General features: G+C 37.8%; 3 protein-coding genes across 5 annotated transcripts; all 3 read right to left on the bottom strand.

Moving 5' to 3' along the window:
- Positions 1-23,092: 23,092 nt before the first annotated feature.
- Positions 23,093-116,215, bottom strand: col12a1b (collagen, type XII, alpha 1b). 3 transcript variants are annotated; one of them, XM_069196705.1, is made up of 66 exons: positions 116,060-116,215; positions 113,954-114,059; positions 107,800-107,916; positions 107,259-107,402; positions 105,875-105,937; positions 104,476-104,739; positions 101,523-101,687; positions 100,990-101,163; positions 100,341-100,631; positions 99,416-100,018; positions 96,833-97,105; positions 95,984-96,259; positions 93,911-94,183; positions 86,711-86,980; positions 84,459-84,725; positions 83,755-83,947; positions 81,921-82,045; positions 79,336-79,485; positions 79,124-79,243; positions 78,784-78,948; positions 78,217-78,357; positions 77,220-77,359; positions 75,980-76,109; positions 75,175-75,320; positions 74,661-74,790; positions 73,834-73,973; positions 72,492-72,621; positions 71,026-71,165; positions 70,777-70,909; positions 70,663-70,683; positions 70,275-70,414; positions 66,467-66,596; positions 65,561-65,700; positions 63,933-64,062; positions 62,316-62,458; positions 60,679-60,808; positions 60,182-60,324; positions 59,449-59,578; positions 58,880-58,999; positions 58,132-58,278; positions 57,712-57,828; positions 53,872-54,024; positions 53,233-53,307; positions 52,219-52,358; positions 51,930-52,053; positions 51,311-51,454; positions 50,711-50,875; positions 50,449-50,487; positions 49,794-49,932; positions 48,566-48,708; positions 48,084-48,193; positions 39,771-39,929; positions 39,390-39,467; positions 37,769-37,855; positions 37,391-37,444; positions 36,887-36,982; positions 35,825-35,878; positions 34,095-34,148; positions 33,146-33,199; positions 31,843-31,914; positions 28,556-28,591; positions 28,400-28,466; positions 28,065-28,253; positions 27,649-27,726; positions 25,686-25,856; positions 23,093-24,109 (listed from the first exon to the last, which is right to left on the bottom strand). In XM_069196705.1, the coding sequence occupies exons 2-66, from the start codon at positions 114,027-114,029 to the stop codon at positions 23,958-23,960; spliced, it is 9,363 nt and encodes a 3,120-aa protein (XP_069052806.1). In that variant the 5' UTR covers positions 114,030-114,059; positions 116,060-116,215; the 3' UTR covers positions 23,093-23,957. The 3 variants fall into 3 exon arrangements, with proteins under 3 accessions (XP_069052806.1, XP_069052807.1, XP_069052816.1); XM_069196706.1 differs by having other exon boundaries at positions 116,107-116,215; XM_069196715.1 differs by having other exon boundaries at positions 24,016-25,340.
- Positions 116,216-125,107: 8,892 nt separating this feature from the next.
- On the bottom strand, positions 125,108-131,462 carry cox7a2b (cytochrome c oxidase subunit 7A2b). Its single transcript, XM_006626140.3, has 4 exons — positions 131,353-131,462; positions 130,663-130,752; positions 127,014-127,098; positions 125,108-125,355 (listed from the first exon to the last, which is right to left on the bottom strand). Exons 1-4 carry the CDS (start codon positions 131,368-131,370, stop codon positions 125,297-125,299), a joined length of 252 nt encoding a protein of 83 aa, XP_006626203.1. The 5' UTR covers positions 131,371-131,462; the 3' UTR covers positions 125,108-125,296.
- A 1,000-nt stretch (positions 131,463-132,462) lies between these two features.
- On the bottom strand, positions 132,463-142,649 carry LOC102690986 (cell cycle control protein 50A). The gene is made up of 7 exons (XM_006626139.3): positions 142,158-142,649; positions 141,013-141,132; positions 137,152-137,259; positions 135,866-135,953; positions 135,546-135,692; positions 135,230-135,436; positions 132,463-134,117 (listed from the first exon to the last, which is right to left on the bottom strand). The coding sequence occupies exons 1-7, from the start codon at positions 142,404-142,406 to the stop codon at positions 133,924-133,926; spliced, it is 1,113 nt and encodes a 370-aa protein (XP_006626202.1). The 5' UTR covers positions 142,407-142,649; the 3' UTR covers positions 132,463-133,923.
- Between the last annotated feature and the right edge of the window lie 1,530 nt (positions 142,650-144,179).

Genomic DNA, 144,179 nt, shown 5'->3' with positions numbered 1-144,179 from the left:
TTAGCCGTGCAAATTGAGTGGGTAAAATGTTGTTGACAAATGCCCCTCAAATAAAGTCAGACTAAACCTAGATTATGTAGCGGTATTATTCATTTGTAAAGTTGTTGCATGAAATAAGCATTGCAATGCTATTTCATCCATCCTTTTTCCCAGGAATACATTCCTTCCCCACTTCCTTACTTTTAATTTCAGACTTTGAGTTCTGTATGTTTCAGATTTCTGCTTCCACTTCTTTGTGAGTTGACTTCTACCAGCTCAGCTACAGTATGTTTGCAGGGTAGCATGCTAACCTGATATATCATAGTTTTTGAAAGAAATGGATGATTCTGAAACACCTCGTATTATGCAGACTGCCGCCTCTGCCAGGATTTCCTGGTTTCATGCACTTTCCATTAAGTCATTACTGGCTGGGGAAAATGTAGACATTTGTGGTTTTGCTAAGTGCCTGAAAACCCCAGACAGAAGATGGGTTTTATTGCTCTTCATAGCAACATATGAAATGTAGCTCATACAGTACTCCTAAGCTTACAATTTGCAATATTTACTGTATACAATTGTTGTTTTTTTCCTAAACATGAACATGTTAACATACTGTATTGCATTTCTAATCACTACTTTTCAATATTGCTCCAATGAAAATAATCCAACTTTCCTTTCAATGGATTGGGCCACAAAGGTGAATTCTTCTTCACAAACATTCTGATATTCTTTTATCTTTACTCTTCCATCACTACCTTAGATAAACACAATATGTAGGTAACTATTTATTCGAAAGAACATAATTTGCATTATAACCAATCAATAACACAGGGTTTTTATTTTGACACCTTATACTTTACGGCTCAAATATAGAAAGATCTTTGGGAGAGAATGTACAAAACCATAATACTATGAACATTTCACAAAGTGCACTCTGGAGCCTGCAAGATCATAAATACACATTATCCACATTTCATTTACTCATAAATTTCAGAAAGTTCATTAAAATGATACGATCATAATTACTGGTTTATTTCTTCTGTATAGTGTATCAGGTATTATTTGTGGTCATGTCACATACGCTAAATGGTGTTTTTGAGCAGGAGTTCAAGTGGAGTTCAAATCAGGTCGCAATTCCGCTTTGCTGCGCATGAGAGCTGACTGGCTGCACACAACGGAACGTGATGATGTCAAAGATACTGCCGAGCTCACTTCCCTCCACCACACTGTCCCTGTTGTAGCAATCACTGTCTCTTATATTCGTCACCTTGGTTCGTCAACATTAAAGTTGGACTGAACAACTGAAAAAACACTAATCCCATTCAGAAGATAGGTTATAAATTTTAAACAAAAATATTTCAATGTAATGTTCTTTCAGTAAAGTGAGTAAAATCAGTCCTACTTAAAACTTTAATATTAAACTTGTGAATCTGGGTGTACTGAATGACTTCAAAGGTGATCAGTTTGCAGCCACCCAAGTAGATGAAAATCTTATATATGGTTTACTGGAAACATAAGAAAGTTTTCAAATGTGAGGAGGCTTTTTAGCCGATCTATACAGTGTAAAAGTTAGTAGCCAATTGCTTCAACTTAATAGTTAAATGATCTAAAACATGTTCAACTAATAACTTGGTTACTTTCAAGTTCTATCAGCACAGTAGGATAAGTACTGTATTATATTCTTTTCTATAACAAATGTCCATCTATAAAATACCTATCTATAAAATCTGTACAAAAACTGTATATCATTTTGAGTGTATTTTCACTGCAAATCACACAAATAACTTTGTTAAATTATACTGTATAATTCACTGTAAATTCTTAGCATCACTAAATACGGTACTGTCCACTGAAATTGTACGGGGGCAGCTTGACAGCACATTGCAAGGTGCAATCATGACATATTTATATACAGTGTATATAATCACAACTCTACATACCCATATTCAAACTTCAGCTTTTGTTGATGTACAGGCTGAAATAAATACAAATCATGTTACACCTTTTTTCACCTTTAATAAGATCTTGTAACCAACAATATTTAAGTAACAAACAAACTGATTATTTTTAGGAAAAATAATTAAAAATAAAAAACGTTCAATGCCCTGGTTGCATAAGTGTGCACACCCTTTATAAAGGGGTTTGTAATTGTGTTCAGATTTAACCAATCACATTCCAAATCACGTACAAAGGCAATTTTCCCGCACCTGACATCTACTGAAGTGATTCTGATTAGCCCTAAATAAAATCAGCTGTTCCTGTAGGATTTCCTGGAAGTTGTCTTGTTTGCATAGTGCAGAGATGACCATGATCGACAAGGAGCTAACAGAAGTTCTGCTGGATCTTATTGTTTTAAGGTACAGATCAGGAGAGGGATATAAAAGAATTCCAAAGATAAAGCATGTATATATCATGGAAAACTGTGAATACCATCATTAAGAAGTGGAGGAAATATGGCACCACCAGGACATGGCAATAATCAGGAGATCTCTCCAAAATTGATGACAGGGAAAGGAGAAAGGTCATCAAGGAGGCTACCAAGAGGCCAATGGCAGCCTTAAAGGAGCTGCAGGAATTTATGACAGTAACTGGCCACTGCCTGTATATTACAGGCAGTTTCGCATATTCTCCACAAGTCTGAGCTGCGGGGCAGGGTAGCAAGACAGAAGCCATTTCTCACAAAAAAGAACATCCGAGCCCATACACATTTTGGAAGAAGACACATTCAATGTCCCAAAACCACGCGGGAAAATGCCTTATGGTCTGATGAGACCAAGGTACTGTAGATCTTCTTGGCCTTAATTCCAAAAGATATGTTTGTCGCAAAGCCACCACAGCTCATCACCCAAAGAACACAGTACCTGCTGTAGTGTGGGGCTGCTTCTCTTCAGCGGGGACAGGGGCTCTGGTCAGGATAGGGGGGAAAATAAATAGCTCCAAATACGAAGATGTTTTGGCACAAAATCTGCTGCCTCTGCCAGAAAGCTGAAGTTAAAGAAGTACTTCACCTTTCAACATGTCCATGATGTGAAGCACACAGCCAACTCAACCAATGAATGGCTTCAAAAAATATTTAAAAACAGATTGGCCCAGTCAGAGTCCAGACCTCAATAATATAGATAATCTGTGGACTGACCTAAAGAGGGCTGTGCTCAGGAGTTCCCCTCGCAATTTGACTGAGCTTGAACTCTTTTGGAAAAGAACTAGGATAAAATTGCAAAATCCAGGTGTCCTAAATTGAGAGAGCTACGAAAACAGACTTACTGCTGTAATCCAAGCAAAAGGTGCTTCCATGAAGTAGCAGTTAAAGGGTGTGCGCACTTATGCGAACAAGTCATGAAAGTTTTTCTTTTAATTTTTAATAATTTGTCCTTAAACTAATCCATATGTTTTTCACTTACATTTTGTTGGTTACAAGATCTTATTATAGGTGAAAAAAGGTCTGTCTAGATTTGTCTAGATTTCAGCCTTTACATAAAAAAGCTGAAATTTGAATAACAGTGTGTTGACTTTTTATATCCACTGTATATATTGTATACTGTACATATTCTAGACATGCAAAGCTGTAATTGTTAACAGAGGGATGTGAATTAAATAATTTGTGCAAATACACTGTTTTCTTTCTTCTTGTTTGTGCTTTCTCCATTCACCCTCGCAGTTTTGACAAGCAGCAATCATATTTTATTTGGTCGGTCTGCTGCCTGCGTGCTTTCTCAGCTGTGTTGGGCTCAGGCTCCACTCGGCTGGGCCTTCAGCCAATGGGACAGCTTAGCGGGAGCCTCCTCTGTGCTGTGTAACTGGACTGTTTTATGTTGCAATTGGTTCTGGTTGTTATGATTATGCCATGATCTACCAATGGTATGTCACTGGTTTTAACACACTGTATCTGCATGCTATGACCTCAGCCTTTCTACATAAGGTGGCCCTGTAAAACCAGCTGGTTCCATTTGAAGACTGATTCCTGCCCTTTTATTTCAATGGCTGTCATGCCATTTTGATTTACGTAGAGCTTTTTTTCCTTGGTGTGTTTCTTTGTCATCCTTTAATAATGAATTCTTATACATTTTACGTATACAATACATGCATCAAGGGTGGGCAGGAGGAGGAGTACAGAGGACTGGTCAGCAGATTTGTGGAGTGGTGTGGGGAGAACCACTTGGAACTGAATGTAACAGAGACAAAGGAATTGGTGGTAGATTTCAGGAGGAAAAAGGTCAAACCTACTCCTGTCTACATCGATGGGAGTGGCGTGGAGATGGTGGACTCGTACAAGTACCTGGGAGTGCACATCAACGATATACTGGAATGGTCTAAGAACATCTCGGCCATCCACAAGAAGGGTCAGAGCCAACTTTACGTCTTGAGGAGGCTCAGGTCCTTCAATGTGTGTAGCAAGATGCTACATATGTTCTATCAGTCGGTGGTAGCAAGCACCATTTTCTACGCAGTGGTATGCTGGGGCCCTGGGATTAGAGCAGTGGATTCTAAAAGGCTGAACAAGCTCATCAGGAGAGCAAGCTCTGTCATTGGGTCTGACCTGGACCCCTTGGAGGTAGTGGCTGAGAGGCGAATGGTGTCCAAACTAGAGGCCATCATGGACAACATCTCCCACCCCCTCTATGACAGGCTTGTAAAAATGAAGAGCACGTTCAGCAATAGAATGATTCATCCACAGTGCGACAGGGAGCGCTACAGGAGGTCATTCTTGCCTTCTTCCATAAGAATGTACAACGCATCCACCTTCCGTCTGGGCAGAGGCAACATTGACAGGGACCTGTTTCTGGACTGAACACATCTACACATTTACTGCTTCATCTGTTATTTTTCTTTTCCCGTTTACAACTATTTTTTGTGCAATAAATGCCAGGGACCCGTGCAACACATTTATATTTATATTTATATCTATATTTACATATATATTTATATTCATATGTGTGATACGATTTTTCTGCATACTGTTCTGTTCTAGTTTGTTCTTTGTGTGTCCTGGACTGTGAGTAACTCTTTTAGTGCACCCCTCACTGTATTGATTGTATTGTATGTATTGTATTATTATTATTGTATCATTCATTACACTGTTGCTTTGTTGTCTGTGTAAAGCTGCTGCTGCACTGCAATTTCCCTCACGGGATCAATAAAGTATCTATCTACTGTATTCAGTATATGCATATGTTAAGGTAGGGAGATGCTTCAGTGTGTGAGCTGCAAAGAAACAAGAAGAGGTTACTCTCAATCTGAATTATAAATAAAAGAAAACCTACAAAGTTTTGGCTAAGAAAGTCTCCTTAATGTAACGTTTATTTTTTTTCTTTTCTGTTTTTCTTTACATTTCTGAACTTCTTGTTTCATATGTAAACAAAGTCCATGACCTGTCTGAATATTAATTCACAAAGAGCTCTTTAAAAACTATCTACCTACTGTATAGGTCTTATTCACATTACTAATAAGGTGAAAAATGTTTTTTGGTATGAGATCCAGGTGAGAGGCTTTACTGACTCTGGCAGAAGCGGTGCCTGATGATGGTGATGTCATGCCATGCCAACCACCCAGGTAAACAAACACTGGAGGATAGCAGAAGCACGCAGTGAAAGGGACAACAATGACGGTTCACCTGTTTCGCGTCGAAGCTTGGGTGGGACCTGTAATTTACCCTCACATTAAATTCGGAGAAGCTAACCAGCATCTAGTGGAGAGCACATATGTTTGTGCCACTAGTCCTGGCCAGTCCTAGAGATGATTTAGTCAGAGAAAAGAGTGTGGAGATGGAGCACATTGTTGCCTCTTGCAAATAAATGAATGCTTAATGGTGAGTACTCCTACATTTACTTTATACTGTATATGCTGTATGGTCATTCAAGTACATTCAAGTATCGTAGGCCTGTAGACAGTATATACTGTAGAAAAAGATGCTAGAATACAGTTGTTTTGCTGCAGCAGACATCACACAGAAATCAAAATGTTTGGTAGCTGACCTCTTTATTGTACCTACCTGTTTAAACAGCACCTACAATCTCTCATCACTTAACAACATCCATTAACAACTCTTACACTGTTTTTTTGGATTTTTTAATTTTGTTAAAGCCGCTTTCTAATTGCACTTAGAAACAAGGCATATACAGTATGTCAACAAGATTTTTCATTACGTGTCTGTCTTTGTATTGTTTATGTTTTTACTGTTCTAGTTCATTTACATGGCTCTTGCTTCTTATGCTAAACAAGCCCTTTGTGCCGTTATGCTAACTTTTAGGTTTGAAAATCTTTTGTCTTTGTAGAATTGACCGCAGGTGTCTGTTTATACTATTTGTGCTGTACATTTACTTTTTACAATACTGGGGGAAAAGAATTTTGATGTAGTTAAATTGTTTAACTAGTCTTGGAACAATTTGATGTTTTCTGCTTCAAAAGACAGCAGAAGTCCATGACTCAGCAAAGAAGAGTTGCTTTTTTGAGGATTTTGTTATAGCACGGGATATAGCTTGTGCAAAATGTCCTTATTCAATCAATTGCATATAATGAATATTGTTTGACTGATGCATACACTATCAAAATAGTGCCAAAACTAATTGGAGTGCAGCGATCGCAGTTTTTGTTAAGAATTTTATATCATTTTTTACAGCAAAGTCAAAATGAAACAGGGCAGGGCAGCCGGGGCACCAACCTTAACCAAGAATCTCTGCTTGTCAGCGTCAGAAGAAGTCGTGACTGCTCCCTGCTATTTAAGGGACTGGGGAAAGGACCGCAGCCAGAGCAGGCAGTTCAGCCAGGGATTCCCTGGCTTGCTGTTCTGGCCCTTGTTCTTGGGCTGGGGGGTAACAGGGGAAAGTTGAGGGGACAGCCAATCTAAGCACAAAGCCCTTTCCTTCAGCTCCCGTGCAAGTGAGAGGCCAAAGCTACAGTGTTCGTGAATGAGAGTTTCAGCATTTTTATTGTACATGGGTGGTGGAAGATAAATAACAGCATCCATGCATAAATAACTTAATAAAACTGGAAGAGGTGATGAGATTGAAAATGATAGAAGACATTTTATGCTCTGCGCCTCTCTTTACCTGGCGTCCAGGCTGGTTGTACATCTAGTTCTTGTTGTGCAAGTAGCAGCTGTTGAAATTGTCAATGCCATCTTGCAGGAGAGCTCTGGGTAAGCGGAAGGTACATTTCACACACATACTGTACCTGTACCACGTTGAACAACTGGTATAAGAAAGAAAAACATCAAAGAACAAGCAAGAAGAAGAAATGTATCGATGTGTGAATAATAATAAGAGAAAGTTATTATGATTTCTTGCCACTGGAGAAGACTAGAAAGCTTTGTGAAAGTGCTTTTAAAACTGAGAACAAAAGGCATATTTTTACTAAAAAAGGATTTTGGATATCGGGACCTGGCTTCCTAGTCATGTTTAGAAGCTGATGCATTAGCTTCTTTCAAGAAACAGCTGGGTGAGATCCTCAGATGATTAACTCCATGCGACGAAATGAGCTGAGCTGAATGGCCTCCTCTAGTTTGTAACCTTTCATATGTCTATATTAGCTTGGCCTGGTGTAACATCATTAGTAGAGTACTGTACAGCTGTAAGCATGAGTCAGAGCTGTCAAGAGGTCGTGAATTTTAAAGCTGTTTGTAAGTAGCTTAGCATCGAAGCCTATATGACAAAAATACACAATTTCTTTGTCATTTTTGTCATACTTTTAAAGTAAAATTCTGCAAAGTATTATATTTTTTTACCACGTTACATTTATACTTTTACAATTATAAATCTTTGGATAAAACTGGAACAGGGTGAAATATGTAGTAATCACACAATAATCTAAAAGAAGGATTATTTAGTTGAAGATAGAGATGCTTAATGCACCTGCCAGAAGTTGCTAATATTGAGAATAATCAAACACACCTGTAAGCCTGACTGCTTATTCTGTTTTTTTCACACCTTACATACTGTACCTACAGTACTCCCGCATGCCTTGCTAAATTGCTGTGTGCCTTATCGGCATCACATATGAAATCCTCCTGCCCTTTGTTGGAACCCATCCTCTTTGTTTTATTTCGCTCTGTTTTCTACAATATGTCATTCGTTTCTTGGTGTTTAATACAATAAATGCTGAATATTGTTGCTGGATATAATTGGGAGTGTCATGGTTAACGAGCTTCTTGAATATTGTGGGGAAGGCAGTGACAGTACCTCTGGATTGGCAGACAAGAGGATATTTGAGGGGGCATGAAAGTTTGCCTCCCCTGGATACAGTGTATCGTATGGGAGTATGAGTTGCCAAAACTGCCGCTGTGTGCCATCCCAGTTCCTGTATTTACAGAGCAAGAGCTGCATCTGCATTCTTGTCGTTAAGTTGAGCCTATTTAAGGTGGGTGTCGGGCTCCACCAAGGGCGCATCTCGTCTCCTGTCCTGGTCATGATCTTTGTGGACAGGATATCAAAGCACAGCCAAGGCTGGAAGTGTAGCAAGTTTGCGGATCTGAGGGTTGCATCTCTGTTGTTTGTGGATGACATTGTCCTCTTTGCCTTATCTGACTGATCTCTGGCACGCACTGAAGAGGTTTGTAGGTGAGTGTGATGACTGAATTCCAGGCTCAGGATGAGGGTCAACACCTCCAGATCTGAGGTCATGGTTATCTCCCGAGAAACACTGGCTTGCTCTCATCAGGTGAGGGGGAAACAGGAGCCCTGAGTGGACCACTGAGTGCCTCAGGGTCTTATTCAATAGAGTAATAGAACAGGGACACATGCAATCGATCAGTGGGGAAGAAGGTGCTGAGCTTTCAGATAAAGCTTTCGGTTTACTGGTCAATCTATAGGGTTGCTGGGCTTACTCTCCATGACAGGTTGAGGACCTTTGCAGTCCAGGGGGACCTGGGAATAGAGTCACCACTATATCAAAAGGAGTCTGTCTCAGGAATCTGGTAAGGACTCTCAGAAGAGACCTCAGAGTTTACCCAGTACATACTGGAAGGACATTTTTCGCGTGCCCTGGGCACAACTGGGAATCTACCAGAAAATCTGGGGACTATTGCTGGGGAAAAGGAAGTTTGGCCTGCTCTGTGCTCAGTCTGTTACTGCTGCGACCCTCACCAGGAGTAAGCAGTTAGAAAATGATGATATTGACAATGAGCTCTGACGTACTATAGGCAGGTTTTTCAAATATGATATGATATGGTAGTCCATATCTTGTCACTTTCCTTTTCTTTTGGAAATATTAGAACAATTTGTTGCAGGCAACTAAATACTCCCCTAACTTGAAACATTTCAAGCTGGTTTTAAAAAATTACACTCTTGTTAAACTTTCTGATGATCTCATGGTGGTGGATTTGGTTGCACTGTCTATTTTAATTATCTTGGACCTCAGCACTACTCTCTAAATCATGAAAGTCTTCTTACTTGGTTTGAGGGATTATCCTTGATGCAGCCCTTAAATGGCTTAAATATTATGTTTTATTTCTCTCTGTGGTTTTTATGTCTGAGGTGGAATTGGTTACATCTGGTGCTCCACAAGGCTCAGTACTGGACCTTCAGTTGTAATCATGTTTTCTCTTGGTCAAATATAAAAATTATATGGTCTGAAAAATTTTTTCTATGCAGATGATACTCAAATCTATTGCCACACTAAACGTGATACTAAAAGTGGCTATTTCAGTACTCCCTGAGGCTTTTCTGATCTGAAATCTTGTATAAATAAAATATAATAATAAATAAAAATGGTTGCATCGTAATTGTGTTATAATGCTGATTTAGCAGTCCCTTGCTTTACAACACCAAGGGCTTAGGTGTCTTCTTACTATGAGGACCTGCATAAACTGAATAAAAAATAAAAACCAAAGCTACACCGTATTGCCACTGTGTCAGTTTCACGTGCACTCTTGACGTAGAACATACTAGCAGTACCATGCATGGCAACCAGCAAAGACACTACTCACCTGTTTCTCAGTCTGTTGCCATGACTACATGCTCAGGTTTGATGTCTGTCTGATGTCTCCTCCACCTGTGCCAATATTCTGATCAGATTATAAGTCTCGGCAGTACAGTACTCTGAACTCTGTTTTAGAGTCTGCTTTGAGTATCAGTCTCTAGATTTGTGTTCTCTGCTTTGTGTACTTTCAGAATTCTCTGCCGTTGCTTCATTTCAACCTCACCTTTCATTGCACCTTGCACCTTACACTTGGGGTCTCTTCTCGGCCTTTACTTTGTATGAGCAGAGACATTATACACTGTTCGCTGGATCCAACTTAATTAAGATTGGGGTCTGTCACGTTTCAGGGCTTGTCAAGGATAGTATCCCAGTGGAAAGAAAACAACTCACAGCCCTAAAATAGAAGGGCAGACAGCCGAATTGGAAAGTGGCAAAGTGGATTTCAGTTCCAAAAATGTAGCCAATGGAGCCATTCATCTTACATGACCATGGGATCTCATCTCTGCAGGCCTAGTGGATGAAAGCAATCAAGATGCAGAGTTGGGAAAACTGCCCCAAGAGTGTATCAAATGTGGCAGGCTAATGAACAGCAGAGGAACAAGGAGTCCAAGGCGGCTGTCTGTGAGACACAGATCATCAAGATGCAATCCAGTCAGGTTGTCAGGGATTGCTGACTTCAAAATCAAATGAAGGTGAGCAATGAGCTAAAAGTGTCTCCGAGCAGCAGCTACAGCCACCAGGCAGAAATGGAAGGGACCCAGCACTGGATGACTGCCGACCCTGAGCTCCAGTCCAGCGTGTCCAATTGGAAAGGAAGTACTGAAGGTTTGAGGGGTCAAGGTGAAGATTCTTCACTCCCAACTCAGACAGGAACTTGCTGAAAAGTGACATCTGGAGGAGCAGATGCCGCCCACAGAATCCCTGCAGGAGACTCTCCAGAAGAAGACAGGGAGATCAGAGGAATATTCTCTAACTGAAGAAATTGAGCAACAATAGTTTCAGATCAACGGTCTGCTGGTTAAACACCCCGAAGCCATTGAAGTGTCAGTGACTGCTGAAAAAAAGTGTCAAAAGAGATTTGGCTCAGACCGTGAAATGAATTGCAGAAGAGCAGCTGGGGTAGTGCCAAAGAGAGATAAGGAAGGTTCTTCATTTGCTTTTCACTCAGATTCCCATTAACACAGTGCAGAATAACTGTGTTTAAGAATTTACAGAAGTGTTGAACAGTAGGAGCTGGTGTGAAAGTTCAAATTGTCTGAATTCCAGCTGAATGCCACCTGAAAATATCCCAGTTGGAAACTTAGAAGCTGAGCAAGGAGCTAGCTTTGCTTCAGCAGTGTCTTGAAAAGGAATGTGCATTCTGTAATTTATTAATAGGCTCTGTGAGTTGTATTTAATTAATTCAGAGTAATTGGTGATGAGTCTGGAAGTCACATTCTTACAATGGTGTACTTAGTGGATTGTTTGGTATATTAAGGGACTTATGGTGTCAGTTGGTGGTTTGGTTTTAATAACTTTCTGAGGAGGCTGTTTTAGAGCCTCTTTGATGTAAGTACATCTGAAATAAAACGTCCTGCACTGCAGAGGTTGGTTTTACAGATTTAAGATTCCAGGAGCCACCTTGATGAAGTGAGGGGTATGTCACAATCTATAGTACATACAATCGTAAATGGATCTCTTCCATTAGAAAAATGCCAGGATTCATGATGTATTTCTATGCTGTATATCTGTTTGCAACCAAAAACTTGTCTTTTTAAGTGTCTGTATTGTAGTAGGAGTTTCTAAAAGTACACTTAGCAGGTCACAATTTGTTTTAAAATTAGGTACAGTAGCTAAGGTGACAAGGTCACAAGTGAGCACATTACTCCCATTTTTGAAACATTGCACTGACTTGCTGTCAGGTTTCAAATTTATTTAAAAATCCTCTGCTTACATTATAGGTTCTGCATAGTGTGGCTCCTCAATATCGAGATATGTTATCAGCTTAATCTTCCTCGCTCATCTGATTCTGATTCAGTACACATTTCCCATGTTTGGCTACACTCAATGTGTGACAGGGATTTTTATTATGCCCCAAAGGTTTAGGATACCACCTCAAAAGGAATCATTGACATATTGAAAACAGCCACAGATGGTGTTTTTAAATCTATCTGAAAAATAAAAAGGCTTTTATGAATATTTGTGAATAGTCTCCTGTAATTGCTTTGTTTTTCCTAGCTTTGTAATTAAATTTAACTTTATTTTATTGTGAAATGTGTGTTTTATGTGCTCTAATGGACTTTGAGATGATTGCTTTGCACTGAAATGTGTTACACGTATTACTACTTTATAATTTAAATGTACACTTAATTTAAAAAAAACAGTTAGACATTGATGAGAAACCTTAGTGCCTTTTATTATGAGTATGACTGAATTGACTGGATTGGATTGTCTTCTGATTGTATGGTAGTTCGTACTTTGTCTCAGTATGGGTAAAATCAACCTGCCTTAAGGTGCTTTTTAATGTTTTACCTACAGTATTAACAACTAAAAATAGAAAATCACTTGCAATAATGATAGAAGTATATCTGTTAAATAAATGTAACTTGTTAAATTGTGATTCTAAAGAATGTAAACTACTAAGGTATGATTAACAAATCAAGACAACTAACATTTAGAATTCTTTCTTATTATTTATTTGAGCTTTTGACAACTAATTGAATATTAATACAATTTATCTTACGGCTCTAGTAAGATTCCACAGTGTTATTTCATTTCTTCCCTGCTCAACATTAGAGAAGCCGTGCACCTCAAAGTTTGAACTGTTTCTGAAATGCCTATGAGGATGACTCATTTCCCTACTGTATATCCAGCCACTTCATAAAATGTGGTCAGACACAGACAGGTAAATCAGTCTAGCAAACTTATAGAAATAATAAAAACAATGTCAAACAAAAATATTCTGAGTTTTTCATTAATTGAAAAGTAAATATATGACTAATACTAAATACAATCTCAGTTCTCAGATTTCAGTTTATATACAGTAGGTTGAGTTGAACTGCCTAAGTAAAAAATATTTAGCTGTTTCTGGATCTATATCTGGAAGATATTTAAGGCAACAAAAACTGGTAACAAATAAGATGGAGAAGAATTTTAAGGGAAAAAAATGTATTCCTTGGTCCAGGGTAAAAAGAGACATTTGGCTGACTTGCTGTAAGCAAGCTACCTTTCAGAGGGAGAAAATTAAACAGCACTCCAAAGTTAACCCAAACAATTCTTACTGAAACATACGCAGCACTTAAAACTAGTTCCTGAACTCAATAAATCTTCAGTAAGAAATATGAAGGATTATGATGATGAGAGAAGGCACAAAATTGTTTTTTTTTCACAAGTGGGAATTCACATTTTGTGATATGTCATAATGTGTGAAGGGTCAGAAGCTGAGTTTTTAAAAAGACATTACTCTCACATTGAGTGCTGGTGAAAGGTGTGATCCAAGTTCAAGAATAAGCTTGGCTTCAGATGTCTTTCTGAAACAAGAGTCCTGGAAATCCTGTAAAAGTACACAGACAGAAATCTCTTAATGGCAGAAATCTTTCACACCTTTCTATTCATTTACAGATTTCAGCTTTTCTCGGTTCTCCCCCTTGATTTACACTTAGTTAGACTCTCCTCTCCTCACCTGCTGTGGCTATTTTCACATGTTCTCTGTCGATCTCCATTACTTTATATCCTTGAAATTATTTTCTGTCTCTTCCGCACGTGAAGAAGACACAACAGCCTTTGTTTTAATACCTCCTACTTTTCACCATGGAATTGACTTCTATTTGTTGCTTTGCCGCCAGCACAACAGCACAACTTCCTGCTTGAGGATATAATGTAATGCATCTTAATGTCTTGGTTCAGAAAAAAGAGACTGTTTAGAGACTGACTCTGACACTACTGATGTATGCCTTTCTCACCTGTGCAGGTGTGCATTGGGATAGGATATATTTTTATTCAGGACAGTTTATCTTCACAGAACTTATACGATAACATATACTGTAGTGTGTCAAGTCACCCACTTTATGTGTTTCCAGACACAGATCTCTGAGCAAAAATGCATGGTTTCTCTACAGCAATGGCTGTAATTTTTTCCTTCAGCTTTAGGATAGTATTTGGACCTACAGTACATCTGAAAATGTGTCTTTCTACTGCCAACACGATGTGTTGATCTTTTTTGTGAGATGTTGTATTTTGAGGCACCAGTAATTCATTCCTGCAATGGCCTTTTTTCTTATCTGATATACCTACTGTATGAATAGCACTATGAAACAGATGTCTTTCTACAGCAGTCCTATTAAAAATGTGATCCTGTCACATAACTTCCATCCTGGGCTCATTGTGCAGGCTACCTCAAAATAATATAACAATGATACAATTTTAACACTGCTCTCCTACATACATTTGACCAGTAAATCTTGGGAAGTTGTTTATACTGGAGTCCAGAAAGGACTTTATGTTTCTTTTTCCAAAACTATTAAATTCACTTAAAATGTAATTAAGAGACTTTAAAAAATTTTCATCATAAAAGATAAAAAGACAAAGCAACATCTGTTTTTTTTCTCCTAAAGTCAACGATGTCAACATTTTACGTAACTAGATGCTGAAGAAATTTGATTCATTTTTGTTTCCAGAATATTTCTCTTAATAAGTAGCTTTGTCAATCTGTTCATTGTATGACCATCAAACCAATTTTTTTGCTGTCTCAAATGTGAATCATATACTATCACAGGAGTCCAAGGAGAAAAATAAAGGTGTAACTTGGATGCGTGCTAACACCATCTGATACTAGACAGAATCACGGAGGCATGCATACTTGTCTGCTGCCCCTTGCAAACGTTTCACTTTTTTTGCCAAATAGCCTGGAATTAAAATTGAAATTACTGAAAGTAAAATCTTTTTTCTTCATTTATATGCACATCCTACCCAACAACTTCCAAGAGGAAAAAAAAAATTCCAGAAATTGTTAGAACAGTATTTAAAAATTAAAACTGAAATATTTTGGTTGGATTGTAGTAACAGGCAGACCAATAGCACCAGGTAGCCCACGTCTGCTGCCTGAGGGCATTGGTTTCTATATGACTCCTGAACTGCTGAGCCCCGGCTTACCCCCGACACGCCGCTATGCATAGGGTCTTTTTCCGCTCTCCTGCCTCTCCACGGTTCATTCCTTCAGACATCCGTGACAGTGTGTGCATTTCAGTGACCTGCAATCGATTGGTGTCCTGTCCAAGGTGTACAATGCCTTAAGCACATTGCTTGAAGAGATAGGCTCTGGCTCCCCCGTGATCCTGAATCACTGATGAAATTAGTAGAAAATTGATGAATTGTCATAACCATCCTAAATAAGCACAGGTGTAACTAGTATATCGAAATAGTACACCAAATGAATTGGCCTCCACCTGTGTTAAATTGCAATGATTCAGTGATTACAGAGAAGTTAATGGCAACTTTAAAACTTTACAACTTTACAGCCAAGACTGGTCAGAGTGTGCAGGTGGCAGCAATATCCTAAGCGCTCCACAAATATGCCCTGTATTGTAGATTGACAAAAAAACACCAAAACATTTAATACTGACAACATGTGTCAAAAAATACGGTCTGACAGAACTAAAATGGAACTGTTTGGCCTAAATGCAAAGCCTTACATTTGACACATGTTATTGGAAATACTGTACTTCAGGTAATATATTTTATCAGGAACGGATGGGACTCAAGACTGAATGTGCAAAAAAACAGTAAGCTATTTAGTGCAGTACATTTCTCTTTACAAGGGTAGACTTTACCAACAAAAGCAGGAAAGGGAGTTCTCTTGGCTTTGAGGACAAACATCCTGCATGTTGTATAAATACTTCTGACTTAGCAAGTTTTAAAAATATCAATTGTTCATTTAGCTTTTAAATGCCACCTAGTTTGTAATGGCCAGCTGTTATAAGACTTAAGTCTCCTGCAGTGAATCTCTTACTAGCTTGGTAGAGAATGAAACACACACAAGCTCATTCTAGGAGCTAGGAGTGATACATTTCTCACTGACAGTGCTGCAGGCCTGCAGACTCCAACAAAGACAGAACAGTTGGAAAAGTCAAGAGAGTCCTGAATGATCATTCCCTACTCGCTACACTATACTGCCAGAAGACTGCCAATTATATACCACTATTTGCTCACATGGCACAATTCTCGACTAAACTCAATCAAAATAGCATCCGCATCACAGAGTTCAATTTGCATGCCAAGTAAGCATGCAGAAACACCAGCTGATACAGCATTGATCCAGATAATTATTTCAATTAAGGCAGGGTGATGCAACGTCAGTCCAGCCTACATATGTTCTACATCTCTTCAAAGCAGCAACACTTAAGAGCTGGAAGAGGATATAAGTTGTTCCAGTTAATTTAAGAACCAGCTGATTTTAGTGCTGAGTTAAAATAAAATCTGCTTGCACACTGGCCCTAACATGATCAGAATGTGACCTCCCCATCTAGATGTGAAACAAAAATCATAGGACCTAAATTGCACATCTCTGCCTGAAAAGATCTATAAAAGTAAAGTAAACTAAGTTAATGTTGAGTTATTGAGCTAAGGTAAAACAAAGTTTCAGAGGTTAAAGTTAACATCCTAGCAATAAAACAAAATTTCCATAAGATAAATATATTGCTTTATAGATTACGGCACTTTTTTTCTATTTTCCAGGCAACAGCATGTGTTGAATTCTGATTATTGAGTTTTCCAGATGTGTTCATGCAATTAGGAAAAACTAACCAGTGTTCTGAATTCTAGAAATCATACATGAATACAGAAAAATGCCGGCAGTGAATGTTAGCACAGTAACTAACTTGCACTCTTTTTTAAAAAGCCCTTCAAATAATCATATTTCTTTATTTTGATGTAGTCAATCGTTATACAATATGATATAAAGATGTCATAAAAAAACTAAGATATGAATAGTAAATGAAGATTTCCAAAACTCATTCAGGAATCACATATGGTATCAATTTGATGTGCTGACACGATTGTAGATAAATGATTAATCTAGAAGATAGAAAAACACAAGGTTACAAATTTATTCATGTATTCTAATTCCATGTTGTAGACTTTTATTCAATATGCCTTTTTATATGTTTTTTCTCCCATCTGAAATTAGCTTGCTTTTTTCTGCTTGTTTTCACGTGACATTATGAGTTATAGTCAGAAAAATGCTAAGCACTGTGTTGAATTTGTAAGAGAATAATAATGATTAATGAGCGGGATAGTACCAGGGCCTTGGGTTCAATTCTGGACCTGGGGTGCTGCCTGCATGGAGTTTGTCTGTTCTTACTGGTTTTCCTCCAGGTGCTCCGCTTTCCTCCCACAGTCCAAGGACATGCCGGTGGGTTAATTGGCTCCTGGGAACACTGACCCTGGTGTGAGCGTGTGCTTGTGTGTGCCCTGCGATTGGCTGGTGTCCCATCCAGGGTGTAGCCTGCCTGGCCCAGTTTTATTCCCAGCATAGGCTCTAGCTCTCCTGCAACCCTGTTTGGCTAAAGCAGTTAGAAAACGGATGGATGGAGTTTTCATATCTAGTAAGCTAATAAAACTCTTGATCAAGCTTAAAGCTGCACTATATGTTTAAAAAAGGTTTTTGTGTTTTATAATATTATTATTTTTTAACACTCCAGCTCCCCTACAACCCTGAAATGGATAAAGTGGACAGAGAATGGATTGACGTATAAACGTAAACACTTGAAAGAGTATCTTGTGGAGAATAGTCTGTCTGTCTTGTGTATTAGCTGAAAGTCATGTCTTTCAGCATGCTTACGTTTATGATTTGATAGAAATATCACAGCGTAATTTCCATGGTGAAATCTTAGTAGAGAGAGCACATATTCTTCATCATAAGCACATGGCCCCTGTTTAATAAAAATGAATGTATCAGTTTAAGGATGGCTAGCCTTGTTAATTTGGTCGGACACTTACCACTGCTGTCACATCCTGAGTGCTTGTGGGAGCCAACTTACAGAAAAAGCTGACCTGGGCTGGTGTGTCAGAGTGTCCTCCTGCTGCATGGCAATGCAGTTGCATACTGTCAACAGCACCAGAGAGTGTTCAAGTTAACATTGATGGAAGGGGCTGCACCCCCTGCCTCACACCCCTGACCTGGTATCCAGTAATTTCCAACAAAGGTAGACCAAGCGGTTAAGCCTTGACTTCAACAGCTTGATAGTGTCTTCAAATTTGCTGGATTCAAAATTCTGGTATCATGAAATAATCATACCTACTAATTAGGAGAAAGTGGGATGTGGGAAAGTGATGAATACTTCTGCTTTACTATTCTTCCTATCTGTAGCTTCATATGAATAAACGCATCAACAAAGTAGCTCTTGTTTCCTTATTGAAACACCTTCATACAGTATGTTAAAAAACGATGGAAATAGAACATACTGTACCGTACTGGGAGACTGAATGAAGATATTCTCAAAATAAAGACAGGAATATGTTCATATACTTTTTAGAAATTTAAAATCTTCTTTAATTTCATTAAACCCACTTAATTTGGGATGGCAAATTGTGTGTGTGTTCCACCTCTTGGCTCACAGCTACAAACCTTGCACTGTGTGACTGCACGCAGGGGAGAATGAGCAAGCACAGGCAGACACTTCCAGCCCTCTCACCTCCGAGCCATTTGTCTCTTCACACATCAGGCAGCACAGCCCTGTACCGGAGCTTCAACGCCAACTGGAGGAGAGGTGTATCCCTCACCAACAGCACCGCATGCCTGCAAGCGCCCTGGAGACCACAGAACACTTGCTGTATCGCTGAGAGTCAATTTAATCCCACCCCAGCCTCAGTGGCGCTCAGCCAATTGGTGCTTTTGTACAGCATATGATTTATAGTGTATCAGTGCTGCTATTTTCCAGGCTACATTTTCCATAAAAATATTGTGGAAAGACTCAATCAGCAATGCTTATGCTTAAGTTCCCAATGGTTGCCAATGAACTTGTTCAGTATTAATGTGCTTCATTGGCAAACTGGTCGACTATTTAGTTTGGGTCGTGCCTTGCACTTGACTAACAAAAACGGCTAATGATTATCTAAACTGAAGTAAAAAGAGGATATAGACAGACTGCAGTAAGCCTGGGAAAGCAGTGTGTGTATATATATATAAAAAAACTTATCCAGTTGTGCAGTATGATCTTAATGACATGATCTTAATACAGACATGACAACGTTTGCAGATAGCAGGCATCTCATTGTGGTGGACTGCAGGATACAGTGAAAAAGGGGGAAAGTTGTTTTTGAGTCCGTTTTAGGGGCTGTACAAATCTAAATGTCCCTCAGTGATTTACAAGGCTGTCTGAACCCAATCTGCTAATAAGTATCAATAGTTCCTCATATAGTGTTCTATTAATTGCCCTATTTTCCCCTCATATAGTGTCCTATTATCACTGCCCTGTCTTTCTCACACCTGAAGAAGGCTCCACAGCCGAAACGTTGTGCTTTCTTCTTTAAACCTACTACTTGTTCCTTTGCAGCCTACGCATGCTGACGTAGCTACCCACCTGAACTGCTAGTGTCCTGTCAAGGTAGATATCTCATATTCTTAGATTGCTGCCGTACTTACGCATAAAAAACTAAACAAGAAGAGGGTTGCAATGACCAATTCACTGGTCATACCACCTGCAGGTTGTTTTTCTAGGAACACCCACATCAGGCGTCCCAGGAAGCTTGCAGCCGCAAGGGTGTAGGCCAGAACCAGCAGTCATCAGGCTGCTTTGGCTGTGATCGGATGGATATCCGACAGCCCCCTCCCAACCCGAGGCTCTGCAACAAATGGTCTTTGGTCTAGATCTAAAGATCTAAGAAATTCTAACGACCGAAGAAAGGGTCAGCGAGGTGTGACAAGCAAGGCAGTTCAACCGTGGAATGCAAAATGCAGACTCCAAAGAGGCTCTATTGCACTCTCCTGCTGTAGTTGTCGTGTGTCAAAATCAAGGTCTTTTCCTAGATTTTACAAACCAAATTAACCGACTTGATTCAACCAATTTAACTGGTCTTGTCATGCCCATTATAAAATCTGTTCAAAAGTTGCTTTTCATCATATTCTAATGCTTTTCATTAGAAAACATGAACAAACAAATTAAGGTTAATTTATTCATTAAATTATTAATTCTAATTTAGCTGACAAAAGTACCATCTTGGGGGTGATTTTTGTTGACTCTCAGCTGCTAAACAAGGCTGGGGCTGGTCAGGGAAAAGCAAGGTGTTCCGGTAAGTTGTGCAAGAGAACTAGCAGGTATACCGAACAGCGTCCTGTGGTTGCCAGGCGCAACTTCTGCATTTGCATGAGCTCTCAACATGTGCTGAGCCCCTGCAGGTGAAGTCGGGATGCTTGTCAATTAGACCAAAATTTTATCTCAATCATTTTAATAAGCTGCCTATTTTAGGCAACTCGCTCTGTGGTGTCAGGGCTCTGACACAGAGCTACGCAGCTTCTGAGCAAGTTTTCTCTCACTGGCAGCACACTCGGTGTTCACTGCTGGCAGTACACCTCACTGCAGCTTTTTTCGAACAGAAACTGCAGTATAACAATAATAACTTATTTATATAATGATATCAATAAGACGTAATTTGGGTTGTGGAAGCATGGAGAAAGCTATCCATTCTTGTTGTTGATGTGAATTTCTTTCATGACTTGCCAGGATGAGGTCCCTGGAACATGTGACTATGGTACTACCAAACTGGCTATATGACCAGAGTGACCTTTCCTGGTTTGTACCATGGTACCCTGGTATGTTGTAACATACCTTGCTTGGTATGAAGGATATGAGGAAAACTCAAGCATTCCAGCTACAGAAATAGAAACCTCACAATGCTTAACCCCAAACACCTGTAGTTTAAACCCAGAGCATTTTCTCAAAAAAAACCCTTGTGTGTGAAGAAGCAAAGATACATCAACGAAATGTCTGAGGATTGACCCCCCAACACGGCACGTTTTAATGTAAGGTGTACAAACCAGCTGAACAATAACAGGGCAGGATTAACAATGGGACTGGATATTTCAAATCATATAAAAAGGGACAAGTCAGAGCTGGAAATCTGGAGAAACGCCACGAAAGATGTGCTCCTCATGAGATGGACTGGTATTGAAAGCCTAAAATTGCACCCTTGACCTGTTCACTCTCCATTATCCACCATTGGCTACATCAAGGTTCCCAAACCTGGTCAAAGAAGCCCACAGGCCTGTTCCAACCGAGCTCTCAGTTACACAGCTGAACTTGTGTGGATGTTTTCAGATCTTGAACATCAGGTTGCTTTTTTTTTTTTTAAACGATGCATTTCACAAGTAAATTAAAATCCTAAAATGGGGGAAAACACTTTTCAAATATTCCAATCAAGCAAATTGTTAGCTCAGTTAAGGCTTCAATTAGTTAATTAAACTTGGCTGGAATGAAAACCACGGTTTTTTTTTGGCCTCCAGAAATAGCATTTGGAACCCCTGAACTACTGTACATCACACAGAGTCTAATGTATGTTCTATGTAAGAGAATACCTCTAAATCTTATCTCTTTAACCTATTTGAGTATGGGCTCTGAACATTACAATAGTTCCAAAGAGCTTGAACATTTTCCTAATTAAAGTAGTCATTATGCCTCCAACGGAAAGCTCAAGTTAGTTGATAATTAATCACATCTTCATTTAGGATTTTTAACGGAAAGCAATCGACCAGACACTTATACTATACTTGACACCTGAAGAAGGCTCCACGGCCGAAACGTTGTGTTCTCTTTCTTCTTTTTTTCAGCATGGAATAAACCTATTACTTGTTCCTTTGCACTTATACTATATACCTGTATATATATATTTTAAGCTTAGGAAGCTGTGATGCAGCATCATCCATTAAGTATTTTCCTCTCTTGCAACCATAAGACTTCACGTCTGGCAACAACTCTTCCTTTCCTTATTTCGTGATCTTTTAGCAGATCTCTAACAACAGTAACCAAAAGATTCTCTGTTCACTGCAATTTATTAAAAAAGTTCAAAGGTAATTCATGTTTATCCATCTCACCATTGTTAACTCATTCATTTAGTGTCGTTATTTTTGTTCAATTTGATATTTTATCTAACCATGATAAGTCAATTGAAAACAGATTTTCATGTACAATGATGATCTAGACCCATTTGACCCATTGTGTAGCAGGGCATTTTCTGCGCTAGCAATGCTGAAACATTGTCCTTTTTGGTATTCGAGTCCTAACCACTGCTCCACAGTGCTGCTAACTAATGCAATGTCACATTAATATGATGATTGTATTATCACAGGGGTTATGTGAATAATTTAAACTAGTGATTTAATAGAATTGGACTTATTTTGAGCACTTAATATCAATATATACTGGTCAATGAGCCTATGTAGAGAGACTGCCACACTGTAGTTACGATAACTGAGCCACTATTTGTGTTTGGATATGCCCCAGAATAGCTTAATATATTTTGAAATTGCTTAATATATGTCTGTATTAAATGGTTTTTTTTTTTACATTTGTACATAATTTGGACTTTCTAAACCTTGATGTTATCCAAACCACAAAATATAAAGGAACTGTGCAGCATTTTATTTTAAACACTGGGCCCATACCCCTTTCTTTAACTCGTTTGTTAAAACAATTCAACCCATAAGGCTGAATTTTCCTTACACTGATAGAATTAAACATACTGTATATGGAATTAACATTTGCATGCAAAAGATAGCTTCATAGTTTGCCCTGTTATGCAACACATTCATTCTCTACCATCTCACCTGCTTGGTAGAATGATTTTTTTCACAGAAATAAAAACTGCTCAGTCCCCAGTCATCATTCAGCTCAGAAGACTAATCTGTTCTACACAGTGCCTGTGAACTCTCATCTCAAACCGTTTTAACTAACACTGCATTGCACTAAGGATTTAATCTTCAAACTGGTAATGCATTTTGCAAATAGCAACAATTCACTGTAATCATGGAACCATCCAGAGGTTCTCATTACTCTTTTGTAATCAAACTGTCTAAAATTGTTTAATGTTTTAGTGCTTACTATTTCATTTTGTTTTGGACGTATCTTACGCTCCCAGTTTTATGATAGTCTTTTTGTCTTTTTGTTTTATTAAGTCATATTATTAATAATGTAGATATAAAACTTTAAGAAAAGACACTGGACACACGTGGTACATTTTCAGTAGTTTTATTGAAAAATGCCTCTTCTGTTTCAGAAATAAATAAGAAAATAAGGCCGTGAAATTCACAATTTGCAGTTAAAAACATGAAAGCAACAATTCTATAGCCATAGTCTTGCAAACAAATTCCAACTGCATTGAATATTATGGGAAAAAAACATTAAAACAAAACTATATTCTGATAAAAAAAAATCCATAGTAAATATACAACACAGACATGCAATTCCACCTTTGGTAAAATCAGCTGTGAGTTGGTATAATAAAACTGTTAAATATTTAGTTTAAAATAACCATCTTGAAGTCATGTTTAATTCGAGTATTGAAGTTTGGTGAACTGTAGGTAGATCTTGTACAAACTGTCCTCTTTTGCAATGACAGTGAAAGAGGCAAAATCTATGATTGCAGTACATCAACAAACATCATTACAATCAGTCATTTGCGGTGAACTGTCAGAACTCTTACAAATGTGGAAGGATCCATGTCGCTTATTGATGATTACCCTCATGCTGCGAACATACATTTTGCTCTTATAGGATGTTTTCAAATGCTGAACCTGGCATGATGAGTGCATTAAGAATTAGACTCTTTAGCAAACAAAGCAGTTATATTACAAGCAAAGACACTGATGGGAACAGATAGCAAGCTCACAGGGTTTTATGAAATAATATGTGGGCGTTTTATACTTTGTCCTTCCCCCCCCCAGTTTTTGCTATATTCACACACACAAGGGTATATCAAATGAAAGAAGAGTATGAAACCCTTAGAAATTTCAAGCAAGGTTGTGTTAATGCTAGCATTTGTGAAAATAGCAAATAATTTTGTAAAAAAAACAACAACTTAACTAACCCTCTTTTGTTTTAGGATGACCTGCTCTGGGGATTCTTGCTTGAGAGTGATCTCTTTCCACGCTGGTTTCGTGTGTAACCGGATGACTGTAATTCTGTTTCTTCAGGCTGCTCCACTGGAATTACTGGGACTACGTAGGTTTCGTGTTCAGGCGGGTAAGGTTCTGGTTGGAAATATTTTTTGGCCAATTGAACATAAACATCATCTGCAGTTTTCGACTCCACATGCACAAAGAGTAATTATTGTATTTTCCGAACACTGCACAAGAGCTGTAGTCATGACAATGCAGACATGAATAGTCAATGGTTAACTACCAGGTTCCACGAATGTTATAAACACGTTGTAGCTTATTTCAAAGGCAGAGATAATACATGTACTGTATTTGTAAACATTTAAGTATTTTTTTCTGATTTTCTGACAACTTAACATATGAAAACATTATATAGTTACTGTACGTTTAGTTCAAAATTAACAGTACAATTAAGGGATATTGTTCTTAAAAAGATACATACTGTATATTATAGAAATATAAAATATAATGTGGTAACATACTGTTTAAGTACAAGTACGTGCCATAGTGATTAAAGGAGTGCATGCCAGGCTTGTGGCATTATATTATGTTCCTCTGAAGAGCTTTGTCTTTATTTTTTAAAAAATATCAAGTAAGCTTTCCATCACCAGCCTTTTCTTTACATTTAGCATTCTGGTTGCTATTCCTCAAAACATACTGAGGTACAGCTGGTGCTGGGGGAGCACACTGACTACAGCAAAAACAGAAGAAAAATAATTGGGAAAAAAATACTTTCAGCATTCGTTCTGTAAACGCAGAGAAACTCCTAGGCTATGTGTACAAATGGCACGTGCTTTATTCTGGACCTGAGCAGAGCCTGTGTCAATCAAGGTAGGCAAAAACAAAAGGAGGTTATGTTGGCATTCAGCAAGCAGCCGGTTATAATGCAGAAGCTCATTAAAGATGTTAACTGATTTTAGTGAACGTGATTCAAATCGAATCCTTTACAAGGCACAATTAGTTTATTTACAGATATCATTTCTACATTGTCATGTTAACACTTTTGTTCTTGGTTATAAATCCACCTTGTTAGTAGGTCAGCATGCTCCTTTGCTGAAAGAAGCTTCTTTCTGTTGGTTTTATTGATTCAAGATGCAAACAGGCTTGCTATGATGCCATCACTGTTGCTTGTCTGATCTAGTAGCTGAAAAGTGTTATTAGTAAGAGTCCCCTCCTTTACGACGGTCAACAATGTTCAGTAATCATATCCACGGTGATTATCCTTAAAGGCTCATAAGCACGTGAGCAAGTATCTCAGAAACAGGACTTTCAGGATTTCAAAATGTAAGCAGCACAGGCGACTTAGAAAATTACTATGCCGAACCTGAAACAGGTTAAAGAGGATGTTAGTTTTCAGGAAAGAAGTATTTTTCTTCTTTTTAAAAAAAAAAAAGAGGTGAGGAAAAAATACCTTAAGTACTTCTAGAGCAGATCACACTAATTAAACAGTGCATAAGTATATCATATATGTTACACATAGCACAACAAACAATAAAAACTAGTATAAAAACTAGTACGAAATGCCATTACTGGTACAGACCTGAATTGTCTAGGTCACATCAAGACATTCCTGTATTAAATTTAATGTTGCTTAAACAATTCAACTTCCTAGAGCTGAGCAGTCCCTGCTGTATTGGTGGCTGCAGTGGTCATGGATTGTCGAACCTACCTGGGAATCCTTGTCCATTGTAAGGGATGCCAACGCACTGCGAGGAATCACAGTACCCAGGGGGTCCGGGGGGGCCTCTCACTCCCGCAGAACCCTGGCGACCAGGTGGACCACGAGGTCCAGGAGAGCCTTGAGGGCCTGGCGGGCCAGTTCGGGAATCTCCCGGCGGGCCTGGCGGGTTGCAGACAAACAGTTCTCACCAACTGACATCACCCTCAAATCCCAACTGAACGGAGAAGGGAAAAATTGGGTTGTGCCACTGTAATTTAAATATTTAAACTGTTCAATTAAGAATAAAGAGAGCTATGCTCTGCTGAGTTACTGGCACTTTTTTTTCCCTTTTCCGTCTAGACGATATAAACCTACTATGGAATTTTTTCTCTCTCTTTCTAAAATCCGCACATGTGTTGTCAATGAAGCCACCAGAAAAAATCTCATTGTACAACAATCTGATTAGCCTCTGAACAATGACTCATCATCACTAGCTTCCCCTACTTGTAGGCAATTTCTCTTTATTCACAGAAACAGACCTGGCTATGTTTGACCCATGCTGTAGACATCAATGAGTTGCATGTTTTTTTTCTAATCCTTGTGTGATAGGAAAAGCTCTTGAGACCTAGTGCTTTAGACAAGCACACTGTATTACAATTAAAGTGAATGACTGTGTTAGTTCTGCTACCCCAAGCCCCCTGGGTGGGTGAAGTAATGCTTTTGTTGGACAGGCTACATTATAGTTTACAGAAATGTAAAGCCTTTTCTGCTGGTGGTTAAAATCTAATGTAAATTCCGTATGGTGTCTCCAATAAAAAAAAAAGTAAGACTAAAAATTATCTCCAAGAAAAAGAACAGTATTGTTGCCAGCAGAACTGTAAATGATCACATGACAGGAAAATGAAAAAAAAAGGAGAGTGGTCCATTGTTCAACTACGAAAAATCTCCTCTTAGTAAATTTGAATAAGTAACAAAGAGCTTTTTCTAACAAGAAGCGCTGAGTTCCAATGCTTATGATAGCTTAATAAAAAGATTAAAAAATAAAATCAAAATCTGTTATATAAGAGTGCTCAGGGGTTAATTACAAAACCAATTGCAAAAAAAAAGAATAAAAGATGGTATTGTCGGTTATGGTTATTTGTCAATACCAATTACATACCTACTGTACACACAAAAACATCTGTATTGATTAATTTGGTTGATCTATTTTATACTCAATTACTAAATGTAACATTTTTGCCATAATAACATTGGTGCTATTTTGAGTTTCAGTCAAAATCAGGTGTTGTTTTTTCTGACAGCTCCAGCCAATCAGAACTGTCCAGACGTCTTTAATATGCTTCCAATTAACAATGAATTTGACCCCCGTAAAAAAATCGAAACATCTGTGAGCATCTGTGTGTGGAGGTGAATCTCACGCATGAACCACATTAATTCATAACAAGGAAAAACTTTCACTAGTATGATTGTTCTTGTACAGATTTTTGGTCCAGTTGCACTTTTTAAAGATTCTATTAATTACATATTTTTTTCGAATTTTAGCAAAGTTTTATACTTTGTTGAATGATTTGGCTCAGAGTTGTATACTGTTATTTATAGTACAGATATTAGAAAACACGTTATGAAAAATCTGCATCGAGACCTATATATTTTTCCACATTCTGGGGTCTGTCACTGGCTTGTACCGATTTTACATCACATCAACAGATCTAAGTTAGTGTTAGCACAATGTTTCTTTAAAAGCTGCTGTGAGAACAATTAGACTTTCCTCAAGTTGTCATCTCCCTCTACTCTTCAGGCACTGCAGGGTAAATAAGGTGTGTGTTAATGGAGATTACTGTCAACAGAAAGGCCATTTCGGTGCCAGCTGTTGTAAGCATTGGGTAAAAGGGAACATTATGCTTCTGGCTTCATTGAACACTAATAAGGGGAGAAACAATTGTCATTTGGCAGTTGGTTCTGTAACACATACCAGGTGGTCCGGTTAAACCTCTTTGTCCCTGGGATCCTATTCCAGGACTGCCTCTTTCACCCTTCTCTCCTGCGGGTCCTGCGTGAAGCACAGAACACAGTCGAAAGAGGCAGAAGTTAGTTTTACTAAAGCGGTGTCAAATGGAGGGAGTCTGGAATTGCTGTGGAAAGGAGTAAAACACGATGTTTCGGACGCAGAGCCTTCTTCAAGTGAGGGAGACAGCAGAGGCACGGCAGAAAGATCTCTTCTCTCTTGACTGCACTCCCCCACCTCTTGCTCCCATACTGTACCTCTGCCATTGCACTCTCTGCCGTACACACCCGGAGAAGGCTCTGTGACTAACCTGTGCGCTGGCCACAGTGCCGGTGGCTTTGCTGAGGCAGCGCCTGATCTGTATATTGGGAGATCTCACCCACCTCTGTCTCCGGGACGGCCTGGTAGCCCGGGGGAGCCTGGGAAGCCGTTACTCCCTGTTGGCCCTTGTTCACCGCGAGGACCAGAGCTGCCAGGGGGCCCAGGTGGCCCAGGAGGACCGGGATTGTTGCGGTTGGAATAGTACCCGTTGGGGATTTGGTTTAACATCGTGTCAATCCTGCTCATTTGACCTGAAGTAAAAAGAGACGCAAGAGGGCTTAATAACCCATTTGCAATTCCTTTTAGGACGTCAAAGCGGATTTACTTTGGGACAACCCTCAAGGTTTTTACAGAATCCCCTAAATTAATGCAAGAAGCTGGAAAAGTGGGAACTAACCGTTCACCAGCTGTTCGCAGACTTGTCTGGCAATTGAACGCATCATATTCTGGGATGCAAAGTCTCCCTGCAAGAAACAATATTTCATTAGGATGAAGTTATATCCCCTTCTGCTCAAGAACAAGGGAAACATATCTTTAAAAGAATTACACTTACTCTCTCCCCCTTTTCTCCTTTCATACCAGCTGGCCCCTGTAATGAAAAAAAAACAGAAATAATAATGTAATTTGTCATTGAATTAATAAGAAAACTGGTCAATGTGGCTCAAAGTTATTTGTCAGGTACCAGTGCATCCTGGAAAGGGCAATATTTGCATTACCTAATTCCACTTGGTTTATAATATGGAAGCCTCAGACCCCTGCAAACCATCCAACATAAATAGCACACAGCATTTTATTTTGTTCCTGTCTTAATATGTAAATTGAAGGGACAGGTTATTGCTATTTGGTGGTACACAGCCCTACCAAAATATTAGGGAATTATATGTTCCATAAAAGTGACCTATTGTGTAGAAACAGAGCAGTATACCCTGATGCCTGAAGCTGTCAAGAAGCAACAGGTCAAGTCTGTTAATCAGTGTACTGTGCTATAAGAAAAAAGGCTGATGTAAGAGACCCCTGACTACTGTTGGAGGTATATGAGTTTTTTGTGCACTGATACATAAATTAACTCTGTAAACACTTGCATTAATGTAGCAAATTCTATCCAAATTGGATGAAGCAGCCACATTACACAGCAGATCAAGGGGAGTGGTGAGAAATTGTTTCAACAAGTGAATTAATGCGGAAATTTAAAAAGGCCAAATCGTACAGACCCAGACAAGAATTGCGCCAGGACACCGAGGTTAACACTTCTACTCTTTCAAAAAGTGCCATAGGAACTTTAATGATGGAAACTGCAGAACTGACAAACGTGTCAATTCAGACACATCAAGCCCTCAAAGGCAGCTGGTGCAAACAAATGGAAGTGCACTTGAGGTTTCAAGAAGTCAGAGAAGCAAAGTGAAAGAAGGGAAATTTCACATCTTGTGAGAATACCACCATGTGGCCTCATAGCAACATGCCCAATTGTGAACATCTAGCAGAGCTGGTGCTTTGAAACACTGCGGCTGAAATCACCATTGGAGGTGGACTAAATTGCTATTAAAGGTCACTAATATCTTGAGAGAACATCACACAAATACAGTATAAGCAGAGACACCAATAAAATAAAATAGACTAAACAATCTAGGAATGCACATGGGGTTCCAATGTGAATTTATGAGTTATGTCACAGTTTTTAACATTTAGCCCTGTTTCTATTGTTTGCTTAATTTTCCCTTTTGCAAATTCCTTCTATGGTTAGCTTCCTTAAAGCTGAAAACTACTCCTCTATGAATGGGCTTTCTATCCCTACCCTTTAGAGCCAATCTCCTTATTTCAAATAAATCAAGCTCTTCATTAGTAAATTTAACCTGTTATTGTCTTAATCTGTGCTCTTGAGCCACTTGTTGAACATGTATTGAAGTAAAAAAGCTGAAGGACTGGGGATCTCCAAGGAAGGAGTTGGAGATCATCGTTTTACTGCCTCTTATACCAATCCTTTAAGGATGTAGAGCTCTTGCTTTTGTTCAGAACCTGCAGTTACTAAACTGATTTTGTTTTTTTTTGTAGGATTGGACAGGCATTTATGTTCCACAACCACTGGGTCCTAATCCTTTCAAAAGACAATCCACTCTATTGACTGGTACAAAATAAATCCAGTTGCAAGTTCCTTTTCTCATAAGGAACAAGCAGGAAACCAGCCCAAAACCTCAGCAATATTAGTACAAGGGTCAGACCACCTGAGCCACTCAGTCCCATAACTGGACATTTGTTATTTAGTTTTTCCAGGCTATGTATAATGGGTTGTCTGCAGATACATTCAAACTTCGGTATTAGAAAACTGTCTCATCATAGACAGGACTGCAACAACCTACAGCCTATCTCAGAAGCAGGGCACTGTGATAACACAACTGCTTTACCTCTAGAAGGGATGCTAATCCATTGAAGCACAATGGTGGAAGTGACAACTTAGCCAATCAAACCTAACCAGAATATCTTGAAAATGCAGTGAAAAATAGCAAACACCTCATACAGTATACAGATGCCTGAGGCTCAGATCAAACCCAGGACACCGGAGTTGTGAGGTACTGTAGCTGTGCTACCCATGTTGCATTTCACTGTGCAAAACAGACATAAACGTTGGGATTTTTGTAAACTTCACTACCTATATATTTAATTTTGCACTGCAGCAAATGGCATGTGTCTTTTTACCATGAATCATTTGGGATAAAATCTCAACTTAAGACACAATATGATATCTATTTAATTTCCCTTAATTGTGGAAATTGGCATATTTCCCTGCTATGTACAATTGCTTGCCTGGAAAGTTTTGAAACAAAATGAGAAATTGTAAGCAAAAAAAAATGGAGTATTTCAGAATTGCTATGTCTAAAGATGATGATATTGTTGTCAAAAAGAGCATTCAAGATCCCAAGAAGATATTAACCATTATTTCAAGGGATCATGTGAATGTAAAATATACCACCAACTTCCTGCCCCCCTGTCAGTTTAAACAAACATATTATTAATACACTCCCTATGACATAGCTGTAGCAATATTACCCTAATCAGGTATAAAAGTTAATAATTACCCTACAATTTGGTACCTTGGTACCAGCATAACAGGACATGTCATGCTAGTTTTTTAGTTTTGTTTCAAATCCTGCAGTAAGTGGCAAATGATTTGTTTCTAAAACATTTCCGGAGCATGAAGTTTTCCTAGGGAGGCTTTTTACTGCATGATTCCAGCAGCCAAGAAAATGTCCGTTCAAATTTTGGCTATGCCAACTGTCGGAAAACTCTTAGGCACAGTACAGAACTGGCTGCACATTGATGGTGGAGTAAACCAGCTCTCAGATTACCATTCACCACTGATTTGTGTAACCAATCAGATGTTTTCAAGTCTAGACATTATCAAGAAAAGGCCTGTATCTATTCTTTTGTTGACACCAAAGCGCTATAGTTTGCAATCCACCCTTCGTGAAGAAGAGGAAAGAGAACGACAAGACATGACATCTTGGCAGATTCTTGGAGGCCGCATTTATCTTCTAAGATAAAGTACTCAAATGTAACAAAATGAAATATAGAAAAACACTAAATCTTTTGCAACACAGAAAAAATGTTCAAAGTCATAATTTCTACATCTTAAAAATCAATCAGTAGAAATAGCTATGCTCACGCTTAGCATGTTTTTAATTTAGAACCAGATTATATGACATTTCCATTGGCTCCTTAAATGTCTAGTTTCCAAGATAGTTAGTTGTATTGGCAAATGTTTCACTGCACCTAAATATTTTATGTTAAACTGAAAGATTGAGTTAAACCATTCTTATTTGACATAATAATGAAAGATACACTTACCCGTTGTCCTGTGTCTCCTGGTTTCCCTGGTTGTCCAGTTTGTCCAGGCATTCCAGGAGTCCCTGGTGCTCCCTATACAGCAAATAAAATGGCTTTATATTCTTGATGTTGGCAGGACAAAAGTAGATAAAAAATTGTGTCTCTGTCTTATGGTCTCTCTTAAGTGATATTTAAAAATGACCTGGGCTGATCAAATTGGCGATACTGACTGCAAAATAGACTATGGGGTCGTGTCTACTCCAGAAATGGATTTCAAAATTCCATATAGTGAACACTGCTTACGGCTGGAAACAAAAAAGCCTTTTACCAATAAAGAAACAATGGCAACTGTATACTTTCTTTCAGAAAATGTACATACTGTATACTGTAGTGAGAGTTATCAGACTTATGTGCCAACAGAAGAGTTGGTACTGACTGAAGGATCACGGGCAAGCTCACTAACACCCAGTAAGTCACAGGGGTCACTATTATAGTACATAACAAAAAATGTAAAGTTGCCAACTCAAGTACACCCATTCATAGCAGAGGTCATTAAATTGTGTGCCTTCACATTTCTCTGATGCTTGGTAGCCCACCATCTGTGCTCTTTGCACCCCTGGACAAGTAAACGTGCAGTGCCAAGTGTGATGAGCGGTTTTGTACTGCAACCCGACAATGTTATCCTGTTCTGTGGAGTTTTCGGGAACCATTTTTGATTAAACAAAATTCTGCAGTAGCTCGCCAGTTTTGCCATGAACTTATGCACGGACATCACAATTCTGGAGCATGTGCTTCTACCCACTATTTACCCTTGGCAGATGATAACTTTCCTTGTGGTTCCACATTGACATCACCTTCATCCTTGCTGCATATAAAATGTTGAACAGTTTTGGTCACTAAAGCTTCTGCCACATGGGCCTGAACAATTACCTCTCTTTCAATGTCACTGAGGTCTCTTCTTGTAGCAATCCTAGCCTTAATTACAGTATACACAACCATGACTATATACACCTATTAGACACCTAGGCATGGTGAGATAGTATTTGCCTAATTTTGCCTAATTAACATGAGCCACACTTGAAGCCTTGGTGTCCTGCATTTCCCCCTGGTGTTTCTGTTTTTTTTGTGAATCCATCATCGATTTACAATTTGGGGATTAGAACTAAACTGGCCCAAGGCTATGCAAGCTAGTAAAATAGACATTGATATTCAGGCTTAATGCTGGTGGTGTGAAATGAATGTGTACAGATGTTTTAAACCGACAGCTCTCTCAATAGAATTAATCTCCTTAGATTAAAGTACTTTGCCTTACAAAAATACATACCATTGGTCCAGGAGGACCCCTGGGTCCTGCAGGTCCTTCTTTTCCTGGGGGTCCCTATAAGGAAAATGTAAATAAAATAAAAACTAAATGATTGAAGAACTCAATAAAATGTCAAAGAAAAGGAGTTAAAAGCAATCTGTTTAGCACATTATGTACATCTGCTAAATTTATGGAATTGTTTTATCACAGGGGAGAACACTCATTTAAATATTTATGTTCACAGCTATCCTTAGGAGAACAGTTAGATTTATACATCTAACTAGGTATATAACTGTATTAAAAAAAAACATAATACAGTTTTAATTAGATTTGATGAAAACTGATGAAGTATCAATGTTTCTTACTGAGGACATAAACACTAATCACTGGATGAATCTATACTGATTTTAATTGCCATTCTTATAATATTGAGCACATCATTAGTGTACATAGACATTTAAAGATGTGGAATTATCAGCGGCCTTAGGTTTGGAAAGATGCTTTATAAATACAAATAAATTTTTTTGCTCTGTTATATTTTCATACCATACTACAAGTGCTGAACACTCAAATTCTCTAAAGGCAGTTTCAGTTCTTCTGGAATTGCTTGCTATTTCTTTCATTTTAGAAGCCTTCTCATGTTCCTTCTGATAACCTGAAGCATGTTGTAGTGCTAATCACATTCATTAAGTTAATGGCAAGTTCTTCATTTCCTCAGTTTCAGCCAGGAGAAGACCACCCAAAAAGTAAAATGCAGCAGCATATCAGGTATCCTTATTACTTCTCACATGGGGACAATAAACTAACTACCGTACGTATGATCTAAAAATTCTTTCCTAAATAAGATTGCTTTTTCAGGAGAAATCTAGAAATAGTAAAAAGCACAAACTGGTTCATACAGAAAACAAGTGATTTCGCGGTTCTGAAAATACTACATACTGTAGCATATACTGAGAAAAGCGTAACTCACCCTTCCACCAATTGGACCAACAGGACCTATCGGGCCAGGTGATCCTGGAGGTCCCTAGGAAAGCAGCCAGACAACAGTTATAAGGACCAGATTATTTTGCATTCATAACCTATGCTACAAAGATACTTTTGTACCTACGACCTACAGTACATGCAAAGGTACATACCCACACAAGTTACAAAGTTACAAGCATGCACATTTTACTCAAAGGCGCTGGTGTTTTCTGCTATTATAATAACTTTTCTTTACAAGAACGATTTGGAACAGCTGATTGTGTATGTGTGTGTTTTTGGCATCTTGACCCGCAGCCAAGAACCCTGTGACCACACGGAAAACCCACCTTTGAGCTGCTCATCTTATAACACATCATAGGCAGCACGTCCCCACACAGGAGGTGCAGTACCAACTGGAGGAGAGCCACTTCCCTCACTGACGGCACCAGTAGCCGGCAAGTGCCTGGGAGGCCAGCTAAGAGCTAAAAGAGCCCTGGCCAACTAATCCCACTCTGCCCTCTGTGGTGCTTGGCTAATTATGTATTGCATCTTGGGGAATTACAGACACAGTGCTAGTGACCGGACTCAGGCTCAAACACGTGTTCAGTGTTTGTAGAGCTCAGCTAGTGCTCAAGCATATGTTTTTATCATTTGAGTTGCTCGGGAAGCTCAGCCAAAAGCAAAACACTTGATATCTTCTTTCACCCAGACCCTTACTTTAAACCTAATTTGTATCTTAAACGTCAGGCCTGTCCTTAACCCTGACCCTAATTCTTATAAAAATTTCATCAACTTCTCCTGTTTTTGAATCATTACCTTAATCCAATCCTTCAATCCAACCAAACCCTAATCACATGACACCTTAACTGTACCCATGGCCTAGCAGGAACTCCCAGATGTTTTCCAAACTGGGTTTTGATGTTATTAGGAGGTGCACATCCATGGCATCAAAGCTATCGCTACACCACTGCATCAACCCAGGGTTTCTTGCGTCCTGAGCTGAACAGCTGGTGCTGCTTTTTACTTTGAGGAACAATCCATCCTCATGATTTCTTCTTGGTTAGGATAGGCATAGTTTTGTTTGCTCACTGTCCACAGTCTGAGTCAACTGGTCTAGCACAAGGTCCATATTAAATGAATGATAGCATATCAATATATATACAGTGTATAACAGTAACAATGGTTCTTTCTGATCTAGTTAAAATCCCTTCCTGTTTACAGGTTCCAACTCTCACGTTTATATATTTATTTTCTGGACGTGACTAATTCTACTAATTAGCAACAAAGGCTATTTACTCAATGCCTGGCATATAACCATATACCCTGCTTCCCCTAACATGCATTCAGATTTCCACTGTAGAATTTTTATTTTTTTTTAAAAATCAACTTGCAAAAGGTAGAAAAAAACAGTCCCAGTTCCAAGTAACCTGATCTTGTGCATGATCTTCCCACCATCTAGTTGCATTCCTTAATTTTATATTTGCCCCTAGTCGCTCAATTAAAGTAATAACTAAAATGTGAATGATACATTAACAGTACAATTTGATGGAAACAGATATAAATAAATATAACTTACTTGTAGTTTTAGCTACTCATGATTCTTTCCCCTATGGAATAGTGTCTTAAGCTTGCCAAGTGGAATGTTTCCAAACCAGTAGCTAGTATTGCACACTAAGGACTATCTTCAGTTTCCTTTGAAACAACACAGTACAAGCTGTAATTGAAAGCAGAGCTTACTTGGCGCCCAGGTAGTCCTGAATCACCAGGGTCACCTTTTGGTCCAGGGCGGCCCTTAAAAGAGAAACAATTAGACAATTGTAATAGGTTATGTTTCCTTAAGATGTAGGCTGTAGATATTCTGTTAAAATCATTCATAAGCTCCATTGGTTCATGGGGCTGGAGCTCACTCTGGTTTCTTTACTCTTAAGAGCATTCAGAGCACACTGATACCCAGTTATACAGCTGGGTTGACTGCGGTAATCAGAAAAGTACAGCTTGTGGGTACCAGCCCTCTGTGTATCTATTGAAAGCAATGTTTTTTTTATCGGTGTAAAGGGTATCGATATGACAATGGTAACAATCTGTATCATTGACCTCATGCTTCTCCAGTAATGATCCGATATACTCTTGCTATGAAATCTTAATGTAAAACTTCCACAATATTCAAAAATATTTTTTCTGTGGTTGAATATGGTTGAATATGGTTTGAATACCTGCATATTAATATATTATAATGTAACATTTTGAAACTATAAATGCTGAAACACCACCGTGTATCTTTTAACAAAGGATGCAAGCAAATTGACACAAAAGACTATAGAAATTGAAATTAAAACTTTTTTAACCCTGGCCCAGGAGCCTTTTAGATGTTCTGCTGCAGCATAAAATATTTCAGTTTTATCATTTCAGAAATCTGCTAAGAACTCCACAGAAGCAGAAGGTTCACGTTCCCTTATTTATCAACTGCACAGGGTTTTTGAACTCGTTCTGAGAACACAGAGTCTTAGATGGCAGAGATGATTCATGTTCCTCTGTTAAACTGATTTAAACCTCTCTCCCACCTATATAATCCAGACATGGAGGAATGCTGGAAGACAGGCTGTCACCCACAGTTAGCCAGTAAATTTGAAATACTGTAAATGGGTAACATAACTTCAGCTACAGGGGGCTTTTGTTGAGGACAAAAGTTTGAGATACTGAAGTAACATAATAACTGATGGAAATACACAATGCAGACGGTGAAATTAAACACATATGTGTAGATAACGTCCAAAAGAGATTTTCTACTACAAGACTTACAGGTTCTCCAGGAATGGACAATCCGTTGGGTCCCTGCGGGCCTGGAAGTCCCATAGGGCCAGGTAAGCCTAGTTCACCCCGCGGTCCAATTGGACCCTGCCAAAATGAAACAAGTTTCGATTCAATTGTGTTAGGAATTTACATGTTTCTTCAGTGGATCATGTGTTCAGAATGTGAGAGAGAATTACATATCCCAGCAAGAAATGCACTTTGTTTCACTTTCTTACTTTTCTGACACCCTACTGTATCTTCTTTTGCAGGAATAAAATATACTGATGGTGGCCCACAATAAACTGTTGTTAGATAAACTGACTGAACATGGATTCAATCATTGAAATGGAAAGTCAACATCATCTTCCATCCATGACCGGAAAGCGTAAGGACTCCTTTCTCAGATTTCCCGAGTCTATTCTGGAAGCAAGGGTCGAGGATGGACAAAACTGAGAACCCCCGATTCTAAAACCCCGTTTAACGTATCCGTCCCGGGTCAATAAGTTAACTTACAGCTGGGCCCGTTTCTCCTCTTTCACCTCGAGGACCTTTGTTGCCAGGGCTGCCCTGTAAGGAAAAGGATTTCAATTAAGCAATTAGGCAAAAGAAGAAATTCACGCCACAGTCTCACACTTCTCAAGTCACAATATCTCACCAGTTAAAAAACAGTACAGTATCAAATCAAGCTTAATTTTTAAACATGTCTTCACCAAAGAATGCTGAAAACACTGACCTTTAATCTCCTCCACATAATTTACATCACACTTATTAGGACTGTGCTTGTATGTTTACTTCGAACAAGGGTGTTGCAATCGCCTCTCCCACAACAGCACAGAGGCTCACTGAACAATGAGACGGGTACAGATGTGAGACGAGGGGAGATGTGTTTACCGTAGGTCCAGGAGGCCCCGGTGGACCAATGCTATCCTGAGCACATGTGCAGGCATGAGGAAGAGCGGGGCATTTCGCCTCATCTCTCTGAAAATTCAAGAGGACAGCGCATTTTTCAAACGATGCATTATCTGAAACCGAGTTGCACAACTGACTTGAGCAATGTTGGAACTCTGCAACCACATTTGCTTTTTTTTCCAGAAAAGGAAAAAAAAATCACAGGAAAAAAAAATCCTTGAAGATATTGTGCTTTTCCAATACCATTAAGCAAATGTAATAATGTGCAAGACTGAAATGTGATGGGCAAGATATTTATTTATGATGTAAATATACTGAGCCCTCAATGGGTTCTATAGACAGATCACGCAGGAACCATGCGAATATACATCCACTGCAAAATCATATAAGGGTGATTGGCTTTTTTGGCTTTTAAGTGGTAAAAATGCAACCAGAAGAAATCACCTTAACTTATTAAGTGGTGTTTTCCCCTGGCAGGTTGAAATCTGTTCATTTCATCTGTTCAAGGGCTAAAATTGGACCCTCTTTGAAGAGAGCACGCAATGCTTGATTAATCAGAAAATCTAGTGGCTTAAAAGTGAACATTTGACTATGAAAGCTATCAACAATGACAGGATTTATTACTGTATGAGTGAGTGGATATATTACAAGGGATTTCAAATGTGAAACTCCAAAATTAAAGCCAAATGTCTAAATACATTAAATAATAGAACTATAAGTATGCTTTTGACAGTGTCCTTATTTCTTAATTAATTTATTCACACCATTCACAAAGGGGTTTGCCATTACACACTGTCAAACACTGAAATTATTCAAACAAAACGAAACCCGATGTTACATATGTCTTTCATATAGCATATCAATAGAAAAATACCTCTGAAAATATTTCTGAAACTGTCACATTAGACAACACCAGAGACTTTTTTAATCAGATTTGTTTTAAACACAATCTGACACCTGTACACACAAAAAAGTTGTGTAGTTTTAACTGAGGTTTTGAAAAAGGCAACAGTGAAGACATTAATTACTGGCCATATGTTCCTGTGAAACATCCTGTAATAAACCTTTTAATTGCAGAAGCTTTAATTTTTCCATAAAATGTATCTCCTTAGGGATATCGGTTTTCTTTTATGCAGTTGCATCAGTCGTGCATCTGCTTATATTTTGTAAAACTAAAAAAGTCAAATAATTAAAGCGCTACAGATAATTGCAAGGGGTCTGCTTCTGGAGTCATTCAATTTCTATTTGATCAGAATTTGACAAAACTAAAAAACTAAAGGAAACAATTTGGAATCATTGCACTGCGTGTAAATCAATGAATAATTCTGCCCTTACAGTAATATACAGTGAGTTCCACGAGTCTCACAGGAAAGTTCCATGCAAATGAAAAAATAAAAGGCAGAGAATCTAATTTGTGGATATCTGCATAAGAAGGATAGTTCTTCTACACTGACGTTCAAATCTCAATCAGAAACACTGACAGACACTTCACACAGTCACAATAGCTTAGTAATACTTCCACACCAGGCTGTCTGTCAGATGATAACAGAGTGGATAGCTCAATGATTTTCTCTGCAAGGACACACGCCAACGTTAATCTTACCGTTGACGGCAGGTCACAGCATCTGTCTCTGCTCGTCCAGCCTAAGCTGCAAACAATATCGAACATCTGGAGCTGGAACTGCACAACAAAACGAAACCCGATGTTACATATGTCTTTGATATAGCATTTGTACTTAAAAACAAAAACACGAATTCACATGGAGGACCCACAAGGCTTCGGATGATGAATGACCTGCACCAAGTTTACAGGGTCACAACTCACCAGAATTAACATAAATTGAATTGTATAGTCTTAGTTTAATTGTATGCCAACTGGGAAAACATCAACGTTTAAACACAAACTAACTGCTGTAATAAAATACAACTTTTATGCTGAGTTTGAGCCGCTGTTGTATTTTATAGTGATGTGGCCTTTACTCACTGTTGCCGAATCCCCTCGTGTACCCCTGGACTTCACCAATTTGCCAAGAACTTCATAGCCATCCAGCGTGATGTTGTTTGCTTCCTTTATTTCTTTCTCCGCCACTTCCTGGCAGTCCACATGCAATTTAACATTCTTGGGGGAAACAGCAATGTGAAGCTGCAAAGAGAGGATTTTGGATGGAGGATATAAATGTTTTTTCCAGAGCAAAAATATTTCTCATGCATTTATCCTGTCACTCCGCAAATCATTGGCAAATCTAGTCTGGCAGACAGGAACAAGAAATGACTTGATGCTGATGTGCTGTATCCTCCTGGTTTCATTATCTGAAAATGCAATTCTGAAAGCAGATCAAAAAAGAATATCCACATTTTAAAATCATTAACGATGACCTGGGGTAAAGGCTTTACAGATATAAACTGATGTATGTGTAACTTACAACAGAGCAATACTATATTTAATACATTTTCTATCTTTAGTTTCAGTCAGAAATGACAAACTGGAGAATTCAAGTACTAGCTTTTGTACATGGAACTGGTGTAAACTCAAACTAGCTACTCAAACCTGTTTGTGGCCTGTAAGGGGTATGACTGTGGTAAACAATAAATGTGTAAATATTTCCGCAATCCAAGATCCAAGAGATCTTAATACTGTATATTGAACTTTATTGATTCCTGTCCAGAACTGCCATACCACATATTCAAATGAAGTCATTTTGTGGTTTGCCATCAATAATACAATTCTACCCCACTTACCCCTACTAACATGCAGTTTAAGCTACAGTTAGACAGACTTGGAAAGAACTGCGAGATTGTGAGATTTCATTCTTCAATATAACAAGTAATGCACTCATGGAATGAGCCACAGGCTTTGGCAACCACCTCTGGTGGTGTTACATTCAATTTCCTTGGTAACAAAACACAATGTTTGGCTTACATCTGAAGTAAAGGGACAGGTATCCCTAGGGTTTGGCAACATTAGTTGCAAAGACGATAAACATTAATAAGTAATTTACACTTGGCATTTTAGCCTTAGGGAAAATGTAGCCATGACCCACACACCTACTTTTAAAGCAGAGGGAGTGAAAAATATTCCTGTGCCAGATTTTCCTCTAACTATTGCCATGATCCAAAGTTTCTGTCTTATTTTTTTAAATTATAAATACCATGATAAATATATGAGCCATGAAAGCTAATCTTTGTAAACAACTGGCAATCAAGCCCTCTTCTGCCCTAGCATGAACTGTGACCCCTGCTGTAATTATCTAGGTGGGTTGGTGAAGAAGAGAAAACTTCTAAACTTACTATGGGCCTTACCTCCCATCTGACATTGCACTAGGCGTAGTTTGTGAACTTAACAGGCGAGCAGAGCAACGAGAGGCATGGTTCAGCCAAATGGTATTACTTTGTAATAATTTCATTAGCACAGGCAAAATGTGTCCCGTTAGCTGAAATATTAACTGGCAAACAACACAAGGATAGCTAGCAATAAAAATGTATTAGCTTACAGTAGCTACTGTAAACTCTACCTGGTTAACATCAGCTTGTTTAGCTAGTGCGGAATTTAAATTAATTATGTGTTTGAGGTGACAGTATTGCAGATTTCGGGGCTTAGGGACGTCAAGCCAGTACAACTTTTTTTTTCTTTCTGCAACTTGTTAAGAAAGTATGATTTGATTTACTTGGAAAATAACAATCTATTGAATCTAATGTGAAAGCAACAATTCATGAATTTCACAAACCATGACTTGATTTACTCCGGAAATTAAAAGCTATTTGAACTTCATGTTAAAGAAGCAATTCTTGATTCTGTGTGCTATACTTATATTAGAAAACTTCATTTATTACATGATCTTTTCTACAGTATAATGCATATGCGAAAATCCAGTTCTTGTATATCACAACATGTCACCAGAGAAATGTTTGCCCTCCCCACTGTTCCAGAACATTAGATGCCAATGGTTTACATTTCCTGAGTTTAAGACTCATGAATGTGTTTCACTAAACATTAGAAGAAATGAGGTGTGAAAACTCCTCTATTAGAAAAACTATTAGAAAATGCATAATAATGCTAAATAAAGCATCAGAGCAAATTGCTTGTTAAAATTGTCTTAATTTCCTAGCAATAATGTTTTCAAAAGCTGTTTAACTAGAGTGCTTCTGGCCAATAATAAGAGACCATGCATATGCAAAATTCAAGACAGGACACACACCTGACAAATTATACAAATAATTGTAACACCTCAATTTCGCTTCCGGATCAATAAAGTCTTATCTATCTATACTTAATGTGGCAAGTACAAAAGATTACATGTGTGACTAGTATAGCTCTACAGAGTCCCTGCCAGAATTAGACCACAGCCATGTTCAGCTTTGGTCACCACACTAGAAGAAAGATATTGCTTCTCTAAGGCAGTACAAAGGAGAGTAGCCACACTACCGCAGGGCCTAAAGGAAATACCCAGACAGTCTGTAACTTGAATATTTATAGCGTGGAACATAGGTTATGTGGGGACTTGATTCACCTATTGAAAACACTGACAGACATTGATCAAGTCACCACACTTCTTCAAGATCTGCAACAACGCCATTCAAGATAGAAAACTGGAGACACGTCTTTACAAAAGGGGCATGTGGAACCAATTCCTGAGTCATGTGGTTGAAACTGGCCCTGTGGGATCATTCAATATGCTGATCACAACAAGCAACAAGCCTCCAAGCAAGTAAGATGTGCCATGCTGCATGGCCTCCTGTCAGCTGCATTTCTGTGTTGGCCTCACACTATGGGATCCTATATTTGTTAAGCAAGGAGGAAAATGTGTATACCACATGACTGAGAAAAAAAGCACATTTTCGGTCAGGGTGCACCTCTATCAGCCTTTGCAAGAGAGAATGGAAAACAATGCTCACATACTGTATTTCAGAGTCCAAGCAAATTAAAGATGAAGACAATATTAGGAAAAATAGATACACAATGTATTAACTGTCACCACCTCTGGGGAAACCACTGACGGACTAATAGGCAGTGCAGCTGGAGGAGTTACTCAGGGGCCAACAGGTTTTGGGATTCGCTTTTTGCAAATGTCTGTATAAGCATTACATTTCCGAGTTCTGATTCATTCAGCAAAACAAGGAGGAACTCTTTCCCGGACGGCAAAAAAGCTGTAAAGCAAAACAAAAATTGCAAGGGGAACACCCAGTACACGCAGAAACCTGGACTAGAAACACATCTTATCATTTTTCTGCCACTGAGGGAAACCCCTAATGTAGGTGAACCTACAGTATTTTGTTTGAAACGTCTCGTCTTACACTTGTTGGTGTTTCTCTTACCCATGTGTATACCAAAACACTCTGCATATGATTTTATTTCTAATTCTGTCTTGTTCTATTCTCTGTTGACACATTTCCATTTCCAGATTTTATCTGCCTCCATTTTATTATTCTTGGCTGGGCCTTGGGGCCAGGCTTTGCTATGTCTCTAGTTTTGACTGCAGTTAAATCAAAAGGTTGCAAGTTCACCTCCTAAGAATGAATGTCATTAATTTAAGAGTGCACTGAAAGACAACACAGGAGAATAACTGATATCAGACATTAAAAAAATGCTCAAGACCATTTCAAGCTCCATTCAATTTTTCAGTTGGGGAAAAAATAACTGAAAAGACTGTTTAGTGGGAGTATGACTGTGTGCCACTTTCAATTAAAAAGACAAATCTTGACAAAGATTATTAACACTCTTAAACAATTACCTCTGCCTTGTTCTGAATACGTCTTTGTCATGCAAAGCATGTGATTGTTAATAATTGTGGACAAAAGAATAAGATATGCATTTTGTCCTTATCAAAAACAGAGAACTGTGAATATGTTAAATATGTGGAAGCATTTTTGTTCATTTTATTCAAGTCTCTTGCTGGTGTTTTGTGTAAATCAGAACCCCTTGCCTTGATTGCTTTTGTCCAGCAATGTGTGGTGATGCATATTTTAACGACTTTCGGCAGATTATTGATATATAAAGATTATTGCAGATTTACAGGAGAAAATAAACACTTTAAACACTTAAATAGATTTTTAATGGTTTGATGCCTATTTATCTATAGAAAATAAGAATTAAATACCAATGAAAGAAACCTGTATGTCTGCAATTACACTTGTTAAAGGAACAAACTCCACAGTTACCGAAGGAGGTTTAATATAACAGGTTTTCCCATTGCTTCTTAGTTTGTACGAATACTGGCACCAACTACACTGCTAATGGAAAGTATGAGTGGTAAACCAACTCTTGCTGCTTTCACAGAGCATTTAGAGTTCCTAACATGGCAAGGAGTTTCAACTTCATAACTTAAAAACAGTTTTCAGAGTTTAATTTAGCACACAACTGCCTCCACCTAGTCACACATGTATTTGTCCCTTTGAAAGGAAGATGTTGGCTCATGAGCAAAGTGCCCGTTATGTCTCCTTTAAAGGTCCTAAACACTGACAATCCTTTAATCCCCTGAGAATTTATGTAGGACTATTAAATTCATCCTTAAGTTTTTTCCCACATGTTCTGGTACTGCCAAGTCAACAGTATCAAGGTTTTATTTTAACTGTTTAACTATTCCAGGGAAAATAGAAATTGTTATTTTATGGAATAAACAAATAAATACATAAAAGCACCTACACGATATTCCGTCTAACCATATATAAAACAATACAAATCATCAATATGCTAATATTTTTTTTAAATAAGACTCTGTTCCTTAATATGATTAATGAAAACTGATAACATGGAGCTTACAGACTGGAAAATATGAATTTTGAAATTTGTTTTTAAACCTGCAGCTTCAGTACTGAAACAGGCAACACATTTAAATAAAATGGGATTCAAAGTCTCTTCTTTCGTGTGTTTACATGAATGATATTCTTTTAAACAACATTTTAAAGTAACAATGGTTGTAAATGAAAGACAGCATCATCCCATTAAAAATGAAGCATCCAACAGCCTAAAGATAAACAATGTTGCTGTCATTTAACCTACTGTGAGGGAAAACTTTTGCATATTGAAGGGTCAATTATGTTACTGCAGCCAAGTACAAATGCCATTCCTGACATTGATATGGAACAAAGCATTTGCACTGAATTCTGGCACTTACAGAGTGTCTGGCAAGGCCCTGCTGAGTATCTTTACTGAACTACAAATGAGTGCACCATGCTGATACACCACATTAACTACTGTGCTATGAGGCAAACCACAAGAACTACCTCCCTCTGAGCAACTACTAGAATTCCCTGTGGTCAACTACTAGAAGCAAAGCAATACAGACCTTAGCCAGAATCTGAGCAGCAAACTTGCAACACAGCCAAATAAAGAAGAAAAAAGCTCAGCTGGCATTCCAAAGGTTTTCTGATGCAATTGTTTAATAGCTATAGCAGTGACCCAACATTTTCCAAGCTAACATGCCAGCTTTTCCATTTTTTTTAATATTCTCATTGAAGCACCTTATTGGTTCCCATGAAAGTTGGGGACATAACTGCCCATGGACTATGTCATTTGTTTTCTTGTTTACAGTCAGTTACCTTTCATGAACTTTTTCACTGCCTTAATAAAAGAGCTGACGGCCTTCTGAAACTTTGTCATTTGATATTGCAATCGATTTTCATACAAGTGCCCTTGTACTCTTATCTTATTATTCTACTGGATTTACCCTAAGCCTTCTCACTCATTTTAGATTTAAGTGAAACAAAACAAAACCTGACTTCCTTAGATATTACATTGCAGGCTGGTCTGACACTCCTACAAGGCCTAAAACACTTTGGCACTGCAATAAAGTGAGACCTTCAAAGCAGAAATGTGATTCTTGTCTGGGTTATGATTTACACAAAAACACTGCTGTGCTTCCTCAGAAAGAGATAAGGAATCACACAGCTGATTCATCATTTTATACACTTCAAAAAGAATGTGATTTAAAGTATTAATTTGTGCAAAACGTGCAGTAGAAGGCAGATACATATGATAATCCAAAAACTGCTTTCTTGTTATGTTGCATAATGTCATTATTTATTCTAAACAAATTATTAGAAGAACATGGCAGTGTATAATTTAGCTTGTTCTGGTATAACATTATGTCTGGACTGACTGCACACAAGGCCATAGGTCAAGTGAGTCCCATACCCCATAAGTTATGTTATTCAAACAAAACACACACATCTCAGCAAAATATACACAATGGGGCACATTTTCCTATTTGGCAATGGCATGCTTCAATGAAAGAAAGGATCACATTGTCCCTGAACATCTTCCTGCCACCAGTGAACTTCTTGTATGCCCTGCCTTCTGTAAGTGCCTGCTCAATAAGAGGACCTTAACAGCATCATACATTAATCTGTGGTGGTTTCTGCTGGAATATACAGGCAAATGCAGTTTGTAGGGTCACTAGCCAGATGAGAAATTCATTGCTATTGTGAGTTAAACAACAGTTTTCATTGTAGCCATCCTAAGCAAAAATAATAATACTTTTTTAGTGTGAAATCCAAAAACAGAAAGAAGCTTTTTGATTTAAAATGCATAAAATCTTCACAGCATAACTTCAGCATAATGATTTCTTGTGATCTTTCACCCTTAAATAATGGTTTAGATTAGCACACCATTGGCATTGTTTATGGTTTTGTTCTACTTTAATTCATGTATACGTCTAAAACCAGAATTTATGCTAATGCTATAGTCATAATGAACAACATAAATCCTGCTTCAACTATAAGTGCTGTGGACTTTCATCTTGAGTTTCCAGTTCTATGGAGAAATTCATCTTATGCATGCTATAGAATTTTTTCTTGTTCCCTGAAGATGAAAATCCTATGACAGCTAGGAAAATATGTTTTAAACTCATTGGTGGGTCCATTATACTGGTTTAGGTTGAGAATCACTGTTCCACATTACACTAACCTAGAATATATTTTAGTTCAATGTTGAAGGCAGATGGAAAACAGTGCCAGATGCCAGAGCTGCAATGTGGACCACACTGTTCATTAAAAAAACAGTGAAAAGTACTGAACGTTTATGTGATTTGTTACATAAAATTGAAATCAACTAATTGTACAAAAATCAAACTGAACAAGCTTTTAACCTATCCACCTATCTTTGTCTTTTAGAATTGTTCCTTGAACAATTTTTTAAAGATCTAAATGCTCTTCTGAAGACATTGTCCGCAGAATCCAAAACATTATTCCAAAAACAGAAAACAGCCAAATTCTAAAAGTCCTTTACAGGTTTTCCAAGACTGTCCGGGGTTCGAGATAATACATCTAGTCTTCCGAAAATTGCTGTTCCAAATCCACTATCTCTGATTCTGAAGAATCTCAATCTTACCAGTTTTAAATGTATATTTTATCAATGATGAAAGACCTGATTAACTTGCTTTCTATTTAGTTTTAAGTATTCAATAACTTGAGGTCTGGAACCCAACCCAGAAGATACTAAAGGTCTCCAGGTCCACGTCTACATCTCTAAAAGTATACATATTACAACACAAAACTCTTTTTTCCCCACTGATATCTATCAACTTCTCCAACATCTTTTTGTTTTACTCTTACAACTATTTTGCTCCCATCATGCAACATTTTACACTTTTTGTAATATTAAACTTAATTTATCATGAATTAACCTGTGCTTGTAATCTCATTTTTGGATTTCATCACACAGCCTGGAGAATGTAAGATATTCGTACTACCTTCACAAAACTCAGACGTTACCAAGCATATTTATAGACCTTAACCTTCCATGTATGTCTAAGGGCAAAGACCCCCTACAGCATCCTTGTACTCTACAAGGCACTGCTCAAGAACAGGTTCTGTTGTTGTGTTCATCTGCACTGCCATCTACAAAAAGCTCCTTTTACTTCTTTAAATTAGCTTATCTTTTATTAGGTATTTTATTAAATCCCTTTGAAAATCTATGTACACAGCATAAAATTTTAATTTAAAAGATGTTTTTTCATTGATGCCAAGGAAATTCCTGAAGCAAAATCTCCATCTGGGAAACTTATGTTGACTGTGCCTCTCTTTTCTGCTCATTACTAGGATTGCATATTTTGAACAATGGATTTCATGATCCAACAGACATTAAAATAGTAATTTGCAGTTTAATTACAACGTCAGTCTCTGAATGCTGATACTATATCACTAGGTTCAGAATTTTAATTTGTTAAAATATTACTTCACAGAACTCTTAACTTTGCACACAGTTTAGCAAAGATAATTACTTATTTTTTAGGGAAAGGTTTAAATAAAAGTCCCTAAATCATTTGCACAGAAACTGCAAATTAAACATCATTTACTGTACCTTGTGGAAGCTTCCATGAAAGATCTTCTTAACTTCATCATTGTCAAATGTCACCTTCTGAATCTCTCCCCTAGTATCCTTGTTGTAGAATGATAGTGTTCTGCTGGAAGCTAAAGGAAAGAAAAAGCATTTTATGTAACTCTTCAACAATACATTAAAGGAGATGTCACGCAAAGCTTATAAACTAGAAAGCCTGGATGGGAAAAGCACAGAAATGAACATTTAACATGCTGCCAAGCAGATAGACAATGTCAACTCTGCAGAAAACAAAAAATCTCCATTTTAGTGACAGCAGTAGTATTCAAATTTATGTTTCTGTTCTGAGGCCTAAGCTGTTGTGTAATAATCAAAAGATCAATGCAGTACTGAGATCTGGAGCTTATTAAAGCCACTTCATCATGGGAAAGTCAGCAAAACCTCAGTTCAACTACAGCTGCTAGACAGCTACTCCTATTATCCATCCCAAAAAAAATGTTCCTTACGATCCATCGTGATCCCAACTTCAGGTTTGTTGCTTTTATCTGCAATCTGCCAGATGTCGAAAGCTTCAGAAGGTGAGTCTGGGAGGAGACGCAATGTCAGGATGATGGTGTAAGCATGTGGCAACCCTTCTGGGTGAACCTCTCTGTGAAAAAACAAGACACGTCTGTCAAATCCACTGAAAGCTCCTGATGGGCCAAATGGATTTTTTATTGCAGCATTTATATCCATTTTCAAAGGAATTTCTGCTGTCATTTAATATTTTAACAGGTAACAGCTCGTTAAAGGGAAGGATATTTTTATAAGAAGAAAATACAAGTGTGGTCATACTGTATAGTGATATATTTTATGAACTGTGGTGAAAACTATGGCAGGTCACATGAATTTAGATGCATTTCGACGCATTACACTCACTTAAAGTAGGTAGGTCAAGAAAGATTTAAACAGGGGTAAATTATGGAAGACTAGACAAAATAGGAAAGGTTTTAAACTCGTCAACCGATGAGCAGATACAGTTACAGATAGTCATATGAAGATAATATCAAATCATTTTACAAGCAGACTCCATCACTTAAAGTACTTGGATTTGTCTTGTGTCTTCTCTTATAAGTGCATGTGTTTTAAATCTTATAAGTGCATGTATTTTAAATGTATCTCATGGTGCAACCAACTGTGTAAATAAAATATGCATTAATTCATGTCATTAACATTCCCATGACTGCTGGTACTAAAATAACCTTAAGGAACATGCACTTATTGGAGATATATTTCTGATTTGCAATAACTGTAAAAAAAATGTTTCCTAGTACTCGTAGTCTCATGTATAAACTTAAGGACCATTATGAAAAAATATTCTAAGTGTGGTTTACACTAAGAAGTCATAACACCAGCATTTCTCATACCTAAATATAGCCTGAAAATATTTAAGTAGAGCTAATAAATTGCATCTTGTGCCTCTTAGGTGCCTCTCTAACCTCACTACGGAAGAACAAATTGATTCATATGCAGCAAATGCACTTTAATTAATTTAATGTCACATCAAAATCTGTTTTTGGCTCGCATTGTACAATCTAAAATAATAAACAAGCCAGGACTAAAATCATGATAATGTGAGCACAGGGAATTGAAATTTTCTTGGTTTGAAAAGTCATTAAAAATAATTACTGACGTTAAACAATATTACACCAAACATTAATCTCTAATATTCCAAAATTACTTATTTTTACTTACTTTGTTGGCTGTGTGAGGTGTGCATTTTTGTGGAGTCTGTAGGCTATAAAACTGTTGAAAGATCCTGGCTCCATAGATACTCCTTTTACAGAGGCAAAAGTCTTCTCTGTCAAGTTGAATGCCTCAAGCATTCGGAAACCTATAAAATTTCATAGGCGAGATAAATCAATGCAGAAACGTATTTATCCCCATTTCATTTATTTCATTATAGTCGAGTTTGTGGCGTGAGCTCCATGGCATCTTTTCCCTGGCTAGTCACATCCCACAGTTCTTTCCTCCAAAAAGGAGTTTTAGCTGACCTGCGGTTGGATGTTTCTTGTACAATCCTGGCTCTTCTCTGCTCTTGAAAACCATAACTCAAAATCTGCCAACCACAACCTAGAGTTCCGCTAACTCCAGGTCTGGACAATCAAAACTTCGGTAACACCGAACTCTACTGTCTCCTGTGGGAAGTTATGTTCTTAACCCTAAACGATAACCATAACCTTTAAACCACTAAACCTTAATCTGGTCTCCAGATCCCTCAACCAACCAACCAAAACTCTATCATAATGACAGTTGTGCAATTATAGGCCCAAACCAAAACTCCCTCATAATGACAGCTACACTGTTACACTTCACACTTGAGATGATTAATAAGAAGTAATAGTCTTACCGGGTGAGGTGTATCCATTGAGATATATCAAAGGACAAGCTGAAAAATCAAGAAACGCATTTTTGTTTTCAAAATGTAAATAAAGAAACAATTTTAAGCTGGTTATGAAAGTAGTTTTTGTTTTGCAGGTACCTACAACACAAATACGTTTAGATTTAAGAGCTGGGTGTTCTAAATGGCATAGTTTGCACCACATCTGCGTATGGGTAACATCATATCAAAAGGGAAAAACCTTACTCGAAGTATGAAAAAGAGAGCTTACTTGAGGTTGCCGTCTCACAGATGAAAGTAATAAGATTATCCTGAATCTTCTCAAAGGCGTCAAAGTCATCCACCACGAAGACATGACGGTCGCTTGGCTTACTACCGATGTTCTGTAACTCTGCATAATCCACATCCGCAACACCAATAACGAAAACACTGTACCCTGTAATGAAAACACACGCATTTCACTCAAATGTGGAAGCAGTATCATTTGTATTTAGCTAATTTTCTACATCTGAACGGCCATTTTGTCCGTACGAACTCTTACGAATATGAAGAATATACAAGTCATCCAAGACACCTATTTTCGAGACTGGAAGCAATTCCTTCAATGAAATCAGTGCCAGTTGGGAACATCTGTGAGATTCTGTTGCACCCTCTGTTTGTGCTAAAAGGATCTATCTCAATGCCAAACAATTACTACTCAACTGAAAACAACCAATTCAAGGAACGCATTCCTATTCTTGGTAAAAGTGAAGGCTATAAAAATAACATCTGAAAAGCTGTTTCACAGCTTTCAAAGACTCTTCTTAATTGTATGCACTGTATCTACTAAATTTTCTCTTTAATATTTCCAGGAAGTACTTTTTCTACTTACCTGCATGCTGTAATGCAGGGGCAGTCTTCTTAACTTCATCTTGTGAGCGGCCATCTGTGACAACGACTAGCACCTTTGGTACATTCTTTCTCATTCCATTCTCTGGAGTTAGAACTTTCTCAGCAATGTATTTCAGAGCTACACCTAAGGAACGAAATGAAAGCAAAAGTCACAGGTTTAAAAATGAAAGAAAATAAAAGCTGTGAATTTTGAAAAGGGAATAGGATGAAGTCAGGAAAAGGTCAATACTTCTAGCTATAATATCCTGTATAGGTGGACACTTTTAATTTCATACTGTTACACTTGCTTTACTTTTCACAAGTCTACCACTGTTTTTGTTTTATCCAAAAAAATGTAGTACAAGTCTGATGATTGAGTGAGGTTTGCACTGTGTGCAAAATAAAAGCAAAAGTGGGACTGAACCAGATTTCAAGCCAAAATGTCTTAATTGATTAAAAAGTTTTCAATTTGACTAATTCTGAAACTATTTTTAAGACATTAACCCAAGATCTTCTAAATATTCATCAATGGTAAGAAAACATATGAAGCTTAAATGAGATTTTCCTTTTGATAATATTTTTAGTTACCGTGAAAAAGAAGTAATAAGCATGTGTTGTACCTGTTCTGGTATTGCCTCCTCTGTAACGGACAAGCTGAAGGGCTGACAAAACCATTCCCTTGTTATTATAAGTGTTAAGTTTAAATTCAGTCTTTGCATCATCACTGTACTGCACGAAGGAAACCTGTGTAGAGAGGTTAAGCAAAGTGTGAGTTGAGACAATTCCATTGAAAATACCAATCATTAGTATGTCTGGTGCTCTTTAATGCTCTTTTAAGTTGCACCATATTGTTTTATAAGCAGAACAGAAGACAGATTCCCCCCCCCACTCCTGAACAGAGAGACACACCTGCATTCCAGCTGGGCTGATCACATCAAAGGCTCCAATGGTGTTGAAAACAAACTGCAGGACTTTATTGAAGTTGTCATCACCAATACTCCATGATCCATCAATCAAGAACACAAGATCAGCCTTGGCACCTTTGCAAACTAGAGCAGAACAACAACCAAATTCACAAAAAAAGATGGCACAGCTGGCTTGGGCTGAGCAGTTACATTAACAAAGCCATGATAATCACACACAGCACTCCCCTGCCTCTTGAAATTTCACAAGCAAACCCACTTTATGCTCTGCATTTATCAGTTTAATTGATCAGAATTGCTCAGAAACAACATTTGGAGACCAGAAGGTCTAGAAAATAAAAGCATTTTAATAGATTTTGCTCGGAAAAAAGAGAACAAAATGCTTGCTGAATAGCGCACAACATTTTGTTTGTGATCTCCAGTGTATGTTAACATATGCTGAGGCACGTTAACCTATAACACACAAGGAAAATCATTTCTTTTGAGAGAACCCATTATTGCACTTGGCACAGAAATTGTATAAATAATTCTTAGGATTTGTAGAAACACCTTCAAGGCTAACATACATTACATGTAGTCTCCATGGCTAAGTAAATGCAGCTTTCTTTATGTACCGAGACAGGAATTTGTGGGCCTGGTCACCTCATGCAGTCAACTGGATATTGATCTGACCTACTGTACTGTATATCTGACTTGACCACTTCAATTGCAGAGTTTCAAAAGCATGTGAGTTTTATCTTGGATCATTGATATTTTGTCACATGCAGGGTGTTTTCTACCTGGCTGTATGGTTAGAAAATATATTTACCAAATGGTGGTTTTTAAAGTATTCTTGTCGCATGCACTACAGGTACATAGCAAATACTAGAATACAGATTGTTCATGTCACATCATTAACTAATTTAGGACTATTTGTTGATAGGCTGTTGAGAGTCAATGACAAAAGCAGATTTCTAAACTTTGGATCACAAATGTGCCTTTATGGGTTTTGTTTACTCACCTTCCCAAGCTGGGGGGATAGTGGGAGGAGGAGGTGGGGTCGGGGGCAGAGTTGGAGCTTCAGTTGGTTTAACCACTGCGAGAATATAAGAAAAGAAAGGTTGTATATTCAACTGTCTATGGAGAAGCACTTTCTAACTAATTGTTAACCAAAAGTAATTTTGTCTTTTTCCTTCTAATCAATGATTTCTCAAATTCTATACTTAAACACAGAAAAAAGTAGCATCTGAGATTTAAGTCTTATCGAGAATGAAGACCTTTCCTACAGAGAAAATATAAGAAATGTGAGGTTCTGTAACATAGTCTTAAAGTAACATATAATTCCTAGGACAGTTTACGTTGGAAATAAATGGTAACCCCTGTCACTTACAATATAAGTAGTGAATTATAAGCTGTACTGTTTGGTGTTTTACACTGGAAAAGTCTAGATTCTTCAGACTTCTATTGGTCTAATTAGTGCTGTAAGTTAATACAGTTCTGGAATAATGTTGTTTATAATGTCAAGGTAAATATATTAAATATATATTACAATAAATATATCACTGTGCCAAGATACATGGTCAGTTCTAACTGCACAGTCTTCTGTTCCCTTGGTTTCTCATGATTTTAGCACCAAGGACACCTGTAGATCAATACTCACAGGTTCGTTCTTTCACGCTAACTCCAGGTCCTTCAAGGTTGGGTGTCTGGGCAAAGACTGTGGCATTGTATAAGGCATCAGGAGAGAGGCCACTGAAACAGTATGTTGTCTCTCCCCCACCTACAGTCACTTCTTGCTGGCCACTGCTAGAGGCTAAAATTAAAAGGAAGAAAAATAAAAGTTAGCAGAAATGGAAAGTCCTAAATTGACGCTCTTCACTGAATTTATCAAAGCCATTTTAATTTAATACACCACATTCAGCTTTTATGATATCAATCTATCTATTTTCAGGTAAGCATGCAGAAATTTATTAACTACCATTACTGTATGGTAAATGATATATTATTAGACAGAACAGTGATAGAGAATGTTGTTACACTACAGTCCAGATAAAACATAAATGCTGCAAACACTTTCTATTTTAAAGTTCTTAACATGACTGAAACATATTCATAGTATTGGTGCAATCAAATCAGGCATCCCTGTAGGAGTGATAAATACCAGATTCGTCCATTATTAAAAGTAACACAAGCGTAAAAACTGCTTGGCAAAGGCTATCAGAACCAGACCACACTAAAGAGATGTCACTGCATGTTCTGATATATACCGATATCCTGCTTGTTCCACTTGCTCGACAGAATTATGATCCAGCTACATAGTTGGAGAAGTTTTTAGTTACTCTTTTCATGCAGGAAGGGGCATTGTTGTATTTAACGCTTGAGGGATAATCTTGATGTTGGAGCTGTTATAAGAAACAGGTCAATCACAGGTCTGAATTTGTGTTTGGCACAAAGCTGGGCTAGACGCCTAACATTGACAACATCAGCCTGCCTTCTTGAACTTGGCTTAAACACTCACTCTACTGCCACCCCAACAATATTATTCCCACACACACATTCCAGTAAATATTTCTACAATTGCCAAGCCAAACACAGAAATGGGATTCAAGAGAAAAACACGACCCTCTTCCAGTATCAAGTTGGACAACCATAATCATCTGCAGAGAAGCCTGGTAATGGTCACTCTGAAAGATGTTCATACTGTAGGTCTGTCATGATGGCCTATTGTCTGAATAGCCATAGCTGTAGCAGACAAGAAGAATGTCTCAGTGTTACTAGTGGATGACCACATCCAGGTCTATTTTTGGTTCTCCTTGGGAGACAGTAGCCCTGATAGAGTTTACTGCTGTCTAGTGAATAAATATTCACTAATGACTTCGTCTTTTACTGTTCTTCAAAGCAAGATTCTAGTGTGCATTCATTCTCTTTTACTGTAACATTGATGCATTGTGATTAAAACCAGAAAATGCTGCCTTAGCACACGCAAGCTCACAAGCACACATTTTCTACTATGTAGTTCAGGGGGGTAGCTGCATCAGCATGCGTAGGCTCCAAAGGAACAAGTAATAGGTTTATTACATGCTGAAGAGAAAAGAAAGAAAACACAACGTTTCAGCCTTGGGGCCTTCTTCGGGTGTCAGGCCGAAACATTGTGTTTTCATTCTTATCTTTTCAGCATGGAATAAACCTATTACTTGTTCCTTTTCTACCATGTACAGTATGTTTTCACTTGTTTTGTCATAGCTTATTCAGGAGGTAATTAGTAGTGCAAAAGAGGAATATTAGGTGTGACATTTTTATAGGTTTAACAACCTTACATAATATGAGACTCAAACAAGCTCATCAGTTATCCCTGCATAATTAATAAGAGCAGTGAAAGTATGCATTGAGTTCCTACAGCATTTCAGCACATGTTTCACAACTGAATCAATAATGGTTAATCACAGAATTATTAATGGACTTTTTACCCTTTTTGACTATTTGCTTTCTGGGAGTAATTCTTCCAACAGCTGCATTAGTGCACTAACAAAATGGATCTACTGTAATTTGGCAAGCTGTCTGAATATCCTCTGTAATGACTACCATGGAGAGTTTTAAAAATTCCAATACAGTTACTCTAAATCTAAGTGAGAATATATAACAGATGGATAAAAGGCAAAATGCAAATTAAAAACAGTAATTTCAGTTAGTAACATTGAAGGTTTTAACCTGAGAAATAATATTTTATTCTTTTTGAAATTATTCCCTAAACCCAAACACTATACAGATTCCTTTTAACAACAATAGGAGAAGAAGCTGAGCACTGCCATGAATGTATAGGCAAAATCAACATAAAATAGTATTTTTTCTTGTTTTATTTTTTAAAATATAAGGTCTATTATATATAGTATACCAAGTGTGGACCAAGTGACACAGACATGCTGACGAAGCATGTTTCTTTTAAGAAACAGCTGGATAAGATCTTAGGTTCAATTAGTTCAATTAACTAACGGGCTAGATCTGCCAAATGGTGTGCTCTCATTTGTAAGCCTTCTTAGGTTGTTATGTTAAATAACCCTTAATTACATTAATGACCCTTAGCCACAGTGTGTTACAAAAGTATTTAGACCCCTTGCACAGTTTTCACATTATACTGCTTTAAAGATTGAAGTCATGACGCCTTGATGTGGCGATTAATATATAACCTCCCTCACAAATTCAAAGCAAATCAAGTAAAACAAGTAAATAATATTAAATTAGGAAAAGTAATTGATTGCATAAGTATTCAAACACTTTACTGTGGCAAACCTGAATTCATGGTGCACAAAATTAGTTGAACAAGCCACATATTTATTTGAGTGGCATCTGCCTGTGTGCAGGAATAGTTGTTCAGATGATTTCATAACAACTGCTCCTGTGCCTGTAAGGTCCCTTACTCAGGAAATGAATTTCAAGCAAGGATTCAACCATGAAGACCGAAGAGCTTTCAAAACAACTCAGGGATAAAGATATACAAAGGCACAGTTCCAGAGAGTGTTATAAAAATATTTCAGAACCTTAATATCTCTTTGAGCATGGTGTAGTCAATCATTAAGAAGTGGGAAATACCCAAACACTATCTAAATAGATACAAACCACAGAGGGGGCTTGTTTGGTACTTGAAAAAAGCATCTCAAATCCTGCAAGGGGTTTGCAACAAAGGACCTAAATGATACTGCAAAACATGTGGCATAAGGTTTTGTGGTCAGCCAGGAATAACTGGAACTTTCTGAACAATGAAAAGTGTTAGATCTGAAGTAAACCCAACAAAATGCAGCACTCAGTCAACTGAGAAGCTTGTTGAGACTGATGGGAACATACTGTAGGTGGAGCAAAGTACTGGCTAATCCTAAACGAAGACCTGCTTCAGAGCTAAAACTAACACAAATTCAGCTTTAAACAGAATAATGCCAAACCAAAACCACACTGGTGTTGCTTAAGAATATGTGAATGTCCTTAAGTGGCCAAATTGAAGTCTGGACTTGAATCCTATTGAAAATATATGAAAAGACTTGAAGACTGCTATCCATAAGCAAATCCGTCAACAAACAGTGCACCAAGCCAGTATGCAAAGTTAGTAGAGCATTATCCCAATAGGACTTTTGGCTGTAATAGGTGCCAAAGGTGCTTCTGCCAGATAATAATTATTCGTGGGTATGATTACTTATGCAATCAACACATTTCTTTTTTTGTTTAATTTTGCTGCATTTAGTTAGGATTTGCTGTAACTTGTCTTATCCTTAGAAGTCTCCAGTTTGAGCTTGTAGATTTTGAATAAAACATTCAAAGTGTACGTGTGAATTTAAACTTGTCAGACAGTGCGAGACAAAACACAAAACATGATTTCTCACCTCTGGATTGCACATTCTGCAAAATAAATCACTTTAGTCCTTTAGTTCCTTTCCTTTTGTAAGCAGCAATACAGCACAAGCAAATGTCTATATCTGACAGTTTTAAAGTAAAATGAGATTAAAAGAATTACCTTGTAGAGGATTCAGTTTAATCCTGTAAGACGTAGCTGATCTGTGAGGCGTCCACTTGATGCAGAAAGTGTCGAAACCAACCTGGTACGTTGTCAGATCAGTGACGTTCAGATACACTACAACGAATGGCAGAGAACATTGGTGTCTTACCAACCATATGAAAAAAAGTTGATAATTAAACTTAGCTTTTTAAGGGGGACCAATTAAAAACCACAGAGAAAGTAAAATAAAAGTACAATGATTCTCTTGAGATATGGCTTTAAGTCAGTATCTGTCGTGACATATCATTTACAGCATAGCACAGTACATTGCTCTGTTGTTCCTCCAACATTCATTCTATTTAATAAAAACTATAGCATTTATTAAAATTCAAAAAGAGTATAACAAAGAAAAAAAATAGAAAACATAGAGGCATGTACGTGTTGTTCCTTGTCCGATCAGGGCTCCACTTGCTCCTCCATCGTACTGGGCGTAGACTTTGAGATCGTATGTGGTACCAGGGAGCAGGTTATGCAATGTGTAGGTAGTGACATCACCAACAAATACCTCCATCGTTTCATCCTGATCTGAAATTCAAGATGAGGCAAAACCATGGGTTTTAAACCAAGCAAAAGCACTCGCTTGGGTGATGCTGTGTGTTTCTCCAGTATTTAACCTTCTTTCCGTGATTCAATGTTTAAGGTAATTTTCTGAATACTTGCAATTGAGCATTTGGCTATCCTTTTAATGTTAAACAAGTTCACAAATTTTCACTTATTTTTATTTAACCATTCTAGTATTCCATTTCTTGACATGAAATACTCTACATGAAACTAACCCTTTAAAAATAAAAAGTTTAAACGTTTAGTGCAGTTCTGAAGGGCAGCGAAATATCTTTCTTTAAATTATGGTCACCTCTTACTGATAGTTTACAAGTGGAGTTAACAGAACTGTTGCTTAGTGTCAATGTGTAATAAAATATAATCCCTTTGGAGCTCTGGAAACTAAGGGAGGAGGGGAGTTACTCTGGATGGGAAGGATGAATGGATTTGGAGAGGAGACGGGACAGATGTAACTACAGAGCTAGAAGGGAACTGGAGATTGGAGATTTCTTTGTATCTGTATCTCTACAATATTGTAAACTATTTCCTTTTTTGCTTTGTTGCAGGAATGTGCCTGTTTCCTCACCTGTGGGCTGGTAGACAAGCTTGTATCCCAACACGGGCAATGGAGCAGGGTCCCAGGACACACGGAACCGAGTGTACCACTCGTCCGAAACGCGCAGGTTGCGAGGCTCCAGCAGGCCCACTGAGCGATTCAAAAACAGTCACACCGTCTCGATCAACAAAGCAGTTGTGGTCAATCGCAGCTGTATTTCAACACCTGGTTTTCTATCTTTACACCGACTTGCTGTGTTATGTGCATGTTTCAGTTTTTACTGTGGAAATGGAAACAGAGGGCCTACTTGGACAGGGCAGGAATAGCAGTGTGGCTTAAACCATTGAAGGACAGCCCATTTCGACCTTCTTGCACAGACACCTTATTGAAAACTTACTAAGCAGCTAAAACAGGAAGACGCTGTTTTAATTCTTAATTTTTTTAAATTCCACAACCCTGAACTCATGGCTGATAAGCCTAGTGAAAGTACATATAGCATTCTACACCTAGCTCTATGGGACATTTAATTATTCAGTTGCTACTCTGAAGGATAATAAATAGTTCCAGAATGACAACACTATCCACTGAAGCCTTATTACCTGTCCTTCCGTTTCCAGTCAGTTCGCCACCAGGTCCATCAGCATACACAGCCACCACATTAATCCTGTATGGAGTGTCAGACTGAAGGTTCTGTAGGACGACATTATTTCTTCTTCCAGGAACAACAGTCTGCAGGAAGCAAAATGGGATTCAAGAGCATGAGCGAGCTCATCAGCTTCAATAACACATATTCAGTTAGGTTTTCTCAATCAGTCTGCACTAAGAAAACACTCCACTTCACATATCACAAGACACATTCACAGCACGCCTTCAGTTCCAAATTTGCCAAGATTTTGCCACAGTTTTATTCATTGGCAATCGCTGTTTTCTCTCTTTAATTCACAGGCATTGGTCAACGAGGATGGAATTCACTAATGCACACACGAAGGTCACTAACGTTTTTTCTAAACACCATAGAACATTTTCACTGAACAAATCTTGTCTGCGGCCCAAGTTAATGTTGTAAACATCCAATAACTTATGCGACTGCTTAATGTCTCCATATTCAGTCATGCGTTTTATCTGCTGTGCACACTGAAGTGCGTTATTTATTCAAGTCAAAACTAGAAAAAAAGCTAAGTGAAAAGTTAGAAAAAGATCTGAAAACATAGCTACGCCAAAAACTGGCTTCCTTTCCTAAACAAATACTTATTTCAACCAAAAGATGTCCCCCTACTTCATTAATTTGAAGGTGATGGTATAATGCAACCCTATTATCAAAGGACTGCTTACAAATTCTTCAATGGGATCTCCGGTAGTGGGAGCATAGGAAATCCTGTACTGCTGTACCGGTCCCTCTGCATGATCCCAGCTGACACTGAGGGTGTCTGTAGTTGCCCCAAAGACACGCAGGTTTCTTGGTCCACTGCGAGGCACTAAAAATAATGGCACAGGAAAAGGAAAATCAAACTGACCGTACTGAAGGTCTGAAATGTAGAAATCCAATACTGAATGTGCTGGACACACCACATAACCAAAGCCTCCAAAATCCGTATCACTTCATTCATACTGATGTTTCGGTATCTCGGGCAAGCTCATTTGAAGTGCAATTTATAACACTTGCATAAAAAACAAGTTGGAGAAGAAGGGATGGAAAAAAGAAGACTTTTGGTATTTCATTAATAACAGGAAAAAATTACTCCCCCACAATCTGAAATCTGAAAGAAATGTCCTATAAACATTCCTGCGCAGCCATACAATAAACGTGCAATAAAAGCAGAATTCCTTACGTGTTGTGCCCTGTCCTGTTACTTGAGATCCTTCTCCATCAGCATAGAGGGCCAAGACACTAACAGAATAAGGAGTGTCCGGTATAAGCTGTTCAATGACTGCATTGTTGGTGTTTCCTGGCACAAGAACCTAGGCAATACAATTTCATGGCTTGAGTTATTAAAAAAAAAACAATGTCCTAAAATTATAATTCCCTATTCGATGGTTTGGTTTTTGCGAGACGGGTAAAATGAGTTTGAAAAATTGTTCCCATGACCACGAAAAGACATCTGGCCAAGTACTGTAATTTTCTTAACGCCCGGAGAGTCGTTGCCATGGTAACTGATTCATGAAAGGTGCTACCTGGAGGTATACCAGTTCTCATTTTTTGTTAATCTTCTTTTGAGTAAACTATTACTTTATTAAAACGTTTTTTAATGAGATTCCATATTAAGAGAAAAATACAAATGTCCCAATGTTTCCAATATTTTTTATGTATATCTAACATTTGGACATTTTCTGGATTTTATTTTAATTAGAATGACATTATAAAAGCACATGGCATTTAGAGTTTATGGTTGGTTAATTAATTTAATTAATACTCATAGCTTGCATGATTGTATGCCTTAGAGTATACCCACCCAGTTTGGGTCTGTAATTTTGTGTTTTCTCTAATGAAGAGCTCTTTCCAAAAATAAGAGAAAACCAACAAATATTTCTCATTCATTTTTTTCACAGAATTATAAGGCATCTTATTCTGTGCCATATCTTTAATGATTGCTGTTGATGTAAAGTTTAAACTATAAAATATATTATATAAAGAATGAAATGTAATAACATTAAACTGCCTGCTCTTTGCCTGCTCTAAAAATTCAGAATAAGAAATTAGATTATATAATGTAATTCAATTTAATTTATGTAATCAATTAGCACCATGTACTGTGCTTCATTACCTAATGAATCTAAGATTATTACAGGTGCGTTATCACAGAAGTTTGTAGAAAAAACCTTACTTGTTGCTTTAGGACAAACATTCAATGAGAACACTCAGAAGGCTGTGATTTTGAAAACATAAAGAAGCTTGTTACTTTTTGTAAGTTTTCAACGTATTTTGCTGCACAAAAATACTGCTATGGAACACAGGGATTTTAATTGAAGTGAGGTTGTGTTTAAAATAATTAAAATATGTTACTTATCTTTTAACACTAATATCACAGCTGAGATACATTAAGTCTTGATAATTATTTATTTTTTATAAAATGAGAGCATCTGATCAACCCCAGCATCTCTCCCACTGTGAATACAATAAGTAATTTTGAAGTTAATCCAGACTCACACACAAATAAACAGCCAATTAATTTAACAGTCATCACTATAAACAGAAAAGACCCCCCACCCCCCACCCCCTGCAAACCTCTGTTGTGAGAAAACAGTTCACATGTGTCAAAATTAAACATGTTCAATTCATGTTTAGGAAATTTTCTGTGCAGCAAAAAAATAAAAAGATAACAATTAAAAAGTACCAAGTTTACTCAGAACTTTTAAGTTAAATCTGAATTTGACTTAAAAACTCGACTTCAAAGCGCTCCTTGGCTTTTATGCCAAGTGCTTGCTTTGCAGTTTGGGCTTTAGATCATTCATGAGCTTGTTGACTCACATATTCAGAAGGCCTTGTTCCACTCAAGGGAGCGTAGACAACACGATACTGCTGCACTTGGCCTGAAGCAGGCTCCCAGCGCACATTCAAGCTGTTTGGAGTTGGATTATAAACCTGAATATTTCTTGGTGGGCTCCGCTCCACTGTTAAGAGAGACAAAAGCGTTATGAGCACAGCACAAGTTCATGCTTCATTTCTAAGGCTTCCACTAATAACCTTGACTATCTTCCAGCTAAAGGTTTTAAGAGAGACTTCTACTGTTGACAATTGGACTTTTACAGGGCCAATAAACAATGACAAATGGAATAGGGCATTGCTTCTACAGCCAAGAAGAAAAAAAAAGAACACAAAAAACACAAATTAATCTAGAAAAGTTCTTGGTTTTGAAAAGTGCATTTTGTGAAGATGGGGATATTTAAACTTTCAAAAAGATGACCTAAGCAAGTTTAACAGGATATAAAGTGATTTTATGGCTTACATGCCTCTCTCTCTAAAAAAAAAAACTTTCCTTGTTATTAAAACAGAAGCAGATGTATTAGCAGTCTTGGGGAAAGCTACTTTTAAAAAGAAATGGACAGCAGTTACAATTTGCTTTCTTAAGTGATCATATTTTTCAATTAAAATTTAGAAACATTTAATAAAATGTTCCTGTGATCTATTTTGTGTAGTGTGTATTGTCACTTTAAAAAGTAATGCATTACCACTGTATAAGCAATTTCTGGCATTTCTATAAGCAATTTACAGTATAAGCAATGTACAAGCAACTTACTTCTTATTAATTTAAAGTAACTTTAATGCATTTGAAAGTAACTTTTCACAATACTGGTTATTAATTTTGCCAGTATTTAAGGTGTATTACCAGATTAAATTCTTAAAGAAAGATGAGGCTCTTAATTTGATCATTTGTTCCTCATATTCATATTTACATTACAATAACGGTATAATGGTGGGAAAATACAAATCAATGCACTAAAAGTGTGTAGTTAATGTAAGCAAAAATGATTCACCGATGTCATTTCCTTTCAATTATACTACCTATTTCGAAGCTGACTTTGATGGACTAATTAGCAAGAAACAACATAAAGGATCAGATACCGCAAATACAATAGGATATTGAACATGAAAGAATTTTAGAAACAGAAAAATGTTAATGAGATAAACTTTTCCTTTCATGTTGTTTATTTTCAAGCTATCTGCGTTCTCTTTTTATAAAAAAAGCTTGACGGTAATAATTTCAAAACCACAAGTATGTTTTACAAGTGCTTTGTTTGAAACAAGGCCCAATTTTCCTGTGGGAAACCAAGCTTACTCATCTAACCCCCTTTAAATGGACTACACAAAGTCTAGACACGAGACTCTTTGATGTGCCTTTAACCAAAATTAAGATACACTATATGGTTAAAGATAAATAAAATTTGGAATTATTTATTTCAGTGTGAGCAATGAGCACACGCTACTTTTTTCATCTGTGCATTAAATATTCTCTTGGATAGAAAAAGAAGTCACGCTCGTGACATGACTACATGCAATAAAAATCTGGTTAAATGACAAACCCTAAACCCACAGAAGACAGGCACGAAGTTCCTCTCCTTGGCTCATTTAAAATGAGGAACTCACATGTCTTTCCAGACTCCGTGAGACGTTTGCCTTCCCCTTCGGCATACACAGGGACTACTGCCACATTGTAGACTGTGTCGGGGAGAAGATTCCTCAGAACAGTGGAAGTGGTGCCACCCGATACTTGCTCCTGTTCACAACACAGAAGAAACAATAACTTTATACGAGTGTGCATCTACTATTTGTAAGCCGGGTGTTAGAATGAAAGCTTGATGGTTTGGAATACTTTACTTTACCGTACGTCTCAAACAGGTACTCAGAATACCGCACACCTGGCATGCAAGAACACTCCTTTAGAAATGTTTTTCAAAGTAATCTGCTGCATCATTCATTTTGACACAATGTTGAGCGGAAACTCAAAGCTCTGAAAAGCTGCGCTGTAAAGCAAGCTTGATCCATACAGTCATGTAAAGGATTTTTGTGCTTCACATAAAACGTTTATTCAATACACACATGCCACTAACCTTGTTTTTCTTCCCTTTTATTTCGACAATACATAATGTTGCGACCCTGAAACTATATATGAGTGGGAGGGACGTAATCTTTGGGGATGAACTACTGTATCTTCTACTGAATTTGCCAGTCATGGGGAATGAATGAAGAAAGCATAAGATAGGGGGCACTTAGTTACATATAGTTATGTTCTTTTCATTCCAAAAGACCTCAGAGAGCCTTACATACAGTACAGGAGAGAAACTACTTCATCCACCAGTGAACTGCAGCTCCCACCTAGACGACATGCATCTGCCATTATGCGGCAGCAACCTCACTGTACTCCAGAAATGATGGATGACTGAGAAATTGCCAACTAAATTAAGGGGAAACTTCAGGGAGGCCAGTTTGTACAAGCCCAAAATGGAATTTAGCACAAAAAGGGGTTAAAGTCCCTATTGTCCCTATTGTTTGAAAGCTGCCAAGAGATCTTTAATGATCAAGTGGTCAGGTCCTCGGTTTAACGTCTCATCTGAAGGATGGCACCTCCTACAGAACTGTGTACCCAGTGCACAGTGTATCTACTGATTTGCCAACAGCACTTGCAGAAGGAACCCTGGAAGTCTCCCATCCAGGTTCTCACCACGTACAGCTCGCTTAACGTCTCACATATTTGACAAAATCAGGCTACAGAATGATAAAGCTGCTGCCAATGGGCAGAGCCCTACAGTTGGAGTTCGACGTGATTTCTTATTTGTTGTGCTGGTGCCGACGGCAGCTAGCAGCAGTCTTCGTTATCACCTATTGAACAAGCTTATTTTTGTTATTATTCACATTTTTCCAAAGAAGGATGAAACTATTGATTAAACTATTGAGGTTAAATTATAAGTATTGAACAAAAAAGGGAAACCCCATCACTCCTGACACGCTCGTGCTGAAAATGTAAATGCTGGGCAACAAGGTGTATGAGTAACCTCTGATCTTAGATGCTGAAATAGTTGCTGAAAATCTGTATATAAGGATTGACAGGACTTGCTTAACAAAATCGAAGGTTTTACCATCAAGGTGAGGTGGCTAACTTGTAAATCGTGAAGCTGAACTGGTGGAACCTTTTTAGGCCGATTTCTCTGTGGCCAGATGTGCTGCTGTTAGGAATACAGTTAGCGAACAAGCTCGGCACTAGAGGAAAGTCTTACTATGTCCTCGGCTCCCCCGGCGGCTGGGACGTACAGGATCCTGTACTGGCGCACACTGCCCTCGGCTGGCTCCCACCGCACGTTCAGAGTGCTTGTAGTGGGATCAGTGACCTGCAGGTTCCTCACTCCGCCAAGGGGCTCTGAAACACATCAGGGGGTCACGCAACTCTGTGAAACCTGTTCAATCAGCTGGATCTCCTCCCACCACCGCCTCCTCCGGTTTTAACAAGCTGCAGTTTAACACGCTGATCTTGTCCTACCCACCGCCTTACCGAATGTAGAGGGTAAGATTGGACCACGCTGCTCCACTAAAAGAAACATCATGATGATGATGTATATGATGCCGCTCGATAGTTAAGCACAGATATAAATATCCAGCTTTCAAATCACTCATGATACAATCATGTCAGTCTGTGCATTCAATTAAATTCACATTCATAGCTGTTTACCTAATGTGCACTATTAAGCACTATTAAGTACTGCAGCACCATTAAGATAAAGAAGCAAGTGGTTGAGAAACTCAATCACTGAGAATGATTAAGGGTGTATTTATGATTTAAGGTTTGAGGAAGTAATGTATGAACCATAGAGCCTACGCCCTGGCTGTTGAGATCTTCAGCTACTAGATACCAAACAAGCTACATGGACCAAACGGCTTCCGCTTATTTGTAGTCCTTCATGTGTTCCAGCTGAGGTGGTCAGATTGTTCAGGATGTTTTTCTTTGTTGTTTTAGTGACAAGAATTGGTAGGAGAGCAGTTTCCCAACAAATCCTTCAGCTAGCATCCCACGGAGGAGCTGGTTTCTCATAAAAGGACAAACTCTTGTAACACGGAAGCACCACATAGCGTCTGAGACAATTACAATGTTATAGATCGCAGGTCAGGACAGCCCAATGGACACTTACTGGTCTTGCCACTTCCTGTTATTTCTTTGCTTTCCCCAGAAGCATACACTGATGCCACACTGATGGTATAGGGGGTGTCTGATGTCAGTTTCTGCAAAACAACGCTGTTCCTTCTGCCCCCTACTTGAACCTGTTCATAAAAGACATATAAAAATAGAATAACAACAATCAGATGACTGTGTTGAGCCATTTGTTTACAATAACGTGTTGCATGTAGTTTATGTACTGTAACTGGAGCAACGTTGATTTCCACAGTCAATACAAAACACCTTTGATGAGATGGTATTGATATTAACATGAGTAGATATAGAAAAAGATAATGACATCTGAAATCTCCACAGAAAACAATTATTTTTATGTAGTGTATTTTAAGATCCTTCAAATTGTCATAACATGCTCGTCACACATTTTGAAAATCTAATAATATGTAATCCCTGCCTTACTGCTCCATAAATTTTGTAATACAGCATAATCTACAATCTACTTTATCTAAGGTCATATTTTTAAGGAATTCAAAATATATACTATATGAAAATTAACTTATTCACTATTTAATACTATAATAATTCAAACTAAATAAGTTTTAATAAGAGATTGTTTTTCTCTGATATTAGTTTTCAAAGGTTTGTTAGGTTAGCGTCATCTATTAGCCCTACTCCCAGACAGCTTCTGTATGTTTCCAGTAATTGTGGATATAAGCACTGTTAAATCCAGCCAATATAAATTTAACAACCCCGTTCCATGTCTTTGACTCAAGATATAATTATCTTTGCTTCTGGAAGGTCATTAAGGCCTAGCAGGAATTTCTCTTAGAAGTCTTAAAACTACAAAAGGGGTTCCCCAAGGCACAATGCTAAATCCCCTGCTGTTTGCTGTGTAAACACTGCCCCTGGTCAAACTCGGTAGTGACTCATAACCTCCTGACACCAGAATGCACCAGGGATTTATGACTATTCCTGGAACAACCATCAGACATCAGTAAAATTTGGAGTTTCTTAAAAAGCTGTAGTTTCTCACCTCGCCAAAGTGTAAAATCTTTCTCATATCTTTTTTTGGCTAGGATTGTTATATATATATATCTGACCATTGTTAGTATCCTTTAATTCCCTTAAATATGTCGACAAAGTGCATCTCAGAAAATTACTAGGCCAAATAAAATTGCAGGCAAAATAAACCCTGCCTGAGAATTCACACATTCCAAGCCCAGGTTTCGATAATAGCGGCCCAGTTACAAAGCCACATGTCAAGAAATAGATTATTTTGGAAAATTACTGGTTTAGTTATTAAGAAGCAATAAAAAACTACTGATCCTGATGTACAGTGACTGAAAAAGTACTGCCACTGTTTTTTGCCAGTTCCCAACAAAAAAAACTTCTCAAAAGCACAGTGTAAATTATTTTGAATCAAAACAATATTTTTTCTAAACACCACCCATGCTTGTAGAAAACCTGGGGAGCTAGTCAAGCTTACAATTGTACCATCAGTAAAACTCCTGCTGAGGTTAATTCCATCAAAGCCGTCAAATTAAGACTAAAACAAAGTGAAGCAGTCTCTGGCCTCAGAGGTGTAATTAGGTCATTGAAATCTAGTGAAATAGCATGCAGAATGACATGTACAGCCATCTGTGTTGTAAGACACTTTAGGATTTGTAACCACAAGGTTGTGAGTTCAAATCCCAGGTGGCTGGGATTGTACCCTTAAGCAAAGTGCTTCAGTCAATTGACTGCAGTAAAATGCTCTGTGTAAATCAATACTCTTCAGGTTCTCATGGTGAGAACCTGTTCACACTTGACTTGATCAGTTAAATAAAAAAAATATCGTCATTCCAATTTAGGAACCTTTGTACCATAGTTCAATAATCAGAATTCTGGAGTATTCCAGGTAGAATTCTGATTACATAAATAAATGTCAGGAAGCAGCCATACGCAAGTATAAGTAGACTCACTAGAAAAGTGAAATGATTCAGTCTTGAGGACTTCATCCTACAAGTTTTCCATGCCTGTTTTCTTGGCAGCATATATTAATGCAAACCATATTGTGCATCATGAAAAGTCTGCTGGATGTCACCCTTTGCAAGTAAACTTCACAAATGTGGTATGAAACTCAACAGTGCAATTTTCATGCAGGCTTTTTTTAATATTGTAGCATCTACTAATGAGAATGGAAGGCCTATGTAGTTTATACATATACAGTAATTTCCATGCAGATAACACCCCAGGTCTGGAACCAATGCTTCAGCACTGCAAGGCAGCAGTGCTAACCACTGTACCACTGTATCTGTACCAGGTTATGTTAATCTTCTGCTGAACTAAAATCTTGTGAACATGGTGTACTAAGGCAAGAGTAATGCCTTTGGTACAAAGGAGCTCTCTGAATTCTTAAAGGTTAAGTGTAACTTCTCAAGGTTTTGGTAAAATCCTTAAACCACCAAACAAAATGTGCAGAAGATCACATTAATGGTAACTGCACATGGCCTAAGAAAAGTAGTTGATCAAAGTCTAGTCTAGTGGCTCTTGCTCTCTTTTGTTTCAAAGGGTGATTTATTTTAATTAAAGACGAACTGCTGCTACACCCTTGTCACATTTTGCAGCAAAATCATAATAATTAAGCAAACGTTGATGTGAAATCTCATTTTTGAGTCTTCTAGCTTTCAAAACAACAGATTTGATCTCAGGAGTGGGAAGCCTTAAGTCCGTTATTGCCTGACAGAGACAGATTTTCTCAGTACTGTTCTTATATTTGAATCATGTTTGAAAGCACAGAAACACAGTTCCAAACACTTAAAAATTAGGCCCTAGTGCGTTTTTGACTGAATACCAGCATTTTGCCAAATGAAAACACTGATCAATTTACATTAACACAGCTGCACAGCTGTACAAAATTGTTTACTGGGTTTGACTGATGTGCAAACACAAGGCAATTTACCAGTATTAAAAAAAACAATTCTGAATGCATTCATGAATAAGTAAAGTTTATATTATATTATGGCAATACACAATGACTGCCATTTTGAAGCTCTGAATAGTTCAAGAACAGCATAAACATTGCTTTTTACTAAAGACAAGGACACAGGTACTGTGTCATACCCCAGTATAAGAACGTTCGGTATATGAATTTTCGCTAATCTGACCATGAAGAATTTGTACCTTGTAATTTGTTATAAGAACGAAATTTTGCTAATCCAAACTTTGAAGATCGAAAGTGACCAATTTTGGCCGAGAGCCTTCTGAGAACAACTGGATTCAGCACCACTGAACAGCTGCATGTTTCTGGGCAGGCACAAGGCACTGTGGTTAAGGCCACCGTGAGGCAGCATTGCTGTGTTTACAATCACAACGCAAGGTTGTGCTCTCTTTCCCAAAGTGTTTTTTTGAGATTGTTTTGTAGTTGCTGTTCATTAAGGAATTGCATCCTTAATGCTGTTCATTGAGGAACTGCATGGGTCTTAAGGAAGAGAAAAATATTCTTTAGCGTAATAGTCAACAAGAGTAAACACATCGTCCTAGCTGATCGCTTGGATAGCGATCAATTATGAAAGAATAAGAAATCTAAATATGATCTAATTATAGTTGGCTTATTTGAGTAGAACTGCATTGTTCACTTAGCTTGCTGTAATGGTCTGTATGGTATTGTATGCTTAGGGTGTTTTTTGAATGAACTTTGGTTCGGTTCAGAACGGGGTGGAATTTTCCCCATAAGAAATATTTTTTTTTCGATATTACAATCTCCCACCTTCTGAACAGATTTTCGGGAACAAATTAGGTTCGGATCCCGGGGTATGAGTGTAATTGCATGGCGCTTCATTTACCGTTTGTAATTGACCCCCCGCTGTAGGGATATATGTTATCCTGTAGTTCTGCACTCTGCCTGGAGCAGGGTCCCACTTCACAGTTAGGCTACTTGTAGTGGCATTGTACACCTGCAGATTTTGCGGGGCACCTGTTGGAGCTGCGGATATAATGAAAAACGCACTTCAGAGCAGGCATCCATTCACAGAATCCTGATCAGATTATGCATTTTACAAGTCCTGTAGATTAGAAAGGTGGATAGCCATCTCAGAACATTAGAGAATGTGGCTGCAGCAAGAAAATGGTCTTTTATGCCATCTGAAGAAAATTAATTTCACATCAGAAGGAGCACATATCACTAAATGCATGCTGAGTAAGTATTATATATAGAATACTAACAGATCTTACCTGGTGTTGGAGCTTTAGACACTAGGAAAAAAGGAAAGGAAAAAAAAAGAAGAAACGTTGAATAACAGGCATTTTTAAACTAAGCTAACATAGCTTGAGGAATATAAGCCTTACATGTGCGTTGGCTCCCCATTAAATCCTCACTCTCTGATTCATCTGGATAAATGGCTGTAACTTGAACATCGTAGATTGTATTCGGGTCTAGATTCTCCAAGACACTGGTGTTTTCGTCACTGTTAAGGATTGCCTAGGGAACAAATGGCTAAGTTACTGATACAGTCAAATATGTAGAAAGTAATACACAGCTCTAATACTAAAAAGTGATCACAACCGTAGATGATCATGCTTTGTCTGTGCCCTTACATATTGGATGTCGCTTCCACCCTGTTTAACCCAGCCGATCCTGTAAAGAGCCACATCAGGAGCCCCGTGATCCCATGTAGCTCTGAAACTCGTCTGTGTGACTTCAGAGAACCTCAGGTTTTTCGGCGCTGGAACAACATCTGTGTAAATTGTGAAAAAGAGATAAACTCAGCTCTTGATACTGTATTTAGTTGAGAGCGTGCAGTAAATCAAAAAGACTGAGATCAAAACATGATCTTGTCAAAACAGATGCAGTATATCAGGTTGTGGGAGGCTGAGCAGAGTCTAAATGTTCACAATAAGTTCTACTAAATGGAACTTTGGGAAGCGCTACAATAATCCATTACAGAGTACAGAATGTGTCAGGTGACTCATGAGTCATGGCAAAGGTTAGAGAGCAAGAATGTGCTGGAGCAGGGATGAACTGCAGAACTGTGAGTATCAGGAGGCCAGGCCATTAAAATTTGGCTGAGCTTCACCATGTTGGACACAGCCATTCTAGTAATTAGGTTCATCAAGCTGAATTAAAAAGTAGCCAAAAAGTGAAATCATAGAGCTCTTGTCCGTTTTCATTTTTGAGACTAAACATGATCAAAGCCACTCAGTCTGCGTCCCTTTGTACTGTAATACACCTGAGGTGCATCAAAATCGAGGATATTTGGATCAAATAATTTAAAAGCTTCTACTTAGGTGAAACTGGGGATAATGAAAGTTGTTTAGTAAGTGATAGATTGCTACGGATGAAAAATATGAATTCACTATGTAAACTATGTTAATATAAATGTCAATGGAAAAAAGCCCCTAGACAATTTTAGATGTGGAAAGCAACTATAAGTTGCACAGTTTAATATATTATCATTATTATCTTTCATCTACATTGATTTCAGTCATATTACACAAAAAAGAGGTATCTGAATAAATGTGCAATGCTTTGATTGTCTAGTCATCATCTGGAACACTGCATCAACTATATTTTTAAGTGGCCCAGATGTGTAGCAGTGCCTTAATATCTCAATCATAATATTGACTCTGCCGGGATGTGACTCTTCTTGTTCTGCTTCTTCACCTGAACTTTATCCAAATTATATTGGCTTTAGCATTCCAGCAGCACTGCTCCAGACAGGACATGTTTTAGCAGAGAGTCAGCTTATCATCAGTGGTGTCAGTGGAGGTGGAAGGAAACTGGGACACCCAGAGAACGCCCCCTCCTCTGCCCGGAACCTAACTCAAGACCCTAGAACTGTGAGGCAGCAGCACTAATCCCTATGCCACCACTCTGTCCCCTACAGGGATGTGAAATAGGTTCATAAATATTTGCTATGTCAACTTATATTTGTTTGATCCAGGGCACAAAGCACACCGGACAGGTGTGGGTGTTTCATTTTGCAGGTTGGTTGAAAGTTAGGGGGTTATATTCCAGCAACAGAGCTGATCCTAACCACGATTCTTCAGAAACTCTTCCTTACCAGTTACAGCTTGTCCAATCATTGGATTTCCAGCACCTTCGTCATAAACTGGTGTAACAGCTACATCATATTCCGTCTGAGAAGTCAGGCTGTCAATGACCTTTGTAGTTATGCTGCCCGCAACTTCGATCTGAAAGCGAATTAGGTAAAAAAGTTTCATTGTTATGGTTAAAATATTTTATAAATATAAAAATAAGAAAAGGATTTTATTTGAAACATGAAGATCAGAAATGAGATCATCAATACACACTAGCTACTGTTTTGTCTTTTTAAAACCAAAAAGCCACAATATTATTCTGAATCCTTTGATGGTGTCTTCATGATATCGCAGAATCCCTTAAGGTCCCAATACTGGGGAGGGGAGGTCTATCCAGGAAATGTCCAAAAATTTGCAAAGCCATTCGACTGAATTGTTTGTAATCCTGGGAAAGTGCACCTTCATGTCCAGACTCTTAGAAAGAGAAACCATTAAACAGCACTGCAGCCTGTGTGCTCCCAGACCGTTTGAAGTTTATATTACAGAAAGATGGATTTTCTAGGTGACTGCATGCTGGGAGAAGTAAAGGTGTCAATGTTCTCTACACGCCATCTCATTCTCCTTCCTGCTGCAAAATCAGTGAAAATACAGTGCAGTCCCAATATAATTCCACATAATTAGCTGATTTTTGATTGACAAAAACATTTATCCTGAACAAAAATGAAAAATCATTTATCCCGTTGAACATTATCATCCATCAGTTAACAGAGTCGTTGAGCTGTTGTTATTTCTTGGGCATACATCACTTCAAAACTTTGCTGAACAAGTCCATAAGGGGCTTAAGATGCATGAGCTTTTGAAATCCAGCGGAGAAGTTACGATGGGTCCCACAGAGTGATTTATTTCACAGGATATGATAGTCAACTGGGGCCGAAATGTGCAGCCAAGCGATCTTCAGAAGGCACTGTCTTCCAAGGGGTAAACCCATAAAATATACCTCCCACTACACTGGAATTGTGAAACGACATGGTTCAGGTGAAGAATTTAAAATTCCAACAACCTATATTCAAGTGAAATCTGTTTCTGCATTTGCCTCCGGTACAGATATCCCAAGTGTATCAAAGTGCAGTGAATACATGTTGAAGCCAAAGGAAACAGTAGCAAAAGTAATATAAACCCTTGGTAAAAAAAATGCACAAATACCACAAAACATTCACCATGAGGGCATTTCACTCAACTATTCCCATACTGTAGTTCAATATATAAGCATACAGTGTAATTTCAGTAGAAGTTACTGCAAAGTTAGAGACATAGGATAAACTCTGAACTTCTGATAAAATAGACTACTCCCCATGCACACCCTACCTCTTTGGCTTCTTCTCCATCTACAGGCTTGTATGTGATAATGTATTTGCGAACTTTTCCTGGTGCTTTATCCCAGTTAAGTTTCATGGTGCTGTGTGTGACATCAGTGATCCTTAGCTCGCCAGCTGGTGGCAGTGGCACTGGGGTAAAAAAAAAAAAAATGAAACAGAGGAGTGTGCAGGTTAAAGATCAATTAAATTCCTAGCACATTAAAAACGGCTACATTTCTCAACAGCATCAAATCCAAAGGAGAAAGAAAACATTTTGTAATTCGGGAGTTTTGCCTGATTGGAATTTGTGTTTTTGATAAGAATGATTACAAAGAAGAGGAGGCCCTTTGTCCCTCTTAACTTATTGTAATCTATTCCATGATTGCCTGTTTCTGATGAGAATGAATAACTATTGTTTGCAGCAAGCAGTATCCAAATGGAATACTTCTCATTGACACAGCAGAAGAGCAGGAATTTTTAGAAATGTCAGATTGGACTAAAAGGCCAAGGAAGCACAATGGAAGAAGTACTTGTCAGCCAAGTGAAATAAATCTGTCAAAAACACATAGAGTTGTGTTTTGCTGTCCTGCGCTTGTTAGGATTTCACCCTTTAAACAGAGTTCGGAAAACAATACTCCTTCAAAAACATCTTAAGTACGAGAGATAGATTCAGTGGCCGAAAACAGATTAATAAAAACCAGGCAAACATAACCTGAAAACAGGTTTGAATTTAACAGCATCTAAAGGTAGTTAACCACACGGAGAAGCTACAAGTGCCAAGCTCCTCTATTTAAAGCAGCAGTCCGAATCATCAGCCATTATAAAGAAGCAGCGTACATGTCACTCCCTGCGATGTCAGAGGGTCAGTGGCGGCTTCACCATGAAGCGCGTACAGGGAGATAGTGTAGGCAGTATCAGAAAGCAGCTGTTCCAGCTGGACATCATTCACCTCAGATCCAACCCTCATCTGCAGGATTAAGACAAGGACACGCTACTGATGAGAACAGGCATTCATTTCTTATTGTGTACCCTTTAAAACACCTGGTTTGGCTGTATTTACACAGGTGTACGCCAATTTCACAGATGCAGCTTTAAGGAAGAAATCAGTTCCATTTTGCACAGAGACACTGATGGCGAGTGAAGCTACTTTCTAAACTGGAATGTAGGATGAAAACTACAGCCCAGTTGGCAACATGAATGTTACTTACTAAAACAGAGATTAAAAAGGCCAGGCCAGTGATACCTACTACATAACACTGCCCTTTATTTTATATATTATTTCTAAATATTCTGTACATATAATGTTTCCATACACAACTTCAGCATCTTGAGGACAACTTGCTGACTCTACCTCTTTCTCCGATTCAGGTGTGGTGGCATTGATAGCACTGTACAGTAACAGGTATCCCGTAGCTTCACTCGCTGGTTCCCATCTCACCCTCATGGAAGAGGAGGTCATGTCGTAGACATTCATATTTCTCACAGATGGAAGAGGCACTGGTAAAAACAAAATGTTACATTGCAAAAACACCTATCAGTTGATTTGTTTCTGCTGACCTTCACACTGCAGTTGCCAGCACACTCAGGTCTCATTCATACAGCTACAAGAGGGCTCTTAAACTTGAGAAATGCCAGTAATGACATGGAATAGCATAAGTATGAGTAACAGCTGAAGGAAAGTTTTATATCTTAACTAAATTAGCACCGTAGTACACAACTGGAAACATGCATGTTACTATAAATTTAGCCAGTTTCACAAAGATTTTTTCATCACATACAATTGCAACATCAATTCTCATACCCTCACATTTAAAAATAAGAAGCCTTACTACACAATACATTTTTAGAATTAAAACTTTTCTAATAAGCAGAAAATCTGAGGGACTATAATGATATATTTCTAAATTCTAATCCAGTTTCCTTTTCCTGCCCCAGAGGGTTTTAACAGTATTTCATGTCAAGCAGTGTTCATTTTCTAAAATATATTTTGGCAAAATATACCATAATGAAATACGTTCTTTTCAAAACTGTCACTTGGGATCTGTTCAGTAAAAATACATTTTGAAGGTTTATTTTTGGTAATCTAATAGAGCTTCAGAGGAAATGGATGGTGGAAACATCATGAGTAAAACCAAAGGAAACAAGTCTGTACTTACAGGTGGTTTCGGAACCTTTCAAGGGATCACTGCTTTCGGTCCCACTCACAGAATAAACTTGAACCAAGTATTCTGTCAGTGGATTGAGATTAGGAAGGACTGCCGTCGTGGTGGATCCATCAACAAAGATCTGACAAGACGAACAGTTATTAGTTTCAAACAGGTGTTTATGTATTGAAAATAAAGCGCTTTTTTACAGCAGACTTGCAGAAGAAAATGTTACAGGGAAGGGGGGACTCTTCTTCCCTACTGCTTGTTTAGTTGTTACAATGTAAACAAGCGCAAGGAGTTTCGTGTAGGTAAGACAAATGTAAACTCTTAGCTAGAAGAGGCTACTTTTGAAGAAGACGTGTTTATGTTGGCATTTCATTGACATCTTCTAGACAGTGTAGGCAAACGATAAAGAAGGCAAATGAAATGTTAGGATAAATACCCAAAGGTGTAGAATTGATATGAAGGAATGTTGTGTCAGAATTGTATAATGGCCTTGGATGGGTCCATTTGGAATATTGTATAAAACTTTGGTCATAACATTAAAGAAAAGCAATAACTGCCTTGGTAAGGTATCAGGGAAGAATAACCAGATGCATTCCTGGACTACAAGGAATGTCCTACACTGACAGGCTGAAAGAACAGAACCCTTTTTGTCTTGAAAAGAGAAAACTAAGAAGGGACCAGACCCAAATCTTTCAAATCCTCTAAGGAACTGGCAAAGTCCACACAGCGGAGTTCTTCAGAAATCACAGTGAAAGCCACGAACCAACGAAGAAACTACTAAAATGGAAACTACTGAGGGGCAACCCAAAAGATTTAAATCTAGAACCCAGCTGTCAATACATGTTTCTGTAAGAAAAAAAAAAAGCCACTGAGACTTTGCAGCTGACGGAATGGAAACGCCTGGATTTACTTTGTTCTCGTTCTCTGTCAACCTTTTGCTTTTTACTGTGCTGACGTGGTGTGGCAGCAGCCAACTAAAGCACAAGGTGATGGGCTCGGGGCCAAATCAAGGCTCTTTAAAGAAGAACGCCATGTAAGCCTCAGCAAGATCTATAAGAAACTGATTCAGAAAATCAATACTGACTTTCAGAAAGGTTCGAATAATTGACTTCTAGATGTAAAGATAATTCAGGATTTACCCACGCAGAGTCGCATTTGTTTAATGTCAGCAACAATATCTCACTATCAACCTACACCCTTACTACACGTGCAAATTTGAGAACAGACATTGGAAATCACCCACCTCCTCAGTTCTGCCTCCAGCAGCTGGCCTGTACTCTACACGGTATTGTTCCACTGTCCCACTAGGTGCTGTCCAGGTGGCCCTGAACGACCGAGCTGTGACCTCAGAGGTGACCAGGTCTGTGGGTGCTTCTAGTCCCCCTGTTTTACATGTGATGTAACTAATGAGGGATTCAGATTTAAGCATCTCCTAACATATTAAACAGAGACCCTTATCAGGCCTGCTCAGTTTAGGCAATTTCTAGAACTGTACTGATAAATGTAGTATGTGCTTTAATACACATCGCATTCATTCCAAGTCAATTTAATTGTAACTTTAATCTACTAATCTTATACTTACATACACATTGAATAACCTGTTCTGTGAATATCTTGACTTAATCAAAACATGAAAGAGATTTTGTTAAAATATGAATAAAAGATTTGTTATGCTGTTTTTGGTTTGTAGATTTTAGAATTCAGATGAGAGTATATACAGTATGAACTTGCTTTCATGAAATACAACCTGTTATTGGCAAAAGGTACCAGTCTTTATACCTATATATTAAATAATGTACTGTTTACATGTTTGCATTTAACCACGTATTTTAGCCACATTTTACACTTTTTGTGGGACTAAAAACTCATATGTGTTTATACAATTGAAAGTAAAAAGAGTATTCCGCTGTTTGTAGTACTGGAATTCTAAAACAAAATAAATATCCTTTCCTGGCACATTCTTTTCTGGACCTGAATTTACCACTATGTGTTTCTGACTGATACTTTATACACTGCAGCCTTTAATTCTGGCATTTTAAATCATTATTAAAACATCAATTTGGCATGCCCTTAGGCTAGACATTTAGCTGCCAGGGTAACATAAATATTTTAGAAAAACGTTTTTTAGCCATGTTGTGTTTGACAGTGTTATACTTCTACCAGATCTGCAATTTGTTTCCCAGGACACGGATACAGAGAGGCACTGTTGCAGCTCTCAGTGGCAGGAGGCTGGTATTTACCCTTCACACTGTTGCAGAGGTTGATGGTGAGATCATCCACAATGTCAAGCAGGAAGGAGAAGTCAGCCACATTGTACATATGGATCTCATCTGGGTCCGAAGCAATAGACCTCAGTTCATTCTCATCAGCATTCTTTACACCTGCAAACAATGAGAAATTGTTGAGAAATTGTTGAATGAGAAAACACATTTAAATCTTTAGTATACTGGCACAGAGAAGTAACAAACCAGTCTTTTGTACATCAGAATTTCTAGTTTTCACGCTCTTTTGGACATAATAGAAACCAGAAAGCCTTCCTGGTCAGATCCTTTTTTTTTTGTCCCAAAGAATTACTGACTGAATTAGAATACCACAGGAATCGCTGATACGCATCGTGTTCCAACTTTTCCTTTTCGAATTTCTTACTGCACGCTCAGCGCTGTTATCACACAAACTCACGTATATTGGTTCAGCTGTATTGAATAAAAGACTCAACTGCACTTCAAAAAAGCCTCCCAAGCTTTAAAGAATCTAATAACCTTTAAATGCGAGATAAACAGTTTGTTTGAATGCTTTGCAGTACCTACCAACAGCATACAGCTCAATCCCCTGATCACGCAGGCTCTGGGAGCTCATGATGATATCATCTTGTGATTTGCCATCAGTGATGAGCACTCCTATTTTGCGGGCATTGGGCCGAAGTCCTACATTTGGCTTGAAGTTGTTCTGCAGGATGTAATTCAAAGCCAGGCCTTGAATAGAAGGGGGGGGAAAAGAGAATATGAATGCATAATATCTTTCAATGTCTATAAATGACTGTGAAAAATTTTCCTTTAACTTAATTTGAGCCAACATTTTAAAATGCTGTAACTACTGTGTTTGGAAGAGCTGTAACTAAATAAAAATTTAACTAAAAGTTTAGGATACCTGTTAAGGTGTTGCCTCCTTTGTAAGGCAAATTGGCTACTGCCTCCAGCAAAGACTCTCGTGTTCGGTGGGCATTGAGATGCCACTCGGTCTTTGGGTCCCCACTGTACTGAGCCAGGCCTGTAAAGACAATTCAAGATGATCACTTCAGGCATTGTCTCATACGTGGGGTACATTTCCAAATCTTTCAGAGATATCTCTGTATCACTCACCAATTTGCACTCTGTTGGGGCCAATTTCAAAGACACCAACCATACGTGCGATAAAGGCTCTGATGGTTTTGAAGTTCAGACGCCCAATACTCCATGACCCATCGACCAGCAGAACTATATCGGCTTGGGCTGTGGTCTTACACTCCACATCTGTGAGGCCAGATGACAGCATGATTACCAAGACGGTCTTTTCAGTCACGATTCCGATTAAGTTTACAAGTGAATTATGGAGAAACAATGATAAAAATAATTGACAAGAGCAAGGAACATAGATGGTGCAGAAACGTGCTTTGACACCTCTGCGTCAAAGCAAAAAGTGAAAAGGGTAAAAACAAGGAAAAAGATGTGAATACCGTCTCCAAGGCAAACATAAAATACAAACATTGTGCTTCACGACAAAATTGACAGCATTTTAGAATGGTAACAGGTCATTACAATGTTGACAAATACAATTACACTTTGTATATTTGAAGCAATTACAGAATAAACATTCTCAGGATAAACTTCTTTTTCAGCTCGGATCCTTTCATTTTCCACCCGGTTTGCTGGCATGTTGCCTTGACAATCTTTCGGAACATCCCATGGGAAACAAAAGATACCCTCTTGACACATGAAATATGTGTTGTTCCTCTTTGAGAGTTATTATGCATTCCTCATTGGGACAACGCCTGCTATTCCAGACACCTGGGGGAAGAAAAAGATTTCTCGTCCTCTGCATAAAAATGCAGATATACAGTTTAGACATTTGTGACATGTGACGCTGTGTGCAGTTAGAAAAAAGGTCAGTTCAGTTTTTCAACATCCTTTACTGACTAAAATAAAATAAAACTCGATTTGCATATATACTGGAGAGCAATGTGTCCTTTGTGATTTCTAGACGTGCTACTGAACACTCAAAAGACTCTCCCTCCACCTCCAAGCCAGAATTATTGAACAGGTATCTCCAGTTCCATCTCAAAACTTGTAAACTCTACATTAAAACAAAAACAAAGTCTGATTGTAAAGGATGTCCACTCATGACCAGTAGAATCAAATATAAACTCAGTGTTTCGGTGTCTTTATGTAAATTAAAGCACCTCACTGCTGGGTGGAATAATTAGTTACTGTAGTACAACGTACATACGTATACATTTAGTTCACATATTCAAGTATATATGAAAATTCAGCACTAAATCCTGGCACAAAAGGATTTAATATAAATTACTCACTGTTTACAAGCAAATGCCTTTATGAACAAGTCTTAGTGTACTTATGTGTGATTAGAGTCAAGAAATGTTTGATTCTTACTGTTTTGTATTGTTTATCTGAATTTTATGGAACCATCTAAATATCTAAATGGCGTTCCTCTGTTTACTGGCTTTGTTTTAACACCTCTTAATCCCAAGCCAAAGTACTGTATCTGTCAGAATCACTTGATTTGTTCCAGATTAAAGGAATTTCTGCCTGGGTCATTATATTCTCTGGAGTCTTACATTAAAATCACAATATTTTCCTTCTTCCATACTTCTTTAGCTGCCCACCATGTCAGGCTCGCTAAATTGTTGAATATTTATAATTGCAAACAGATTTTTTTTTATTTTGCTTTTGATAAAAGAAGACTAAAAGGATTAGGTCAAAAATGAATCTTAGCACATGGATTTATTAAACGAAATATGTTCCGGACCGCCCCACAATTGTACACACTGTCTTTACCCACAAAAGAGAATCAAAGTATTTCACGGATATTTACAGTATTTACGTGAAATATTTTTGCACAAATGCGTGTATATGCTGTCAGAGAGGAAAAAATAAAATAAGGCGGGAAAAATATCATAATGCATGAAAAATCAAATAATGCAGGAAATTTCAACAATTCACATCTGACACGGCACACATCTGAGTTACACTTCAAGAACGTGTTACACAGCCTGTAGCTCCCTAGTGCTTTCTTTATCTGCGTTTTCTTTTTCGTGCAACGACATCCTCAATATCGCCCGTTAACCAAAATATCGAGATTTTGAACATGTTAAGGGGTGAGATGACAGTGACCAGTTTGGTGCATATGTTTTGCAAGAATGAAATCTTCGATTCGTGCAATTAAGGCTAATCGTGAGCGTTATGCATCTGTTGTGTTCTCTGCATTTAATAATTATGAAATTTGACATGATCTATTTTGTACAGTATTTGCTGTATCACTGTTTTCATAATACTTTAAACTGCATACTGTACATACACATACTAATACACTTACGATTGATTTTACTTGTTTGAGGGAGGGGAATGGGGTGTAAGGGGGTGTTGTGATTATACATGATTTTGGGTTCATGCGCTGTGTCAGGAACCTTACTACTGCGTAAAACACTAGATGACTGCACTGTTGTCCATAAAGCTTATTTATGCAAAAATCAGAACAGTGCGTGAAGTGAGAGCATTGTTTATTTCATTTCACAATCAACTGTGATTATCAGTTGCGTTTCTGTTGCCTTGTCACTTCCAACATGCACTATCAGTTTTTATTACTTTTATAAGGTTTATTTAATACTCTGCTGGCCTTCATGTCTGTTTTCTTGATACAATTCCAAAGTAATGAGGGATATATACAATACCTGTAAAACGTATTGGTGGCGGTTCAGGCATATCTGAAAGAGTTGTCTTTTCTTCCCCAGCCAAAGGAAAACTTTCTCCACCATCAAAGACTCCAAAGACACTGACTGAATATTTAGTTCCAGCCCTGCAGGGTGAGCAACAGTAGTTATGATTGGAGAGATATGAAGATATGCTCTGAAGCATTCCACAGTTCTACCCTGGGAATGCCTGTCCTTTTTAAATGTATTTAATTTGTCCTTTTATTTTAATTTTTCATGTGTCATAGGAGTAGGAAATGAAAACATGCAAATTAAGACATGGCTATTGAAAATCAAATTAAACTAAATATACACAATGTCACTTTTTTAGTCACAGAATAATACCCGAGATACAACAGTTCATTCTCCTGACACATATACTGTAAGTATAACATTCTACTTACAGTATTTATTTGCTTGCCATTTTTTCTAAGATCTTATAACACCTAATTTTACCTTCTGAAATCCGTCAAACTTAATTTTCTATTTTAAATTCGGTGGCAAAGGAAAACTAGTCTGAAGATGTTATTGCATAATGATATACTGTAATTATTTTTATTAGAAGGTATATATCATATTGCAAAAGGCTAATGCAAAAGGGGTCAAGAATGGGTTAAAAATGCAATTTTAAGGCTGGATTTAAAACATGGATTTGACCATAGGTCTCAGCCTCTTTTAATCTGACATGCAGTATGTGCCCCATAATCTAAATTTTCAGCCTAGTCCTGAAACAGGAATCTTTTACGTTTTTTCCTTTCCTTTTATAAATTGTTTTGTTTTAACATCCTGCCCCCACCACACCTCAATTTCAAACGGCAAATTCTTATTAGATGCTACAAACACCGTGGCAGTACAGAAGGATGAAAGTCAAGCGCACACTTCCTTTGAAACATGTACTGTCAAGTCCTGTCCCTTTCCTTGCAAAGCTGCAAGCCTCCAGGATCTGCCTCACAAGGCTAGACTGATGCTGCCGTCAAGCAAGAAGATCCAAGCTCACTGGCGCCCAACAAGCCAAAGAGGTCTATGGTGCATGGAATGCCAAGATTACACTGCCAAACATAAACAGTGCTCGGCTTATTTTTCACCAGCATGTAGGGAATTTCTTTTACTGCTGGCTAATGATGTGGGCCAGACTGGGGATGTCTGGTTTGTAGTGTTTAATCTACTGTATGCCTTTATTGGGAGAGACTCAACTAATTCTGTAACAAACCGAATCAGATCAGTGAGACTTTGAATATGGATTTGTTAATTGATATAGAGAAACTAATAGTTGGAGGCCTGAAATGGTCTTTGTAACTTTCTGCATTTCTGTCACCACAGTTTTTATGATTTTTATGAGCCAATGTAAACTAAATGTTACCATGTATAAGGCAGCAGCTAAAAAAAACAATTTCAAATTGCTTCTTCTGAGATAACATCTCAGTAACATCTATCAATCACTGTGCAATAACTGCAGTGCAGCACCAACAGTGTGAAAAAGGCATAAAGTGACACCAGCACCACGTTTGGCCAATTTACAGGCTTTTAATTATATACTGTAGACATCTTATATTCACTGATGTCAGACTTACTTTAGGTTTGAATTTGGCACAAACTATGGTCAGCTGCAGCAAACAACCAAAGAACTAACCAGATGGTGAGAAGAAGGTTTTGTCACTTGTCCAAATGTTTATATCGCATATACATATCAGAATACGTTGTTCTTTCTGGTGATGGAAGGGATAGATGATGGATGAAGAATAGGTCATTTAGCAGACATGGTTAGGTCCTTGATTCGGTTTGCTTAATCATCCAGCTGCATTTTAGATTGACATACCTGAGTTCTTCAAGCACTACCGTGTTGTCGTATGGCCCAACAAGCAGCTCCCCAAGATTCACTTCGTCATCGGCGGGGTGAAAGGTAACCTTATACCCTCTCACTTCACCCGGCGCAGGATCCCAGGAAACCCGAAAACTCGTCTTGGTTGGCTCAGACGTTTGGAGGTTTCTGGGTCCTTTGAAAGGTGACACTAAAAAAAACAAGAAAACATTCTAGTGCCGCAGTCTCATGGCTGGTGTACAGGAAAAGCCATTTATTCCACTACCATCAAATTTGTATAGTTGTGTATTTATTTTGTGCTGTTAAGTTGGGCAAAAAATATTCTCTTCCATCACCAGAAACAAAAATATACGCAATCTTTTGTGAATTACACTGTTAAATTGAAGGTTAAGAGAGGCAGAAAACAGTTTGTAATTGACACGCTTCGGGTTAGTGATTGAATTAAAGTTTAGATTATGTATAGGGTTTTCAGCCGTGATTTCAGGCTGCCTTCTGTAAAAATATAGCAGCATAGTTACAGTGGAGCACGGAGCAAACACTCTGAACACTGTGAATATTGTGGGCTACATCCAGTCTAAGAGTTACCAAGCAGGCCGTTGCTCGTCTGATGGGAGCTTTATCTAATTTGCGATGCCCGAAGGGTCGCGAAACAATGATGACACAAACTCATCACTCATGCTGTCCGTTACGGCCGAACGTACATGTTGTTCCCACTCCTTGCCTTGCTTTCCCTTCCCCTCGCCTGTACACAGGCAGCACGGTGATGTCGTAGGAAGTCATGGGCTGCAGCCGCCTGAGCACGGTGGTCGTTACAGATCCGGGCACTTTGGTGGCCAGCTGCCGGCCGCCGGCCACCGGCCGGTAAGTGATTCTGTAGTTTACGACTTCTCCCGGTGCGGCCTGCCAAGTCACCCTCAGACTTTTCTCCGTTTCCTCAGAAACAGACAGCGTCTTTCCCTCCGCAGAAGCTACAATGAAAGAGAAAAAGAAATGTGAGCTCTTTACTAATTGTGACATACAAAAAATCAGCGAAGAAGTCATCAGGGCTCATAGGTGGTGGGCCTATATTGCCATTGTGACTCTGCAGTAGTGTCCTTGTGTACAGACTTAGTCACAGTCATTCACAGGCAATATCAATAGGTCCTGCTATTCCAGCTATCCAGCTGTACAAATGAGACCCAGCATTCTCTGCTGGTTCTTCTACAAAGGAAAAACCACCTCATGCAGATTAATCTTGTGCTCTCTAATGACACAAAAAATCAGGATAAACTCTGGTCCTACTAGCAACTCAAGCTCGTGAAATCTATGCATGTAAACTAAATTAGTTGTGAAGCGTGATTATATTTTGCTTGTCCTAGGGAAAGGTTATGTTTTGACTGTTTCTGCAAATGGATGTCTTGAAAAAACATATATCTGCACTTGCTTTTCAGTTCTTACTATTTAAATATCTTGTTATGTACAGTATGTTATAAAACATTATTTAATAACATTTCTGACAAACCATCCTCAAAACTTTTTCCTCTGAAAAGAGTTAAGAGTTAAAAGTTCTAAAATTAACCATACAGGAAAGCAGTGTTATACTATGCTCTGAAGCATCTGAGAAAAGCATGTTTTTACTATAATAGTCAATAAGACTGGCAAATGTTAGCCTAACTAAAGAGCACAAGAATAATAGCACTAAGCATAATCTGAAACTAAAATAAGTAAAGAAACAGAGAGTCAAAAGTATAATCAGGTAATATAAACCAGTCTCTCTCTTTTATCTCTATCTTCAAACAAAAGGCTTACTCTAAAGGGAACAGGCTCATTAATTATGGTGTTACCTACTGCAATAAAGTAGAAATTTAAAACAAAGAGCATCATGAGATTCCATGGAAATAATGTGTTCTGTTAAACTTCACAAGATCGAATTTCTATTTTAAATATGCTGTTTGGGTCTAATAGACATAGCACATTACAAAATTTTCAGTGCATTTACAGTCACTGCCAGGTAACCTACTCAATAACAGAAAACAGCCCTACAGTGAAAAAGTACTTGAAATTTTTGTTAAAATTATGTCGACCAGCTTGCAGGAATCAATAAGCAAGCTGCTTAAAAGAATCAAGTTTCATGAACACAGTTTTGTCTTGAAAACTAAAAAAAACATATTCATGTACAAGTATTCTAATACTTTGTGTGTATGCAAATGATTAAAAACTAATCATACCAAAACTGATAGATTTTCCTGAATATACTTGGATCTTGTAACTCCCTTGGTAAAAAATCACAGACAGCGTTTGAACACAATACAACACACATGCATAATTTTAAAAGTACTAATATCTCAGCCAATAACTAGGATGCTACAGTACCTCAGCCTTTTCTTAATTAGGGTTCAAGAGTCTTCTACTGATAATTCTATATTTTTCTGGGTATATGAAGGAGAAACTGCTCAGTGGGTGAGTACTTAGCAAAACTGGATGCAATGAGTAAAAATATTCTCAGGGGAGTTTGGCCAACTCCAACCTTGGAAAATGATCAGATCTGAGTTTAACAGCAACCAATCACTGCAGAAGGTGGCTCTTAAGGTGGCTCAGTTACTTGATGCTAAATGCTGATCAAGTCTTTTTCAGTCCTACAGGTGTCCAGCCCGGACCCCATTAGAGTATCTACATTGCTGCAGAGGCCTATAACTGTCAAAGAAAAGTGGAAACACTTTGCATGTACTTCTTCGCTGTATTTTAAACATGAAAATCAAATAACGTTAAAATGTCTTTCACACCCGGGGGGGATATTTAAAATTAATAAATCTACACTTCCTGGTGGCATCTTATTTCAGATCATGCAGGAAACAAGAGATGTTGACAACTGCTGACAGGAGATCCTTGCAGGAGGGCTGGGGAAGACAACATGAACGCGTCAGAATTCCAGCACAGAGGAGGTGTGTTGAGGGAAAGAGCTGGGCTGACATACCGTCTGTTGTTTCCTCGCCCACAAGTGGATCTCCTTCCCCATGGCCGTACGCCGCATAGACAGAAATCTGGTATTTGGTTTCTGGCGTTAGTTCCTCCAGAACGGTGTCTGTCACGTCTCCTCGCACACTCTTCTCTCCGGCCTCCTCAGTGAAGGCCGATTTCCAGGCGATCCTGTAAGACCGCACGTTCCCAGGTGCGGCGGCCCACGAAACTCCGAAGGACGTGTCGGTGACGTCTTTCGTCACCAAGTCACGGGGGGAACCGAGCTCTGACAAAAAAAAAGGAACAGGGAAAACCGTTATCATTATACGCATCAAATATGTGATTATCACAAGAAGTAAGTAGACATCGATACTCTTCTAGATCTTCAGTTTATGGTGCATATGTATATTCAGGGTTTATTTTAAAAACGGTGTTCTGCTTAAAATCACCTCCAGGACCCTACTTTGTAAAAGGAGGGATACCACTATAAAACACAGATAAATTGATTTATAAATGTATAGGGCTTTATGTACACCAACATTTAATTAAAAAACAGTACCTAGATTAAACATAATGCTATGAAATACAAAATAGAATACAATAGTCCAAAAATAGTTTTTTCTACTTTTTATCTAATTCTTCTATTTTTTATCTATTTCAGTGCTGGGAATAAAACGTAAATTGTTGGACATAAAGACTTATAGAAAATAACTATAATTGCACAAAAAAAGTGCACTACACATTATATCATAAAACAGAATAAAATGCAGCTATAATATATAAACATATCAGTTGCTGTTAGAGTATAAAATATGCAGTTAAATCATCTTCAAGTCTTATTTTAAAAGAAAGTCTTCAATCTAGGATAGCATTCCTAGCAAAAACAGGTGAAAAATCCCCATAAACTTGGATCAAACAACAAAACAGAGCTTCTTCTTTCCTTTTAAGGCTTACTGTAAGAGCAGTAAAGCTCTTATTGCTGTCACCATGGGGCCGATATATTATCTACTTTAATATACCATCAGGAATATGTCCTGGACCAGCACATATTGTCTTGATTACAGCTGTGGATGTCAGAGACACAACAAAGTAGCATCAATCTAAAACATAGTAAACTCCTGATTGGGAAAAGCTATGGATTAAGGAAAAGGGAACTAGGAATCCTTTTAGCCCTTAACATTTAAATTTCTGAAACAAGACTACAGCTAGACAGAGGGAAGTCAGACTCAACTCAATCTAAGCACCTCCATCGCGAAACTGAGGTCATGATTACGTGGTCAGCACTGACCCATGGCACAATTTGGCAGGGTAGAAGTGTTAACACTGGACTCCTCTGAGCTTGTAACTTCACCCTGAATTCAACTGTAGCCGTAATTCTCACTTCCCTGTCTGCTCTGCTGTGTAGTGGCTCTGCTGGTGTAAAATGGCTGCCATGTGTCAGCCAGTGGGGTCCTGCACTTCAGTGGTGCATAAAGTGAATACTACTGTTATAGCAATAGTCTTTGGGATCCTTTAAAATTTGCTTTTCAAATTGAAGCAACTATTAATTAGGATGAAAATCTATACATCCATACTGTAAGCAACTAATAGTGATTATATTGCACATTCTGAATATATAAAGTTTCATGTTCCACAGACCAAAGAAAATATTTCTTTTTTTTTCTGATCTTATTTATTTTTTCACTATCCAGAGTTTCTTCTGAAATGTAGTGACATTGATCTAAATATCCCCCAAAACTAGCGGAATGCATACACACCTTTTTCCGCCCAAGACTGACCAATTCCTGCTACTTGTGCAATGGGTAGATATAATAACAAATCCAGCAATGATTCACAAGAGAATTATAATTCTCAAGCCTTGTCAAATTTAAAGCATTCTGGTGATTACTGGTGCCAAGTTGACTTGATCCAGACAAACTTGTGTTGCCAAAACTGAAAACTAACTTCCCCTCCTAAACACCACTGGGAATGGCTCACATGATGATAATGAGTTCAGCAGGCGCATCCAGTTTTCATCATTAATATGCAGATTGAAGTTTGTTCCAGACTGTCACACACCGCGTATCCAATGTTACCAAAATGAAGGCCACATAGAAAAATTGTTTTTTGTTTTGTTCTTTTATAGCTGGTTCTATTCAGACATTAAACGTATTTGTCTTTTGTAAAGGAGTCATATATCAAAGCCACAGAAAGCACTGAAACATTAGGATGCAATTATAAATACCTTGGTTATCTCAGTAATATTTCTTTCCTACAGATTATAAACCATTGAACAGTCAGTTAACCAAAACTGACCCAAGAACAGTGAGTAAATAAACAATGCAGAGCATTACAAAAGGTACAGTGTTTTATGCTAATATGCCAAAGTTTGAACCAAGGTACTGATTAAATGAAAAAAAGCACGTTCTAAAATATGTAAATGCCCAGTTTACAAATTTGCAGTTAACTATTCAGGCCTCAGTAAGATGCAAAAATCAGTAACGCTCCAAAACTTACAATTACCTCATTATAGCCCAAACGTTAGCTAAATGTTCACCACAGAACAAATGACAATATCTTTATCCAAATTCCACACACTATCAATGTTTTCTTTGTGGCACATTTTCAAATATTCTTTAGTTGATGTTATTTTAATTGAGTTATCAATGTGGTTTAATAAATCATGTCAGTGAAACACATCTAGTCACTTTCTTACACCCTTAATATGAAAGCATGCATGCTATTCTACATGGATTATATAGTCTTTAGGAAATTTACTAAAAAAGGTTATTTTCTAAGAAAAGAGGGAGAATACGAATGTGTTTAATTTTACAGATCAGTAGCTGGGCTGTGTCAGATTTCAGTACAATTCTTTCCAAATACTAAGCCAAAAATAATCTATCAAACATAATATCCTTCATGAGTATTTCTCTCATCTTTGCTAAATTCTTATTTCCTTAATTTTATTGCACATGTGCACAGTACATTTGAACACATTTAGCCACTGAAAGAGATTTAACACATGGTAAGAGATTAAGGGAAAAAATCTGTAAAGAACTTTTTGTGCTCTGCAAAATATTACATTAATAAAAGAAAACACCTGTGGAAACAGGCACAAAGCTGAAGAACACGGTCCAATAAACCAAATAAACAAGAATACATTTTTTCCAACCAAGGTGAAGAAATAAACCCAGAAAAAACAGAACAAAATTCAGTACCTTTGTGGGAACTTCCCCGCCAAATAAACAAGTCTATGTGTTTTATGCTGTGTTTTCTGGCTCTGCAAAGTACATAATTCCTACAACACTTTCAGCAGAGGCACAAGACACTTATAGATGGAGGTACTGTATGCTGCAGTCAGAAAGTTCTGCTCCAGTGCAAGGCTTAACTGCCTTTTCATTGAATGCAGACTGTCAAAATATACATTAGAAAAAACTAGAGAGACAAAAAATTGTTTTGACTTATAGTCTTTTAGCTTCATTGCACCGAATTAGGCAGAAATCAAAATGCTTGTTGTTCTCAGACATCCTAATGGAGTATTTTATGCATTGTATGACCATGAGGATACTGCACAGGGTGAATAAACAGCACATAATCAGATTATGACATACACTTGTCATTGTATTTTGCATTATCCTAAAATTAATGTTAATCTGACTGCATCACAGTCCACTTAAAGATGTGATATTTCCAAATAAGCAATTTACAATCGAGTAAGTTGCCTTTTTTCTTTGAATATTTGCTGCAGAACCCAGAACCTTCCAGATTACTGTAGAAGTTTTGCATTGTGGAATAAAATGATTAATGTTGCCCATCAAACATAAAAGCAAAGTCAAGAACATCCACAAATGAACAAAATTGTTGATGAATCTGTCTGTGATAGATTGGTAATGCTCTGCAGCTAGCTATTTTGAGAAGCACCAAATAATGGTGTCTGAGAAACATCACATATGATGTCCTTAAAGTGAATTGAACATAGGAAATTGAAGGCTCAGGAAAATATTTTTGGCCTTTAACTCACGTCTGATTGTGATTGATTTTATTTCCATTTTCCTCTTTTTCTCTGTATTCCTCTGGTACCTCCTTCAGGAAATGAACAGCAAGTTCTCACTTGGACTAGTCATCGTTCATTGCTTTGAAAGGCTTCTCAGGTAACAAGTTCCATACGCTTTTGGTGAAAATCCTCCCTCAATTTATTATTTTCTCACGGATATTTGGAAAAGAAATTTCAATAATTATTTTTCCCCTTTGATACCTTAGTTTTGGAGCAGCCGGTTATTATTTCATGTGTCATGCCAATCCAGCCCACAGTGACTTGGGAGAGCTTGAAACAAACACCGCTTGCTGCAAAACCATGTGTCAAGTCTTGTTTGTTGACCCAAAACGGGCCATTTTTTATCTTGAGTACAGGCAGGGCTAATACTTAAAAGAGCATCAAGTCTTGCAGTTGCCCACTGTCTACTGGGGTCACTGCTAAGCACCTGGACAAATATCCAGGCTTCACCCAGCACAATTCCCACAAGCATTGCATCAATATACCGGTACCACTGAAGATCATGGAAGTCCTCAATGGCACCAGTAACCACCAAGCCATAGGCCTCTACCTGTACACTGCTCAGAGGATTCCACTTATACCAGATAGTTTACTCATGTCAAACACATGTGAGATATTTCATTTCTGTTTTTTTTTCTGTTCATAATTGGAAACAAGATATTTTATCTCGCTTTTAACTTTTGGGTATGATACCCTTTAGTAGTTCAATTTAGTAGTTAGCTGCGTCAGCATCCATAGGCTGCAAAGGAACAAGTAACAGGTTTATTCCATGCTGAAAAGAGACGAAAGAAAACACAACATTTCAGCTGTGGAGCCTGTGGAACTTCCTCACACCCGAAGAAGGCTCCACAGCCGAAACGTTGTGTTTTCTTTCTTCTCTTTTCAGCATGGAATAAACCTATTACTTGTTCCTTGGATACCCTTTAGTTTCAGTTTCTCTACATTATCAATTGCAAAATTTAAGTTGGTATTTAAAGGACAATCCTTGTTAAATTACACCTTTCATATAATTTTCGACCTAATCTTGATTTTGTATGGGATGCATTCAAACTACCTGAGCTAATACAATTGCCCTCAATAGTCTAATATTTTGAGTGTTTTGTTCCCACTCTGCCTTCAGGTACATGGCTTATGTGTAGATTCATAGAGCAGGAAGTGCTGTTTTAAATGCTGTTTTTATATACAGTAGAATTAATGAAACTGTACAGAAAGCAGACCTAGGAAGCATTAATTTCAGAGGCTCTTACACGTGTTTATCAGTGTGGGAGTTTATCAGCTGATGCAGCAAGTCAAAAAGGCTGAGAAGTGATCCCAGAAACTGCATTAACAGTACACACGTCAATGACCAAAGAAATACAATATGTGCTATTGTGTGAATCAAGAGAATCAATGGAAAATGTTAAGGTCCTCTATGAAACAGTGAATGTGCACTATTCACCATGAAAAGAAAAGGCTGCAATGAACTTCCTCTCAGGACACAACTGCCTTGTTTTAAACTGTGTAGGGGAAAAGGCTTCAGATACCAGATTGCGTAAGCTTCAATATACCGCATAATGTAAGCAAATGTCACTCTAATTATCTTTTTTGGCAAGAGAAGCAGAGAATAACAATTCTGAAGCTTCCTTCCTGTTGTTATACTGAAATCAAACGGTTTATCTAGGTAGGAATCACTTAGAATATCCATCTGCCTTCCACGGCTAATGTACTTCATTTAACTGAAACCTTTAAAAGGTCATACTGTTTTTGCCAAAAAAAAAAAAGCTAAGGCAAGGAATTCATAGAGAAATCTCTACAAAGAGTAAATGCTGTAAATTTTCTGATGGAAAAATGGTACACAGCACATTCAGCTCATTTGAAATAGACACTTTGTTTAAAATGAGATATGCGCTGCCAATATTCTGTCACTGAAGAGGTCTGTGTTGTTCATGAAGGGAAAAAGGAGAGGTCACTGGTCAGAGAAACAAGCCTTAGTCATTACTTACACTGCATTTGGCTAAAGTGCCCAGATAGTTGCCGTTAACCTTCTTTCAGTCTTAGCGCTGATGCCCTTGTTTGTTGCAGAGAACAGCAACAACTATGATCCAAACTGACACCCCCTACATTTCATTTTGCTTAGTTCACAAGGGAGGCTTAAACTGCATCCCACGTTCTATTCAGCAACCGCATTCTCAAAGAGTTTCATAAACAATTCCCTCAATACTTAAAAAGAAATCCATAACAAGCACACTGTGCCATAAACTAAATTAACCTAACAAGAGAGACGGACATCTGTGAGCAACACAGCACATTATAAGAACAATGCCGAAAATAATGTTCATGCCACACTGACAGGGAATGAGAAGGGATAGAAGTGATTTGCTACTAACCGGCTTTTGTATGCTGTGTCTTTGGAGGGACATTAACCCTTTAAGCAATGTGATAGCTGTCAAACTCCCACTCAAACTTGAAAATCAATTTTTGCTAAAAAAAAGCTGTTGGTCAAACTTGAGGTACAAAAAATATCTGTTACAGGGTCCTTTACAGCACTTTCAGACTGATATGAAGCCAGCAGAGGGCAAAAAGCAAGAAATTAAAGGGCTAACTTCCCTTCAGTATCTGCCTAGCAGAGCTGGTGCATTTTCCACAGTGTGAAATTACACTTTAATTAGGAAAGGTTACAAACGAGTGCAGGCTTTTTTGACAGTCATTAATTGATGCTAGGAACAAGTCTGGGTAGCTTTACCCTTTGCATAAAGAAGCCCCTCCTATTCTCAGTTTTACATGCATGTCCACATAATTCCCATCTTGTGTGCTATACAGAACCTTTTTTGTTAATCTTTTCTTACTGATTTTAAGTCAACCTCGTAAACTGTATGAAACAAAGTAATCTGTCCAGCTCAAAAGGGAAAACTATGATAGCCACCAACAAATGGTCCAAACTGCACTCAGAAAATATGATACTTATATTAGAGCTGAGTAGCTTTTCTGTAGGCTGACAGACTAATGCATTGATGCCAGATTTGAACATAATGATTTGAACAATTCCACTTTAGTGATTACTGTAATTTTAACAGCAAGTTTTAGCGGAAAACCCAGCCAAAACCCTTTAACTACCTACTCTTTACCCAGTGGAAGAGTCTAGCCTAACAACAACAGTCGAAAACTCTGTCTATACCCATGCAACAAATGGCAAAATTTAGATACCTTCCAGTGTAGTTCCTCGTCCTGTTAACGGATCTCCTGAGCCAGAGGGGTACACTGCACTGACAGATATCTCATATTCTGTGGCTGGCTGCAAATTCTTCAGGAACGCTGCAGTTGAATCACCCTTGACATATATCTCTTTGCTGTCTCCTCCAGCGGTGGGTACGTATGTGACTCGATATTGTAAGACTCTCCCAGGAGCTGCAGTCCAGGACAGCCTCATGCTAGAGACAGTGTGGTCAAACACCTGAAGGTCTCTCGGGGATCCCCTGGCTGAGCGAAAGATAAAAACACACCCCTTTTAAAAGATCGGTGGAAAATTCCCATTAAAAGGGTTTGCCTAACAAATGTACATCTTCATTAAAGCCAATCTGCCTGGAGTTGCCTCAGTGCCACCAGAATACTTCTACAATGCTCAAAACTGGATGTCAGAAACTTTTATTTACATCTGAGAAAAAAATTGCTTGTGGTGTCTCCTTTGCCAAATTATTACATTAGATACCTGTTGCCCCTTTTCAGTGGTTAACGAAATCCTGGATGGATAAAAAAAATCATATTTTAATTTGATTTAATTACCTGTAATTTAACAAGTTTTAAAAATACTGCATACTTTGAGTGGCGTGAAGGCAGGATTAATGAAAGAACTAAGCAATATGATACACTCTTCCAAAATCTTGAATAATACTAGGTGCGAAATGCCAAGAAAAGATGTGATGCTTAGAAATTTCTAAAAATAATTTAGATTGACAAAATATAAATTCTAGAGAACTCAATATCCCATTAAAAAAATGGGAGCTATTTTGAAGCACAGCATGAAACTACACAGGACTTGGTACTGGGTACACAGGGGCATAACTCTGTTCCTCTAGAAGCCACACTGAATGCATTGTTAGGTATTTGACACCAGTTGAGAGTATCACAGATTGCATAGGCCATAGCAGCAAGTCTCAAAAAAGCACAATTCACTGGGGTAATTCAATAAAGATATTAAATACATAAAAATATGTATTTTTTACAAATCCTAAGATTCTTTCTTGAAAACACATTAAAATTATTTTAAAAAGTAATAAATGAGCAATATTCAAGTTCACATTTTTGGCTGAACTGGCTGACTTCAAATGTCTTTGCTTCTAGTTCTTGGCAGCCATATTGAATTTAGGACCATGGTGAAGCAAACCACCAAATATAGTGCTATAGAAATAAAGAGCAGCTTAGGCAGATTTGACAGAAATATACTTTTAGATAATTTATGCATTCTTCTATGAAATGGTGACTGTTTAATTATGCATACCTCTCAAATATTTAAAATAGTTTGTCACTTAAAGAGTTTACATATGACAACCTAGACTAGTTGGCTACATGACAGAAACCTGATAAAAAGAACATTAGTCATCTGGAATATGTCTTGAAACTGACATCTGCTTGTATAAACAAGCCTCCAGAGTAGGCAATAAGAAGCCATTTTTGGTTTCCATAGTAAATTTAAAAACTTAACAGACCATTTTGTCTATTTTTCACTTTCTCTGTTGATCAAATTGTTGGCAGGGATTGTCCCTTTCTTGCACCTCTCACTTAAGTACTGAAAAACTACTAAATCTTTGAAGACCCATCTTGAGAACTAAAAATATAAACGATGACATTTTGTTTTTCTTTTTCGAATATCTTGCTTTCCAAATAAGCCTAGCCAAGATGTGGAACACAAAGAATAGAATACAAGATATATATGTTTCATTGTGGAGTTGACCAGCTGCATCAGATGAACTCCAATTTGAAAATCGCAATTTGTAGCGGTTGAGCCTTGTTCTCGTGTAAGAAATTCTCACTACTCAAATCCTCAAACCTGAAGAAGGCCCTTTCTATCTCTTTTTCAGAGGAGAATTAACTTGTACGTGCTCAGTTTTTTATACATATTTTATCCATAATTTACCAATCTTCATCTTTATTATCTCCAACAATCATTTCCAGTGTTTGCTAAAAATTCACCCTAGTTATCACTATCATACACCCCAATAATTTAATTTTAAAAATGCAGTTAACAGATTTCAGTCCCTGGAGTTGGAACAGACATCTAACCTTCTTTAGTTGTTCCACTCGTATCCATCTTCCTTCCAAGCCCTGAAGCATATTCTGCAGACACAGACACGTGGTAGGTGGTGAGCTGAAGAAGGTCCTGGAGGACTATTGTGGTCTCAGGTCCACTGGTGGTGATTTCCTTCCTCTCTGCTTCTCCTCTGATAGGACTGTAGGAGAGGTGATACCTGACCACGGCCCCAGGTGCAGCATCCCAGGTGACCCGAAAGCTGTCTACTGTCTCTTCAGATACCCTTAAGTTGCGAGGTGCTCCTTGTTCTGTAATGATAGTTGAAGCCAAGCGGTTATTTATCCCCAACTGAAGGAGCAAACGTCAATCCACTAGGAGTCTGCAAGCATTGTCACAGTGTTTCAATGCCATTATTCGCCTTTCACAGTCATAGTTGCTTTGTGCATTTGTATGTTTCCAGAACAGGAAGGAAGGGTCCCACACATGGTACTGTACATGTTTCAGAGACTACTGGGCAGGAAAGCATGGCGATTAACCTTGTCAGTTCAAAAGCAGTGTAGTGTGGTCCTATTGTAGACAGAAGTGAAAGATTCGGCTCCTTCTGTGTGTCTTCTGATTCAGCGAAATCATAAGACTTCAGTTTGGATTCACATTTTATATGATCGAGTGATTTTATTTAGCTCCAGTTCAACAGCTTAATAAATCAAAAAAATATTGTTTACAAACTAGAGCCAAAACTATCCAATCCTGTAGCTTTTCATCGATTCTACTGTTTCCTTCCATGCTTCCTCATTCATTTTCATGCTTGTCTGTGGCTTTATTTAAACCGAAAGGCATTTACAGTACATCTTACAGTCTAGATTCATGATAATGTGACGTACCTTCTAGGGTTGTCTCGTTTCCTGACAACGGGAAGCTATTTCCCCTTTCATACTGTGAAATAACGTTGACCTCATACAGGGTAGAAGGAGTGAGGTGATGCAGGACAGTAGACCTAGTGTCTGGTGCAACGTACATGGAGATGTACTCTCCACCAGCAACTGGCTTGTATGTGACAAGGAAGGACAAGACATTCTCTGCATCAGACGTCCAACTGACACGGAAACTTCTAGGTCCCACTTCAGAAAACTGAAGGTTCTCTGGAGCAGTTAAATCTAAAACAAAAGCACAAGACAAAACAACAAAATATCAATGAAGAGTTTGCATTAGACTTTAAAAATACCAACCTCTGCTTTATTTTTCCTTCTGATTTTTGTAAAAAAAATATTCAGGCTTTTTAACTGAGCTTCTTTGAAACATTTAATATCTGTAAGTTTGTGCTGCAGTCAAAAAGCGCTGGCAGTTTTAAACATCCATGGAATACCAGAAAGATCTTTTTAAACTGCTAACCATTTGCTGACATAAAAACAACATATGTGTTTCTTCCAATATGACCACGATGAATATTAAGATGAAATGTTTTGCTGAGCTGCTAAAGATTGAAAATATGTGGATTCAACTAATGTTTTTCTTAATTCTCATTTATCTTTGACGTCTTAAGCCTTTGAAATTCTTATTGCAATATTGTTTAGTTTTTTAATTCTTCTGTTTCTGTGCACATTGCTTATGAATATTGTCTGTGTATTATAGGAAGATCTTAAAGTCCTTAAGGGATTATGGTAAGACTTTTAGAACATTTTATCATTTTATTCCTAATATACGCTTATCCTAACCAGTCTTGGCAAGCTAAAGGCTATCCCAGAAGTTAATGATACGTTATTTCTCTCCTCTGATCAGGATGTTAGTCCATGTCAGGACTGCCAGGAAAAAGTTGGGGGAAAATGGACACTCCTGGTGTAAACCCATGAGAATATGGGCAGAACATGCAAACTCCACACAGACAGACATTCAAGGCAAAAAATCAACCAGGGACATGGAGGGGTGAAGCGGCAGTGCATACTGCATCAAGTTAATGCCAAAACAGGTTCTCTGTTTGATACAAGGACCACTTTATGAGTTTAATGTTTTCTATCCCTTCATGCAAATAAACTACTGACATCACCATAAACATCCTAAAGTACCCCGAGTCTAGTAACTTCAACTTTTCTTCCTTCACTGTTTTTTAAACTTCGAATATTACATGTGTGATACACATTGTGAGCAAAAAAAGAACAAACTCTGTAAGCTATCTAACATGTTTGGGTACTTAATTGAAAGTAAGTATTGAAGGTAAGTGCATGAAATCTGAAATAAATTCTAAACAAATCACTGCATAACAAACAGGGCTTTAAGCTCTAATATGCATACAATTGATAACAGTTAACAAATTTGTGTTGAATTGGGCAAAATGTCCAACATACAATTTGCTGTCAGGATTTCTGAATCTGTTCCTTCAGAACGTTTCAACCAATAATGGTTTGCATGTGTGGCTATTTATGCAATACGTAAATACATTAATATGTAAATATTCATTTTCATGATTGTACTGTATATAAGGAACGAGTAAGAGGTTTATTCTTCTTGTTCCTTTGCAGCCTACGCATGCTGACGCAGCTACCCACCTGAACTACTGTATATAATGTAGATCATTTCATTAAAATAATTTACTGAAAGCTATAAAAACATTTCTTCAGTCATATGATACAACCATTTTTATTCAAATACTGTCCATACAAATTCCAGTTCTTTCTTGGGAAATAATATAAAGCTTGCTCATGCATTCTGTTGCTCTTGTCCACACCCTCCACACAAGGAAAAATTCTGAAATCTTAGGTTAGTATTTGACATGACTCCATGTGCTTTTAATTAAGCTAACTTCCGTGCTGCAATTTGGAAGGTGTTAGGAAAGAAATGCATGACGTAACATCATTGCGATCCCGTTCTGCTAGCTTATCCAGTGTATACAAGAAGCTCCATTTCATAGCAAAAAAATTCATCTTTCCACACAATTTCAGATAAACTGTTATCCAAATATTTTCAGTGTATGATTTATCTCAACACATCGGTCCGTTTTGTGTAAATGAGCGCTTTCACATGTGCCAAACCTTCTTGATTAACTGCAGCAAAGCTTTTATCTTTCTTTGCTAGCTTACGAAATCAAATGCTACAAAAAGGCTCAGTTAAAAAGCCTGGTTCATTTTTTCATCCATTAAGTGCTGAAGTGTGGTGTATTAGATTGGCAAATTTGGTGGCACATTAACCTTGAAAGAAAGCAAGATGAGTGATTTGAAAGACATTTTAAATAGCCTGAAGATATAAGAGCTTATGGATAGTTAAAGACATTCTCAACTGCCCTACGCCTCTCATTTAAAAGAGGTGGGCAATATGCTTTAAATACCTAGCATAGCAAATACAGCTCTAAGGTCAAACATACCCCAGTTTACCACCTTAGGGTTAAGTGTTAATAGTTATGTAAAACTTTATTGTGCCATTGAGTTGCTGGAGTGAAATGGTCTACACATCATCGCATTTTGAACCATACTTACTTCTTGTTTTAATTTTAAGCAGTTCCTGCTCAATTCTCAAGCAGATTGACTGGGTGAGCTCCTTGGATATCCTTTCGAAAGCATCAAAGTCTTCAACAGTGTACACATGTGTTTCTACAGGCGTGTTAGCTATGGACTCCAGTTCTGCACGAACAGCGTCTTTGACACCTACTGCAAAGATTTCCACGTCAGTGTTCCGCAGCTTGGTGGCAGGGTCTTTAAAGGCATCTGACGATTTACCATCTGTGATGAGAATCATGACTCTTGGCACATTTAGTCGGGATCCTTTGCTGGGAACAAATATTTTCTCCCTCACGTAAGTCATCGCTTTGCCCGTGTTTGTCGAACCTCCTCTGTAAGGGAATGTCCGAATCGCTTTCAGCACAGACGCAAGATTGTTGTGCGTGTTCAGGGCAAATTCGGTGTAAGGATCTCTGCTGTACTGGACAAGACTTATCTGTACCTTTGCTGGTCCAATATCGAAGGAGTTCACTAAGACTTCCAGGAAAGCTCTGACTTTAGCAAAATTTGCTAATCCTATACTGTAAGAACCATCAACCAAGAGAACAACATCTGCCTGGACATCCACTCCAAGAGAACACTCTGCAAAAAAAAGGAAACATTAATCCTAGAAATCTGTAGTAAACAGTAATAGATTGTAAAGGCTTATATCTTTTCTTAGTGGTCATGATATGTCATCTGACACATGCATTGCTTCTCTTTTCTAGGAAAGGAGTATATTGATCTATGCTAAGTGATGCATGATTGTGTTTCACAAATTAAACAGGATGAAAAGTTGGCCATCGTGATGCCAATGGAGAGTGGACGCAAGTATAGCTGTTTAATCAAGAGTGTGTCGTCGGGAGTGGAAAGAATTACATGAGAAGCAAGTGATTAACAATTCAGGCAGCTGATATTTTCTTACCCAGGGACACTCTGATAGGCTGGGTTTTCTCCATGGCCATGACAGGTTCACTAGGTGTGAGGCCCTTCAGAGCATACAACATGATCTGGTACTCGGTTTCAGGAGACAAGTCCCGGACATTCATCGAAGTGGACGAGGGCCCCGTATGTATTTCCTGTCGTTTGCTGCCAGCCAGCATAGGAATTAGCTGCAGTTTGTACCCTGTTATTGGCCCTGAGGATGGATCCCAAGTCACCCTCATAGATTTGGATGTCAATTCCGTGACCTGTAGGTTGGATGGTGGCTCAACAACTGTGGGAACAACAACACACTGTGGAGGTCAAATTTTTCATAATTGCATTATGTAAAATCTGTGGTTACTGAAATTTTTGTGTTGCTGTCTCTTTAAAAATATATACACTGCAGTAGTGCATTTATGTGTCAATAGAGTATAATTATTTTAGAGTATTGGTTAACACTTTCAATTAACCATCATACAACCATGAATACTTTCACCAGTATACTGACTCTAAACTCCTAAAATATTACACAAACATTATTTTGATTTTTTTTTGTAATAATCATTTCCATATATCCGTAGGTGACCCTAAAGTTTTTCAAGTCAGAATTTCTTCATGAGATTGGCTTGACACTTTCAATGAAGACTTACTTTCCTCTCCGCTCACTAGCTCATTGAGCTGTTCATCGACTCCAGCGCATACTTGGGTAATGAGATCATGCTGTACATCTTTAATCAGATCAAAGTTTGCTACATTGTAGACATGTTTCTCAAAAGGACCAGAAGCCATTTGTTTCAGCTCTTCAACATCTGCTCCTTTGATTCCTAAATTGGATTAAGCATAAAAATACAATGTAAGATTTATATACAAAGCAATAATCAACATGAACAGTGTGTAGTTCTGATTTCTTGCCAGTACAAAAGCATTTGAGAAGTCTATCCTTTAATTATCAGCAATTCTAAAACAGGATCACCTATTTTAAACCTTGCTGTTGAGCTTATCATAAATTTAAAATTAAACAACAGATTTGTTTTCGCAGAAACAAATGCAAACATAGATGGATTAAACAACTCAAAATCTTTGAAAACATACACTTTCAGTTCAGCTGGACTTTCGGTAGTAAAATACTACCAATACTACCGTACTGTATAAAATATAATGATTATACATTATGACTACAAACCTAGAACAAAAATCTCAACTCCGATGTTTCTGAGCTTTTTTGCATATTCCTCCACAGGATCCTGTGATTTTCCATCCGTGATGATCATTGCAATTTTGGGAAATCCTTTTCTTGCTCCGGCTGCCTCCGTAAAAGTGTTTTTCAATAAGTAATCCATAGCCTCACCTAAATGGATACAAAAAATGATTAACATTCCATTATTTCTTTTAGATTCACCTTAATTTACTTCACATGATGTGCCCGTTGTGTTTAGCAGGAAAAACACACGATGTCTATCTGTATACAGGTAAAGGTTAAACATTTTAGAAAAGAGCATGTGTCACAGAGTAAATCCTGTTAATTTTCAAGGGCTCCTTTAAAAAATACGTAAACCCGTTTTCAGATGTGAAGCAAGGTTTCTGGTCAGCGTACGTACAGTACGTGCTTGTGTGCATGGTAAAGGTTTTGGAAAGTCAGAAAAACGTAATCAGAGGATCTGGCCAAGCTTTTTTCTGGCTTTTCTAAAGTTGGCTGAACTTTATAGTTAACAGCTTCAAACAATAAACAGCGAAGACACTGTGGAAGTCAGCTGTCAACAGCCTCAGGAGAACATCCTAAAACGTGGAAGAAGAGTTCATGGTTTGTTGGTAACCATCCACAACAACATAATTTAATTGTTACAAAAGTTACCACCTGTAACACTGAACTCTTAGCAACATATGAAACATGTAAAACATCTGTAACAGGTACCAATGTGTTTATTAATCTTCTGGCCAGGGATGACTCTAGTCATTTTAAGGATTTAAGGATTTTTCCTTGTTTTTTATACCAATATGTCTTTCTAGCCTTGGTCAAACACTATAACCCGTGGTGGGACTGACAATTGAAAAGGCCATTGGCATGTGGCAAAGATTGATGTCCTATGTCAATCAAATTGGCAGCCTAAACCATGTCTTCAAAAAGGAGTTCTAAATCTTCTTTGAAACCGGTGCATCAACTTAATTGAAACATGTCAGATTTGGTCAAAACCAAAACCTGCTTCATATTTGTTGAAAATGTATTTTTTATTTTTATTATGTACACCTTTTTGTCATCAAATTTTGTCCATCTGACAATACAATTTAAATATGGCAAAAAGAGCACCCTGTATAAATAAAATGGCAACAGGACTTTAATTTTGTTCTCAGATATCAAAACGCCTCTTTTAAAAAATGCTTTAGGTATTGAACACCAAATTTGGCAGCCATTATACCTGGCACAACATGGTTCACATTTTCAAAAATGGTGATCCCACATAACAACATATCTGAATAAGTCAAATTATAAGGTAACTGTTCAAAACCTGTTCAGCCAGTTAAGTGCAGACTTGTTCGGTATCAATCTGAGGTAATTATAATTATGATATGTACAATGGTACTCTTGTGAAAATCAAGACAGTGAACTAATTGACAGTGATAATAATGTAAACAACCATCTTCAAAAATATAACCCAATGGCATTTTCTAATTGATATGTGATGGTTTAATTGCTACTGCACCAACCAAGATGGCAGTTTGAGTCATGAACTAGTTTTTTCTTATTCAGAACCAATAAACTAATTGATTTTGAAACTTGAAAACTTTCAACAACATTCAGAACATCTACCCCTTGACTCAGCATATGTCACTTTGATCATTTTTAACATCAAAATGGCTACATAGAAATACTGGAACATGGCCACTATTAAAATTGGTTCTGCTGAGACTGCTTCTGTTAAAATACGATTTAACCAATTAACTTAAATGTTGATAGGCATAATAATGTTGTTTATTTTTAATTGTTAAAAATTATTTTAACTTCAGATTTTAAATATTTTATAAACAAGTTTTTTTTTTATTTATTCTATGTTGTTATAATCTCCCTGATTACAACACAGAGAAAATGTTATATTAATTACTATTAATACATAATACATCTATTTCCATCATTTCAAATGATTCACTTTTCTAATGGTTCTTTCCTTGTCAAATTATTTGAAACTATTTTTTTAATCATTTACCTTTACTTACAGGTGCAATATTTAATATTGCATTACTGTCAGTGTAGTTCAAAACCCAGTTAGTGTACTTGGCAATAAGCAGAACTATAATTTGAATTAAAAATCCTACAAATTTATTAAATTCTAAGGCAGACACCGATTTCATTATGACTAAAGAATCAGATGTCAGTGACTGTTATTAAAGACTCAGATATTTATACAGTAGGGTCTTGAGATCTATGGATTTGACATTCACAAATTTGCTTGTTCGTGATTTTGTTTGAACAATGGGGTTTTGTATGGAGGATGAGCAGGTGGACTTGGGTGGACTTAGTTATTAGCATATCTGGCTATTTGCGATGATTCTCTTCACCAAACAGTTGTGGATGTTGTGGATGTTAAATATTGGTGTCTTACAACTAAAATGAATTCTGTAGAACCACAAATGTGTAATTCAAATTCAAATGTTATTATTGCTACTACTTCAGAGTACCTTTAGCTTGAATATGTAATACAAACCACTTGATTGCATATTTAACTTTAGATTTTTTTTTCTCTTCATACATGTATGTCTGTTATTTGTTAATGGGTTCATCTTGTATTAAATGTATTGTGCTACAATATGTCTTTTACCAGCCTGCAAAGCACATTTTACATCTGGACCTATAAAAAGAAATATATTACACTAAAATCTACAATTGTGTTTAGTCTAAAGTTCCCAAATTAGCAATAACAGCAAAGGTTGTCAGCCCCAAACCACACTTCATACAGTATTTTTGACAAACAAAAAGTAAAACACAAGAACATACAGTATGTGTTGTAGAATACTTTTTTAAAGAAAATATTAAAAGGAAATTCCTTACTGTTGTTATCTTTCAAACAAATTGGTCAGGAATTTTCGTGAGACACATTTTTTTTAAACAGGTCTAGTCATAGTAAAAAAATAAATAAATGTACCTGTCATTGTGTTTCCACCTTTGTAAGGCAAGGAGTTGATTGCTCTGAGAAGTTCAGTTCTTTTATAATACTGATTGAGGTTGAATTCAGTCCTGGTGTCTGTGCTGTACTGCACAACTGCAACTCTTGTCTTCTCCTCTCCGATGTCAAAAGCAGATGCAAGGGATGAGATGAAACTCCGTATGTGCTTAAAATTTTCTCTCCCAACACTCCAGGAGCCATCCACCAAAAACACTAAATCTGCAATGGCACTCACAGAGCACTCTGAAGGAAATAAAAAGTCATCAAACTCAACTAGTTTTACTAGGCTGGTTAAGGTTTTTTTACAGTACCTTGGAAAATAAGAAACAAAAACAATGAGGAACGCTTCCAAAAGGGAAATGTCTCCAAAATGAAGCGAAGCTCCATAAGGGAATATCCTAGTTCCAAGCTGTGGAGGTGTCTCCTTGAAAAGCAATTATTTTGCTGGACAACAAATTAATCTATTGAGCAGTTTCTAATTGATAAATTGCCATATTAAGGTACTTGAGAAGCACACTCGAATATCCACAAAGATAGACATAATGTTACCATGGAAAGGTTGATGTTACCATAAAATTGGATTTAAAGACAGAAATTCATCATATTGTTCAAAAATGTGCTGCCATTATGTTTTATGCCATGAAATCCTTTTGGATTCCAGACTGAGTATCTCTAGGTATAATTCTAACATTCTTAATGATTCCATTAAAATAACTAGGATGATTCATGTATTTCTGTCTTTGTACAATAATCCCTTGGGTCCTGTTTCAAGGTTTAACTACAGCAACTCAATTGCCCTTGGGCTTGCAAACCAAATTGTGTCATGATTACATACACAAGTCTACTTTAATACTAACAACATCTGAAACATGTCTGAGGCAGCTTCTCGTTCTAATGTTTGTTAAGCGCAATCAGTGTTTCACTTTTCATCTGGATTAGCGTAAAGAAGAGTTCTGATTCTGACACAGCCACTCCCAGGAGTGTGGACCCTCCAGGCATGCTTCTCAAGTAAAACATATATTATTGTGGCATCTTTGTGAAAAAACACGATGTCCTTTGTTACTGCTATAACAGCTTTTTCTTGCTTATATTTGTTTTTCTTTCATTCCAAAAAACACACAGTAATCTACCCTGCTGGAGTGTCTACTTCTGATTTTATTCCGATGTGATAAAGCTCATGAAATGAAAGCACTGAAATTTTCACTAAACAGAGAGACTTCGCTTTCTGATAAGAGGTAGAACGATGTATGAAAATATGAAATATGATAAATAAAAACAGGTTCAAGATATACATGAACAGTACAATAGTATAAAATAGTGTACAAAAGTGTACACAGCACAACAGTGAATAGTGAATTAAAATAAACAATACACTTACTAAGAGCATCTTCAGTCTGTGGTCTTTTCCTTGGTCCACCAGGTGCTTGACTATTTGATTGAACTGAAACAAAGTGGCACAGTTACCATGGTTAACAAGGTATACCATAAATGAACATAATGTATGAAATGCACCACAAAGATGTTCTAATATAATATTTTCTGTTTTATACAGTACAGCAAAGACTCTGGCAGAGGAAATTTAAGGAATGACTCCAAGAGGAAACTAAAAGTAATTTAAGCTCCAGCTCCACACTCCAGTTAGCTAACACATTCCCGTTGAAGAATTTGGCACTTTTCTATAATGCTACTGAATTACATATTACACTTTTCAGAACTTAATTTGTCAAAAAGGAAAACACAGTTATGAAATATTGTTCATCACTGGGACATGAAACTCTTGAGTGATCTAATAGCTGTTTTATAGCTGTAAATTAGAATTGTTTCTTCGTGCAGTTGTACAGACCTAAGGAAAAGGGCACTGAAACTGGAACTGATAAAGTTCCCCCTGGTCCAGAAATTCAAAACTATTGTTCAGGTGTGTTAACACTTAATTCAGCAGGCAGATTATCAAATAAGGTTTGAAAGAGGTCTATTCTCAGTGTCCAGTTAATTCCAGAAAAAGTCAGAATAAGCTGTTTTAAGAGTGTCCTACCTAAATTAACTACATAATTTCCCATGTTTCCACATTTTCTACTTTTTTGTGAGTCTGTTGGCCTAGTAGTGACTGCCATGCTAGCTTTGCTACTTTCTGGTTTGGGCTGAAATGCATTACAAGTGATTATGTATTCCAGTAGATTAGAAATCCCGTATAAACAAAAATATCATTTTCGTTATTATTGTTTTTGTGTTTCCATAACAACATTTCTCAATAATCTAAGAGGACAGAACAAAATTCCCCAAATGTTAGTAACAAGTTAGTGTGAACAACTTGTATTTATGAGAATAAAAAGAACATACTGTACATTTATATGTACCTAATTCTGCGGCTAGAACAAGATAAATAAATGAATTTGCTTGGAAGTTTTAAGTGTTGTAGATTGTTCTGCCATCTTTACTTAAACAGATGCTTCACTTTCTCAAGCTTACTAAGATGATATTGTGCAACATGGTAATTCGTATTTCATAGCTCAAATTTATTATAGGTAAATACAATATATGTTTTTGAGAAGTGAATGTGAAGTCATATTTCATTTACTATCCACACAAATTGTACCTGTAAAGAGCCCCTGAACATATCACTTTGCTTTAAGAAACGAAGTCTAACATAACAGAATAAAAAATCCTGTTCAAACATCCTATCATGAGTTTGTCAATTAGAATGAAAGGTATTTACTTGTTATTATAAAAAATGTTATACATGAGTCATACAAACATTTACTTACTTGTGAGCTGGCCAAAGATGGGTATGCTTTCCTCTGCCCCGTCATACGAACTTATTGTTACAACATAGTCTAAATCTGGAAGTAGTTCTGTTATGGAGGTTTTTGTCGCAGAGGCAGGAAGGTTCAGTTCCTTGGCAGGTCCATCTACAATACATTTTTACATCACAGTCTTCAAAGTTAGAAAATCATTTTTGTACCTCATTCATTCATATAAAACTACAAAATGTTATTGCTAGTGTAAGCCTCTGTGCGTGGCTATGCATGGCTATCAAAGCTAAGTGCTATATAAAATAGGCATTCTGAGGACCAAAGATCCTTAATTACTATATTCATAAAAAATAAATGAAAAGGACTTTATCTGAAACACTATATCTTGGTGCTTCTGGAGATTTTTGGCTTATTTAACAGAAACCGTATGGCATGCCTTAGAATCAATCTAAGCACAATATATATCACAAGTCCAAAAGAACAGCTCACAATCAAAAACATTACACTTTAATTGACTGCTAAACGACTGCTTTATACAATGAAGACTACCTACCTGTTGTCGGTAACACTACGATTCTGTACCCCTGTATTCTAGTAGATGGCCGTTTCCATGACATTTGTACTGTATTTTCATTAATAATTTTAAATTTCAAGTCTGCAGGGGGTTCAACTGCAAACAAGAAAAGCAATCGCAGTTAATTCCAGTGTTAGTTCATGAAAACAATAGTTGTACAAAATTTAAAATCAAATAGACTGAAGCAAAGCGCTTTAACATTTTTGCATTAATTTGCTCCAACAACAACTACTTCAAGGCTGAAGTTAATTGTTGGGAGACAAGGAGAACCAACATCACACTGACAAAGATAACACAGCATAACAGATGGGAAAAGCCATTTTGGAGCAAAATGACATTTTCTTGAATTGCTAAGACCATGAATTCATAGCCAGCAAATCAAGCACAGAAAACCAAGAAAACACATTGAATACACAGTGACTTCACACAAAATGTCCACAGGTGCAAACATTAAATAGACCATTTCGTACATGCTGAGTGCAATCAATACAAAGCATGCTTAACCAGCCTACACAAGTTACTTACATATAATGGAACAGGATAAAAACAAACAGAACACTGCACAACATATCTTCATTCCTGAGTTAACCGATTGTACAATGGAATCAGGTAGCCAGATTGTTCTTATTAGATATTTACAGATTCACACCATATTATCTATAGTGTATATCTACACAAAGAAAACATATTCGTCTTGAATTTTAAAGGTAACACATATCAATGACATCACACATCCATTGCAAACCTCTTAAAAGAATACACAATATGTCACATCTGACTCTTGTGTACTTTCTTTTCATTTCTAAACGCTTACAGATTCAGTGAAGTGATGAGAAACTACAATAAAATGAAGAGAGAGAGTTGAGAAACAGACACATTTTACAAGTAAAAAAAATAAAGGCGGCATGACGAAACGTGTTGTTTACATTGAACTGGTTTCACAGAATCATGCACATGTACATGAAAAGTTGTTTGGAACAACTTAACGCACTGGACAAAAGCCTCCATGTACAAGAAGGACCACACGTAGAGATTATAAACATATTTTAAAATGATATTCTTCTTCACGTGTTCTCATGCTCCACATGCTATTTCAGTCCCCTTTCCCAGTACCCTGAGCGTGAGTTCTGCCCATTATGTGAATAGGACATTAGAAGAGGGTGTGTTAGCTATTACACTTCAGAAGTTCTGACTCTGACTCTCTTTACCAAACACTTGGTAGAGATGGCCAGAGAAAAAGTACAGAACTTCAGGCTGTTAGGTGTGAAAGCCTGGCAAAACAGGTGGCTTGTTCACAGATTGCTCGTTATATCCTATAATGGGAAACACCTACATGAGGATTATGTTCTAAGCTTATACACAAAAGGCCGTGAAATATGTTTATGGCTGACATATAAACGTTTTGACTAATTTGAAATCAGACTGCCAGAGCAGTCTAGGGATCTCCTACTCCGACTGTTAAAATAAATCACACAGGGAAAATGTCCCTGATAATACCATGAAGTGATCAGGACACTACCTTCCTATTATGGTGGACTTTTTGACATTTCTGAAAGTATCAGAACTATATTGGCACTTCTTATACATATTATGTACCAGTACATGAAATGGAGATGTAGTGAAACACATGCAGATGCTCAACTTAACACCATATGATTTAGGCACAGCGATGATATCTGTATTAATGAAGCTAACAGAGTTATATTCGCATGCAAAGTGTTAGCAATCTGTTGGATGCAAGAATATCATTCTAAAATACTGTTGAAAGCCACAGCTCAGGACAAATTCAATGCACAGGCAGACACAAATGACCTGAGCAAAAGCTTTATATTCGGTCATGGAAAAGGAGGGTCACCAACCTGGTTGATCTATTCAATGGGCGTGGCAGAGTCAGTCCTGGGCTGCCTGCTGAGCGGCCAGCAGCAGCCCAACCTGTTCCCCTCCTGTCTCGCAATGAGCCGATTCCAACCAAACCCACATATTGACTGCAGGGAAAGTCTTGAAACTTCAAATGACTTCAGCAAATCGTTTAAAAATTCAAACATGGAGGGGTTGATTTCATGAAATTGCGCCATGGGTTTTTAGATGAGTGCTGAAAAATTGGTTTTAACCAAGGCTTTTACATTCAAAGCATATATATTATATTACATTCTAAGTATATGTATATAATATATATGTATGTATGTATAAAATGCTGTTAACATAAAAACTATCATCAAGAGATTTCCTGCTTCAGAAGACTTGTGACATTGTCCCTTAGATTCCAGCTGAACTGTGGCTCTTTGAGACACCGCGTTGAGCCCGTCCAAAAATTTTGTCAGCTGCAAGTTGCATCACAGTTCACTTCTTAACAAGAATTATACCCTTTGTCGCGTTGTTGCGCCGCATTAACCAAAGTCATTTCTCGGTTTCCGTTTGGGAAGCCTGTCTTGTTTCCATAACCTCATCATTTAGTCATTCAGGCTGTTCTTTGGCCTATGTCTTCCCCAGTGAGGAAGAAAGAAACCAAGTCCCACAGACAAGCAGAACGGAAGCCAAAATATTACCACAGCATGTGCTAAACATTAAAGATTTCAGTATAATAACATTCCTTCAACCAATTTCAGCACAGCAGTTTTTTCCTAATAATACAGTATGTAAACTGTTACAAAATGAACTTTTTGTTGTTGTGTCTCTAATAATTACTTTTTTTCAGTGTCATGTTTCAGCATTTTGTTCTATATCAGAAGAGGAACATTAACAGCAAAAGACATTTTCAAAGATCAAAATCTATATCTGATTAAACATATTTTGTGCTTTGTTTTCATAGTTTGCCATAGGCAGTTTGTAGATGAAATATTGTTTCATTTTCTTGTTAATAAAATACTTAAATTTGTGTTGCTGAAAGATTTGAATAATGGGTTTTAAAATCTTAGATTGTTATTTCATTTTTTATAGAGTTTACAGTTTCCGTTTGTATATGTTTCTGAAAAATATTTAAAATCTGTTAAAATATTTAATAATATTTTAATTTTGTATATATAAAACATATAATATCGTGACAATATTACCTTTATGGCTGTCTGACTTTAAGGATGTTTCTATCAGATCAACAATGCAAAAAGGTTATAGTTTATTTAAAAAATCTTGCTTTTAAAGTTTTAAGTTATTGAAGTTATTAGTTTACAAAACAAATTCATTTACTTATACAATTCTATAAATCCCCATCCCCATCACTTATACACATATAACCTATCAATTAATACTCCGCAGCTAAAGATCTGACATAGAAGTTTTTTCTGTTATTTTAATGTCTGAATACAGAAAAACAACATTTCTACAATCCTATAAAAAATGTCTTGCCCTGAAAGCAAGGGCCCCCTCCTCCACCCAGGAATTCAATATTTCCTTCAAGTGAAACCTCAGTAAGAGACAGTAAGAGCCAAAACTTGTCAAGCTTTAAAAGTTCTAATATATACAGTACTTAGAGCATTTGCTACCCACAGTATTTCAATGTTCTCATTCAGCTGTTTTCTTGTCCTTAGTAATTTATTTTAATTGATCTTAGGCCTGTGTAATTTTATTTTCTTCAAATGAATCCACATGAAAAATGTATTCTAGAACATGTGTAGTACTTGTTATGTAATCGAATATTTTTCCAATTTTTACAGACTAATACATGAACTTATTGTCACCCAATGAGTGGGCCTTTTTTGTTGGTGCATACAAAGATTGATTGATTGATTGGTTGGTTGGTTGGTTGGTTGGTTGACATCATAGAGCATGATGAGAACAAAGACTGTATGTGATATATTCAATAATAAAACAAACTGAGATATTGCAAAGTACAAATTATATTTGTGGATTGCATTAGAGACTCACTAGTTCTCACTCTCACTAAAAAGATCCTATCAAAGAATCTTGACTTTCCTGCCAATGGTTATCTATTGTAATGCACCTCTAAGCACACAAGTCATAGACTGTAAATAACCAATTAAGAGGAGACGCTGATAGAGTTTTCATCAAAGCTGCCTCTTAAAACAGCTGAAAAATGTTCCTTTCTGCTTTACACCTGAACTCTCACTAGACTTCTGGCAAAGACAAAATGAAGAAGCAATGTGTCTGATAAAATGCTCGTTGGCCCTGATGCACGTTCTCAGGAAATGGTTCATTTTCAATTTGGAAAGCAAAATGGAAACCTGTCAAAGTGAAACAGGCTAGCATCTCATAAGCAAATCCCCCCTCCTGCAGGACAAAGATGTGAGGGATTCTAACCAGACATACAGTGGGTACTGGCCTCCCCCACTCCCCACTCGAACCTGCTGGAAAAAATCACTCTTGAGCTGCACCAAATAATAGAACATCTTTATGCATTCAGCATTTATTCTTTGCTCTCCAATTGTAAGTTTAAAGGACTGACACCCTGCAGAGAGACATTAAAAATGCGGAAAATGCGTCTTGGAAGCAATAGCAAGCGCTGCATTTTTAATGGCTCTCAGAACATTTTGATTAAAACAACAGTTGTGAAATTAACTTGTATTTTCAATGATGAAACTATTATCTTCACATTTGCATTCACCTATCTGGAAACCTCAATTTAAATGTCACTGCAGCAGTGCACTTGTGCAAGACGGAGATTGAAGGCAGATGACTGATCATTGAAACCCGGACGGATTCTGTTTTCTCCTGCCAAATTTCAAAACCAGATGTTGGTGAGAACTGGAAAACTAACTAGGAAACCGGTCACTGCTTCCCAGCCCCGTCTTCAGGTCCTCGTACCAGTTCAGGTTTATGATAAAAACAGAATCTGATCACTGCATTAATTTTGATTGTGTCTACTGGACCTGCATTGCTCATATTAAACGAAAGAGTTGATTCTCATGTAAGCAAAGCACTGCAGATTTGAATACAAATGTTCCGGTTGGATTAATAAACCCGAATTGCTAAGGAAAATCTCTCATCCAGTCTGCTGGGGCAGTGACTCCACCTAACCTCAATATGCACCTTCTAAAATGGGTTAGTTATTCTTCTCATTTTAAAATTCTGCAGAAATTAAGTATCAATAATGATAGTTGTCTGTACAAAATTTTCTTTTATAAATGTAGACTTTGGGGATAGTGCAATAGTCCCAAAGTACATACATTTATAAGAGAACTTAGCTGGAAAATGCCTAGCATCATTTTTAAAAAAATAAATAAAAACTAAATAAATTTAAGGGCATCAATTGAGATTTCCTATTTAGAAATGGTCAGATTTCTATCTAAGCATGAAAGCACAGAAAGCTGTTTGAAAAGAACATCAATGATTCACTTCTAGAAAAGGTTTTAGTCACCAAAAGGGTTAATGATTTGCTTATGCTTTGTTATTGACCCACCACATCCAGCCATTGTGAATTGCCAAACTAGTACTGAGGATTTTCAGGATTCTCCTTTGATGGGGGCTACTTCTCTGAATCCAATGGAAACCCATCAAATACTTCATTGGAAAACAGTGGCAGATCAGATTTTTAGATATTCCTGAATGAGAATCTTTAAGAACTTTTAATTATATTTCACAGCAGTATAAAATACATTCTTCATCTGAATGTGACACTTTTATCTCAAATGTTCAGGACTGATACGTACTCTAATAAAATATACAAAACGTCAAGTTCCATTGCCTGATGTGAAAAGATGCACTAATGGCAATGATAATAATGGTTTACGTTTCATATACATCTAGTTGCAAAATGCAGACAATAAATTATCTGATCACACATCTTGCCATAAAAGAAGGAGGGGGAAAAAGGCAGGATTTGCACCATGCTACGTTAGTGATTCATCAAAAAATACACATAGTCTTTTTGAAGCACATAATTTTATTACGGGAGGAGGTTTTGAAATGTACACACTGTAACCATTTTTCTTACCATAACCATCTGTGTTAAGGTTTTTCCTTGGGTATCCTGGCTATAATCTTAATTAAAAGGATGATCAACATTTGTGCTTAAACCTAAAGAAAACAATAGCTCAGACCCAAGACAATGGAACCATTCTTCGTTTTCAGAACAGCAATCGGAGAAGAGAGACAGAGAGTGAGAATTCTGCACCATCTACAAACTAAGTAGCACTGAAGTTTGTACGGAGACAATAAGGAAGAAAATTGAAGTGTTTACCTTGAGCTTCGACCGAGGCAATCAGGGTTGCGAGGAAGGCAATAGCTGCCAAAGACAGCCTTATCTTCATTTTCATTCTTTAGGACTCAGGAAAGCATGAATGAATCTGGTAAAGAAAAAGACAAAAAAAATTAGGATACGCTTCGGTTGAGCCAGGTTCTCGAGAAGCAGGCTTGGCGGTAAAAGAAGAAATGATCAATGAATATTTCTTTTTCTAAAGAGAACTAATGAGATCCTGTAACTGCGCAACGTAAGAAATCAAGTTACGGAACAAATTGATTCATATATGGAAAGAAGAAGAAACAGAGGGAAATTGATCACTTGTCTGGATAGAAATATTATATCACTTTTTGGCACGTAAGAAAAATAATTTTAAAAGAGAAAAATGCATTCTAAATGTCCCATATGAGACTAATCAGGTTAAGGCAAGACCATCTGAAGATATCGGCAGCTATTCTGTTTATGTTTGATGATGCCTGGGAGTCTTATTCTTTAGGCAACTCAAAACGATATCAATTGGAAACGAAAACCAGTATATCAATCTTAAGTCAAAACCCGCAAAAAGCCTAATACAACAAAATCCATATATCTACAGTAAGTTGCAGTGAAGACAATGTCAGGTAGGAACAAGTGATGTTAGCGTGCAAGAAGAACTCTTTTTTTTCTTCAGAGCTACGAGAGATTGAGCTAGGAGAGAAAGTGGAAACATCTTTGTCTTACTTAATGTTCTAACACACTGTCCTATTAACAAGAACTGGTCAGGGAAATCATCTTAACAAAAAAGCCTAATAAACCACTTTCGTATATTGAAACTCATTCTGACTCCGGATTAAAAGTGGGTTGTTGTTTTTTTTTTCAGTAAAACGTGGTATTTTTTTTAAATGTGTCCTTTAACTCGTTAATTAGTAGATCAAACAACGCGAATCAGCAATTCTGTTCAGTTCTACAGTATCTGCCCATGAAAGTAGTTTAATTTCCAGTTTCTAATACAAATATGCCGACTATATAATAAGAAGTTACTAAAAAGCAGATATTTTAATGTAACTAAAATAATCTTTCTTTCCAGACTTCGGTGACCCACTGTAAAGTTGAACAATTTGCGGTGATAATATTAAAAGAGAGGAAAAAGGGAGTTCTTTAGGTGAACAGCGCCTCCTTGAGTAGATAGTCCGCATGTTTAGGTTAGACTCAGGCATTCTGTCGCTAGTAAAGTACTTCATAAACTGTACTTCTAATACAGACAATTAAAAAATAGATTGTAAAGGTGCGATCAAAACCATCAATAATGTTGGGTAGGTCAGTACATTATTATACTGTATGTTCACAATACGTTAAGAAAAATACGTTCTTTTTTTAATATGCAGTACCCTGAAAGGTGAACGAGCTAAAGATGACTACCCGTAATACTTCAAAAAGCTGTACGTTGAAGGCATATTTGGGAGCACTAGTACAATGCAAACTTAATGCCATTTTGATAGGTTAAAACGTCAGATGAGGAATCACCAAAAGTAATAAAATACTAGGTTAAAATCATGAGAAAATGTCAATAATCAATCGTTCAAAAACATTTCTAAGGAATAAATAATCTTGCTAATGCAATGTACAGAAACAGTTCTTCTCCAAGGCATATAAAATAGATCAGCTAACGAAAACTGAATTAATTCATAAATCAAGAACGTATAGCCGTTTGCAATTCAAAATACGCTTTCTTACGCTTGAAAAATGAAGACCAGACATTCACCTGTCAGATTTTCACAACTACGTGAATAAAGTATCACGAATCTCCAATGGATGAAAAAAGTCAAATCTGTTGATAAAAGTCTCCGAATTCGATATTTTATCGATTGATATATTATAACATGTATTTTTTTTGTAATACAGCGTAAATAGAAATATATTGGGTCATAGTTCCAACAAAAGACCTCCAGCCTTTCCATAGACTTGCAGACTCAAGACTGACTAACCAATTCACTGACAGAACCAGCAGGCTGCAAAATTGAGCTTTTTCGCGCTTCACACCACTGAGGATTAAATTTTAAACAGCAAAAAAATAAAGTACTAACGCTTGGTATTAGAATATTTCTTAAAAATAAGGAAAATGCAAACCTGGAGAATTTAAAAAGGGGGCAAAATGTAAAAGAGAAGTTTCGTGCCTGGAGATGCCCCTGATGCAGATGATGTGGTGGTCGGCTAGTTCGTGCTGCCGGTAGTTTGGAGCTCCTGCTACAAATGTCCCAGTAAGGAAGCCTCTTTCCAAGTGGGAAGAATCTCTCCCAGATCTGCTACTTAATAGGGGGCTGTTCCCAACTCTCATTTTACTATCGTAAGCTATTACGAAATCCAGCTAGCGTGGAATCTTGCCATGGTTTTGATATATGAAATATCGCAAAAGTGGGGATATACTTTTGGAAACTTCTGCATACTTTTTGCATTCCTTTGGCATGATGGTCATCCCAGGGTTTTGTGCCACAGGTCTTCTGTAAATACTCGAATGATAGCATCTGCGTTTGGAAACCATGAGAGAGCTTGTTTTTTTGCTGGCAACTGTTGAGGGCGATTTTTTTAACATGGAACAATGGAAAATCTTAAACAACCCAATACTATTTCGTTTAGGAACACAATTAAAGAAGCAGAAACGATATCCCCCTTAATTTACTGTGTTTTACTAAATCGATTGAGAGGTATTTAAGCCCATATTTCATTTTGATTGAAGTGTGTTATAGATTTAACGAGAACCATCTGTTTAATTACAATCTCCTATAGACTACTGCGTGATGCCTCTGTGCTCAAAACCGAGTATTTAAGCTACATCTTGTAACACCATAAGCTACATACTGTACACAATTCCAGACAACTGTTCATCTACTCTTTAAGTCATCAAAAAATTACAGATATTAAACTGAAAGTTTAAATACTTATATCTTAGACGTGTTACAAAAAATCATTTATTAGATTATCCAATATACCGAACAGAATAACAAACTAACAGAGGTGGATAGTACATATAGTACAAACCAGCTGATATAATGTAAAAGTGAGATCTATTGGCCTGATTTCAAAGGCTCTCACAATCTTAAGTGTGCTTGTTCTGAAGAAAGCATTCTTCTTGATGGCATGTGTCAGAAAGCCAGTGTATGAACATTCTCTGAGGAACATTTATTTTGATAAATTGAACAATTAGACCCTTCTAAATCTCATTTATTTACTCTACAAAGCCAAAATCATAAGATTAATTATTATTGTTGCAGTTATTCAATCTTTTGTTATTTTAAAAATTAACCAAAGTCTAGTAGGAGTTAAGTAAACCCTGATTTTTAAGGGGTAGAGGGGTAGAAGTCCTAGAATGAGCATGAAATTGGGTAACAGTGTAATAACAGACCTTGGAACATTATCGACCCTCAGGAAACACAATCTCTTCTTTACTTCTGTTTTGTAGTTCAAGTCAGCTTCCATTCAGCTGCATATGAAGAAGAAAGGTCTACCTTTGGGTAAATCCCGTTTTCATTTCCATATGATCAAAAAGGCTAAAACGTTATTATGCACAGATATCAACAGAATATAACTGTCCGTGGTTATTAGCAGAGCATGACACTTTTACAGCCAACATACTGTAGGAAAAACAAGAGAATAACTTTGAACCATAAAGTGTGTCATCAAAGACGACAATACCAGTCTTTCAAATGTTGCGCAAGTAAAACTAAGCTTGATGCAAAGCAAACTTCTCACTGACATTTCTGTTTTCTAATTTACTATTTCGATCATGAATTTGATGGTTTGACTTGCACTTTCTGTGATTCTTCCAGAACTCAGGAAGCCAAAAGTGAGAATATCAACACAACAGATCATGTAAGGTCACAAATATCTGCGCCTGTGGCTGGGAGGTTGCCGGTTCGTATCCCGCAGCCGGCAGAGTAATCCTAGACTGTTGGGCCCCTGAGCAAGGCCCTTAACCCCAACTGCTCCAGGGGCGCCGTATAAATGGCTGACCCTGAGCTCTGACCTCAAGCTTCTCTCCCCGTCTGTGTGTCTCATGGAGAGCAAGCTGGGGTATGTGAAAAGATAAATTCCTAATACAGGAAATTGTATACGGCCAATAAATTGATCTTAATCTTGAAGTCAACTGCCTCTGAAAGCTAGATGGGATTGAATTCTGCCATGGTCATGGCACATTATCTCCTGTCCAGGAAGCTGTGCTTGTAGCCCAAGAACTACTGCTATCAAATCCCAGCAGGGGTGCACTCATCACACTGGTGGTGACTTAAGTCATCAAAAATTTGTGTGCACAGAAGCCTGCTCCCTGGCCTTCCAGACTTTTATTATTCAAACGTGAATGTTTTGTGTGTGTCACAAGAACATAAGAGTGGTTTAAAACAAGCAGAGGCCATTCTGCCCATCAAGTCTGTCCGGTATAAGTCTCAAAGTTTGCATTTATTCAAGCTGGAAAATCAGATTACTGCTGAAGTTTACTTCCGGTTCAGCGGTGAAACTAGACCTGAGGGCCTAAGCAGAGATTAATGAGCAGTGAATTTAGAATAAAGGTAGTGGGCAGTTTTTTTTACACCAAGGATTGTGGATGCCTGGAGCAAAAATTATCTAGTCCTGTTGTTGAAACTGGCTCTCTTATATCCGTCTAGAAATTATTCAATGAGAGCTTTCGATCAGTAAGTTACCAACAACGAAAAATAGCTAGAACATCATGGCTCTTTTTTTTAGAAACGCATCTTTTTCTCTTTTCTGTAGGGTGCAGTGGCTAAATTATTACCCGCATATGTATATATTATACGATTGCCGGGTAAACACTGCCCTCTAGTGGTATAAGTGGTAAAATGCTTATACTATTCTCTACAGTTCGACACATTCCTATTCAAAACCTATCAGCTCCCTGGGGTAACAGGGAACTAGATATAATAAAATAGACTATCAAACATCTTGGAACAGGGCCATTAGAGCTGTCGTACAGAGGAAAAGGCTTCAGAAGTAATGGCCAGGAGACTATTAATGATTTATATTATTTACAAAACAGATGCCTTTATCCAGCACAACTTACACTGTACTGTAAAAGCTTTATATTAAGTGTAAGTACGGCATATGTAGTACCTTACTACATACAGCAAGTTAGCTATTGAAAGTACATCATATTTATACAATGATAATGAAGCTAAAACAAAGCTGAAGAGCAACACAAGTGCCAGCCAAACAAAATTAAAAAGTTCAAACTAAATCAGTGTAAGGGTACACAGCAGTAATGCAAACATAATGTCGGTCTGTACAGTACTTTTGATGTTTATGGTAAATGAGTGCAAATTAGCAAGCTACATTACCAGCTTGGGAATTAAAAACAATTAGGCCAATTATTGATTGTTTAAGAGTTATTGAAGGATCACAGGCACCGCCTAAACAGGTAACCCTTGGTCAAGGGCCCAGAATATGGTTCAGCCCCAAGTGGCTCTGATGAAATTCAATAGTTCGTTCTCCGGCAGAAAATCTGGCAGAAGAGCAGTTGACAGGGCAGGAGGTTGTAAGGAGAGATCAGAGATTGGAAGCAGTTGCCGGCTGAGGTAACGACAGGTGAAAAACAGGGGTTTGAATCAAATGCATCCACCGACAGCAAGCCAGTAATGCAATAGCGAGAGTTAAAGAGAAGAAGAGAGAAGACAGGGCGCGCCACAGAAACCTGGACAAGATGGAGTGGGCAGATGGCAAAGAGCAAGCTACAACAGCCTAAGCAGAACAGGGCACATCTTCATCTTCCCAGAGGCGCTGCCGCCCTGATTCTAATGGCGAAGATGAAAGAGGTTAAAACTGCGTGACTGTGTGGCGCGGCTCGCCCAGCTGCGGGAGTGGCGGCCCGGCCGTGAGGACAGGCCTGCTCGAAGGGGCGGGGGAGCGAACGATGGGGAATCCGGCTCGGTTAGTGCGACGCTGTCACGCCCTCTGCAGCCAGAGGGCGCTCCTACTCTGTCCTGTCTCTTGTTTCCGGTGCTTTGCTGTCCTTCCGGTGTTTCTGTCTCTCTCTGGGGCTATATATTTCCGGGTCTTTCATTTGCCTTCGCTCAGCATTGACGTTCGGATGTCCTGAAACCAGCCTAGCACCAGGTCGCCCCACATCCGCTACCTGAGGGCATAGGTTTCTATACGGTATTCCCTGAACAGCTGAGCCCGGGCTAACCCCCGTCTCGCCGCTACGCATAGGGTCATTCCACGGTTCATCCCATCCGACATTCGTGACAGACGCAGGGGTGATGAGGGAGCCAATCCCCTGAAAAGAGGGACGGAGGAGACGGCTGAACGCGAAAGAGGTACACGGAGGGAAGATCTGGGTTCGAGATTTACATACGGAGGTGAGCAGGAGTCTGTGAGATCAGGGTCTAACCTTCCTCTTGAACGTTTCTGAACTCCACACAATTGCAATGGACGGAAACGTGTGTCAGATAAGCGCTCTTCTGCTGGATTATTACCTGCCTATATGGAGCGCTCGGAAAGACTACTGTATCTGCATCCCATCAGGCATGCCTGGGCTTCCAGTTATCAATCACATCCAAGAAACTTTCATGAGCTCAGATGTGGCCTTGAGCAAGAGTGGAATTTCCTGCTTGTTGGACAACCTCATTCGCAGCATGAGAAGATGCTCTGAAGCAATGCCAAGTGGCTATTGAATACATTTTAGGTATGTTGAGCTCATTACATTTGATTCTCGGTTTCAGGGATTCCTTATTTCATGGTCATAACTAGCAGAAAACCCAATCATTTTTTCTGTGCATATTTTAAGCCTTAAAACAGTTCTCCAGCCAATTTTTTTATGACACTCCTTGAATGGGTCTTGGGAAAATTACATTTGAGTCTGTTACTTTTTTAACACAGGTGTAGCTGGCGTTTCTGAAAGACTTAGGAATCAGTGGCCGCTGCAACATGAAACCCACCGCTGTGTTTTTTGGTATTTTTATCATTCCAAAGGAGAACAAAAAACATTTTGGTATTTCTCAAAAAGGGCAAGCTGAACCAATAATTGTCACGGATGTCGGAAGGGATGAACCGTGGATTGGCAGGAGAGCGGAAAAAGACCCTATGCGTAGCGGCAGGTCGGGGGTAAGCCACGGCTCAGCTGTTCAGGAGTCGTATAGAAACCTATGCCTTCAGGCAGAGGACGTGGGGCAACCTGGAGCCAGGCAGGACTCAGGACATCCGGACGTCAATGCTGAGCGAAAGTGAATCAGGTACCCAGAAATATATAGCCCCAGAGAGAGAGATACCGCAAGGACAGCAAAGCACAGGAAACTAGGGACAGGACAGAGTAGGAGCGCCCTCTGGCTGCAGTCACATTCTAATTAATGTCGCAAGATAACCAATACAAAGTAATTGCCTACGTACAGTAATATTTTATGTTTGATTCTAACTTGCCTGGCTGAGAGACACTGACCTACCATGGCCATAAGGTCAAGGCTGACAGATCCCAACCCCCTCCCTTCAAGGAATGAACCAGGGAGGCAGCTGCAAGGGTGAAGATGGAGTGGAGAAGAATGAGCTAGAAAAGATGTTGGCACAGGGGTTGCTCAGCAGGCAAAATATTTATATGCATGCTGATGTACTTCCTAACTGAATGTCAAATATTTATACATATGAGAGCAGAAGTGCAAGATTACAATCTGGCCTCCTCCCTAACTACTGTTTAACTACTCCAGATTTTCGATTATCAGCTACAGGATTTGTAATTTGAGATTAGCTCATGGGTCTAAAATTTCATCCATTACGGGCCTATCTCATACAAGGATCATGTTATGAAGTAACCTGTTTCTCGTGGTTGCTACACATGAGTCTCAGAGTTGTATGGCAAAAGCGTGAGGTCTTACTTTGGTATTGATTGCCAATTGATTGACCTGAATTGAATTATAATTAACTGAATCGTTTGGTATATGATTGACTGTAACAAAACAAGACTGGATCATCCTGCAGTGACAGGGAGTTCCGTGGGCATCAGCAACTGTGTGGAGAAACAAACTGTGAACAAAGTCATCAACACAGCATCCCAGTTTAATACCCTTAAATCTTTGAAGTAGACCAGGGATAGACAGCGTCTCTAATAAAGGACCGCAGAGCCCTTTCCTCCTCTGATGTTAGCTACTTCATTGTATAATTATTTCAATTAGAAGACATCGTTTTTTGTAGTGACCCAAGATTCCTTCTCTAAAAGACTGTACAATACAAAACAAAAGAAGCAAATAAGCCTATTCTGATCTTGCATCTCATTCCAATAAACATGAAAAATATTTGAATGTAAGGGATGGACCCCAAAACCCTTAAGATACTTGTGTAGTTTTAGTTAGAAATGTGTATTCATCACTACATGCTCTCATCATCCCATGCTTATCAGACTGTGCCAGTTTTTGTTTTTATTGACCGTTTCGTTGAGGACATAACCCAAATTATATTGCCTGTGTACGTCTTTGAACTGAGAAACACATTGTTTAAAAAAAATTAAGAACATATGTAATGTTTCAGATAATCCAGTTTGTCTGGCTGCTAGTTCTCCAGATATACTATCACGATAGTGCTTTACAGATCATCATCAACCAGTATCTACAGCACAGCTTGGAAGTTTGTTCCTTGTAACCACAAGAGTTATATTTAAATGTACAGAAATGTATTTGTTTCTCTTGTTCTAAAATAAATTGCTGCAAAGAGAACAGTACAGTCCCAGCACCAACAATTTACCCTATCAAACCTGTTTGCTAGACGTAAAATAAGTACCAAATGATCGTATGTGGACACAAGCTTGGTTATAAGGCTTTCTTAATATTAATATAAATACCATCTGTATTAGCATATTGCATCCTTGATCATAGCTCTATTACCATATTTCCAGTTTTGTCATGGTTTTCCGTTACTTTTTCCAGGATTTCTTTAAATCAAAACTTTATTGGACTTTGTCATTTTTTTTTTTTTGCAGGATTGCCAGTCCTGGAAATTATATTCACAATGCTTCAACTTTCCCTGGAAATATGTATCCCTGATTTTATTGTTGTATTCCACGTTCAAAGCGCTCAAAGCCAGTGCCGTCGTTAACATTGCATGCTCTATTACGTTACACATTGAGCCTTTGGCAATTGTCTTAAATGTTTTGATAAACCATGACGTGACTTAACGAGAAAAAATTAACGGCATATTACTAAACTAAAGAGAGCTGCAGCAACTATATATACATTAGACCCTACAATGTAACATTTAATACATGAATATTATAAAACTATAAATGTCATCAATTTAGGAAACCAACAATCAAATGAAACTGCTTCCTGACATTGGACCAGACATATCCCAGAGCTGTCTTGGTCTTATCTACTTGGAGATTTCCCAAAACCTTTTAACTGCAATATCAGTGATAGAAAACTGGTTTACATGACATCAAAAGAAACAATACAGAAAAGATATCTGCAAGGTCATGTATTTAATTTAAAACTATACCCCTGTATATAGAATGTAATGGCATGTTGTGCTCTCACTTGACTCACTCATTGTAAATCTTTAGAATATTCCATACTCTTTGAACTCAGCATGGTCATGAACTGTTTTCTTCCACTTAAGCCCTGAATCAGGCCTCTACTGTCTATACTTACAAAGATATTAGAAAATGTTTTTCTCATGTGTTTATTCTGCAGTGTTCAAGCCTTCAATGCACTCAATGCAGGAGTTATCTGCAGTCCTCCTCCAACAAAATATCTTAGGTGAAACCGTTTAGGTACATTTTGAAATACACCAGCATAAATCAGGTCTGTTTTCCTTTTTTACACTCTAAAGGTGGGGCTTGAAGACTATTATTTGTGATCACATGATTCCTCTTCTGAACCCAATTGTTTTGCTAATCAAGATCCCAAAAATCTACGACTCACAAAACAGGGAATGATGCTCTTCAGGTCATATCCCCATTAAACTGCTGATTGTTTTGCCTTATTTTTAACCAGAACATACTGCAGCTGTCAGGTGACGTTGATCACTCACTGGTGACCTTGTCTGGCTAACATTTCATTCTTAAAAATCAAATTTAGCCTCCGGTATCTTTGTCCTATTTTGCTGTTAGGTGCTAACAAACGTTTTTGATGTAATAAACCAATGTCCTCACATGCGAACGGGTGTAAACAAAATAACACCTTTGAAAAATTGAAGAACTTGTAGAAATCAGCCAAAACGCATTGCTGAATATTATATTTGGATGCAGCGATTGCTTAGAAGGAATTATGGGTGAAAGGGAGTTTTGTAGCTAGAAAACAAGAGCCAACAATTAGTATAGGAGAAAAGTTACATTCAGCCCATCTTGGTTGGTAGTAGATGACTGATCATAGAATATCATCCAGCTATTTCATGCAGGGAGCCAGAGTGCTGGCTTTAACAACATGGCTGGGTGGCTTGTTTCAGACGTCCCCGACCAGTGTGTAAAATATTGCCTCCGGTTCTCCATTTTAAATACATTTTTCCTCACTTTCCACTCGCGTTTTCGGGTTTGCGTTTCATTGGTGATCTTATGTTAGAACTGGACTGACATTAAAAGGGGCAGCCTTCCCATCCAGTTTATAACACTGGAGTAAAAACAGCAGTAGGTGGCCCTCAGAGAACACCCATCAAGTGAGTGACTGCCATGCAAAATGGAAGCCGGTGTTAACCCTCATGCATTGTAATGGTCTGATGTAAGAGCAATCTGATGTACAGAAAGCAGCAGCTGTTAAAAATTAATTGTGTTAATAGCCTGCCACATCACGAATAACATTTGTTCCTCTTTGTTTATGTTGCTTCCAGATGTCACTACAATTCTAAGAAACCTCATAAAATGTTTAGTTTGCTTTAGGATCTTGTTAAGAAACTTAAATTCACTTTTTCCTCCCTAATCAGTCCTATTCAGTTCTAGAGTTTTACAGTCTCATTCCATTGTTTTCCTGGCTTTTTTTTCCCATGTTAATCATAGAGGATGGATGCATTGTCTTTTTCAGATCATTGTACAGTGTGTATATTTTCGAATGTTGAATAGGGAAGACTGGGACAACGTCATTTGCGTCTTCAGAAAGCACAAAGGGGTGAAGAACTTAAGAACTGCCACAAGTTACTACAAAGGTTGCTTTTTATACTGCTGTTCACTATGCTTATCTGCAGCTGAAGAATAAGCCACAATTAAAAGTTTAAGGGGTACTGCCTTTATTGTTTGCAGTTGATACAGTACAATTAATAAATATTGATCCCATTACACATGAAAAAGCCCATTATGACAAGGACAAATCAGCTCCCTGAAGATAACATGGAATTTTTACAATTGGACCAAGTCATTTGAAAGTTATACATCTGGATCTTCAATGAAGGGAATCACTTCTTCTTCTTGGGCAATGCTGCACTGACCAGTTCATATACCACGAAACCTGTTCCTGAAATGAAAAACAATAGGGTGGAAAAATACGAATACAATAAAAAATAAAATTAGCCCAACCACTAGTGCCAAGAAAGAACAACATTCCAGCTGGAATCACTCTATCCTGTCAAGGTTACAACTGGATTTTTATACAATGGAACATGAAGGGTTTTCCATTTATATAGCAAGGCACTAAATATTTTACTGCATTGCTAAATAAATTTTGGGTCAATGGGGGATATGTGATGCATTTAACACTAACCAAACCACTAAAAATATTCCTTTTAAAAATAAATTAGTAGCAAATAACTGAACACATACATTTCTTAAAAGCATAATTTTACCACACTCTTCTATACACTAAGCAAAGGTAACTTTAGAGACATTAAGAACAGCAAAAATCCAAATCCAGGAGTTAACGATGATACTTAATGTTTAAACACACCACACCAAGTCATCAGCCACATAACTAAACATAACCGCTAAAACCACTTTTTAAAGCGAGCTTCGGACAGTTAACACCACACGAGGCAGTCAAGCGATAAAGCAATTAAGGTAAGTCAAAATGGTGTTTTAGCAGAAACTACAATAGCTGCCTTAGTTTTTACAAATTGGACACAGACATTTCTTTATACCCAGACCTGCTTCAAGCTGGCACCTCGTATGGTGCAGCAATATGTTATTTGCCCACAATGGATCATCACCTGTTTGAAAACATAACACGGACTGCTCATCTTCAAAACTTGTTTGGCTGACTCCAGATTTGGCAGACATCCGTGTCGCACCAATGTAGTTACAGCACATGGAAACCTAGATTTATTGTACAAATCAGATTGGCTTTTGACTGCAATTTTGTTTTCTAGTAGACACGCACTTTTTGCCGTTCAATTAATTCCATAACACGGCAAGTATCAAAGTCGAGTGACAATACAATTTCACTCATTTTAAAATGGGATTCCTGCTTCTACAAAGACACCTGCCTCACCACCATTTTGTTTACAATCTTCAAACTGGGGCTGTTGTGTGATCTGCCACTCTGACTGATGTGAAATTTGGCACATTTTAAAAAATTAAAACCTGTTCAGACTTGCACTTCAAGTTGCAGTAAGACCTTTCACACCCACAACGTGTCATCACCTCCTTGGCATGACATAGCCCATACGTCTAGCTGCTCTTTTTCAGAAACTGTTGATGAATCTTTTAAGATTTTTTTTTTTGCCACACTTTCATGGGTAGGCTCTTACTGGGAAGCTCTTGCAACTGCTTGCAGTTTTCTAGTTGGGATATATATTTAAGAAATGATTCAAAAGCACTTGGAAAACTACACATGTGGACTGTAACTTTTAATTATGACTCAAAAGGAAGGATCACAGCAGTGTTCGTTTTTCATTTCTACCACAGGCCAATTACATCATTACAGACACAGGGGGAATTGTTCCAGACGTTTCTCTTAAATTGGATCCATGAGTCCAGAGGCTGCACTATTAGGTTCTTTGTGTGACTAGCAACACTTCTCTCATACAGTATTATGCCAGGATACAAGTGACACGAATGCTGATGATATAACTCAAAAGGAGCATGGTATAGTCTGTGCAGTTTTAATACTTAGGAATGATACACTCAGATACAATAATGCAACTTCTTAAATTTCTAAGTCTTTTCACTGTCACTTACCTAGAACAGTAAGGGCCATTGTACACTTGTACAGAACAGTGTCTCCTGCCCCTCCTTTCAAGTACACTGGAATCCCATTGTCTTCCTGTAACACAGATGCAGTACAAGTCAACTCACATGCTACAATCTATACTCTTAATACAATTACACCAAAACCATTAACACACTCGAAAGCACCTTTAGAACCACATTTCTTTGTTATACATGCATATTGTGGGGGCATAACCAAATACAGTATTATAGTACATAATACAAAAAAATAACATTTAGACTAAGTAAGCTTTTTCATTTTACTTTAATAATATAGATTGTCTTCTAGTGTAGGTCCAATTGATTCTTAACATGCTTCATAAAATGTATGTGCAAACTAAGAAAAAATGTAGAATTTGACAATTATGGACATTTATGTACACCATATGCATGCAGTGTTTTTGTCACACCAGCTGATGCTTGCTACAGAGCTATAAGCACTGAATGGATTAGAGAAACACAATGCCAATAGCAGGTCCTTAAATCCTGTATTAAAGTATCACAGAACTAACACTAGCCCTCAAGTATACAACAGGTCAAACCATTTCCCTTTTTCTTGAATATTTAAGTCACAAATTCATGATTTTATGTGGGGGAATAGTTAACAACTAGAACTAGTTCAAGTAGGTAGCTGCGTCAATATTTTCATTTTTTCATGGATTCATTGAGAAACAGAGTCAAAGTAGCGGAGGCCTAAACTAGTTTTATTGATTTGCTCCTTTTGAAACTGCTTGTGTCGAAAGATTGGGTAGCCAAGCAACTCGGTACCAGGCAGAATCACTGCAAAAACCAAGATGGTTGCCCACGCACCTTTCTTAATCAGTATGCAGCCCATAACACTAAGTGTGGTATCGCTGTTTTTTTGTAAAAACCCACATCTTCTTATACCGTGATTTTATTACAAAGTATATAAAAACGCAGCTCTTATTCTCTTCTAGATCATTTTTTAAATCGTGCTATGATCTGTAGTATTTGAAGTAATTGCCTGCTTAACCCATTTAATATGAGACACTGGAAAACAGAAGCTAAGCAATAATATATTTCTTACCTGGAAAAATTATTCAGGAAGCAAAACTAAATATATCAATGAACTCTGTATGTTCTGTAATGTTTTAAGAATTAACAGACCTAAACAGAAGAATTAGCAAAAGCCTCAATTTAATTGCACTAATAGAGCATTAGTCTGCTTTCACACCACATGCGTAAAAGCCAGTCCAGAACTGAACCACAACAATCTGTCAGAAATACTTATCTGTCAGCCTACAGAAGAATAAAAACCTAGGAATGAATTGCAAACTTAACTTTAATGCAAAAACTGACCTCACTCATTGACACAGATATATACCGCCAATACACTGCACCAATTCCAATTAACAGAAACAGTTAAAAAATATGAACATTCTCTGATTCTTTAACAAAAAAAATACCTTTAAATGCTAGAGGCAGTGGTCAAAATATAGATAACATGGTAAATGAAGGAAGGATTGAGAGCTTCCACTTAGGTGTGGCTCACATGTTACGCAAACAGCATTCCAGCATGATTAGGCTCACATATAAAAATGCTGGACAGGCTCGGTTACATTTAAGTATCATGGCTTAAACAGGAGACTTAGTGACTTTGAGTCCCGTGATGTAGAGAGCACAGGCAATGGACTACTGAGCAGTGAAGAAATGTGATCAGATCAGAAGAATCATCCCACACCATATACCAAGAGCATGAGTGGCAGAACACATGTGAATTCACAATGGCTGGAGCTGCATGATATCATTCTGCTTCCTTCCCGCAGAATTCTAGACACTGGCAGACTCCATGCCAAGGCAAATACAAGCTGTACTGGCAAAACTAGATGGTCAATCACCGTATTCAGTCACTTTACATTGGCATTTCCCTTTTTTGTATACCTGTATATACAGCTTTACTGGTTATGTAACCAATACAAAAATGACTTAAAAATAGGATAGCCTTTACGCATTAGACTCTACATTTTAAATCATCCTCCCATATAGGATGGAGGATATTCTATTAAAGAGGCACTACAATGGTGTACCAGTGTATTGCTTATGAGTTATGATTTTAATGTACTGTTGTACAAGACAGCATCACTAATATCTACGCTTTCTGACTTCAGCTATTAGTGCAACATGAAAGGTTTAGGCAGGTCACTTTCCAAACTAAACTCCTGTTCAATAGATAGAGCTAGGTGTACTTGGGTAAGCATCCAACAGTCAAGTGTCAGGCTGTCCTTCATAATCACCCAAACCGCTTGTGGAGAGACTAAGGTTGCCACAATTGACAGGCACAAGTTGCTTACATCCATGAGCACTTAAAAACACAATCATAAAACTACACCTTACAATCAGAAAGTTATTTTCATTTTTAAAGGACATCCGTCAGCTTTGAGATTTAAGACGCAATGCAGAAATGACAATATTCAAAGAAGGAATCTGAAGGAAAGGCGAGTCCGGGCAGGCACCAGCATCAGGTTGAGATGGAGACAAAAGCTGTGAAGAAGCCAAAGGCACACGATTGCAAGGGAATGTTACCTGAAGTTGAGTAAATACCTAGAAAATCAAATTATGATGAACAGGGAGCCAAAGGCTGTTCCAGCAGTTTCTGAAAGGCAGAAACTTACACAGCTCTCAGTTTAAGCATGAAAACGAAACCGAAATCAACTGGAGAGATAAAGAAGTTCATTGTTATCAGCAATTAAAACAAATGGCAACCTTTCCAATATGCATGCCTAGAATAAAAAAAAAAATTGTGCAACACAATTTAAGAAAATTAAAACCGTACATCTTTTTTTGTTCATAACATAGTAGATCAGATGTTTTGGTCGCTAAGCTGACCTTCTGACTTATGTTTTACTTCTTTGTAGTTTTTTCCCCCAACTGTACCACGACTCTAGTACCACTGATCACCATTATGAATGTAGCACATAAATGCTGGTTTTTACCATTGCGTAGAGCATCATCATAGAGCCGTTACAGTTATTCCATTGTGACTTATGACTGCACAAGGCTGTACAAGTAAAATATTAGTAATACACCTCAAAGTTGCAGTGAACAGAATTATATGGTTAAAGTATTTAAAAAATATTTAAAGATTTTCTTCATAGCTCATCACGTCTGTCATGTACTAAAAATAACCTGAGCCAGTAGACGTTTTCAATTATGAAGAGCTCCTTTGCTCATGGGTGTGAAATTCTGGTTAAACTATTTGTTTTTTATGGGAAAGTGGTTTTCCCATTGAGTCCAGGTCAAAATCCCCATGGCCTCTGCAATCATGCAAACGGAACAACGTTTAGCTGCAGATCGTTGCAAACTAGAATGGTTTTAGTGCATTCCAGTAACTGCCTTTAACGATGCTTCCAGCTGACATGATGGTAGACGTTTTCCAACTTCTTGGATGAGAACACCGTCTTCTGGTGCAGACATAAAGCCAATCCAACACTCAAAAAAACAAATTCGAACACCTTCCTTCATAGACTGTCTTACTATTCGTTTAAATGTGTCAATGAGTTGTGTTTGTACACTTGAGCTTTTCTGTTGACGTAGGAGTCATCTGTTGTCGGGTTGGGTTTTTTTTTCCTGTTATGCAGGGGGATTTCCTGCTCCTCACCTGGAAGATCTTCTGCTTCTCCGGAACCTTATTTTGGACCTGCCTGCGGGCCGTGGTGCTGAGCGTCCGCTGCGAGAGCTGACGGAGACCCTGGGTCACAAACACATCAACCGTCAGTAAAGTCAGAATCCACTCACAACCAGCTCGACTGAATTTCGTCTAGAACTGCCGGTTTTTAAAATCAAATACCTAATCAAATCCTGTTGATTTTACGAAATCATGTTAACGGCAACGCAGACATTTCCACAAATAAAAGGTAAAAACGCTTCTCTGAAGCAAAGTTTTCCACAAATACTAGTCCCCAGCCTGGCAACCATCACCCGTCTACCCAACTAGGAAAGCCAGAATTTATTTTATCACAAGAGCTGCGCCTCCTCTTTAATTTGGCTACACAACTTTTCTCTGCAATCAACAAAATGACATCTACCTCGGCTCTGTTTCCAAAGTCAGGTCCTTTTCTCTCTCTTTTGTTATAAGTTATTTTAAAATTTGCTACAATTCTGTGCTGAAAACAAACATGCATAATGCTAAAAACCGGCCTAATCCATTTAGCGCACTGTGACCGCTAACCTCACACTAAGATAAAACCTATAAAAATGAACAAGTGACAACTGCACATTTTAACAAACACACAATTTCTATCTACTTTCTTCATAAGCCAGTAGAACATAAGAAACAACCCGTATTTACCAGGAAGGCTCTGAACATCTTGACTGATTTCACAGTTTCTTCCTTACTGTGTAAAAGTACAAGGGCATCAAGGAACAAACTATTTCCTGCAGTATCCCATAAACCACTGCGCACAGTGATCTCTTCCAGGTCACAGTGACCTCGCCGGAAGTGGCAGCTAGGAAGCGTCTGTAAATAAGGAGCTGAATATTATTTTAACATGTTGAATGAACAAAGAGAAAAATATCTAAAAAGGAGAACCAATGATTGGGCTCTTATTAATCGTAAAAAAATCTCAAATGGTTATCCAATTGTCAAACTAAACAGTCTATTATTACTGTGGAGGCAGTAATAGTATTTATGTTCTCTTAACATAAAAGTAGTTCTATTTTACCAGAATTTTTTCGATTATACTGAACAAGTCTGTTTCCAAAAAGAGAATGTAGAACTAAGTTATGATTAATATAAAGTCTTTTCAAATAGCTGTTAAAATTTTAACAGCAATTGTATAATTTTATTAAGGAAATACCTTTTGGATGAAGTCCAGTATTTGATCTCATTTATTCCTCCTAATAACCTATACCAGTATTCCACAAAGTATTTAAGGAATGGATGCCAAGTCTCTTTGAAAAAAATCTTGATTTCTGTATTTCTTAATGCTAATTGAAAAGAATTACAAATCACATCGCCCAACAACTGTTTCAGCAGTTTTCTACCTCTAAAGCTTTCTACTCTTTCTAGGAAAGTTAATGTTCCACGTTAAACATACACATCCACCCCTTGAAGGGTGAATATGAGGGCTTTTACACTTCATCAAAAATTAAATTATATATGAAATTGGAATTTGCATTTTAATATAATGTTTTAGTTTGTCTCCCTCTTAATTCCCTGAACCAGCTATTATTGCATGTTTAAAACAATGAAATTCTTAACTGAATATATTCTGCTTACAAAAATTTAAATGGTGAATATCATCAGATTTGTTTATCACAAACATGTTACTTCCATTTTAACTTTACTCACTCTATATAAAACATGTTATTCTCATATTATGCATCTCTGTGTGCCATAGATAACTAATTTCATATTATGTTAATGCCATGACCTTTCCTAAAAGACAAGGCTAGAACAGCAGTTTTCCACATTTATTTTCCATTCACTGGTGACCGATAAATTCTTCAGGACAAAATCTTCTTTACAAAATCCAAAACCAACAATTATACAGGCCAAAGAAAACACATTTATTTTTAAAAGAAGATATTGTACATAATAAAATGTCAACCGCAACCGTAAAGTGCAAGTTATTTGGTGAATGTTGTGAATTTGCAGGGTAGTGCCATATTGGGAGAAGAGGTGTAAATTGTCTAATTTAATTTTCAAAGTAATTTCAAATGTATTCATCTTGACTTAACAGGTGACATACTTCCAATAACGTTTATTTTAAAATTCCTAATTTTCAATTAACACATTAAGCAGTACATTTCAAGGTGCTCTCTTCATACATGATAAAGTCACAACATTTTCCCAGGCATACTATAACTTAGAAAAAGGACACTCTGTTCTTTACAGAAAACAGAACATGTATCTTAAAACTGACTAGACAGTATTTAAAAAAGTTACAAATTCTGGTTGTTGCCATCACTATGGACTTGTAACACATCAACTCAAAATGAAATGGAATAAGACGTCATTACATTTTGGTGCGATTCACAGCAAAGCCCATAATAACTGGCCTCTGAGGTAAAAAATAACAAAATAAATAAATCAGAGTAGTACATTCACCCAGCAAAGAACATGCCAAATCAGCGGGAATGTTTTTAAATTCATGTTTAGAAACATTAACAGCCATATTCTTTAATGGAGAGGTTCCCAATCCTGGTCTTTGAGGTCCACAAACCTGCCCATTTTCATTCCAGCTAAATTGATTTACTTAAATTAAATTAAAACTGAATTACTTAGCTTAAATTAAGTTGCTTCTTTAAATTATTTTCAACTTTGGTTTTCTACTCAAAAGTCTGGAATTTCAAGTTACTTATGAAACAAGAGTTAAAAGACAGCCTCCAGCATACGCAACACCTGAAAACAATCAAAACACTTCAAATGAGTCCTGTTATTCAGTCCATTCATTTAGGGTTCAATTGTATAAGTGAGAGTTGGGCTGGAACAATTAACAGCAGGTGTATGGGCCCCAGGACTGGATATTGGAAGCATTGCTTTAATTCAGTATAAAGTCGGCTTAAATTCTGCATCTTTCGCCAATGTATTTTCTGAATAGTTTTATCAATAGAGACGGACCATCGCTTTCAGAAGATTCCCATGCTGTTTCCATGAAACCAAGGAAGGATAGAACAGGCATTTTTTTTGTAAGAAAGTTAAAGAATAAACAGCTTTTAAATATTTTAAATTCATTAAAGGACTATCTTTTCTGGTATTTTCCTATCATTTGCTGAAAACATAGTGGTCCACCTCTATACATAAAATACACAAGTGTATCAAAAAGACAGACGCCGTTAAGGATAACCAGTGCTTTTACATTTTATTAGCTAGTGGTCCAAACTGGACCGCGCATGCACAGTACGTTCCTCAGCAGGCTTAGTTGGGAATGTCGGCACTGTTATTGCGATTTCCATATTTGTGGTGTATTATCAGCAGAACAACACCCAGGAAAAAGCAGACAGAGCCCACAGTGATGTAGGCAATGCCCAAAAATGGGTTCTTTCCTCCCATCCAGGAGATGGTACTCAGGATCATTCGCTTGTGGCCTTCAAAACTGCGCACAGGGTAGTCTGAAGGCATGGTGTAAAGGAATAAAGGAGACACACAGTACAACTAGAGCATGGGATTTAAAGAACCATCCGAGACACAATCCTAAAAAACTTCAAAATAATATATATACACTCACCCTTGAGACTAATCAACCATGGTACCTTGTGACTTTAAATCTTTACATAAAAAGTATTAAGCAGATTTAGTTTCTTAAATTATCCTATCCTACCTAAAGTACATTTAAAATCAAAATTTATACAATTGATTAATGGTAGCTCTGATTCTAATGGCAACAGAGAAACAGTTTAAACATTTTCTAGCAAAAAAAATGTATAGGAAAGTACTGGAGAAGAAAAAAAAGGTTATGATGATAATCTAATTTGTTTATAGCCTGTTTATTCCTAAAAATCTGAATGCCTTAAATCTGTGCGCTTAATTAATGTATACAGATTTAACTTGAATGTTTGCAGACTCTGTTCTGGGATTTCCTTTCCTTAATATAATAGAAAGTTTCAGACTATTGTTTTCAAAGGAAAGGCTGTATGAATCTTATTTATTTAAGGGATAAAATTCCAGGTGAAGTGAATATCATTCTCATCAAATATCCCAAATTAAAACATTTACATGTTTTAAATAAGTTTCCTTTGGATCATGGAAGGTGTAAAATTGTCACCTAACACTTCCTATAACTCAAATACCACTAATTACTTCCAATTCTCTATGCAAGCAAGCAATGTTGCACGTCTTGTTCTGCAGTGGAAACAATGCTCTAAATCACAAACTTTACCACAAGGACAGCCTGCAACAGCTAGGTTTCCACCACCAAAGACGCTTTCTGCATTCCTGACCAACTCTGTAGTATTTTAAAAGAAATCTCAAGAGTCTCATTTCTTCAGCGGGAATTAATCCGCAGGCACTGTGCATGGTGAGAGGCTATTAAACATGAACTGCATCAGTAAAACTCGTTTTTTTTTTTTCAAACAGATGAGCTACTTACCTTGCATCACATGGGAGTATTTCTAGTACCAAAAAAAAACGACAATGCAGTTGGATTATTTTTCAGGAAAACACAACTAAGAAAACTCAACCTTTTTTCTTTAAAAAAAAAAACGACCTGTGGATGAAAGGATACTGTAGGTGACCCTTAAGGTGTAGTTGCCTCTAGGCAGAGTGGGAATCAGGTTGTTCTTCTTCTCGATTATGCGGTACAGTTTGCGGAATGTCGGCAGGGCTGCAGTGCGCATCCACACTATGAAGTCTTCATTGATGAAACCGTTGTTGTCCGGGTCACTGTCGAGCTCGTAGACCGGCTTGCGCCAGTTCACAGGCTTCGCAGTACCTGAGCCGGGAAAAAAAAAAAAAGAGGAAAAGGTGGCAGATGAGATGTCCACAATTTCCTTGGAGCGGCTTCTGAAGCCTATTTGAGGGTTACAGATCACGTACTGTACCTTGGAACACCGCAGTCAGGTTAGAGTTTGATCCACCCGGGTTTCTAAATTTCACATTCTTGTCTGTCCACCAGGCAATCCCCTTCTTGGACAGGTCAATAGGGGTTAAGCTGCCATTGGGGTTGTTGTAAAATAATTCCAAGGTGTCTTGGAGAGGCGAGAAAAGGAGAAAAAAAAATTCAACTTTATATTTTTGACCGTGAGGATATGTACACTCCATCAAATGCTGCTGTAAGATACAGGCTATTATATATAATATAGAATATAGCCCTCCTGTCATGGGACAGTGTTTTTCTATGCTCTGTATAAAAAGATATTACCATTAAACAGGCTGTTGGCAATAGCACCACAGGGGGCAATGGGCTTGTCTTCATTCACGCGGTACGGTTCACATTCCTTGCTGGGGTTCTGTAAAAGTAACGCATATAAACTAAAAAGAAGAAAAGTCTACATCTACTCTTAAGAGATTTCTATTGCAATGAATCATTTTTTACATTTAAATTATTAGGAAAAAACATACCTAATGCCTAATTGCAGTGAAATGGTGTCCAGTAAAGTAAGCGTTTATTTGTATTTCTTTTTGTTCTATGTTCATTTTGTTTTACCTTCTGTTACAGAAAGCTGAAGCACACTGACTGAATGGTTATACTTTGAATGTATAAAACCTTGCTTTCAAAGATTTGAAACAAAAAGAACTTCAAACTTTCCATCAAAAGCCACAGAGCTTATTTGCATTATCATTGTCACATAGTTGGGACGCTGTGGTAGTGAATCCTCTGGAACATCGAAATTGGACTAACTGTATCCTCCGTTTGCTCCATAAGCAGAACAATATGGAACTTTAATCAGAAAATATTAGATCTTCAGGTATAAAAAAAAACTGTTAATCACCTTTGCCATGTCTAAATTATGTCAAATTGCAACAATACAATGGCTTAAAGGCATTAAATACACATATACAATATGAAATACATTTACTTTGTTGTTGAGCTTCGCAAATAATTGAACATATAATTTTAACATTTACAAGAAGAAACACGTGTCTGTCATTTCAGGCACTTAATGCAATTTCTCTTCCCAAAAGGAACAAACCACATTGTGACCTCTAGCACAGACACAACAAACTGAAAGATCTAATTTTAAAGACATTATGAAAAACATACATTTGAAAAACAGGAGCAAACAAGAGAGAACCAACATTTATAAATCATTTAAAATTGTCACACAAGACAAAATTAATATTAAATATTTGTAGGTCCCTTACTTGTCAGGATCATTAATTGATTATTTAATATTATACTGAAAGTGTACATGAACTACTTAAATGTTTGCATATTTTGTTTACATATGTCCATAAATTAAGACAACAAAGTTGCTCTTTATTTCTCAATCAGTAATTAAACCTGCGAAACTGAATATGCATACAATGCTGCATTACTCTGAAAAAACTGCAAGTCAAAAATGACCAAATTCTACATACACAGTATATAGGTTTTGTTTCTAGCTTACTGGCGGTCGTGTTTTTCCAAGGGCACCGGGGACTACCCCCCTACCTTTGAAAAGCCTCTTTGAAACTGCAATATTCCGATTCATGGCCATCGCTTACCGTCAGCGAGGATTTGTCACCGTTCAGCTGGCTGTCATCTCTCGATTTCACATACCGCCTGTGATTCTGGTAGAAGTTGGAAAGCCCGTAGTACATGAAGACATTGCTCTGGAGGGAAGCAGATTTCAACAAGTGGAGTCTCGCTGCACACGAGGGTATACAACAGACAGATTTACCCAGCCAGATTTACCCAGCCAAGTCGGTGGGCTATGTGAGATCACACCCCAACGTCCTACAATATCCCCTGCTTCAGCTGAAGAGTTTATAGAGAAGGGTTACCACACAGGAAGAGGTCATTCGGCCCATCCAGGCTCCAAGGATCTCAACCAACATTTATAGTTCCCAAGAGTAATATAACTTTTCTCCACTGCTGTTCAGGGAGATGTTGTCTCAAATATCCTTAAATGAATGTGGTGCTCTGTTCCCTCCACATGTTCTAAAACAAATCTGTATCATTTTCAATTTTTTATACCAATCCTTATTATTTATTAAAATCATATCTTAAGAACTGTTTCTGTAATATTTGCACACATTCATTTTAACAAACCTTATTTAAAAATTCCTTTTGCATTGTTTTTTTTGTTTACATTTCAAGTGACTGAAGCGGTCCAGGATTGGATGTAAAATCAGCACGTCTTGGGTGAGCCTAGTTGCGTCGGTTTTCAAAATGTTAAGGTTTTTTTTTTTAAGATTGTTGTCAAACAATGCAGGGATGGTTCCTCAAATATCACTTCAAAAATCATGAATTAATTTCCTATTCGAAACAATCCTTCATTTGTATGTCAAAGCTCCCTAAATCCAGCCTCATTTGCTCACTCTAATGCCTGCCCAAGGTAAAGCATTTTCCAATACACAAGGCTGGCTTTAAGAATAGCAACACTCAATGCAGAAAACAAGGCTGAACGTTGTATTTAATCGCTCTGGGCTTACATCACCATTCAACTGAAATTAAAGTCTTGTGATACATTTACACATTGAAGATAGCATAAAAATCTTTAGAAACTCAAAATCTGCGTTACGAGTTAAGCTGCCATAAAAAGAAAGAATTCCAGTTTAACCGGCTTCAACTGAGCCTTCAGAAACGTATTTGATCAAAGGGATTTTTCTGGTTTACTCCAAATTAACAGGATAAAACGTCAGGGGAGAAAGTACGGGGGAGATAGTGGAAGAGGGGGTAGAGAGAGAGGCAGAGAGAAAAACACTATCAGCCTCCTCTTCCTCTAAACAAGGTGAGGACCTTGTTCTCATCAGTCTTGGACACCAGCTACTGGCTAAGTAATGCAAAGCCTGTTTTCAGACAGCTTACTGTCCTATTTATTTTTAAAATTCTGAATTTCTTTATTGTGGATACCCAGGCTAAAGATGATCTCTTCTAGTTATGGTGAAACATTGTTTGAATGGGAAGACAGAGTCCCCTTAATTTGGGGCCATCCATGTTGTAGGACGGCAGATTTAGTGCTGGGTCATACTCTTATTCGGGACACACGTTTCATCACTCCTGCTGGCCAGTCAAACTGTTACGTAGGATGTCAGACTAAAGGGCTAGCTTTGTGTTTCTGGGTCTATAGAACATAGGTCTCTGAGACATGCTGATTTACATATAGTGAAACCTTTAATGTTTTAGTTAGGCTGTATGTTTTGTGTTTGTTATTCAGTGTGGCCGATAAATATTTGTCTGCTCATGGTTACCTCTGAATTATTACCAGAGCTGTATCAGAGAACTCACGTGACCAGATTAGACCTACTACTCAGATTTGATTATCTGATTTTGCACTCTCTTGTCCTGACCATCCCTAGTCTGTAACATCTGCATTAGATTTAAAGATATCAGACGCTGTGTATCTAAATAGATTTACAATGACCGTCTTTCAGTTTAGCAATCCACAAAACACTGTAATAAAACATCCTTTAATCTAAAGAACTTGTGTCGATTTAGTAGTTTTGACCTGTTTAACTACCCAAAGCATGTTAGAGCTTAATCATTTATAACATGTATTTAGCTTTAATTACTAATATAACAGCTGGGAGGCACAAAAACTTGATAACATGTTGTCAGAAAATGAGGATTTAGACAATTTACAGAACAAGCTACTAATGACCATCTGAGATAGGCGTCTGAGATAGGCTTAACAACCTCGTTAATAAACTTTTCTTGTGTTAAACATTCCCCACTTTTTATTTTCAAGGCTAGATACACTTAGTCACAGTGAGAGACATGCAAGTGATTTGAGGTGGTTTAAAGTTTGCAGTCAATTAACATACACAATGGAGAGTTAACTGATTATCACCTCCTCTGCACCCAGAAAGCAATTAACAGGTATCAAAGGTAGCATAAATAAAACAATTAACATTTAAAAAGTAAATGCTTCTTGCGGTATTTGGGTTTAGCAAACACATAAATATTAAAAAGTACCAAGCTTATGTATAATTAAAAGCTGTCACAGATGATGCATCTTCCAGCAGGCTTGACTCATTAATCTCACTGTGACTGGGTTTCCAATAAAAATACTCTGCATTAAGACAGAATGAAAAACTGAAAAGAAAGAAAACTTTTGGGCTCCTAGAATGCACTATTTTCACATACAGCTAATAATTACACGACTGGGTTAATTTCAACCAATGTAAAATTCAAAGGTGAATGTTTTTCATGAATCAAACAAAAGTCATCCATTTGTGTCTCAGGTGGATCTTGTGCGCATCACTTCCAGACCTAAAATTCCATTGCATGAATTATTCATTGAGAAATAACTCTGATTCATGAGTGCTGCTGGGCTTTGGACATTGTGAGCATGGTTAATAGCAGCGCAAGCAGATGAGAATCTGGAAGCTCATCTGAAAAGGCACCTCAGATGCTGTCCGAACAATTGACATTTAATCACTAAATGTAAGCCAATACATATTCTGACAGGACATACGTTTTACACATATTCCAGCCAACTACTAGTAATTATTCTCTCAGTGCTCATGCACAGGAATTCCCTAAGGAGAAATTAGTTATTTCTCAAAAAATATACCAATTTAAGGGTGACACAGCAGTTCAGCAGTTAGCACTGTTGCCTTGCACTGCTGGAGCTTGGGTTCGACAAGATCTGTGTGGAGTTTGCATGTTCCCCACATGTATGTTACAGGTTTTCTCTGGGTGCTCCAGTTTCCTCCTACAGTTCAAACACATACTTGGGCCTGGTGTGAGCATGTGTCTATGTCTGCCTGCCATTGACTGGTGTCCCATCCAGAGTGTATCCCACCTTGCTCCCCCACGACACCGAACCGGACACAGCGGTTAGAAAATGGATGGAAAAGATCTGTAAAATGGCGCCGACAGGGAAGGCTGCCGTCCTGCGAGCTCCCATTCATCCTTGTCTATTTCTTATTTGTTTTGTTTTTCGTACTGCTAACTGCACATACTGTTTGCTCGGTGATTAGATATGACCGACAAACACTTATAGACATAAGTTTGAATATTGGCACAGTTCAGCATACTGCACTACCTGGACATAATATATTGCATACACCATGGACACATAGCAGCTCTATTCATATTGAGGTTTATTCCGTTACTAGTACATTATTATCTATTATCAGGTAACCTTATTTTTGTAACCTTAATTTTGTGATTTTTGTGATTCTTGAAATATTTCATTGCCAGCAATTATTGTTGTGCATTTGATAAATAAACTTTGATTTGATGTGGGTGGATATTAGTTTGCATCTCATAATATTATAATTGTCCCATCCAGGGTCTTTCAGACTTCATATCTCGTCTGCCAGCGCAGGCTCTGGCTCAACATGACTCTGTACTGGACTAAGTGTAATGGATGAAGTTACAGTTACTCTAAAACTTACACATCACTTCGGTCTTACCTCAAAGGGCTGGTCCAGTGTAAAAGGGACAGAGCACATACAAGGCTTTGTGCTGTTCCAGCTGTACGTCTGAGAACAGTTGAAGCAGGGACTAGACATGTCAATGCCAGTGTAATCAATCTGGAATATAGAAGGCACAGCTATTACTAGGGGATAATCAATCAGCTCTTAAGAGACAAGAAACTGGTTTACGTACTTGCAAGAATTCAATATGGAACAAAACCAGCTGTAATCACTTACAATAAGATCAGTATAACAATATTTTAGCATTGTTCACAATAATGAAGAGATTAAATGGACAAAAGGATTTGAAATTACACTTCTAAAGTATGCCTTTAAGAGAAGACAATCAGAGTGCAGTAATACACACAGCTCCACGTTCATTCTTCTGCAGAGCTGAAAGACATACAGAACTTGTTTTGTTACTGTAACCCACAGCATAAACCGTATGCCTAAAGTCTACACATGCCTGCAAACCAAATACTGTACCTGCTTTAACTATTTTAAATGCAAGGAAGGCACTGAACATAATGGCATTCTCGGCATTCTCGGATTGAACATAATGGCATTCTTTTACACGGACGAATGAGCCAACAGAAATTCAATTACCTTTGCATATGCCTTCTATGTTAAGATCAAATATTTACTTAACCTCACGAAAACTACCGTGGCAATACATCAGAGTGCAAACTGCACTAAATATACACCGGTCATACTGAAAGAGCAAAACTGATGTCCCTATACTGAACACACTTCGGCGCTTAATTCTGAAGAATCAACAGTGTTTAGAGTATGGCCATGAACGTTGCAACATTGAGTGCTAGTGCATTTCAACACACCAGAGACGCAGAAATACGTTTTCACACCCTTCATCATACCTAACAAAAAAAATCACTACATCGAGGTTGGGCGAATGCAAAAAAATACTGAGTTATATACAGTAATAAAAGTTCATTACTGAATAACACTGTAGAAGACTGGTGCCGAGACGATAATGTGTTGATATCCGAGTGTACACAGAACCGCAGGCTGTAGTGTATCATTCAGAGACCTGCAGCCCCGAAACCGCTACAGGTGATTCGCAGTACCCCCAAGACACCACGCAGTTACCCCTTAATACTGTGCTCATGCCAACACCGCCGTACCTCGAATTCTTTGATGTTGTTCGAAGTGACGAAGAGCCCGATGCCGATGGGGATGAAGATGAGACCAATGACGAAGAAAGCGGGCAGCACCGTGCCCGCGGTGAGGATGGGCTGCCAAGCGGGCAGCCTTTGCTGTTTGAAGGCTGTGTTGTCCGGCTTCTTGCTCTTGATAGCCCCACCGCCGCCAGGCCCGGAGGCCCCGGAGTGGTGACCGTCTTCCTCCTTTGCGTTATAGCTAGACGCCATCATGGCTAATATCCCGTTTCGCTGCACCACCAACACAGAAACCCGGAGAGAAGAATTACGAGGACGAGAGGCTGCGATCGGTGAAACACCGGCGCCCTAAACTACATGTATGTAGTTCGTTACGATGAAAAATTATATCAATAACGATACTCCTTTAACCTTTAAATTCTACCCCCCCATCAAGGAAAAGCAGCAGCGACTAAATAAAACCAGGAAGCTTCTAAATCCCAAACACGTAACGTGCGTGATGACGTCTGTTAATCGCAGAGCGGACGCGCGATGTTCCTATGGGTGGTATTGGGGAAACTGAGAGTTAATCGCGCTAAAAACACTTTAGGTTTGTGTGTTTAATGTGTTCTACAACAATTTATTTTCTTAAGATAAATTTAGTAATAGAGTGCATGCAAATTTCTTATTGTCTCTCACACAGACTTTATTTGACTCTTATGTTTTTTCTTATGCAGAGCGCCAAAGCAATAATGCATCTTTGCGCTTTATGAAGTTACCAGTTTATGGCACATTGTGCAATTCCTTATTCGCCTCGGGCGCTGGCAATCCGCCATTCAGCTTGTCGCTAAAGCGTTTAAGGAATACATCTGTGTGATAAAATGTCATTTTGCGACTGTGATCGATGCAAGAGTAGCAAAAAAAAATCCCAGGATAAAGTTCTTCCGTGCTTTCTCCTCTGGTACAGTATTATACATTATGAATAAACCTTTCATGCCGTGTATTTGAATCAGGTCCCTTTTACTGTTTGAGATTACAGAGGTTCTGTGCGTTTCAGTCAGTCAGTGTAGAACAATCCTTAAAGCTCGAGGTTGTGTCTGATTTATCTGCACTAATTCCAGAGCAAAAATACGCAATTCTTGTAACGCAGTGAACAATACTGTACAGATAGTACTGCGAGTGCGAATTAAGTCTTGCTAGTGCATTACATAATTTTAAAGTAACAGTAAAGTCAATCTAAACTTTTTTATTGCTTTGCCACACTGTCAAGATTGAAATGTTGTGTCAAGATAACCACCTTATTTGTTTTTCATAAGTGGCCTCTTCAAGTTCAGAATTTCACAGTTCATGTGTTCGCTTGAATTTGTCAATGGAAATGGAAATTTTGAGTTTCCATTAAATCTTCTACAGTGTTTGATGATCCTCCTATTTTGGTAATATCTGCAGTCATCTACAGTTTACTAACTGCAGGGTAGGAGTGTGCAGTAAGTGGATAGAGTTTTGGACTTGAACTGGTTGTTGGTTCAGATCCCCGGGAGAGACACTGCTGCTGTACCTTTGAGATTAATAATAATAATTAATTTCTGGACACTCCACTCAAAGTGGTTTACAGATAATGGGGACTCCCCTCCACCACCACCAATGTGCAGCCCCACCTGGATGATGTGATGACAGCCATTGTGCACCAGTACACTCACCACACATCAGCTATCAGTGGGGAGGAGAGCAGAGTGATGGAGCCAGTTCAGAGATCAGGTTTATTAGGAGGAAATGTGGATAGGACACCAGGGTAACACCCCTACTCTTTTTTGAGAAACGCCATGGGATTTTTAATGACCACAGAGAGTCAGGACCTCAGTTTAACGTCTCATCTGAAGGACGGCGACTTTTTACAGTATAGTGTCCCCGTCACTATATTGGGGCATTAGGACCCACATAGACCGCAGGTGACACTAACACCTCTTTCGGCAGCAACCTTAGTTTTTCCCAGGAGGTCTCCCATCCAGGTACTGATCAGGCTCACACCTGCTGAGCTTCAGTGGGCTGCCA

This window comes from Lepisosteus oculatus, chromosome 2 (assembly GCF_040954835.1).
Source record: "Lepisosteus oculatus isolate fLepOcu1 chromosome 2, fLepOcu1.hap2, whole genome shotgun sequence".
Taxonomy (NCBI): domain Eukaryota; kingdom Metazoa; phylum Chordata; class Actinopteri; order Semionotiformes; family Lepisosteidae; genus Lepisosteus; species Lepisosteus oculatus.
The sequence above is the reverse complement of the archived record's forward strand: the minus strand, read 5'-3'. Positions and strand labels throughout refer to the sequence as shown.

What these genes read in the sequence shown, in the direction of transcription:
- col12a1b (XM_069196705.1), bottom strand. Translation starts at nt 114,029, where the DNA reads ATGAAAATGAAGATAAGGCTGTCTTTGGCAGCTATTGCCTTCCTCGCA. An exon ending in GAACAAGGCCTTCTGAATAT is followed by an intron (nt 60,809 to 62,315) that starts GTGAGTCAACAA and finishes TGTATTGCCTAG; the next exon opens with GTTCTTGTGCCAGGAAACAC. An exon ending in AAGGAGAAAAGGGGGAGAGA is followed by an intron (nt 28,467 to 28,555) that starts GTAAGTGTAATT and finishes TGTTTCTTGCAG; the next exon opens with GGAGACTTTGCATCCCAGAA.
- cox7a2b (XM_006626140.3), bottom strand. An exon ending in AGAAGCAGAAGATCTTCCAG is followed by an intron (nt 127,099 to 130,662) that starts GTGAGGAGCAGG and finishes TCTGTGTTACAG; the next exon opens with GAAGACAATGGGATTCCAGT. An exon ending in AATGGCCCTTACTGTTCTAG is followed by an intron (nt 125,356 to 127,013) that starts GTAAGTGACAGT and finishes TTTTCATTTCAG; the next exon opens with GAACAGGTTTCGTGGTATAT.
- LOC102690986 (XM_006626139.3), bottom strand. Translation starts at nt 142,406, where the DNA reads ATGATGGCGTCTAGCTATAACGCAAAGGAGGAAGACGGTCACCACTCC. An exon ending in ACAACATCAAAGAATTCGAG is followed by an intron (nt 141,133 to 142,157) that starts GTACGGCGGTGT and finishes TCTATATTCCAG; the next exon opens with ATTGATTACACTGGCATTGA. An exon ending in CCTGACTGCGGTGTTCCAAG is followed by an intron (nt 135,437 to 135,545) that starts GTACAGTACGTG and finishes TTCCCGGCTCAG; the next exon opens with GTACTGCGAAGCCTGTGAAC.